The following is a 137,982-nucleotide window of genomic DNA, read 5'->3' as shown; positions in this document are numbered from 1 at the left end:
AACGCTTGCTTTGTGTACGGAGCTATTTCTGACAATGCTTGATAGTGCACATCTATCAAATTGCCTGGAAGAGCCACCTATTAGGATCATTATCTAACACAGTCCCATTGAACAGGGAGTTCAATGTCAGCACATCCCGGGGAAGGTACCACGCTGGTACCCATTCTGCTCGTTATTTCCCTAGATTAATAGTTTCACATTTTCATTATGAATTTGGGCTCAACTTTGGAGTTCTCATGCCCAGAGCTGCAGTGCAAGCAGAGACTCATGGGCAGACTCACACACAAAGCTTGCTGCTGCACCCACTTGGTGCACACAGGAACTCATGGCTGGAGGACTGCCTGAGCTCAGCCAGCCACGGAAAACAAATGTTATTTCCCCTGCAGGACTGCAGTAATTCACTACTTCAGCCTGGTGAAACAGGCACACCCTGCTACTTGCTTGCTCCCCGCAGGGTCTGTGCTGCTGGAAGTACCACAAACTCATCTTTCTTCAGCTTGCTTTGTCACTGAGGGGACTTATTTTTGAAAGAATTCTGGTTCATGCCAATGGCCTCGATCTAAAGAACACCAGCATTCAGCAATCTTTTAGCAAACCATGGCCATTACTCCCCAAACCACTCTTCCTACAAGAAAGTCACAGCTGGAAAATAGCTCAGGAAGCAATTAAGCTTCCTTACTGTTCAGATCAAACCCTACACTGATCCAAAGGAGTACTACCACTCTTATTAGGAAAAGCATTAATGCATGGATTTACTTAGTAACTCTACCGTATCTCGGTGTTAAATAGGAGAATGAAATGGCTGACAAGCAAATAAATTCTTGGCCGTAAGGATTATAATTGGAACTTTTAAATGACAACAGTATTAACAGAAGAATTCTCTTGGCAAGCTAAGCACTTTAGATCCAACCCCAGTAGATGTTTAAAGCAGAATCTAGGGCTGCATATTTGTACCCAAGCGCTTCATGGCTTTATTTACAGTTGTTTGGGTTTTCTGTAAACGACTGTTCGTAGAATTCAGCAGAGCAAACCTAGCAGATCAGTAGTGCACAATATTGCCACCTGCAGTTAAGACCTGGAAGCTGCCACGACCTGAACAGCCCTGGCGCTCTACAGAGAGCTCTGCTTTTCCAGGCTGTTCCAAAGTAAGGCTGCGGTGGTTGCAGGAAAAGCAAATGAAAGACTTCTCTGTCCTGCCTCGCTTCAGAAAAAAGTAGACGAGTGTTCCTGTTTGAGTTTTGATATAAATCCGACTGCCTAGGAAAGGGCTAAAGGTGAGTTTTCCTGAATTTGGAATGAAAAAATATGTCTCAATTTCCAATAAGCATTTAGAAAGTTAAAAATATATATATTAATGACGGAGGAATTTTTATTCTGTTTAAACAGCATTTGCTGGATTTGTTTCTTTGTCAAGGAGCTGTAGGGAATCAATTTTATTTTAATGAGCAGAAAGGGGGAAACAAAGGTTTGTCATGTCCAAGTTTTCTTCCAATTTCAGGAGAACAGCTTCTAAAAATTTTGAAAAGTGTATAAGGAAAGTTCTCTGTCATTCCAGACATCACTGAATAATCTCCAAGTTACAGGAGCCAATTCAGCCAGAGGGCTCCCTGACAGGCTATCAAATCACCTGAGATCTTCAGTTCTTTAAACCCAATAAAATGCATGCGTTCACTTTAAAACCTCAAAAGCATAAAGACTGCAATTCACGGCAGCACCATGAACTCCAAGCAGCTTTCCATTTGAATCCCAGGCACCAATAACTTGTTTTTAGCTATGTCAGGTACTGCACTGAGAGTCATCACTTCTTAAAGTCCCTCAGCAGAGGAATTGGTACAACAGATCTGATCTGTTGCTTTCTTTTCCTAGACAGAAGCAAACTCCAGGCACCTGTGTCCTCTGCTAGTGCCTTCTGCAAGATATCAGAATGGCCTTTCTACCCAGCTTGCTAGTCTGCAAGCCCAATTGGTCTCTGCCTTTGAGCAAATAATGTAGCTGCCTTTTAATTATTATCCAGGGGAAAAAACATATGTACATTCTAATGAAAGGAAGATAAATGGAGACCACGATGGATGGACCAATGGATGAACAACGGTCTGACAGACGCTGAGCACGGCTTCATTCATTTCCAGTGCCCTCAAAGCTCTGCTACGAAAGTGAACGATTTTACTACAATTGCTTGATGCACTTTTAGTCAAACTCTTTTATTTCAGGTTCAGAGAAAGAACATTCTGCCTTCTGATGGCTGATATGTAAAGCCTGCAGCAGGTGCTCCTCTACGTAAGAAATTAACACAGTTTAACAGAACGCAAACAACTTTGAGTGCGACAACAGAGAGCTCTCCCTGAGCACAGAGATGATCGTTTCTAGCTGAAGCGGTAAAGATGCTTTTGCTCCACCTGCTTAAAAGAAAGCAAACGAGCAAAAGCCCAGCAGCTCAGACAAATCGCCTCAACGCTGCCTCGCTGCCTTAAAGCACCGACAGCCGCCCGCCCGCTGTCCAATCAGAACTCAGCGAGACTCAGCGCAGCCAATCCCAACGGAGAGCGGTGCGGCCAATCGGAGCTTGGCGCGTTTATGATGACGCATAACGCAGCGACTGCTTCCGGGTCGGCAGACGGCATGGCGGCGATGGCTGCGATGGTGGCGGCGCTGCGGGAGTGGGCGGCGGCAGCGGAGCGGCGAGACGCGGCGTGGCGGGCAGCTGTGGCCGCCTGTGCGCCGCTGTTGGCGTCGCTGGCCGGGCTGGCGGCGCAGATGCGGGCGGCGCAGCGGTTAGCGTGGGGCGGAACGCCGCTGGACGCCTTCAGCGAGCTGAGGGAGAGGCTGTGGCGGAAACAGCGCGGAGCGGTCGAGGCGCTGCTGGAGGAGCTCAGCGAGCGGCGGTGAGGGGGAGGCGGCGGGGCCGGGTCTGGTGCGGGGTGCGGGGCGCCGCTGAGCTCTGAGCCGTGCAGGGAGGAGCTGCGCGCCGTGAGGGACGCGGTGGGGGCCGGCGCTGCTGCTGTGCTGCGGCTGTACGAGGAGCGGGCGGCGGAGCTGAGCTTAACCGAGGTGCTGCGGCGCGGGCCGCGCTGCCCGTCTTTGGCCGATGCTCTGGAGGAACTGCAGGATGTGGAGCGTTACTACCGGCACCTGTATCCTTTTGTAGCAATGCTGGGCTGCTGGGTGTCCCTTTCTCTGTGTTGTCCTTAAGCTGTCTGGAGGTACCTGGAGATCAGACTGTTCCTCCTGCTCGTCAGCTGTGACAGCCTGGCAGACATGGAAGCCCTCCCACAGGCCTGGGAGAGGATTTTGGAGCGTTATGGGGAAGACACTGTGCAAGGTAGTTCTTCACATGTTGGATCTAAAGGATGTTTCTTTGAGCTCTGTGCTGGTATCTCTTCCCTGAAGGTACAAGGCCAGCATATTGCCTACATCCTGTGTTGCTTGTACTGCTTCTCTCAGTAGCAGTGGCTGAGCGTGCTCTCTGTCCTTGCTCTTTGCAATCAACCAGCTCACAGGTCTTGTACACAATTTGGTGGTAAATGCCAGCATTCCAGGATCTTCTGGGAGCAGTTTTCTTTCTTGCTATTTTATAAGGGACTTGGTAATCTATTTCATTTGGTCTACAAACTTACTTTATATAAGCTTATGAATATATATATATATGTGATTTTAGAAATAATTTTCTGCTGATACAGAATACAGGTAAAATGTATTATTTAATAGCTGTGTTTGTGTTTTTTTTTTTTCTTTCCCAACTCAGATTCTTTTCTTAAGATCTCTCTCTTTTTGGACAACCAGTGACAGCTGCGCTGCTGGTAAGGCTTCAGATGGAGAGCATGCAGGACTGATGTTGACCAGCTTGTGTGATCATGTGGTATATCCTGAGATAACCACTAAGAGGAAGATTATTTGAGGCAGTGTTTAGAAGGTGGATGAGGTGACCTCTGTAGGAAGTGCTTGGAGTGTTCCATTTTCAAGCTGAGGTGGATTGTGTTTGAGGAAGAGCTTGAGCTCAACAGGTCATGACAATAGAAAGAAATTGTCTTCAGCTACGGGAGTTGTCTTCCCTTTCCCCCCCCCCCCCACTGATGTTTTGTATGCTGAGAAAAAGTTTTGTGACTAACTTGTAAACAAGCGGTGAAATGCGCTGCAAATAAAGGTAACGTGAGACACAGCAGCTTGATGGAAAAGTGTTTTAGATAACATCCTCTAAATAAAAGATGTCGTATCAGGAACTATAAGTAGTTTGTACATTGTCCTTCTGAGCAATATATTTGCTTTCATCCCTCCTGGAACAAGGACCAAATTTGGCTTGTGTCTGTGGTTAGGAAGGTAACCATAACCAGCATGAACACTTGAGTTCTGATGTGGGCAGTTTGAAGTGTGTTGTATCTTTCTGAGGAAGACATGTTTATGTAAGTAAAAAATCACTTGCTGAAAAGAAATATCTCTACAAGGGCACGTTTAATACTCAATTTTAAAACTTCCTGCTCTATGCCAGCAGCTGCTGTCTGTTTTAGGTTCACCTTTTGGTGGCAGTGAAAATGATGCTCTGTAACGTTCTGAGAAAGTGATGGGATTCGTGTCTCTAGCATAAGCTACAGCTGTAGTTTGCTGTCTCTGTCTTTCTCTCCCCCTTTTCTGGGGGGAGGATAAGGGCACAAAGTAAGTTTCAAGCCCGAGGAATCCATTCGACCACCTGAGGGCACTGCTCGACCTGCAGAGGGCTCTGCGCGGCGGCCTTTGAAGACTGCCGATTGCGCAGGGCTGCTGCTGCCGGTGCTTCCCCATCAGCTGACAGCTCTTTGGAGAGGAATGGTACTTAATATGCAGTTTTAATTGCAAAGAAAAAATCACGTCACCCACTTGGCTTTGGTATGACTTCAGGGTGTCATGACTGATGAAATCAGTGTTTGTCGAACTAAGGGTGTTAAGCACATGGAAAGCCAGGCAGTTTCTGCTCTGAGCACATACAGGGCAGGTGTTCCAGGCATCTGCTGGCCGTGGGGGCTGGGAGGCAATTCCTCTTTGTGTCTGCAAGCCCAAAATTGCTTCAGGGCCCTGGAATGCTTGCTGGTGCTGATCCTGTCCTCCAGCCTGCCCTGAAAGGGGCTCTTGTGGCTTCTGCTCTGTGCATCCCCTGTAGATCTTGTGCAAGAGTGCAGTTTAACTGCCGAGTCAAATTTCTGCTGCTGGGGAGCTTTTCACTTGGCCCTCTCATTCCCAGGAAAGTGAGAAACGGGCTCCTCCTCCAACTGTTTCAGCTTAAGATAAAGCAGATGATGCAGTGAAGATACTGGTTTGGCAGATTAGCCAAGAATGAAGTTTATTTAGCTAATGGCTGTGTAGCAGTCTCAATGCAGATGCTTCTGCGTGCAAAGTATTTCCCATCCTCAAGCAGCTCTGTTTCACCATGGCCTGTCACTGACTCCTTTTGTCAGAGTGCTTCTGGTGCAGTTGGTTGCATCACAGTATTGGTTCAGAATAAGGCATCTATTTTCCTGTGCACAGCACAGTGCAGAAGTTCATCAGATTTCCAAAACTTTGCTCCCAGCTCACAGACTCCTCTCTCAGCTCCAGATATTCACCTTCTACCTTTGGGTTATTGAAATTCAAACATCCCCAGTATTTAGGATCTGGCCAGTGAAATACCCTAGGTGAACTTTATTAGCCATCACCTGCTCTGAGTGTTCAGCCCATGCACCTTCCCTAGGGGCATAACTGAGTTCTGATTTGAAGGAAAGGATGAGTGTCTGCTGGGGATGACAGGCTGCAGTAGATTTACTTCCTAGCTCTTTTGTGACAGCTGACTGCTGGTGTCTGGAGAGACTGTCACTCTAAATCCATGTGACAAACACGTTTTTATGCTGGGATACAGCAAAGAACAAAGATGATAGCAAGCTCTCTTATCCATCTACCTGTCTCTTTTCTGATAGCTAAGAGCCTGTGGCAGAAGTGAAGATGTATTGCTTGTGTTCGGAGTGTGCTGCCAAGCTGTTTGCTTTGCAAATTTACAGTAAGCATTTTGATGGGAGGGAAGAGACTTCAGTTTTCATGTCTGTTGACATTCCTTTAGTGTGAGCTGCTGCATTTTTCTGCTTGCTTCTGCTTACTGCCTGACTCTGCATGCAGCTGGCTGGTGTGTGCTGTAATTGTCACCACTCTCGATAGTCTGTCTTTGGTTTGCTGTCTGAGGGTGCTCTGAGCTTATGACTGCTTCCCACGAACATCTTGAGTCTCTCAGTGACACAAGAATGGGCCAAAATGATCTGACCTCTCAACAAATGTGTGCCTGAGTTTTTGTTACTGTCACTTCTAAGCACAGTGACGTACTCTGAGCTCAGTCCCTTTGCCACAGCTTGAGCTCAATCCTGAGCTGTTATACTTCAGTGTAGAGAGGATACAAGAAACCTCTCTGCTATAAAATGTCAATATAAAGCCAGAGGGGAGGGCAGACAACCTGATAGGGAACAGCTGTATGATCTTATGCTCATCACATACGGCACAAAGCAAGTAAAGACAGATGACTGTAAGGTGTTTCTTGGGGTACCATCTTCCCTTGGGCCTTGAGGTTTCATCTTATCATTAGAAAATAATCAATCGTGTTGTTTGTGGATGCAAAATTATCTTTACTTGTGCACACAAAAGGCTGTACAGCCTGTTAATACTCCTCTGGCAGCCCATCTTCGAGCTGCATAAGGAACAAATGGATTTAAAGTTTGGAAGGCCCTCAGAACAGTTCAGTGGTGGCCTTTCTGCTTCTCCTGGAAGCCTTGCTCTCTATTATCTGTCTTTTGGGTTCATGACAGTGCTGTGGGAGTGCTGAGAGGGGAAGCCATGATCCAACTCTTACTGAAGTGGGGTGAAGGAAGGGCTTGTTGAAGTTCTGGTGCAATTAATTACCAAGAATGGTTTATGGCTGATAGGCCGTGTCATCAGTTGTATTTGTCTGCAGCCTTCTGGAAGGGCACAAATGAACCTCTGCATCAGAGGGCTCTAATTGGATACAACTGTGGGTTTTGTTCAGTTTCAAGGTCTGTATGTTGCAGCTCAGGAAGGCTGCCAAGATCCCCAGTTGTTAACAAGAATGTCATTCCTTGTAGATGGGAGATTCCCTTCAGCCTGTGTTTGCTGGAGAATCTGCAGGTTCAAAGCATCCCACCATGAAGACAGTCAGGGTGGGCATTTAGCCTCCACAGGCTGAACTTCAGAGCACTCAGGTGAGAAGGCTGTTCCTCCTCTTTTTATCCCTGGCACTCTGCACTGCTGAGCCAGATACCTGCAGCCAAGCAGAACGGATGCTGTTGTTTCAGTGCTGCCCCAGCATGCTGCTCCAGGAAGCAAGGACACCAGGTAGGTGTGAGTGGACAGAGACTCCAGCCCAGTGAGGTCAGGAGGTAACAGCAGCACCAAAGGCATTGCTTGCCCTAAGACTAACTGATATAACACACCTAGCCATAAAAATAACTCTGAGTGCCTTTATTTTTGGAACAGAGCTCTTAAAGAGTTCTTGCATGAAGACCTGTCTCTTAGGAATGCAATAAAACAAAGTTAGCAGCTGGAGCTACCTTGTTAAAGTGAAGTTTTCAGGAAACACAGAGCTCATGCTTTGATTTCTCAGCTTTACCTCCTACTAACTTAATTTGAAAATAGTTATTCTTCACTTATGGGGAAGGCACAAAATAAGATCAGTTACTAAATTTAAATACCCACAAACATTTATAGGGAGCATCTGACTTCTCTCTGGTCGGTTTGTTTTTTTCATTAGGGTGGAAGTTAGCTTCTCTACAAAGTTCTGCTTTGGAAATGAGGCTGTCTATGGGTAATTTTATTTTAGACACATTTATATCACCCCGTTCTCTCACTCTATAGTAGAGTATAGGTGTGCTTTCTGACCTTCCTGCCATTGTATTGAAAACATGCATGTTCTTATGCATTGTGTCCCTCCCAACTCTCCAAACAGTGGTAGCATCTCATGCACGTGGATAAATACCACTGTCCCAACATCTTTGTCCAGTGTCCATCCATGGATTTGGAGTGTCAGATTCAGGACTGCAGCCTTCCACAGGAAACAGCAAAAGCTTTCCTTTAGCGTAAGTTCATGGGTTATCAGGCAGATTTCAGAATCAAATTTCCATAACAAGGCGGGGGAAAAAAAAAAAAAGGTAAAGAATTTGGCACCCGATTTTAAGTCTGATTTTAGTTGGATGCAGAAATATGTGACAAAAAGCCTTGTGAGTCATTTAATAAACCAAGCATGAGTTTCACAAGCCCCTGCGGTTTCCATGCTAATTCTTTGAGACTTTCATCTTGGCCTGGAGCAGCACTCCTTTGTGATTTTGCAGGGCCCCAGAGCCTGCTCGAGTGCTTATCCACTCAGAAATAAAACAAACATTCTCCCATCTACATTAATTGAATGTGCAGCTCTCATTCCTAGCACTCGGCTGTCTACGCTTTAATGTTTCCCGAGTGCTCTTGACTTTATCACAGCATTTGCCCTGTTGAGCTGCTGGTGAGCTCTAAGGGGAACAAAATCTGCTAATCCTATAGACGTGAGTTGAAAGGGAACGCATCTGGCTACAAAGCAAGGAAGTGCTTTCCTGTGGTGAGGAAGTGCTCAGCTCAGGGCCCATTGTCTGGCCTTGCAAAGATGGGCACAAAAATCTCTTTGGTCGGTTCTTTGCCTCTGTGCTCCATCCCCTGATGCTGCACCCTGCCCTCTCTGCTTAGCAGACCCTCTGCAGCAGTCAGACTGCTCTCATCTCTCCCACCTTATCTGCCATTCCTGTGTAGGTTTTATTTCAATCCTCCCTTCCTGCTTTTCCCCTCAACCCTTTCTCTCCTCCTCCCTTTTTCTGTGGAAACAAATGTACAGTAGGTGTCTCCTGAACTTGCCTGAACTCCTTGTCCCAAGCACCTTCCTGACTAATCCTTTCCAGATGTCCAGGAACTTTTATGTTTAGCAGTTCTGCTCGAGTTCCTCATTCATTCTCAGATGGAGCAAACATTATATTTCCTGAAATTATTTGGAAAATAAGGCTGATCTTAGCCTTCTGTGAAACAACCTCAAAATATGGCATTATGAGCACTGCTGCAGCGCCCTGCACCCAAACTGGAGCACGGTGAGCATTCATAAATAGTGCTGAGGGCTTCATTTTCTGCATACAACTCTGCTCCATGGCTTTCTATGAAGTTCTGAAAGCACTCAGTACTGCACTTACACCCAACCGAGGGGCAGGACTGTCAGCTTGCAACCTCCCAGTAGCAGCAGCATTAGGTGGTCTGTTAGATATCGTTGGACAGCAGCAAGACAACAGTGGAAACCGTGTTTCCTGGCTTATCCTCTCATCTTACTTCCCAAATAAGTTTGGTTTTGGGGGGTGGCTATTCCTTTAGGCTGGGATAGGCCTGATGTCTCCCCTTTGCTCGCATCTCCTACTTTCAAGCAGCATGCAGCTTCACAGCCTGTTCAGCGTGAGCCAAGGCCAAACTGTTGTCCCAGGGCACGATGAGGTCTGTGAGGCTGGAAGTAATGAATGGGTCAGTTTACAATCCTGGGGAGCAGCTCTTCAGCACAGCCCCTGGCTTGCCTTGGAGACGCATCCTGCACTTCCCTGTGGTCATTCCTTGGTTCTTCTCCTTTTCCCAATCTGCTTTTCATCTGTTCTTCATGCTTGCTGTTCAGCAAGGGCTGCCTTGTGTTTGGGATATTAGAAACCTTTGGGCTCTTTGGTGGCCTTGGGAAAGTGCCTTTTCCTTCCACTTGTCTGTATTTTGGGGTTCACCTCAGCATGTTATGAATTGACTGCAGAATACTGGTGTTAGGAGAGAGGATTTCCATTAACTGGGAGACTTGCTATGATGGTGTTGGTGCCACTGGTGGTCCAGCAATGGGTAAGAGCTGATAGGATGAACCTGTTTTGTTCTGTGCTCCCTGTCAGCCCCACATTCACCATCACCACACAACCAGAGCTTACAGAACAGTACACAGATCTTTAATCTCACAGCACTGTGGGGTTTCGTGCTCCTCCTCCTGCTGCACCACTGCTCCTTCCTCACCAGGAGCTGACACAGGATGGCTCCCAGTCCTTTTTCCTGCAGTCCAGACAGTCTCTGGGCCACCTGGGGAAGGAGAATGAAGAATATCAAGCCGGTAAGTCTCCTAACCATTCTGCTATGTGAGGAATGAATCCAAGAGCCTTTGCAGACGATTAATCTTTTCAATCCTAAGAAAGCAAATGATCTCCTCCCGCTCCCATAAATTCAACCTCTCTCTCCCGCTCCCCCTCTCCAGTGTTTGAACTGCTCGCCAAGAGCTTTATTAAAAACTACAAGATGCAGTTTTGTTTCTAACCGAATCCCAAACAACTGCGTTAGGTGGAGAAGAAACATTTGGTGCAGTCAGCTTTAGAGCATTTTTGTGTATAGTCCATAGCCACTTGTCAGCCAGAGACCAAAGTCAGCTTTGCACCAAGCTTAATAGGACCTTTTCTCTTCTCTCCTGAGGTTAGGAGATGAATTCAAGCTGGTCAGACCTTATGGTCTCGTTTCAAATAGTACCTGGCAGCGATTGCTGGGAGTAACCCACGTGGCACAGTGGAAAGGATGCAGTCTGCATCGTGCTCCGATAACGCCCCATTCTTTCCTGACTCTTTGCTCCAAAAGCAAGGCTGCTCCACAAAGCACAGCCAGCTCCAGGAACAAACTGTGCTGTGCAGCAGCGAGGTCCCAGCCGTCTTCCTGTTGATTCCTCTTTCTTGACTTCCAAGGGGGAGATTGCTGAAGATACCCCAAACCCCGCTGAAGCCTTCCTGGTGTCTGCAGGAGCTGTGAAGCAGAAGGTGCCCGTCCTGCTGGCTCTGTACCCCAGGAGCTGCACCCAGAGGTGGCTCAGGGCAGTTTGGGGTCCCAGGGTGAGGTGCACTTCGAGCCGCCAGCTGCCGTGCGTCACCGCCATTCCTTGGCACCATGCACAGCGTGTCACAGCCTTCTCCATTTCATTTCTTAATGTTCTCTGGGTCTGAAATCCATCAACCAGTGCTGAGAAAAAACATATGAAGAGGAAGCCAAAGCAGAAGTAAGCAAAGCTGTTCTGTTGGCTGAATTCCCCCAGCTCGTTGTGTCCCACTATTCGGATTGAGTCACAACAGGCACTTCTGCTTTGTGCACCTGAATGTGGGGAGAAGGCAGAGATGAGAACAGTGCTCTTCCTTGCTGTCACTGGCAGAGAGCACTGCATTCCTGTTTTGGGATCCGTCGCAGTGCAGGAGGGATTGGAATCCCGGAATAAATCCGATGATTTTTCTTCTTTTCGATGCCTGAGAGATAACATGCCATTGTTGGTTTCCTTCCCTTATGTCCAACCGTCTTCCTCACCTCATGGAGACATTGAAATGACAAAGAAATTTAAGCAGAGATGAAAACAAAACAGAAATTTGGGGACTGGCCCATCAGGACTTGTTCAGGCCTCATTGGTTTGCATGGTCTGAAGATAAAGATGGCCATTAGATCAACTGGTTCGATTGTCCCTCTGCTGTACCAAAACAGGCCCCATTTGCCACATCTGGCTCTTCTGTGATGCTTCGTGACTGAGGAACATTGAGATTTTTGGTAATTTGGGGGGTATTTAAAATCTGCTTCTGCATAGCCGTGATTCTCGGAGGTCCTGGGAGTGGGGACAGAAGGGTTTCATTGAGAAAAAGGAGTGCAGGTGTGAGGGGTGAAGGATGCATATGGCTGTGTGTCTGCAGGTATGGCGCACAGTGATCAAGGGAAAGTCCAGGAATCTGCTCAGAAAGAGGAAAGTGGTTGAAAGAGGATTCCTGGGTTGTCCAGGCCAGGACACAGAACTCTCCTTCCTCAAGAGATCACCGTGTTGTTATGCAAAGGAAAGGGAATATCTCCTGCTGTGGCTTTGCTGGGAGAATTCTGCTTCATGGAACGATTTTGATACCTCTCCACCAAAACACTGGGAAAAAGGGTCAAAGCAGGTTGTGCAAGTGGAAAAGAGGCGGATGAGGCTGTGGAGCGGGGAACACGCTCTTGAGGCTTGTACAAGGAGTGCTTTTAAACTTAATAAATCTATCCATGAGTCAAATGTCAGAAGCAGGGAAGGAGAGAAGGAAAGGATGGAAAAACTGTGCATCAAGGATGAGGAATCTGGAGCAGCTCTAAAACCACGGAACCTCCAGGCTGCCCTGCCTGGAGCTAGAGGCTGGGAAACCATTGAAGATGGAGATGGAGCAGTTGTGCTGAGGGGGATTCCCAACCTGCAGCTGTGCACCCATTGTTTTTCATCAAGCTCAGCCTTGCAGAGCCCCCCAGCTCTGCTCCAGATGTGCACAGGGGGTCCTGGCTCCCCCACTGCAGGTGTGGGGATCCAACAGCAAGCACAAAGCCCTGAGGTGCCTGAGGAATAATCCAGACCAGCTTTTGCTGGACACTGCTCCCCCAACTCTAAAAGGCTTTTTGGTCGAGTTTAATAAGATTAGGCTGTAAGCTCTGGAGATGTCAGCTCGCTGGCAGGTTTGCGTTCAGTAGTTTCTCGAGTGCCAGAGAATGTTATTGCTCATTTCATTGGCTTGCCTTGATTTCACTGGATCAGCCTGTTGCTTTGCTTCCCAATTAGCCGCATCTGCACAACAGTATTGGGCTGGAGAGCAGAAAGCCTGGTGAGGGGTGCAAAATATTTCTGCCACTTGGAAGGGAATTCCCTGCATCAACCCCTCCGGGAAGGTTTAGGCTCTGCACCCAACCTGACAGCTGTCACTGTCTGAAGCCCCATGGGGGTCCAGGCCCCTCCGTATCGCTGCAGCACGCAGCTGTGACATTGCACAGCTTAGTCTGTTTCTGGGGAGTGTGTGTTCTCCAAAGCTCCAGTTTAGGTCTGTGCTGACATTATTGAAGCTACTGGTAATAAAACATGTCAATACAGGGGTCAGGGCCACATCTGATCCTGTAAAAGGAAAACAAAACAAAAGGAACCAACCAAAAATGGGAAGCAAACACGTATTGACAAGCAGGCTGGCTCTCCAGGGACACGGGGTGGCAGCTCCCCAACCTGCTGCAGTCACTGCATGGACAGGTGGAGCAGAGGAGCAGCCGCGTCCTGATGCCACATCATCATGCAAGTGCAGAATGCTCCCAGCACAGCAAACTACAAATAAATGCTGTTGATGCCTTTGCCATCCCGTCAGGGATTAGTACATGCTGGAGCAATTTGCATGGGGATGAAACTTGGAAGAGAGGGCAATGCTGAGGGAATACGGTATTATTTATTATTGCCAGTTGCAAGGAAACAGCAGCAGCTCTAAGCTTGTATAACTTGGAACATGACTATTATTAGAACGGAAAGTTAGCAAGCAATTAGCTAATTGCAATTCACATTGTCTGTTGACAATTATAAGGAGAACAGTTATAAACCCCAACAGATGGAACTCAAATGGGTCAGTCTTTTTTTTTTTTTTTTTTTTTTTTTACCATCCCCAAAGGGCATTTGCTACGAACTTGTAAACTATAGGTTCCAATCATGCCTTTGTGAACAAGCCAGTCCTATGAGTCAACACGTCGGAGCGGTCACTTCAAACAGCCTTCCTTGCTGAGGAAATGCAGTGCAGCACCTTCACCTGCTGGCAGCAGCTGTGCCCGGTGCTCAGGGCTGCTGTGGGGATGGGAGCCCAGCGCTGGAGGCTCAGCACAGCGGGGTCAGCCCCACAGCCACCAATCTGTTACTGAATCTGTGGTCTGGTTAGAGCTGGCCTGAGCCCAAGCTGGACATCAACCGGGCTGGAAAATTCAGCTAATGGCTCTGTGGTTTCATTCATTTGCTCTGCCGTGGTGACACTTGTTTGTGTATCCCTAGAAAAAAGGAAACAAATCAATCCAGCTAAAACACACGTCTCTTCTCATCCGTTTATTTACGGCTCTGTACAACTTCAGGTAATACCTTCTCTTCTTTCTCCAGCAGATCTGCCGCGTATCCTGAACCTCATTTCTCAACCTTTGAGGGCTGTTTGAGGGATCTTCAGTCCCCAGTGAGACTGTGTCAGAAAAGCCATCTCTGCACAGACAGGCAGGGATTAAGTCAGGTCCTGCTTCCCCTTTTAAGCCGCAGGAGATACCAGCAGGCAGCTCCCATGGGACAGAGATTATCTCATTGCTTTTGCTGGAAATATCTGAGGGATGCGGCGCAGGGAGATGATGAATGGCTGTGAAACATGAAGCGTGGATCCGAGGCATAGCTCTGCACACACTTTACATTTGTTTAAGCCATTGAAGGACGTGGATATGCTGACTACCTGATAAAGGTCTTTAATCCTACAGTTGGACTTTTTGTGGGGTTGCAGGGAGCTTTGCTCCTTATCTCGGAATGTTACTGATGCTGTGGACTCCAGCAAAGGTGAATATCCCAATTTCAGGTCAAGTTGATGCTGATAGGGGTGCAGCTGTGGGATCTGAAACGGATTAAGGCCAGCTATATGAATTTCATAAATAGTAATACTAAACCAGTGCACACCTTAGGCTGATATTAAACAGGGGATGAGTTGGTATTCATCCTTAATAGCGAATGCATTATAATGAAATGGAAACATCAGGTTTTACTTACAAAGCCCAGGTTTCCCATAGGAGGAGGTTTATGGAGTGACCATTTATTAAAGACAAATGCTATCATTCAAAACATATCTCATGTAGAGAGGAGGACGGGCTGATTCAGAGGAGCGGTAATGAGAGCTGGAGCTTTGCATTTACAAGGCATTGATGGAAGCAGGCTGAGCACCAAGGCAAAGTGCACTGTCCCCCTGCACCCCAGCAGCACTGCAAGGTGCTGAGCCCTGAGAAGCTGAATGGCAGCACATATTGAGCAGCAGGCAGCAAAGCCAGTTCTCTTGAGTCATATGTGCTTAAAATAAGTCCATCTTGGAGAGGGGCCATCACCCCAGGGGGGCTCTGGGGGCTGAGCAGGGCAGGGGTGCTAAGCTCTGCTCTCTGCACTGGAAATCCCCAGAAATACGAGCTGGCTGCTGCTGAGCGGCTCCAGGTCTGAGTGATGCTGTCTGAAGGAGAAGGTAAGAGAGTGCCAGGGGTTGTGCTCCGTCCTGTCATTGCCACGTGGATGAGTAACTGCATCCTCGGGTTTTGCTTATTTGATCTTTGTGGTTTTGTCATTTATTGGGAATTTCCAGCTCACGCTTGCCCTACGAACACATAGTTCACAGTTCTGGTGCAACGTGAAGCAATTTGATTTATTCAAGTGGAAGGAGAACGTGCAGAGCATCCTCAGGCCAGGGTCTAGGAGGGCAGTGCTGATGGTAGCAGAAGGCACAGTGCCTCTTCTGCACACCCAGAGGTTTCTCTGACCCGAGGAGCATACACAAAAAGGAAGGGAGATCCCCCATGTGTTAACCTGCTCCTGCTGAGGAGTGCCAATGTCATGAATGGAACCATTGGAAGGCCACAGCCCTTCCAAACCTGCATGGCTTCCCTTTCATTTCATGAGTAAGTGATTTGGAATTGCAGGGCAAATGTTAAACATTAACAACTGCTGGTAAAGTCACATCTGCAGATCGTTTTGCTGTTCACCTGGAAAGAAACAGTGCTCATCCAATTAATCGAAGAAGTATACGGCGGTTTTCTGGATGGATCCTGGCACTGTGACAGCACGGTGCTGTTTGTTCTTTGGTTTTGAATCAGAAATCCAGGATGAGGACATCATTTGGAGGAAGTGGCAGGTAAAATTACTTGCTTTCTAGAAGCATAGATTTGGTTTGTTGCGTGTAGGAAGACTTTCTGGCTCAATGTAGTATGACATTTGCAACCATTTAATTTGAATAAATTCCATTTTTATGTTCCATCCGGCTTTTAATATGTCAGCCAAACCATTCGTAAGGGACAGAATGTAAATCCTGCCTGCTCTCCCTTCTGTGCTATCATCAGGGATCGATCATGGTAACACTGCTTGTTCCTTGTGCTTCCCAGAGCTCCCAGAGGTCAGCAGCTCCATTTGGAAGGCCTGTGAGAAGCTTCAGGTTCCTTAAGGATGAAGAGGTTGGGAGCTCTGCCTCCATTCATCATGCTGTGCATGGGATGGGTAACCATGGACCAGGGGTGTAAAGTGCAGGATGAGCATGGCCTGTGGCTGCAAAGGGAGAAACTTGGCCTGAAGTGGCTGCTATAGGGACAATGGGCAAGAGCAAAGAAGTCCTGAGCAGGGCCTGACTTCTGAAGAAGGAAACAACCAACAAAATGTGTACCCCCTGCCAGCCCTGGGGAGGTGGCTGTGCCAGCAGCAGGGTGCTGCCGTGCATCTGTCTCGTTGGCAGATCTGTACCATCAGCAGGTGAGGTGCAGGCCAGCAACAGTGAGAGGCTGGCTTTGCTGCCATGCCACAAACCAACTGCAATCAGCTCCAGTGTGAGGAGTCCCATTGCAGAGCTGCTTGGCTAAAATTAGAAATCCAATTGAGATCAGGCTAGAAAATGGATTGCTTTTTTCATAAAGCAAAACAGGTGTCAAGCACCTGTGAAGAAATGCATGGCCATGGAGCGCTTCGCCATCTGCCTCCATCATCCAGTGCTGGAGAGACAGGAGAGCAGATCCTGGGGGCAAAAGTGAGGGGGGTTTCTGGTATGCTCAACAGTCATTGCCTGGCATCCCTTGGTGAGAGCATGGAATTCTCTGCACCTTACAGGTGACATATCCATAGGAATGCAGCTGGAGGAGGACTCCCATCCACTGTGAGCCTGCTGCCCCAGCATGGTGGGGAATAGGCAGCAGCTCCCCGACGGGCAAACTGTAACTATTGAGAGAACTTCTTGATGAGTTATCCTCACATCTGGCAGGGAGAACAGTGGGGCAAGGGAAATGCATTGCCTGTTTGCCTCTGCAGCTCAGACAGGCTGGTGACAGCTCTGCAATGTAAATGATGCGCTTTAAGCCCTAAATAAAGTGTGAGGAACGTGTTTGGGATCAGTAAATCCATCCTGACAAACGAAGCAAAGGAATGAAATCCCTTTTGCCAAACAGACTGGTAAGTCCAGGGACTAAATGGAATCTAGTCCCACTGAAAAATGGCTTCTGGAGATGGATGGTTACCATCTCTCTGCTCTCACCAGTGGCATTTACCAGGCTAAGGGAGCAGGAAGACTTTGGGAAGGGTGAGGCTGGGGAATGGGGTCACATTCCCCTCCTCAAAATGCTGAGTTCGTTGCATTTATAATCGTGTTCCCCCATAGGCATTAATCACCTGCGAGGGGTGGCTGCAGCCAAACATCCCTGCTGGCCTTCAGCAGATTGGGGCCTTCCTTCTGCTTGTAAGTGGTAGACTTAAGATAAGCCCAGGGCCTCTTAAACACGCCTGCCTCTGAATAAACAAAGCAGTATGATGTGTTACAGGCTGTATTGCTGCAAACTGTCCAGCTGAGGAGCAGGAGGGGAACTCTGTACATTTGGTTGGTGCTGGAAAGTCACCTGTCTGCAAAGAAGAGCAGGCTGCAGCCCCGCCAGCCAGCTTGCTCAGACAGCAGGGCGATAACTGAAGGCAAACAGCACTGGATCAGTGCAGGGAGCAGCCCAGAGCATGTGTGAGCTGAGCCCAGGCATGGCACTGCGCAGCTCAGTGTCTGCTCCTGTGGAGGATAACCCTGGGTTCGATGGAAAACTGATGATATCCCATTTCCCAGCAGGTTTCTGTGCCCACTCCCTCTGCTGTGTCACCTTTTCCAGGAGATTCCTATCTTGCAGGAAAGCTCTTCAAACAAGACAAGCATCTGGACAAAGCCTGTGGGCAGCTGCTGCCTGGCAGCTTAGGGGAGAATCAGCAGCTGTCCTCCCACACATTGAAGAAAGCATTGGTGATGAGGCTGAGCATCACATCTGAATCAGCTCATCCACCCTTCCTATGAAAGATGCTCCAAGCTTCTCTGGTGCCAAAGAGCAAGCCTGGAGAGCATTTGGGTGAAAAATCGGTCATACTGATAAGGCAGAAATGCCTGCAGACAGGGCACAAGCCAGGCAGACATAGGCAGGGGACTGGGAGAGCAGGAGGCAATGGTTCTTCCTGGACCTGAAGAAAGCCTGCGAGTTTTTAACCAGTCTGTTGCATATTCTTTGTTGCTTTTGCATTTGAACAAGGGTAAAAATGGGGCTGCAGGCATTGCCTTGATTCATTGCACTGTGCTGCTGCTCCCAGTATCCATAGGCTGCAGCCCGGCCCTCCCCAGCCCTCACAGACCCCAATGCCCCCTCCAAGCTCTGCGGTTTCGGTGCTGTGGGTCAGCAGTTACCATCCCATGACATGGGGCCACGCTGCCAGCACAAGATGCAGGCCGGGTGCAGGAGGCTGCCAAGACACCTCACCAGATGCATATTGTCTCTTTGTTCCTCTGAAAACCACAAAAAAAAAAAAAAAAAAGTTTCTCCCTTCACAGTTCAGTGATGCCCAGACAAAGATGACGTGAAATCTGTGGGAAGACTTATTTTATTACAATATAGGAATTCACAGAACCAGATGTTTAAACATCGCCGTTGCTCCTCCATATGAGCACCACTGCCCATGCTCAATGGAGCCATTCGCAATATAATGTACTGTGGTTTATATGTGCCCACTGCTGCTCAGGTGGCCAAAATTTGCTCAGAGTTGGGGCTGCCATGTGTCCCCTGTGCCATAGGAGCTAGTGGGGACAAGGTGGTGGTACTGAGGATATGGGGGTGGGGAGAAACCATCTATTGAGAGTGGGACAGGAGGAGGCACAGCCATAGGAGCAGCATGGGTCTGGCCAGGACACTACACAGCCTTGCAGGATGTGTTTTATAAACGATGTTCCCTGGGAAATTTGCACTGCCCAGAACATCCCTCAGGGTCTCTCCCCTCTTGCAGGATCACAAGGGATGCCATAGTCCTCTGGGAGTCAAATTCTGGATTTCTGGTGTCCTCTTTTTCTCACTCTGGCTCCTGAAACAGGGTTCAGAGCCCTGCTCCCTGTTGGAGCTGCGCCCCTCCTGGGAGCCATGCAGCCAGCAGCTGTTTTGCAGCAATAGAGGACAGCCTTTTCAAAACAAGCCAGCAGCTGTGAGTCAACGAGCATGCAGTGTTTTAGGGTCCTTAGGCTGGAACAGAGATGCGAGGCTCACACGCACGTCCAGGCTGGCAGCGTTGTTTATTTCCCCAGCATCCAGAATTTCATCTTTTCCACCTTCCTGCTGCCAGCACAATTCCTTATCCCTCTGCCCTGACACCTCCGGGGTTTATATCCAGCTGAGCCACACTGCCTCCATATGTCCTCCCACCATTGGCTGCTGGTTATTAGAAGTCAATGCTGGTTGCTGGTTCTTCATTGTGTCCATTCAGAGTTGGCAGTCCTTAAATCCCATTAAGCATCGGCATGATTGGTCCCAGTCACATCCTCCACCCCACAGAACCGGTGAAATCCTTTTCTCCCATTCACCTTAGCTGCTAGGCAAATCACGGTTTCTCATTAAAGCAACGCAGAAAATCATGCACCTTCTCCACAGCAGAACAGAAGTGACCACTGAAAGGGGAAAGCCAGTATAGAAACAGCAGTGCTCACATCCTGAGCTGGGAGCCTGCCTCAATGTTTGGCCTCAGGCAGTGCCATCCAGGGGAAGGACTCAGCCTTTCACCGACCAGAGGAAGTGTGAGGAAAGGGAAACAGCTGGGGGGAATCCCTCTGCTGTGATCCCCGTGTAGCTGCACAGGGCAGCAGGCAGAAGTGGTATTTCCCCAGCAGATCTTGTAAAAGCAACTTGTAAAAGTACGATTCGGATCATCACCCGCTGCCTCCCCACCCGGCGTTCCTGTCTGCTGGGTGAGGAGTTCCCAAGAGTTTGCAGAGAATTACAGCTTGTGTTCATCAACACAAAATAACGACAAACTCTGCAGAAAGGTGCAGTGCTCATGCTGGATTCACCTTTCCTCTGTGCACACGGGCATCGTTCAACTAAAATCACCCCAAACCCAAAGCTCTGAGTTACCTCCAAGTTGGAGCAACTCCAATACACACTGACTTTAATAACCAGGGAAAGGGGATTGGGACACTTGTGACCCCTCAGCAAGGAACATTCACCAATCCCTTTGCTCCAGGAGGTTCTCCCAGGTCTGCAACTCATAGCAAATGCTACCAAAATATTTTTTATGCAAGATCAGCTCTGGAGCGAAACACAGAAATGCACAAAGCGATCTCAATTGACCATCTGGCTCTAACGTTCCCAAAGCTCGCAGCCATTTATCTCCGTCCAAAAGTGTGCTTTAAAGATGCAACAGGAATCTTCCTTTGTAGAAAGTATTTGTGAGTGTGTGTTTGGCCTCCAAACACGTTAAACTAAACACCAGCGCTGATGGGGAGCACATAAACGCTAGAGAACATGCTTGCTTCATACCTGAAACAAGGCTTCATTTTGGATGCAGAACTGTGTTTATTTTCTTGGAAAGAATCAGGCCTTTCAGCTGCTACGGATGGTCTCAAGGGAATAATTTTTCTAGAAACCTTGTTCCTTCTGTAGTCCTTCATAACAACTCACCGACTCGAGCTGCCCTAGCTTTAAAAATACATTTTCAAAGCCCATTAGCAAATTCACAGGTTTTTTTTATACACTGAGAATTAAAGTGGAAACATAAGACCGAGCAAATTATTTTCACTTTATATACAGTCTCCCTAGTAAACAAGTGTTGCAAAAGTCTGTGCGCTGTCGGCAGAGCACTGAGGGATGGAGAACAGAATGTGGTCACATGTGGTTTTATTCAGGGAGTTATTTATATAATCTGAAGTATAGTAACAATCTTTTTGGATCCCCAGGCTCCCAGCTCTGCAGCCCGTGCAGACGGAGCTCCTTGGCTTTTCCACTGTGTCTACACAGCCCCGCTGGGCTCTGAGTGCATTGCGGCTGTGCATCACAGCCTGGGCACTCAGAGGGTTTTGGAGACAGATCCTGACCTTGTATCCCTACAGAGTCATTGTGGTAGGCAGGAGCTGCATTATCTTCATCCATCCACCCTCCATCTACACGGGGTCCCACATCCCCCTGCCCATTGGTTTCCAAAGGCGCCGTGGCTTCATCTCCGCATCCCGCAGCAAGGAGCATCGCTGCTGTTCCTCTCCAGCATCCCCCTCCCCAGCACTGGGAGATGCCCACCCTGCGCACAGCCATCCCTGGGGGTGCACAATCCGCAGCTGCCGGATCGATAATGCAACATTGCAGACTAGTGGTGCGAGAGAAGAGAGGCTGGCGGGCTGCAGGAGGCCAGCTGAGGTCGGAGAAACCCACGGTCCTCACAAACCACCAGGTCTGCTCACCCGAAAGAAATGTTTTCAATCTCGCTGGCATTAATGATTCTAGTTAGCCGTTCTGCAGGCAGGTGAATGGAATTCTTTATTGTGGCTCTTGGGCTCTATCTCAAATAGCAATAAGGATTATCCTCCAGATTTCTGCATCTCGCTCGGAGCCCCTAGCATGTGTTTGTAATTTTCCTCTCCCTTTCAGGCAATGCCAGCAATCTCCTGAAGTTCTTAAACTGAACCTGTGAAATTTAATGGTTGGCCAGTGTATCTGACATACCCTTCTAAAATACTGCTTCAAGTGTGCTTCTCATACTGATTGATGATTTTTCCTCCAACAAAGTATCCACTGTATTTTATTACTGGTATTTCTTATGCCTTTTTTTTTTTTTTTTTTTTGGTCAGAAATGAAGGTCAGACCAAAGATGCTTCTATGAATTTCCAAGGAGGAGCAGTAGGTGGCTGGCTTGGATTTCTTTAGCCTGATTTGTCTGGTTTGAACAGGCAAAGGCTCCATCATGGCACCAATTCCTCAAGCTCTAGGACCAGCCAAGTGCTGAGATGGTGGTGTTGCGTGCTCATGGTCATCATGAACAGAAATTGGGTGTCTCCTGTGTGGCTGATGGAGGGCAGAGCTCTGGGGGTCCCATCCACGTGGCCAAAGGCAAGCAGAACATCAAGGAAGCTGAGCTGGGGCGAGCTTTGCTTAGGGCAATGAAGAAGGAAGTCCATATTGCTTCCTTGGTCACGGAGATTGCAGCAGCCCTTGCTGCCATGCAGGAGGTGACCGTGCAGACCCCAGTTTGGGACATTCAGGAGCAGAGGGACTCTATGATGGGCACTGGATGGCATCAGCCCCAGCTCCCCACTGCTACCAGCAGCAGCTGTGTCGCCTCGCAGTGCTCTCCACTCTCAATTGCTTTGTTTTTATGAGCCAGTAGTTCGAAACTTTGAAATAAACAATGATAGTTGCCTAATTTGAGGGGAGGACGCTGTTTCTCTTTCTGTGCCAAAAGAATGAAAATTTGTCAGGACATAAAAATACCATAGGCTTTCCCTACACGCAAACTGCTTCTGTGGTGGCTCACTGGGGAAGGCGCATGTTCAGGCTCTGCGATGATTGTGGCTTCCAGCCCCGGATCTGGGTTGGTTCCTGGTGTCCCAATGCCTGGTGTGGCTCAGGAAGGCGGGCAGTGCTGCCCTTGCCACGTGTTTGCAGGCAGTGCCCAGCGGCTGGTGGGATGCGGAGTTTCATCAGTCTGCAATTGCAAATGTAGGGCTGTGGCAACGAGGGAATTCAGTGATCCCACAGATTTCGGATCTCCGCTGACCCGCTCTGGCCCGTAAATGCTCTAAATACTGATTCCTCTTGTTTGCGGCCAAAAGAGAACAGTCAGTTCTTGTGTTTCGGAGTGAGGCGGCATCACCAGGCAGTGGCTTTGAGGCTTTATGGAGTCATCCTTTCTGTTTCTCAAAACCTTTTTTTCCAAAGTCGTTCTGCTCACTGAACCTTTCATTGCTGCCTCCATCTCATCGCTGCTCATCTCACACCCTCAGCCATTGCCTCTGTTCCGTGCGTGCTGTGATGGCTGATCTTCACCCACGAAAGTGAATACAGTGAGGAATTTAACATGAAGAGGAGCACCCTTCCACCCACGGGCATCCTACTGATCCACCTTGGCTCTCCTCTCCCTGCACGCAGGCAGGAGATGTGGGAGCAGAGCAGAAACAAGGAGCTGCACTGGGGAGTTGCCCAATCATGGGAGTTTGCAGGAGGAATCCAACTGCACGCCGCACCAAACAGAGAGCAGGGAGGCAGCTGGTGGAGGTGTTTCTTTTCTATCCCAGTTGTCATCTCACCCCTGTTGATGCAGCAGCCAAGAGCTGCTGCTCTGACACGAAGCAGCACGAGTGACACGACGCTGTGCACCGTGCCCCGGGGCTACTGGTGGGCACCAACATCAGCTCCAGCACCATGGGGGCTGAGCCATGGCCATCCCTTGGCTGTGAGCACTATCCCCAGTCCACCCTGCGATGGGGAATGGCTGTATCCCCCCACAGCAGCTCACTGTGGCCACAGCCCCATTCAGAGTTCTGCAGCCCCGTCCCACTGCCCAGGACAGAGTGGCCCATATCCAACCTAGCAGAAATCCACGGCTTTGGCTCTCTGCTTCCTCCCATCTGCCCAAGTTTATTTTCCTTGCTTTCTGTTTATGAGCTGGGTGAGTATTGAATTTCCCAAAGTCATTGCCATCCATTGCCACAGGTCTTGCACACAAAGACTCCCTCGGTGCCAGGATCCAAGTTTTGCAATTGGACCGATTCCCTTTCCCTCCAACCATTGTGGAAACAGCCTTTGTTTTGCTTCTGGATCTTGTTCATCGGACCCAAATCAAGGGCCACTGTCCAAATCCTGGTGTTTTTTTTTTGGTTTTTTTTTTGTTTTTTTTTTTTGAAATCCGATTTCACCGCTTTAATGAAAACAGCATATTTTAAGGGACGGGGCTGAGGTCCTCAAACAGTAGGATTTCTTTCTGCAGGACATGTATATCTTTGTGAAAGCTGAGCTGTCCAGTCCTGCCAGTTTCCTCTGAATAGCAGGAACTGGAGAGACGGGGCATGAGCGCTCCTAAGGGACTTGTTAAAAGAGAAAGCTAAAGTTCTGGTGGGGAAGCTCCATCCCAGCTGCAAGCTGACAGCCGGGCTGAGCACCCCGTGCTCTCTGAGGGGTTTTGGGAGCATGGCAGCCATAAAGCACTGCTCCCACGTGCTGCCTGGGGCCCCGGCTGTGAGGAACATGGCTCCTTTCCCCGCACCCGCTCATCTCCTGCGGTGAGAAACGCCTCTGCGCGGTGTCCTGGCAGTAGGAAGCAGCGGTCCTCCATCCCTCATAAGGCACTCGTACCGACCTCAAACTTCCCTGATGAAAACTCCATTTATTCCGGGTATGTAGGAGAGGAATCCCCTTAACTGCATGCTAAGGCATGTGCCGCTGCTTCCCTTGTGTATGTCAGAATGAGAGAACGGCTCTGTAATCACCCATTTTTATTTAATTGTAACGCCCCTGTCCCACTAACTGTTCCAGATGCTCTAATGGTTCCTAGCTCTGGGCTCTAAAACATGCTGTTCTTTTCACCCTGGTCCCCGCCCTTCAAGTACAAACAATGGTTTTGCTGGTTTTTGAGCCTTTTGTGTGCCAACGGGATGTGGGGAGAGAATCCCCTCCATGCCAAATTCAGTTGATAATAAGAAACAGGGAAGGAGCTGGATGCCAGCTTAGAAAGAGCCGAGCAGCACTGGGCTGCTTGCTGCGGCATGCGGATATCGCCATTGCCCAGCAGCGGGGTGGGATGCAGGGGAGAGAGGGGAGAGGGCTGGGGCTGGCCAGGGGGCTTCAGCCCCAGATCGGTCGAGCATTGTGAGGCTGCAGCAATGCTCCCCACGGCTGCAGCACCTTCTGTGCATGAGCTGCTCCTCAGAGAGCGCCAGCGATGCGGTGAGGAGCACAGCAGACTGGTGTGGGCAGGGTGCAGTGCTGGGCACGGGGAGATGCACACCAGCAGTGCTGCTCCCTGAATGCCCATTACCTGCACTGTCAGCAGCCTAAGGATGCTGCATCCACCCTGCTGGCTCTGCTCCCCTTGGGGATGGCCACCATATGTGCACTTGCCCTTAGGGTCACACCTCCTCCTGCCCCTCTCCTGTCCTTGAATAGCTGTGCGATGCTCCCTGGTGCAGTTTGGGGTTTTTTTTTGTGGATAGCCTGACTGCACCTTTCTGCCCACTGCACGGCTGTCCTGAGGCTCTAACAACCCAGTGTCACCGTCGTTGTCTCCTGGGTACCAGCCAACCTCAGCTCTCTGCTCCCTGCTGATGGAGATAAGGGAGGACCAGGATGCATGGTGAGCTGCAGGAGGAAGAAGACCTCGGCTCCCAGGGCAGATAATTGCAGAAATCTCCGCAGGTTCCTACATCTTTTCTTTTATCCCCTCTTTATATATATTTCAGAATGATATAAATTCTCGGCTACGAGCCCCGCTGTTTGAGCACAAAAGAGAAGTTGCAGGCAGGCCCAAGAGAAAGGGAGGATAAAAAAAACCACAGGAGAAAATTAATAAAGCATTTGGGAAAGGGAGGGGGTGCCTCGCTGGGAAAGTGTGTAGCACACAGGGCTCCCCAAAGCACATCAAAGCCTGACTCTGAAATTAGCCCAACTGTTGGGAATGTAAAGCAGGGGATTCTCCCACTGGGCTGTGGATTGAGAGTCCCCCCATGGGCTGCGAGGCACTGACATTTGTATTTATCCAGCCCTGAAGCTCCGTCGTGGAGCTTTTCAAAGGGCACTGCTGGGACCCAGCAGGCCACCTTCCCAGCATGGCAAACACTGCACTTTTAATTACTGCTCCGAGACGGCACATGTGCCCGACCCCCACACTAATTCTTGTTGCAATTACAGCGATCTAATTGAGTTTATTCACTCTCCACAGCTTTTGTGCCTTTCTTTCTTGCACTCCCTGCCGGTGAGAGCCGGGGCCTCCATTGATCCCGTAGGTAGTAATATGGGCAATGTCAGCGAGCCTCCCCTCGGGCTCCCGCCAGCTGCATTGTGTGCATTGAGCTGCCCACGCTGCTGGGAAGTGCAGCCCTGTTCCAGAGCAGAGCTTTGCCTGCAGCTCCCGACCCCTCACAGCATTTCACCACGTCAGCGTGCAGCACGTGCCCAACGTTTTGTTTGCAGAAGCAATTTTATATTTTTATAGGAAAATGACTGCCAATTAACGGAGAGTTCATGCCTTGCAAGTGGCACAGATGGCTCTCGGTGCCAGGGATGATGTGTTATCTGAGTGGGACAGCAAAGGTCTCCATCTGCTCTTGTGCAGAGCTGCAACCCGCAGGCAGTGCCACTGTCCCCAGCCCTGACCCCTCTGCTCTGCAGATTGTCCCCAAAGCAACAGATTCCCAACAGAGATCCCCACGTGCCCCTTGGGGACGAAAGCACAGAGGTCCCCTGGGCTGCCTCCCTGCCTCCTCTTCCTCACAGCATTGCCTTCTCACACTGAGCTGGCTGGAGGCTGCAAAGCTTCCAGCAGCACAGGAACCCGGCACCCTGCCCCCAGGGGGTGCCACTACAGTTTGGGATAATTCCCTTATTTCAACCCTGGGTGGGAGCTGCTGCTCCTCCAGAGCTGGGCGATGTCAGGCAGTCCCAAGTGTGGGGTGGGTTTAATTTTTATTCAGCTGCAGCGTTTCCCTTTGTACATGCAGGCACGTGGGGTGTGTGGGGGGAGCTGGGACCCCCAGGTGGGGGCACTGCTTGGGGAGAAGCCCTTCTCAGTGGGAACACCTGCCCTGGCTTCTGCGGATGCTCTTCTAAAGGGAGCTGAGCAGACACATGGCAACTGGCAAAGGGCCCGACGAGGGAGGAGGGGGAGGAATTAACTCTCATTTAAGACCACTTTTGTTGTAAATAAACTATAATCACTTCAAACCTTTTTCTTAATCAGAAAAGGATGTTAAACATTAAGCAAACAGTCGGCAGGCTTGTCTTACTGCTGGATTAGAGATATTAAATGCCAGCGATACTTGCTTTTTTTAATCTGTCCTGCAGCTGCATTATGAAAACAAACACATTTGTGGACCTGCAAAAAAAAAAAAAAAAAAAAAAAAAAAAGAAAGAAACGAAAACAAAAGATGAGATTGAAGCTTTCCCAAGGGCGATATCTGAAATCTGGGCAATTTTAACATCGACGTTTAGTCTTCATCTTTTGAACCAAACAACAGAGGGAAATGACACATCATCAAATTAACCACCGGAATTAGCAGCGCATTCTTTAATGGAGCCAGGTTAAAATGCTTGGGTCAAATCCTTGTAACCTCTTTTTTTTTTTTGTGGGTACAGCATCTCCAGTGCCCCTGCACTGCATCCCTGAGCGTGGCCTGGGCCTCTCCCTGCATTATCACTCTTGGGTTGGGAAGGAGAGCAGACAGCCTTTGTCCTTATAGAGACGCAGTTTGGGGGCATGGTGGGGATGGGCTGGTGGTTGGGTTTAATCCTAGAGGTCTTTTCCAACCTTTGTGATTCTATGAAATTTTGGCAAATTTTTTTTTCCTTAAAGCTCCAACTTTTGGGCTCAATAGAAAGCATCAGAGAGAGGGAGGCTCTCACCTTTATCTGAGAAAAGAGAAGGCATCCAGATTCATTGGAAAAGGAAGAAAAATGCTTGAAAATGTGCCACTCTTAAAGACTGAGAATGCAGCTGGAACTGAGGAGAAGCCCATCTCCATCACTGTGTCAAACCTGGAGTTCTGAGCATTGCCTGGGGAGCACTGTGATGAAGAAACCAAGCAGCATTGCAGCACGGTCAGGAAGAAATAGTTGGGATCAGCTGTGTCTGGAGGCCCTGTGCACCCACGCTGCACTCACACTGCACCACTCACCACAGTTCCATGCAGGCCGCCCAGAGCAGTGATGCTCTGCCCCCAGACAGGGCTGCAAGCTGTCCCCTCCTGTCCCAGCCAGCATTACACAGCTCCTGCCACCCTGCCCGGAGCGCTGGTATCCTTTTGTTCCTCCCTTCTGCCCCAGGGACAATAAAACAAGATTTTAAAGGGACCAAAAGAAAATGTCATCTCTGTGGGGCCAGGTAGGCTGGGACATGCAGCAGTCTCAGGACAGCAGAGTTAAGTGAGTGTCCATTGCTGTCAGGGATGCCAGCCAGCAATTTATTTTCCACATTAATTTTGACTATGAGTCCCTACATGGTTACAGAGTTCAATTTTCACAGGGGAAATCTGCCCCTCCACACACAGGACAACAAATCAGCTTGACCTAAAGTTGTTCTTTCCTAAATTTCTTGTGGAATCTTGGCTGGACACAAGTTGTCTCAAAAGCAATTACACTGTCATAAATAATTTTCCACCTCTTTTTCTGTCTCAACCATCCAGCTCCCCTGGGGTCAATGGAAATTTCCCCCTTTTATTAGGTTAGATGAGTTGGCACGGAGAAGAACTCTGTGTTCATGGCATCATTGTCTGCCGTGAGCCAAATCCTCAGAGATCTCCCTCCTGCTAACACAAAGGATGTGGTTGGGGTCAGACTGCCCCCAGCATCCCCCCAGTACCCCTGCCCTGGGAGACACCCGCAGTACTGCTGCAGAAGCCCAGCTGGGAGTTTGCAGACCTGGAGCATCATCTCTGCTGGGATGGGAAGGGACGGCAGAGAGCTTCCAGGCAAGTATGTGCTAGAAATGCTTTGCTGCGTTTACACGTTAGCAGAGGGTTTTTATGCACGTATTTCTCAGTTCCTGCTCCATTTCCAAGCCGTCCCCTGTCCCCTCCTGTTCTCAGAGCCAGGCAGTGCGCGACGGAGCCCTCCCAGACAATGGCTCAGCAATGTGACTAACAGCTGCCACATGTGGACACGTCCTCCTGCTATTTAGTACCAGACTGTGCTCTTCTTTTTTTTACTGCGCCTTTCATTCAAGCTGCATCCCCAAACCACTTCACAGAGCAGACTAATTAAAATCATGGGTACAAAGCCATGCAGGGAGAAAAAACCCTCTTGAAGGCATCCAAAGAGTGAAGGGATCACGTTCAGCCCACAGGCTCCTCTGCAGGGTGACCGGTGGGTTCCTCCCTGCTCTCAGTCACACCCATGTGAAATCCGGGCAGATTTCATTAATTCAGCCCCTTTGAGGGCTGGTAAACAATTTTCAAGGGTCATTAGAAGCGTTGTTGGACCTAAAACCTCTGTGCTGCTGTAGGAGCAGCAAGCTGCTGCCAGTGGGAGCCAGGGCACGTGGCAGGGCGGGACGCTGGGAGGAATACAGGGAGGCTGCAGCTTCCCTTGTGTCTTTTTGCACCTCCTGGAGCATTTCGGGAGGATGGGAGGATGCTGGCCCATAGGTATAAGGAGCAGGTATCCCCAGGCTTCCCAAGCTGCAGCCCATAGGGCAGGAGCCAGGTGGCTCAGGCCATGTGAAATTGTGGCAAAGCCTCTGAATTTTGCAGCAAGGAGGAGTTTGTTTCTTGGCACTCGCAGAGGTGGGACTGTTTTACTCTCTGTCCTTACGTGGGCTCAGGTTTGTGTCCAAACGAAGCGTTCATCCTCTTCCCATTCCTGTGACCGCATGTTTTGAATTAAATCATATCTAAGGCACTCAGGAAAGTGTGAAGCAATGTTTATTTAGAGGATGAAAGTGTTGGGAGAGCAGAAAGAGGACAATTCAATGAGACGGCGTTGGCCAATATTAGTAACTAATGAACAGGAAAACACAGAGGAGCCCAAACCCATGAGCCAGGCCAGGGTGCTGCCAGGATTCTGAGTTGCATTACTCAATCAGTGGAAAGTCCAGGTAAAGCACATCCCCTGGCTGCACATGTGGTAGTAATTTGAGCAGATATGCTGTCAGAGCGACGCTGACATCATAGCAAGAGGTATTTACAGCCAACACAGAGGGCTTGGGGTGGACATCAGCCCCCTCTCCTTTTTCTTTCTTTCTTTCTTTCTTTTTTTTTTTTTTTTTTTTATTCTGAGCTGTTATTATAAAGTATTATTTATGAAGTGGTGAGAGCATGAGCAGCACAGGCCTGCCAAACTTAAAGCACTTTTCATTTAACAGAATGAAAATTATTTTAACATGAGTATCTAAAGCAAAGATCCGCAGATTCTGGACAGCTTTATGGAGGCAGGCTATAAATTCTGAACTCACAAATGTATTTTCTGTGCTGTGAGTTCATGTCACCAACAGGCTCCTCTTCACCTCTGAGAGTTTATTTTCAATAAACACAAGCGAAAACCCCCGCAGTCTCCAGAGGAGGATGTTAGCAGCTATTACTGTATCTAATCAACAGCGATCCATGAAGTGTTCCAGAAGATGCTCAGAAACAGAGCTCAGTGCTGTCCCAGTGCTGTGTGCCTGCACAAGGCTCACCTCGAGAGTGGGAGGCATCGCAGTGGGGCCCATTCGTTGCAAACCTGACCCACTGAGGGAACTGGGACTCATCGTGGTCCAGGAGCTCTGCTGAGCTCCCAGGAGGGTCCCAGGATGACCCCCCACCTGCTGCCATGCTCCCAGCACAGAGCATCCCCAACGGGGTGCAGCAGCAATGTCCCTGCCCGTGCTCACGCAGATGCAAAACACCATCACAGCGTGCTCCTGCTCAACTCTTTAACCAGCAGGATGTTCTTCCCTTTCCCACTCTCCTTTCCTTTCAGCCCCCGTGATGCGGAGCAGCCCGGCCTCATGCGCTGCACAGGGTGATGCACCAGGCTTGGGGGCACAGGAACGCAGCCAGAGGGGGCCACGTGCAAAACCTCTGATTTTTCCAGATGAAAACCTCACCAAAGCCCCCTCTGCTTCCTTCCTGCCACCCACTGCAACCTGCCTCCTGCCAGTACCCGCAGGCAGGAGGAACACGCCATGCTTTTCCAACACGCAATTGGGCGTTTTCCGCTCACAAGAGCCAGAGCTCAGTCGTGGAGCCCCCAGCCCACACTTGGCTGCACTTTGCACACGGATGGAGATGGAGGATCTGCAGTGATCTCATTTGTGACAGCTCGGAAGCGACCTGCTGACACTGGGACGCTGTGCTTTGCTTCCTCGCCTGGGCCGCTCAGCCAGTGGGGTATTTGTGTTTCTTTCTCACATAGTTCAGAATGCCAATTGCTGTCATATTATTTTCATTGGGAATTTTGTGTCAGTTCAGTTTGCTACTGAAATGTATCCTCCCCACAGATGAAGGCTGTTGGGAAACCACAAGCTTCGTGAAATTCAAAATTGGTAAGCAGCAAAATTACGAAACCACAGGAAATGGAATGAGCAATTCCTGCAATTCTTGCTTTTCCCCTCGACTCCTCAGTTGCTATTAGGAAAAAAAAAAAAAAAAAAAAAGAAAAAAGAAAGCATTAAATGGGGTGTTAGCAAAAGCTTCCTGTCCTCCAGTAAGATTTCTGGTTTTCCTAGCATGCAGTGGGTGCTGAGAGGGATGGAGGGGTCCTGGGGGGCAGTGCTGACTCACACTACTGCCAATGCATGGCTCGGGGTGAAAGAGATACATCAGGGTCAGTGTGGAAAGGATGACAGGAGACCCCACGACAACAATAGGCAGTGACAACGCACGGCCCGGAGAGCAGCCACGCTCTTTGCTTCTTGTTTAATGGGTGGGTAATTCATCTTGCTGTTTGCATCGTGATACGTGCTGCTGTTTCCAACAGCCTACGGGCCCTGGGGACCAGTACCGTGCCTGTGTCAGGCAGCTTGGCCTCGCAGTTGGGATGTTGGTCCTTTCCTTTGGGAGAAAACCACCAATTTTTGGCGATATTAATCACTGCAACGGGACCCAAGCCCACAGAGAGCTGCAGCACAGTCCTGGAACTCCTCATGGTTGTGTCTCACCCCAGCACACGAGGCCCAGAACCCTCTCTCAACCATCTTCTCGTTGCCATCTCAATTACAGGCTAATGGGACTCTGACTATGGTTGCGCTTCTTCGCTGCAATTTGGTTTGCGTTTCGCTGTTGACATGTTTATGGGGTGATGATGGTGGGGCAACGGCCCGTGATGGTAAATGAGAGACATCAGCATTTCTTCGCCCCCCCCGTGGGGGGAACGCACAAGTTGCAAGAATAGCCAGAAGCTGAAAGTTGTGGTATGACTGAATGCAGGAGCCTGCAATGCTCTGAGGCGTGATTCTCACAGCCTCACACAAAGGTCTGAGGCCATGGCAGCCCCAGACCTCTTCCTCTGATCACTGAGGTGCAGCTCCAGCCTGGCTTTGGAAACGTACACAACTACCAATCCTTTAAAAGAGATCAAAGCACCAGGGTGCCTGTGGTAGTCATACTCTGTCTTGTTTTTGGAAAGGGAGGGGTGAGTTCTGGGTCTGTGATGAGGATTGAGCTGGATTGCAGGCATCCACCTGTCTTCCCTGGACCTACAGCTTACAAAGGGGCCAGGAGGCTGCACGTTTACATTCCAGCATGCAGCTGAGTGGTTTCTCCTTCCAGGGCAGACTTGCTACCTGAGAATCGTTTCAGCCATGATGTAGATGTCCAGGTGCCTGCTTGCACATGGAGGATGAGCTGTGGTGCCTGCTGGGTATGTGCTGCAGCACATCTCTTGCATGCTGGCAGCCTGTGTGCAAGACATGGGCACCATCCCCAAACCCAGCAGCCACTGCCATTTCACCCCCAGGGCTGGGACTCGTTCCTGCCTCACACTGTTGCTGAATTTCACATTTCACCATTCTCCAGCTTCCCAGCATCCTGATCTTGACTGCACTTCTGAGCGTACCAGCTCCCAGTGGCCACAGAGGTCCCTCTGGGGTGGGACAGGCTCTCCTACAGCCAGGAGGGACCCTTCAACCCTGGTATGAACCTGCCCTGTGCCAGGCTCACTCACCCCGAGCACCTTCTTCAGGTAAGGCGGGCAATCAGCAAGAAATGGGTCAGCAGCAGCTCAGTGGGATGAAATGAAACCATCACAACCCCTGGCTGGCAGATTTCTCTCAGTCCTTTGTCAGCTGGCTGCTCGAGGGCCATCTCCTTTTAGAAACAGGCTTTGCCATTCAGTATGTTTTCATGGCAACCAATAACCCAGAAGCACCGCTGGCTCTTCGTGGCTGTGCAACCTGAGGCAGGAGCTAAGGAGGCAGCCCTGACCGTGCTGCTTGCACAGCTGGTGCTGCACCTAAAAAGGAACAGATAAAACTTGGTCCCATGCAGGTCAGCATGGTGCAGCTCCCAAATAATTGGCTGCACATCGTGGGGAGCACTGCTGCGGTGCTGTTGGCTCCAGTGGGACATCCCAGCATCTCAGATGGGTTATGAGCATCCTTGCAATATTTCCCCACGAAATGTCAAGGGATGGTGTGGAAAATGATGCTTTTCAATAACAAGCAAATATTCCTGAGTGAAACCAGATCTGTTTATTTTGACTTCACTGTTGCAAATCATTGCAAGAAGAACCCAGTCCTGCAGAGTGGATCTGATGTGGATGCGAACCACATGAAGTGCAGGTCTGATCCTGCACAGAAACATTCTGAATTTGCTTTTTTTAAAAAAAATTTTGTTTTAAATCTAATTTCTTATTGAAACAATGTGGTTTGTATGAAGGTTTTGATGTTTTGTTTTAAAACCACACATCTAATTTTAAATGTTTAAGGCTTATAAATAATACAGTAATTCCGATGCAGCCAAAGAAGATCTCATGCGAGAAACAGATAAATCAGTAAATCAGTACCTCATTTACATGTTTAACATGTGCCACATTTTATTCCCTATCTTCCTTGGATGGGACTCAAAGGGACTGCAGGAAGAATTTGCTCCCACATCCCTGCTTCATCCTGAGATAAGTTTGGGAAGAAAAAAAAAAACAACCAAACAGTGGAGCTTTTATCACAGATGTCAGCAATTAAACCATCCATTAAATAAAACATTTGCTCACCTTATTTCTCCCTTTCCTCATTTGCTGAGGAGTATCTCTCTGCATAGCTGCATCCAAGCCAGGGAGCTTCCCAGTGCAGCCCTGGGCAGGGGTTCAGGGTCCATCCCAAAGGGTGCATTGCTGCCCTGCAGGAGCTGAGGGTGCAGATCCCCTTGCCTGCACGACACAGGGCATGCAAAAGCTTTAGAGAATTAAAGCATGAAATTAAATTGTTTTTACGCATCTGCCTGCAGCTCTGCACCCACCTCCCCGGTGGGGATGAACACAGTGCTGCTGCAAAGCTGTTCCATTTTCACCTGCTTTTGCACCTGCCATCGGTCATCCAATCATTGCTGAGGTGTTTGATCATTTCCTCCTTGCTGCCATCCAGGAGAGCTGCTGTCTCATGCAGAAGGCTTAATCTCAGGCAATTAATTCAGCCTCTCCAGCCGTGAAAATGAAATGTGCCCCAATTACTGTCTCTCCTCCTAGAATCTAAGATTGAAATCTCATTAGCACTTCAGCACAACCAGGAATGTTCTAATGGGGGTGTTAGATGTGTTAATGGGAAACATCTTCCTTTATCCTTTGGTGAATGAAGCTGCTTCCCCCAAGTAAGAGTGGGATTTCATCTGGAAGGTTGTGCATGGCCGGGGTTTGGCAGCATTAAATCCTAAAAAGAACAGAGCATGAAGAAATGCAATAACCCCAGGCTCGATCAGGATCATTCAGCATCACCTTTATCTGTCCCTCTTCTTCTCTCATGATTGGCATTATCCAACAGCTGCCAGGTGCCATGACCGAAATTCGGAGCCAGGTTTTGGGTTGATGTGAGGTACACTTTGCCATGTACCTTCCCCCATGCAGACGTCCTACGAAGCCAGGCGCTGCACCACACTGCCCAGGGCACAGCCTCACAGCACAGCCAATGCAAGCAGATAAGGATGAATCCCATCTGAAGCCACAGTGCAATTGCTTGCTGGCAGCGCTGTCTGCTTGGGAGCTGGGTGGCACGGTGAGGGCTGGCACCAGCAGGGAGCCTTGCTTTCTGGGTATCTGCTTCCAGACTGCTGGTAGATCTTTGTATTTCATTAAAATTACAAAACTACATTGTGTTGAGTCTCACGGTCTCTACTGGGTACAACTCTTCTGAATTCCAAGAAGCACCAGAAGTGCTGCTTTTATGGGGCCTTGCTTCATTGCTACATGCTGACAGGAGCAGCGCAGGGACCTCATGGGGACAGTGCCCCTGAGCACCGGGTGCATGGGACATCCCCACTTGGGGGATCTTCTCCTTCAGGGACATTCCCACTGCAATAGCTGACCTGGGAGACGTGCTTGTAAAACCTCAGCAGCAGCATTCTTGTTCAAGAGCCGACGTTTCAGGGGGAGTTTGCAATGAGAGTTTTACTTTGAGTGAAAAATCCAGTTTGATCTTAATTACAGAGCCGTCCCTGCTGCGTCATTAAATGGATAAAATAAATAATAATAGAAAGCAGATTTGCTGAATGTCACTGTGGAGTTAGTAAGCCAAGTTTGGTTCGACTATGTGCTACATCAGCGTCTATGCTGATCCTTAAAGCACAGTAAACACCAGTGGTATCAAATGCAGCAGATGTGATGCTGTTAAAGCAGGTAACATTGCAGCTGGGATGGTTTGGCCTAACCCCATTTGAGCTTTTGGGCCATTTTCTCCTTGGCCAGGGCGCTCTGCCTTCTTGACTGGCTCGGTGGCACTTGCCCACATAAAAAAAAATATCCTCTTTCTGCTTTATCCCATGGCAGCAGTGAGGTTAGCCCTGCCTCTGTAGCTCTTCTGATACGGCTCAGTGCTCATAAACTGCTGGAAGAGGTTGGTGAAATCAGGAAAATGCCAGATTACGAGCACCGCGCTGGGTCACCGATTAACAGCTCTTGGCAAATGGAGCAGTCATCGCAGCATGTATTTCATTTATGAGAGCAGAGCCCCAGGACTGCTGCTCGTAATTCAGCTGGGGGCTGAATGAAGTGAGATCTTTCTCTGCTTCAATCAAATTCATAAAAGCAGAGCACGGAGCAGAGCCCATTGCTGTGGCCACAATTGCAGCTTGGGAATCAGGCTCAGCTGCCCATTGCCTTGCTCAAACCCACAGGTTCCACCCTGCACTGCTCGGGGGCATGAGATGGACCCTGCTGGGGGGGCTGGCAGGGTCTGGAAACCACCCTGAGGGCTCAGCAGAACTGGCCTTGTTCAGTCTGGGTCTGCACAGGCATAATGGGAGCCCTCAAATACACGATTGCAGAGAGGATGGAAATCATTCTGCTGGGCATTCCCAGTTAATCGCAGTGGGATCGTGGTCCAGAGGATAGGAACCCCAACCCTCGGGGCACTTCCTCCTTCCACCTGCCACCTCACAGCCCCTCCTGCCTCCCTGGTGCTGCTCACTTCTTCCTCACAGCCCCACACCGGTTGTGCCACCAGAAGAAGACGGGCACAGGAACCTCATCCCTACAGCAACATCTAACCACAGAGAGAGAGCAGCTCCAAAGAAATCACCGCAAGGACTGCTGCTGCTCATCTTTGAGATATTCTAATTAAAACAATGGGGCTGATTAACGCAGACCAGATTTGGAATTGGACAAACAGAAATAGACAGGGATGGGATTAAACTGTGAGCCCTGCTGGAGCTTCCTTAGGGGGGGTGGGAGTCCCATGGCAAGTGAGCATCTTCTGCCCCAGATGCAGGGTTGGAGGTGAGGGAGAATCTCTTCGATCACACAGCTCCATTCTGGCCAGGCTGAGCACATGGGTTTGGTTTCACTACAGCCAGACTTTGCTCTATGTGTGTGTATGGGAACTACTGAGTCACGGCCTGAACCTCTGATTGATCACCTGAGGCGAGCCATGAGCCAGCCAGAGGAGCACAGGTGAAGGCAATTCACCTGTGCTGCAGGAAGGGGTGAAGCCAGGCTGCACCCCTCCTAGACCTATTTAAGAGCTGGCTGTCAGTGGGGAAGGATATCTTCTGGAGGTTGCCTCTATTGGTATTTCGTGGTGAGCCTAGCTGAAGGGTAAGCCTTCCATTTTATTTGCTTTTGTTATCATTGTCCGCTTTGCCTAACTTTGTTGATTATACTGTGATTGTAACACCTTGATATCCATTGATTATACAGTGTGCAAGCTTGCAGTGAGGGGATTGCAGGGCATGGGCAACACACAGCAAAAAGCCTAGCGGAAGTGGATGAAATAGAGGAAAATTTGTGACTTCTTTCATTTAGTCATTGGAGGATTGATCCAAGGTCTCGCCTATCTTAGCATGTGAAGTAACTTGTAAATGCAACATGATTTTTAAGTTGATGACATCCTTTTAAGCAAACAACATTGGTATCTCCCTCCCAGTCAGCTCCTGGTCAATTATCTGCATTTTCACAAGTGTGCTGTTACTGCATGTGTGTGTACAGTTTCCTCTGTATATTGCAGCATCCCGAATCAAAGAAATCTTTCACACGAACATTGCAGGCTGAAAACAATAGAACCAAACACCACTTCTTTGACTTAAATTGCTAACAGACCACAAAGTTAAATAGATTTTTTTCCATCTGAGAGCTCTCCGTAGCAGAGTTGATCACGGAGGACCTGATAATATCTCTAAATAACTGCACAGGAAGTGGATCCCACTCATTGCTGCCGCTTTTGCTCCAACATCACAAAGCTGCAGCAAAGGGAGAGAGCCCACTCACATCCCCATGGCTGCGCCCTCATGGCTGCACGTGGAGCTCAGGGCCTTGGGTGTGCAGTGTTGGATGCGTGTCATCCCACATCCCAAAACCAGGAAACGAAATTGAAGCCAAAGTGGAGATATCCCCTTGGAGTTCCTCCCTTGGCGGAAGGACAAGCTGTGTGACAGCTGCTACTCCAGACACTGAAAATGTTCGTTCATCATGGAAAAGTCCTTGTTGCTTTTCGGCTGAGAACCCATGTAATCACCATGTAACTAAATTAGAAATGGGTGGCTTTGCTCAGTTTCAGTTTCACATGATCCAAATAAGACCTTTTTGGTTGACTCATCTTGGAACTGTGCTTTATAATAGCTTCAGAAGTTCAAAAACGTTCAGAAAAAAAATACATCTCGTATGATACCTAGCTAGTGCCTACTTACTGGAACTGATAGTTGACTGTGATACATTCTCTGTTTTGAACTTCTGACATTAAAATGAAGCCCTTAGAACTTAGCCTTTGCTATTTATCTCATTGCTGGGATTGTTTTTTGGCTTCTTAAATGGAGATGCAATGCCCATGGTGTGGAGGTGCAATGCTAAGGCCTGAGAGTGTGATACTCAGGATGTGGAGGTGCAATGCCCATCACTTACGGATGCAAGGCCTAACAACCAGGGATGCAGTGCCCACCATCAAAGAAAGGGGGCAATGCCCATCACCTGAGGATGCAATATCCATAAACCAGGGATGCAATGCCCATTACCTAAGGATGTAATGCCCATCATCAGAAAGCGCAGTGCCCATCAAACAGGGAGGCAGTGCCCATCACCAGAGGACACAATGCCCACCATGCAGGGGTGCAAAACCCAGCACCCAAGGGTGCAATGCCTGCAGGCTTGCAGTGGCCACGCCACCCCATGCAGCAGCCAGGCAGGCTGTGGCTCTGCATGCCTGTCATCGCCCTGCGGGGAGCTTTGCGCAAGGCGATCCGCTGTGAGGATTTGCACATAAGTCACAGGGTTTAACTGAAATCCAATTTGCCAGGGAGGAGTGTTGGTTTAGATTATGGAAGAACAATTCACTCATGGCCTTCTCTGGAGAGGAGAGAGGGGAAAGAGCTGGCAGGGCAGGGCAGCCTTCCCCTGCCTGGGTCAGGGTTTGCAGGGCGCTCACGAAGACTGAATAAAAACAAATGTAAAACGGATAGGTACATTTGTAACCTATTACCACACGGGCTTTATGAAACTCTAAACTTGCTGGCAAGGGGAGGGAGGCAGTGGCTTCCAGAGTATTTTTTTTCTTAAATGAGAAAGCTGCCTCAGATGGAGCAAGTTCTCATGCAGGCCCTGGGTTGCGGCTGAACGGGAACAGACGATGGGAAACAGAGGCTGTGCCAGGGAACACAGCAGTGCTGGCTTTGTTACGTGGGACAGGAATCTGTCCCTGTGTAGGGTGTGAAGTAGTGAGTGTGGGATGCACAGTGCAGGGTGCATGGCATGGGCTGCATGGTGCACAGGGCAGGATGTGTGTGAGAGGGTATTTCAACGGCTTGTACTTTGACCAAACATATGCATTGTGTTTTTATTTTCTGAAAGGACAACAAAAAGTGCATCTCTAGGTCTGCTGCCTGCCGAATTTCAGTCCTCTGGTTCAGGGCATGAAAATGTGGGAGCTTCTCAAGACAGGTGAAACCTTCCAGAAAACAAAGCAAAATGCAGTGAAAGGAAGAACGCATCCCAAGGCAAGGATGCAGCAGAACAAACATCAGCCCATTTGACTTGAGTTGGAAGCAGCTGCTCATAGTGCTCATAATGCAAGGTGCCTGACAGCTGTGCAATGGCCTCTGTGCAGCTGGCTGTTTGCTGTAAGGGCCAGGGAAGGATTTTGAGTTTTCTAGTTGTAGAAATAGAATAGAAAAAGTGGACTAGAGAATAAGAAGAGAAACTAAAATGAAGTAAACCTAGTTCTCAGCCAGCACCACCTCAGCTGTGCATTGTCACTGCTGCATCCCCAGAGCCTGGCTCCTGGCATGGCTGTTGGAGGGCAGTGCTGCTCATTAGGACAAACATTGGGCTGCCCAGCAGGTAATTAGCAGAGATGGCTTATTAGTGCTCAGGCTCTTGAGACAGCCCTGGTGCTGTGCTATTCTGCACAGAGTGGCTGCAGAACCAGGATTGCCATCATTGCAGTAGAATCATAGAATCACAGATTCCTTAGAGTTGGGAAGGACCTTTAAAGGTCATCCAGTCCAACCCTATTGCAATGACCAGGGGCACCCACAGCTCCATCAGGTGCTCAGAGCTCCTCCAGCCTGCTCTTGGGTGTGTTTTCAGGGATGGGGCAACCACCACATCTCTGGGCATTTGACAGGAACAGTCCTGACAAGCCGGAAGAAATGAGCCTTCCTTTTCAGAAGAGGTGCCATCATCTAAGGCACAGAAGTGATGTGTGAGCAGCAGCATCTCATTGCAGAGGCTGTGCCATAGCCCCAGAGCTCCCAGCCCTCACTGAGCCCCCAGCTGAAAATGGAGTGGGATGTTTTAACCATTCTGATAACGCATTGGTGTAATAAAGTGCATGGCTGTTAGCTAACAGAGTGAGTTTGTTACTGATGTGTGCCCAGCACTGGTGTGTGCCTGCAGAGCCCTGAGCTGCTGTGGAATGTGAACAGGAGTGAATTCCCCTCCTAAGCCGAACTGCTGCGAGGCAGTGAGTCGCTCTTCTCGTTGAGCACAAGCACATGTTCCAGTATCAGGTTCCTAAGTGTAAATGGTGCTACCTGCTGGCGCGTGAGTTTTTCATGGATGTGCTCACACTTGAAAATTGGGCCCTCAAATCCCATGCAAAGCACATGAATTTTTGAAGGGGAGAAATATTGGGTTTTATTTCTTAAGGGAAAATAAATGTGATCTCAGAATAAATCAATAGAACATGACTTTGTTCGGTGGAATAAGCCAAGTGGAGACATGGAAAAATAAACTCTTCCTGACAACTCCTGCTGAAAGATTCTCATCTCTCCAGGTCATGGGATCAACAGCGGGAATGACAGCCACTTGAACTTTGGCAGGATGCCCTCCACGGCTCTGACAGATGTTTCTGGTGCTAACCCACGAGGATGCTTTGCTGATTGCTTCTGGTCCCGACAGCGCTCGCTCCCAGACAGACTGTGAGCCCCAGCGTGGGGGGACTGGAGCTACAGGAGACAGCCGTAGCCCTGGAGCACTCCATCATTTTGCCATGCAGTGCTGCAAAAAGCGTCGGGTGGATCTGAGGGTTCCATCTGTGTAGAGGTGGTGGGCAGCTCAGAGCCGTGCCTGGGGACCCAGGAGCAGCCCTGTTGTGTCCATAGAGCAAACAGTGAAGGCCACCAGGACAAAGCTGAGAAGGTGACACCTGGAGTCCCAGGCAAGTCAACGAGAAGGGGAGAAATGCTCATTTAATTTGGTTCATTTGTTATAATGATTCTTCACCATGGGCCGTATTAAACACTTCAGTGATTTTTGCCTCTAAAACCCTCTTGCAGGGATTGTGATGAAAGGTATATTTATTGTACTTCAGCTTGGAAAGTTGTTTCAGATGTTTCCAATTCATCAACCAGTTCAGACATCTGTTCCTGGTTGGGGCAGAAAAGCTGAACTCGCACACACGCACCAAAAAATGTTCATTTTGGAGATTTCTCTGATGAGTTTTCTAATCCTAACACGTTGTCAGATAGTGCTAATTGTTAGGTCACCCCCAGCCAGGTTGGGGCCACCCACGGCCGCTCACTCCCCCAGCCACCCAACATGGAGTCCCAGGGGATGGGAGGCACAAACCCTGCAGTGCCGGAGAGGAGCCGAGCATCTGCAATGGTGGGATCATCCTGAGACTGCAAAGTTTGGCTTCAAGGTGGAGCAAAACTCAAATATTTAGAAATTCTCCACTACAGAAAATAAAACCTGAAAGGAAATGTTGAAGGAGAGGGGATAAAATGCTTCGCTGAGGCATAGATCGCTTGTTTTGTTTTGGTTATGACGTTTTACAATCTATTCCATTCTAACCCTAAAAAAAAATAAAAGAAAATATAAAAGAAGGCGGTGAGGTCATTTCAAATAAAAAAAAAAAAAATCCGAAATGATTCATTCAGAAAATGTCAAAACAGGATGCTTTGATAGCATCAACAGTCTACTTCCAGATTTCTTTCGAAAGACCTTTTGGTTCTATCGACCAGGTTGCACAAGGTGCTGTGATTTTGGGAGCTGAGCCTCGTCCTTTGGCAGGATATGGGCAGACACATTTCCCACTGCTGTCTCTGTTCTGATGCCTTCTTCCAACATTCATTAACACTCATGCTGAGCGAGCCCAGGTCGCAGCACTGCACATCCCAACGGCTGAGTGGCGAAGCTTCTTGAGAATACATCCCCACCAACCAAATCCAAGCCAAATCTCAAACCCAGAGCTTAGGCTTTTGTTTTGCCCTTAACCTTGTTCCTCTTCCCAGCACCCTGGTCACTGTAACCATCCCACCTGCTGCTGCAGAGGTTTAAGGAGAAGAGCCCTGTGCAGGATGTGCCTGGGGAGTGGTGCTGCCAAAACGCCTCTGAGCATCAGCAATGCAGTGCTGGTAGATGGCATCACTGGTGGGCATGGGAGGCTGTGCTCCAAACCTGTTGGGGGAGGACATGATGAGCTTAAAGGCTGGTTTCCAACACACGGTAAAAGCTGTGTCCTATTGATACAAGGCCAAATAGAGAAGGAACGATTGAAAATGATGGACTGCAGGAGTCTTGTCCCGGTGGTGCAGAGAAAGTGTTTTGTGCTGTGGCCCAAGAGCAGACATCTATGAGCATCTGATGGATAAGCTGCAGGTTTGGGGGAGCAGAGGAGCCCCCATAGCAGAGCCTGTCCTCCTCACTCCCTCCCAAAGATGCCAGAGACAGTGATTTTCAAAGAATAAGAACCAAGTATCATGACAACATATGAGAAGACACACTGCTATCTTTCTCTAACATTTTGTCAGTGATTTATTCCGCTGTTTTCTGATGGCTGAGATCTGGAGCAAGCAGGCTGTGCAGGACCCGCAGCAGTGCCAGCAGCTTGGTGATGGATGGGATTTTCCAGCACCGTGATGGGGATGGAGGCAGTCAGCAGTGGGAGAGGAGCAGGAGGCGGCTGGGAACCGACAGCTCCCAGCACCCGGCGGCTTTCCTGGGAGAGCAGAGTTCCGGGAATGTCAGCTCTGTAATTAATCCTGAGCCCCATCACCTGCCGGGGGTGCGAGCCACCAGACGTACCCTGCGTCTGGCCCAAAGAGAGGGTGAGAAAAGTTAATTGAACTATGTCCTTCAAAGTCCCATAGAAACTCTCCCGCTTTTCTATGCCAAACAGCCTGAGAGTTTCCCGGAGCCTAATCCCCAGCAAGAGACAGACTGTCTAGCAGCTCGGTGAATGCAGCAAATCCTGGCTGGGGTGAATCTGCCCTCTGGTGCAGCGCGGAGATTCTTTAATTAAAGCAAATGTTGCCATGGTGGGGCATAGAAAGCCCTTGACAGATGCAAGCTGGGGAACGACAGACAATGCACAATCTCATTAGCACCTGCAGCTCCATCTGGTTATTGGATTGGGATGCTTTGAATTTTTATTGTGCAGACCTCTCAGATTCCCCCAGTCTCGCAGGGCGGAGCACAGGTTTGGGGCAGGTTGGGGCACCCTGTGCCTCTCAGCATGGTGGGGCTGTTCCTGTGGGTGTTACTGTAACAGGAGCTTTTGCTCTGCTCTGGGGAAGCAAGGCAGACGTGAGCAGCGCCTCGCAGGCAGCCTGGCTGTGCTCTGCTCCCTGCTGCAGGCAGGCTGGTGGGCAGCAGGAGGCAGAAAGCATGATGGTGCTGGAGCTGTGGGACTACCAGTGGGGCAGACACCTGGTGGCTGGCTTGGAGGGGCCTCACTGACACCTCTCTGCCACCCTCTTTTGTGGCCTTCAGCTCACACAGCAGCATCCCTGGTGGCAGTGGCATCTCACGGCGGTGTTTGGAAGTGATGGGAGCTGCCCTGCTGCTGGAAGAATACAGAGGTGATGCTTGTCACAAGCTTGTGTGGTTTACTGACAGCTGAATGACTCTGCTACTGTAGTTTTCTTGCACAGATGGGATTTTAGGGCTTTAATCCATGTTTGGAAACTGCCCCCAAAATTCTCCAATGTGTTGCTTCAAAGGAGCAGCCGGTGGTGAAGTTATGAAAGCAGCAGCTGCCAGCCTGCCTCACTGCAGCCTGCTGAATGGCTCTCCGAGTGGTATTTATTAATATTATGAATATTGAATCACTGCAATGAATAATCTGGCAGCTCTAAGACTTGCCCTGACTAATGGAGCTGTGGTACAGCAAATGTTTTCCAGCAGAAAGGAACGCAGCAGGCTGGCTCCTCAACTGGTTGTAGGATGAGGTGTCCCATCCCATCCTGTCACATCCCAACCCTGTCCCATCCCAGACGTGGCATTGCAGCAGATGTCCCTGTCTGGCAGCACACTGCTCGTCCACCGAGCACTGCCCCCAGCTCTGTCCATCCCAGCAGCAGTCGCACCCAGAACGGGCTGCTTTCCGCAGGCATCATCCTCTTTGCCTTGGCACAGCCAGCTTTATTTGTAAACCGAACAGAAATCAGAAGGATCCAACTTCAAAGCACAGCCGAGGAGCTGGGAGCTGGGCAGCACCTGGTGCTGTTATCTCAGCTGACGGTGGCCCAGGGCGAGGAGGGCTGAGATGCTGGCTGAAGTTCGGCCTCGCTATTTAGCATTCTCCATCCTACCCTGGCATGTTTTCTCCTTTGCTGTTTCTCCCTGCGGCCAGTGTAATTCACAGATAGGGTGTGACAAAGCCTTTGTGGCTGCTCTCGGCCTCCAAAGCGCTGCGCAGCACTTGCTGGTGCTGCTGCTGTGCTTCCAATTAGCTCACATCTGTTACAGCTATACTTCCCTCCAGCCCCCACCTCGAGTGCCTGCAAGTGATTTTATGCAGTAATAACAGAAATCACGAAACCTGAAATGAATCTAAACAAAAGGAATCATTCAAATTACCCTTAACCCTTTGAAGACTGGGCTCTGCCCATAACAAAAGAAGCTCAGGTTAGACACAGTCCATGACACAGATCCAGCATGAGTCTTGACCTGCCGGAGAACCCAGCTGCACGGCTGACTCAGGCTCCTGAGCACAATGGATTATTTATGCTGGCAGTATCTGACCCAGATGTGTGGTGCAGCACCCCATGGTTCAAATGGCATGCACCCTCCCAGCTCTGTGCACTGCAGCCTGGCCTCTGCCTGCAGTGCAAGCTGGGGGTCCCCATCCAACACCTAACTGTGGTTTCTGCAGAGTTTTCCTCCTAAAGGGAGAAGAAACTTGGGAATGCTGCTGGGTTGTCCTGTTCTTCCTTTCCATCACGCAATGCAACATTTTGTAAAGTAAGATTTAATTTCTCCTTGGCTTAGGTGGGCTGCTTCTGCTCTCCCATTCCACAGATGGGTGCATGGAGGGACAAGCACCCAGCTGTGTGTTTCCCATAGTGTGGCTCCCACACAGTGCACGGGTGCCTCAGATGGAGCACTGCTGGGCGAAGAATTGCCTTCTAGAGTTCAGCCTGGAGCTGCTGACCCACCAAGGACTATTGCTTGGCTCTCATCTTGTCCTGTCTGGGGCTTTGCTGTAATATCACATCCCCAAAGTAAGAGCTCTGCTATACCTGTGTGCATGCAGGAGATCTCACAGCCTCACTGCAATGGAAGGAACTTAAGTCTGTAATGCTGGAAGGCATGAGATGGAGGTGCATTTCTAATGCATAGTGTGCCCAAACTTTTGATCCCTTCAATGCTTTAATTGCAATTAGAACCATCTGCAGCAATGGTAGGTCAGCTGTTGTGATAGAGACGTATGGTGACGATGTCTGTAGCTTGGGGTCAGGCTCGCCTTAGATGTCCTGATGGCTCAGACACCAGACCATGGTCATCGTTGGGTAGGTGAGCACCCATGAGTATCTGCAACAGAGCAGACAGAGCCTGGAAAACATGATCTCAGGCCACAAATCGGACTGTCCTACTACGGCCACCCTTGCATTCCTGGTCTGGGGGGTTCCAGATGTCCCCAGTCTTTTTACTGCAGTACTCCCAAATTCCAGGAGGCCCAATAAGTAAATAATAAAGGGGTTCTATTTTATTTATTTATTTATTAGGAACCCACCAGCTCCTTTCAACATGGCCCAACTCTGAGGCATTTCTGCGGGTTGTTGTGAATGACCCCCAAGCAGGAGGTTCACGCTGGTGGTTGTGGTTAGCAGTCACCCACAAGCTGGAGGCTTCTGACACTGCTAATAAGGCACATGTGTGCAAACGGAGCGTGCAGCATGTGGCAGCACCAGGATTTCCTGCGTGTGGGGCTGTCTGAAGCTTGCTGGCATGGTGAGCTGCTGAGGCTCAAGTTCTTCTGGCCATCAGGCACCCACTGGCATTGGGGCAATACTGCCATCACAGTGCTCTGCTGCACAGGGAACACCCACACCCTGGTGTGCAGGGGGCTCCCAATGGCACCAGGTGGGTGGGAAACAGCCTCCGTTTCCCTGCTGATCTCCAAGAACTGAAGGGCAGAGAGCTTGGGTTCTGATCCATCCACATCTCCATTTGGCTGTTGTTCAGTTCTTGTTCATCATAATTTCTCTTCCAACAACAGCCCTGCACACAGCTTCCCAAACTCTTCCCATTTCCCAGTTCCCCTTATTTCCAGTCTCCCAGATTCCCCAACAAACTCAGGCCCAATTTGAGCAGCTGATGGAGCCTGATTGCCCAGCAGAGAGCAAAGCACCACAGCTAACCATACTTTTTGGCTAACCATGCCTTTTGCATCTCCAGACAAATACTGATCCCATGAAAACACCAGGGAAGAGAAGAATCATTAAAGATGACGTAGCCAATGAACTCATGTTGGTCTCTTGGAAGAGACGTCAGAGAGGTGGGAAAGGTGCCAAGGGATGAAGAGGTGCAGGAAGATGGCAAGTTCCCCATGACACAAGGGAAGGTGGCATTTGCTGGCCACTAATCTCTCTACTTGCAAGTCTCGTTCTCATCTCTGTCAATCAGATTAATTATCTCAAGCCCAAAATTCTCAGGGATTTGTCTAAAAAGCTGTACAGCATTTTGAAAAGCTGCACTGCTAAAGAAATGCAATGTTCACAGCAGCAGCACCACATTTTGTTCTCATGCTGTAACATTTATTTTTGCGGAGGGGAAATCTACACTTCTCGGACTTTGCAGTCACAGTAAATGTGTTTTTCACTTTCTTACCATGCTTAAAAATAGCATGAAGTTTTTGCTGATCACATGATTGAGAAGGAAAAAAAAAAAAAAAAAAGAAGCTAATTGAATGATGCAGGGAGTAAAAACATGTGGCACAGTAAAAACAAATTAGGTTCACATATGTTTTGTGTAACCCTCAAGACTTGTCTGTATTAGATATCAGTAATGAAAAGAATATTAAACTCTAACAGCACACAATGCCATATGCTTGGGAATTCAAAGAGGAACAATACATTTGTGTTGGATGCTCCTGAATGGAAAATGCCCACAAATAATCATATTTTTTCCTTTGCTGTGGAAAAAATAAATATCATTCCTGGTCTTTTCAGTATGGTTTTAGAGAGTCTGTAGACACTGCTGTCCCGAATCTGAAAGCTGTCCCCATCTCCATTCCTGTCTCCATCTCCATCCGCATCCCCAACTCTTTACCCGTTCCCATCCCCATTCCTATCCCAACACCATTCCCGTCCCCTTCCATCCCATCCAAACCCCATTCCCATCCCCATTCCCATCTCCATCCCATCCTTATCTCATCCCCTTCCCCATCTCATTACCTGTTCCCATCCCCATCCCATTGCCAACCCATCCCCTTGCCAGGCACCAGGGCACACTGAGCCCCCGGAGCAGTCCCCTGGGAGGGCTGGGGGTGGCAGTTCACAGCCCCATGCCCAAGGCAGCAGTGTGTTTCTCCTGTTTACGAGCTGCAATGGGGATCCTCGTGTGACTCAGTGCCTGCAGCCACCAGGCAGTCGCGGTTGTAACTTTCCAGTGAGTGTTGGAAAAAGGGGGCGGTGAGAAAAGAGAGGAAAAGCTGGAAAACGTTAGGAAAAGGCAGCAAAAGCTCTGAAGGGAGACCAGAGAGAGCTGAGAAAAACAACTAACAGTCTTAGAAGGATATTAACATTTTAACGAGAATTCCTTTAATTTAATCACAATAAGATTCACCAAGAGGAGGAAGAAATGGAAAGCTTCATCTCAGCCCTTCACAAAAGAAACCTCATGCTACAGACCAGTGCTCCTGCAATTCATTCCCCTTCATGGAGCATTTCCATGTGCACGTCTGGAGTCAGAACCTTCACACCTTGGCACCCATGGAGCAGCTGGAGATAGGGAGGGCATTTCCTCGCTGCAACCTTCTGCATCTCCTTCTAATGTCTCTGGCAACACCACAGCCATTCTCTGAGACTCCCCCAGTACAATCATATGGGATGTTGCATGAAGGGGACACACAGGGTCATCTGTGCAGCCCAGGGCCGTGAGGTACAACGGGAGCAGCTCGGTGAATGCTCCCCTCACCCTGCCCTGCAAATAAAATAAACTCATTTGGGTTTTACGTGGAAGAGGGATTTTACTGCCGCTGAGATCAGCCGTGGTGCAAGGGAGCAGAAGGCAGACAATACAAATGACACGTCCTAAACGGCATTTTTAAAAGCTCAAGTCAAGCTTGTAAAGATTTTATTTGTATATGAGACTGTAATGAATAAAGGAATTGGTGTTGCCGCCTCCGCCACCCTCTAAGAGCCCCGTCTGCTTCCCCAAGTAAACACATCAGGGAGCAGCAGATGTGACGCCAGGGCTTCAGTACCCAGTGGCTGCAGTGCAGGGAATGGCACAGGGTGATGGGCACGGCATGGGGCATGGCAGATGGTGGGATGCATGGCATGGGACATGGCACGGGGCAGGATGCATGGCACAGTGCTTGGCCCAGGTCAAAGCACAGGGCACAGCCCTGAAAGACACCGTGCAACCTCCCCAGCTCCAGGAGGAGCTTCTTCTCATCGTTCTGGCTCTGCTGGTGAACACAGTGCTGCTAAAGAGCAGCGCCACTGCCGGTGCTGCTGGTAGGGACATAGACGTGCCCCAGGTTCACTGCTTGGGGAAGCGTTTTAAGGAAAAAATGCTTCGCATTTGCAAAAACAAATAGATAAATAGGTGACATTTAAAGGTGAGCTTTATTCCTTGGGGGAAAACGAAGATAGGGACGTGCTGAGGGCTGTCCTGAGACGCAGAGCTGTGCGGTGTCCAGCACTGCAGGACATCCCCCCCCTGCCCGCCTGCCCCGCGGCGCTGAATTAAACCCCGCCGCTTCCCAGAAGCCCTTCCCTGGGCTCCGTGGGGTGACTTCACTGAGCTAATCCAGGGCAACTGCTGAACCATTGTCTGCCCAGCGCTGAGCTAGGATATTATGGCTGGAAAAACTTCCTTCCGAATTGCAAGCTGTGTGAACAGACCTTGTTTAAAATAGCTGCTTTAACAAACAAACAGGGCCAGCTCCATTTTCATCAGCATCTCCTCTCCTAAAACGTCAACATTTACATTTCGGTAACAGGAGACCGCTTTTAGAGCAACCACAGCAGTTGCCACGCTTCTCGTCAGGGCTCCTGCCTCTGTTACTGGTAAATGCTGGGAGAGGGGCAGCCACCAAACAGTCGATCTGTGCGGCAGCAGAGCCCCAAGCAGCACAGCATCCTCAGCACTGAGCAGGGTGGGCACTGCAGGCACCTCCGGGAAGGGGAGAGGGGGTCTGGGTGCTTTCTCCAGACTCAGAAGGAGTCCTCCTTTCAGAAAATCCCCGAACCACAAAGAATCTCGAGGACAGGCTTTGAAGCTCACATTGTTTTCATTTGGATGTTGTTATTTAAAAAGTCACTTGCATGTTTTCTGGTAAAATGGTTTGTTGAAATGTTTCCTCTTCTCTGGCTCAGAGTGAAGCCCCACGTGCTGCTCTCCCCCTCAGCTGCCCGGTGCCCTCTGCCCAGTGCCCAACACAGAACACCCAGATGAAAGCACAGCTGGATTTCTGCAGCACTTTCTCAGCAGCAGCTCCTACAGTACGAGCTCCTCTTCTTTTTGCTGCTCATGGCAACTGCTCTACGTTAGACCTGCATGGAGGCCGGGCTTGCTGCCACGCTCACACATTTTGGTGTTGGGACGAAAGCAGGCAGTGATGTGATGGCAGCAACCCGGGGCTGCTGCTGCTCTTCCTTAATCAGATTGTGAGCAGAAGGGGAGGCCTGTACTTTGGAAGCCACTTTCACCAACTGGTAAACCAGAAGATCCCTGCTTCTCAGCTGAAAGCTACCCCTCCAATAGAGCAAATTAATCCCCGAGCAGTGAGGGAAGCAGCGAGGAGGCCAACTGGAAGCCACGCCAAGCCCTTCACACCCAAGGCCAAGCTGCACTTCACATGACATCAGTGGGTGCTTTGAGTGCGATGCCAAAAGCATCAGGGTCTGTCCCTGGTGCAGACAGCATCCTTCATGGAGAGGACAAAATGCAGGCATCTGGTGGTGCTCCCAGCACGAGCGGTTCCCTCTCCGCTTTGTGTTTCCAATAGGATTTGGAGTGCATCACCCTGGAGCTGTATGAGAGCCTGGCTCTGCCTGCAGTGGATAGGTGTGAGCATGGCAGGTGAGATGCTTCCAGCCCTGTGCCTGGGCTCTGCAGGTGGGAGATGCAACAGGGTGGAGAACAGCCCTGTGCCAGCCCTACAAAAGCTACCCCATCCTTTGTGCTTCAGCTCCCCGCGCCCTTCCAGCCCTGTGTGCCTCAGGCTAAGGTCAGCAGGAGAGAAGGTGACAGTCACAGGGGTGGCATGGCAGGGACTGTCCCTGTGCTGCTCCTGAGTGCCACAAAGCCTTGGGGAGAACGTGTGCTGCATCCGTGCAGGTTACACTTGACATAGCGAAGTGGCAGTGTAATGGCTTTAATTTATTTACTTTTTAAAATGTAATGATGGAAAACAAAACATGTTGCAAAAGTTGTTTGTTTCGTACCAGCTCCGCGCGGACCCACTGAGGAAGGAGTGGCTCCTGGCAGCTCCAGCTCTTCAGGGACCGGCCACTGCTGGGCGGTCACGCTGTGCCAAGGACCAAACGGCTGCGGTGGATACCCACCCTGCCCAGGGGCTGCGAGGGCATGACCATGCTGGGGTGTGGAGCAGGAACCAGAGGGGACCCCAGGGCAGATGGATGCAGGCCAGGTGCTGTGCAGGCATCGAGCATTGCACCCCTGCCCCCCCTTGGGAGGAGCACCCATGAATGCAGTGCGTTTCCCCTGGCGCAGGACTCAATGGCAGCACTGCATTTTGGGCACCCTTTGGGGTCACACGGGAGGAAGGTGACTGGCACTTCTCACAAACCCAGCCCTGAGATGCGCCCAGAGCCACCAACCCCTGCTTCAAAGCTTCCCCATGGCACCGTCAGCCACAAAATTTATGACAGACCACCAAGTGTGGGTATTGTCTAATTGCTCTTAATTAAAAACACAGTAAAGGCAGCGCAGCCCCACAGCAGCCATGAGGCTGGGGGCTTGGTGGTAGCAGTGCCAGTGGGGAGCTGGGGATCCATGCACCCATTCCCATCCCCATCCTGCTCCCACAGAAGGGCTGCCTCCTGCACAGGAGGGTGCTCTTTCCCAGAGCTTTGGAGGGGAGATACTCATGAGTTAATTAATCCTTGAGTTTTTAAGCAGAGACATATTTATGAGCCTTGTAAGAGGCTGGGGCCCTGAAAGACATTTCTTTATTCTTCCTCCAGCTCAGCTGAAGGAAACCATAAGGGGAAAGAACGACCGAGCCACGAAAGCATGGATGATGGATTTCGGGTTGGTGATGGGGAAACAAAAAGCAAGTTGCCTGGGTGGGAACAGTGGCCAAGTGACAGCTCCCTTCCCTTTCCTTTGTCTTCTCATTCTTTGTCTATGGGGTACTTGCTAGCAGCCTGCCTGCTGGATGCAAGGCTACCTCCAGAGTTTGAAGGGCTGATGTGAAGCACACGTGTGGCATCTATGCCTTCCCTGAGCCTCCCTGCTCCAGGGCTACAGGGGGCAGCTCTCCTGGCCCTATTACCTCAGCAGAGTGCTGGGGTGAGCACTGGGCTGTGCATTTGTCCTCATGAGTTCTGCAGCACCCAGCAGCTGGATGCACCCAGGGAACAGCTGGTGAGGATGGCGATGGATGAGGATGAGGATGAGGACATTTTCTTCAGCACATCCTTCATTCCACACCCAGCTTCACTCCCTAGATGCTCCAGCCTGCTGAGGGACAGGCTCACCTCTGCTCTCTTTACCCCCACTGCTGCATTCGTGGACTTTGGGTTGAGAAAGGTATTAAAACAGCTTCTAGTTCCTGGCAGCACCAGTGAGCCTGCCTTATCCCTGGGCAGCCTGGCTGCCCAATGAACCTGATGAGCTTTTCTTTTATGAGATCTGGGACACCACTGCAAGCGGGTGGAAATTGCCATTGATCTCTTGCCACCAGGGGAGCAGAGTTAACACAGCAGTGCTGATTACATCACTCAAGAAGCTGATGGAAAATCATGAGTAGAATAAACATCCATCATGCTTTTGCCGGGCTCTCTGCTTCATCACAAGCAACACAGAAAGTGTGCAGAGGGTTCCTGGACATATCACACCTCTTCCAAACCAAGAGCTTGGAGTGAGTGCCCTTCTGCTCTATCTTTCTCCTTGGAGGGATCTGCCCATGGCATTCCCTGCCTCTCCACAATCACCAGTTCATCAGTCCACCTCAAATGATGCTTCCTCAGCTTTGCAGAGCGTCTTGGCCAATAGCGGCCGAGAAATGTGGCCACCACATGTTGGCAGCAATTGAATCCTGGGCACATTTTTTCTCTGCACAGCCTTTAAGCTGTGGGAACCATTTCAAAGGAAACTGTTCCCTCTATAACATGCTTGTGATCTGAAGATGTCTATTTAGATGGCAGCCCGGCATTAATTTAGCAATTCACTACAGAGTTTGGCGTGATGTTTAAAGCACTAAAATAAATTGTGGTGAAGTCGTTTCCCTCAAACCAGATTGTGTGGTTTACATTATTTGTCAACCTTAAGTACAACTGGCATGTTTGTATCACTCATGCAAAGCCCCATTGTGCCTCTCTCGAAGGGGGAAGAATCCACACAGAAACTCAGTCCAAGTTCCTGCCCCGGCAGTCTCATGTCCCTGGGAGATCTGCCCCAGAGGCACGCAGCCCATCGGGCTGGAGGAGTGCCTGGGCTTTCCTCAGGATGATGGGTGTTAAGTGCAGTCTCATATAGGTTATATTACAAAGGCCTCTTTTAATCAAATGCAGATTTGTACTCTCTGCCTGCGGTGCCTGAAATCCACGGAGCTGCAACGCTTCAGACACGCACATAGGAGAGAGCACACATGCACGCGGCCAGATGAGCCACACAGCATCACTTACACCCACTGCCCTGTGTCTGCTCGCTGCTCTGTCCCCTGCTCCGGCCACTCACATGTCCCTGCTGCCACCGGTCCAGTGTTTGGGATGCTGTTGGCTATCAGTGTACAGCAGGGTCATGCCCAGGGTCAGGTGGGGACAGCACAGGGTCCTTGCAGCACAGGGCAGGTTGCGGGGCATGCTGCCCTCAGTGTGACCCCTCCCAGCCTTTCCCTTGGATGACAAATGCGCCTGCTATGCCGTCCTTGCTAAAGCTGCGTATGGCCGGAGAGCCGGAGCTCATCAACTGCATTTCTTCTAGGGAAGCTCTGAATTGTAAGAGACACCCAATTTTCTGGAAGCTGAACGCAGACAATAAGAAACTCCACTGCTCTCCAGAGCCATCCGCGGGGTGCGCTGGCCATGTGCATGTTTGTGCTTTCATTGGATGATGGCAGAAATTCCCTTCCTCGGACAGAAATTCAAAGGGACAGAGCAGAATCAGGGCCAGGCTGCGCAGACATCTGGCAGCACGGCTCAGGTCGCAGATGCTGTCCTTACTCCCACCCTACGCCTGCATCCAGGCAATGCTCAGGTGGCCCCATGCAGCGCAGGTCCTCATCAGTGCCTAAACCACTGCCCAGGATGAGCCCACCATCCCAAGGGCAGCACAAAAGCTCCCAGCCACGGCATTCAATAATTGTCACCTTTTCCTCCTGTACGGATTAACGTTCCTGCTAGCCTTGCAAAGCATCATTGAGCCGCTGTCCCCCCCCGAAGCACGGCACAATCACCCGGGGATTAGGGTGTCTGCGGAGCAGCCTGTCCCCGCTATTGTGCAGCCCTGGCGGGGCGAGGAAATCCTGCGGCATCAGCCGATGAGTCCCCACGGCGGGGACACCAAAGGCAGAGGGGCCAGGCACAAGGCAGCCCTGCGGGGCCAGGAGCTGTGATGGCACGTGAGAGCCATTCCCATGGCCAGCTTGGTGGTACCGGTGGCTGGGGAGCACATTCCTAAATCCGAGTGATGGGGAAATCCTATAAAATTTCGAATGGGAAATGCAAAGCACAAAGGGAAGGGCTTATCAGTTCTTGCAGGCTCTTGGCCATGTCCTCAGCACTTTGCTCAGGCACCTGGCAGCAGCAAGATGGTTGGCTGGGATGGGTTTGCTGAGCAGTTTGTTGTGTTCGAGGAGGAGCCGTTCCCATACTGTGGGAGGAGAGGAGTACGGCAGCAGCACCGACGCAGTGCTCCTGGGACTGGGTGTTTGGAGATATCCATCCCACAGTTAGACAGCACAGGCAGAGAGTGAGATGCAAAATGCAAGAGAGCAAAAGGATGCTAAAGCAAATATAAGATTTACGCACGTAGCTCCCAGGAGAGACATGGAGTGCTTATAAATGACAATGTGTATTGTCATCCCAGCCCCCACATTCAGTAGCAAAGGAAAAGCGTCTCCAGCTCTGCAGCCATTGCACAATAAGAGAATGGAAAACAACTTCATCTGCTTGTCTTCAGCATCTGGGCCCTGCATCCCTATTCTCAGGATGTTTTCCCAAGAGGATTGTCTCCTCCAAAGAGAAAATGGGGGAACTAAGCCTGAAAGGAGCATGTGGTGCATGAGAAGCAGAGCCCAGCATCCTCCTGGTGCACCCGCTCAGCCAGCAAACACACAGTGCCTGTGCCAGCCCACTGCTCATTACAGATAAGGACTCTTCTAGCAAGGACCAAGTGGAGTCTCCAAGTCTTTGGGCATTCATTTTTGTCAAAGGGCTTAAGCAGACGGGGAGAGGTGGCTGAGCTGTGACCAGTCTCATGCAGACCTGCTCAAAGAGGAGCTGTGACAGCAGCAGCAGCATCTGGACCCTGCAGCCTAGCAGGATTGGTGCTTGCCTGCTCCTTGGCAGGGCGCTCAGTGTTGGAAGCCAGCACTTGCTCATTGTTACTGCTGTGCAATGGGATTTCATGGTAGCTTTTCATCAGCTTTACACGTGCTTGATTGTATAAATAGGGACTGAGCTTCCTCACCAGTGACAGCAGCCTGGCTGCCTGGGCTCCACTGGGACTTTGGAGGAAAGATGTCCGACCCTGTGCAGACACTCATTGTATTCTTAATGCACATGGGCAGAATTTGGCTTCTCTTTTCTGGTGTTGTGTTAGTGAAAAGGCTTCTCTGCCCTGGGGACATGCAGGTAGCTGCATGTGGGAAAAGAGCACACCCCAAAAAGCCCAGAAGTTCAGGGCTCTAAACACTTGCCAGCAAAAACATGGAGAGAATCATCAGGTCACCCAAAGCCCAAGTGCTTTCAGCCACATCCACATGCCGTGTCCCACCAGACTGATCTATGGGGCCTTCCTCTCTGCCCTGGGTTTCCATTTCATGGAGCCGTGCTGGTTGCTGGGAGCAAGCATCCTGGGGAACGGCTGCTGCAACATCCCAGCATCTGAGAGAATGCCTGGGTGAGCAAGAACTCCTGAGGTTGCACGAGTGCCACTGTCCTGTGCGTGGATGCCATTGCCCTTGGCACCACCTCCTGCAGGCAGCAGGAGTCCAGCTGCAGCTGGCCATGGCTGTGAACCCTCCTGCTATGTCCCATAGCAGCAGCTTTCTCTGGAAGCTGTGCTGTAGAAATTAGGCAGGCTTTTAGTTGAGTAATATTGTGTCATTTGGAGCAGCTTTCAGAAATTATTCCTGCCCTCCAGTTGACTTTCAGAGCAATCTCATGGAGAGGCAAAAAGCCACGGGCAGAGCAGGGATGGCCGGGAGCTGCCGGAGCCTCCAAGCTGTGGCTGCAGCCCCATGCTGCTGCGGGGCTGGTTTTGTTAAATTCTTCCATCAGTAGCCCCTGTTTAATTGCTTGTTAGCAACCTTTTGCCCTCAGCATGCACGACCTCTCCCCAACACACGCACCCATGTAGGAGGGCTCTGGGACCCCTCTGCCAAACCCTACAGCACCACTGCGGCTGTGCAGCACCCAAAGCAGAAGCTGGTTGAGGTTGCCAGGATCCATCCCAAGGAGAAGGGTGGCTAATTTCAGAGCCGGCAGCGGATGGGCGTAGCTCCTGTTGAACACCAGCCATCTCTAAACCCCCGTGAAGCTTCTAGCAGGTTCTGAAAGCGTGAGCAGTTGCCGAAACGCCCATCCTCCCGAGGCAGAAGGTGGCGATGGCTCTGCTGGCGTTCGCCTGAGGGATGCACGGACGCTGCGGTGACTCGGGAAAGTTGTCCTGGATTCATCTGTCACCAGAGAAGGTGGGGAGGTCCGGGATGGGCGTCCCATGCTGGGAGGGAGGAGAAGTGGTTGTGCCAGTGCAGCCACCAGCGCGGCGGGCGGGATCCCCGCTCCGCTCTGCTCAGCGTGACCGATGGCTATTGGCTATTCCGGAGATGGTTTCCATGATTTTTTAATTTTTTTTTTTAAAAAAAAAAAAAAAAAAAAAAAAAAAAAAAAAAAAAGTTGAACAATTCTGGATTCATCCCCATGTGGAACGGGAAAAATTTTGAAATCTTGAACATTTTTGAGGGCTCAAAAACAATTTCCCACCCAGTTATAGCCACCAGTCTCATCAGGATGTGTTTGAAACCACTCCAGCAGGAGCTGAGCAGAGCTGGTCTCAGCTGGATACCACTCTCGACGAGAAATGCAATGGTCAGGGGTCATGTTTCTTCAGAAAAAAAAAAGTATCTTCAATAGCTCAGGAAGTTATTAGTGTCTGCTAACAATAAGAGCTTTGGATTGATTCAATAGATACTCATTTTAATTGTAAAATGCCAGTAATGAGAAATGTGCCATCCAATGACTCATTTTTCCCTTGTAAAAATTATTGGACGTTTTTATTAGTTTTACAAATGACAGGACCTCGTATTTCTGAGAACACTTTATACAAGCCTTGCACAAGCCCACTCTCATAAAAGCGTGTCTGTGGTGACATCCAGAGCCACAAGAAGGGGAGCGGTAGAAAGGCCCAAAGTGGTGAGGACAGCCCACAAGTGGAACTGGCAGGACTGAACCCCAAGAGGGTGGGAAGGGGTGGATACAGCGCTGGAGACATGAGGTTCGGCGCTGCTTCCCAGCAGAGCCTTTCTGGAGAGGCACGGGACAGGGGATGGGTGCCAGCGGGCGCCCGGCGGTCAGCCTGCTGCAGAGCCCCAGTGCGGGACAGCGGTGCCGGCACTGAGCAGCCATCCGGGTGGGAGATGTGCGGGGACAGCAGGAGCCAAGTCCAGGTAAGATCCCAGCCGGCCCCTCCGCATGGGCACGGGGTGCCCCATTCGCTCTGCAGTGCTGCTCTCCGCGGTGAACCTCCGCGCTGGGCTGATCCATCTTGGCTTTATCTCCGCCGTCCGACAGCGCGGAGCGGGGCTCGCTTTGGCTTTCCATAAACAAGATAAGAGGTGGAGGGAGGAGGGGGCAGGAAGGGCACCGGGGGTGGCTCGCAGGCAGCCCCGCTCCACGCTGTGCTGCTGGGAGCGCTCTGAGGCGGTCCTCCTCCTCCTTCAGACCAGATCGTGCTCTTTGAGAAAATCCCAGCGCTTCCCCACGGAGAATTAATTTGCACAAGGCAGAAGAGAAACAACAACAACAAAAAATTGTTTTTAGAGAATTTCTCATTTCGGCATTTCGTTTCTCCTCTCTTCATTGGCGTCCTTTGTGTTTTTGTTTATATCGGTACGCCATCCGTGATCCCGCGCAGCGTACCATGAGCTGGCACAGTGTGACATAACACAAGTGCTGAGATAGCCCATCCGTTCTATTTTAGTTCGGAGGATATTTTAAACTTTATGTTATCCAGGAAATTTCTGAAATATTTGTCTTCATTCCAAGCCAGAGAGAAAACAATTCCTGAAATGTTGGAAGTTGCTGTGAAATAAGTAGTGAGCGCTTCCAGCTCAGCGCAGGGGCAGCCCTGGCCCTGTGGGCAGCACTCCTCACCTCATGCCCTCTGCAGCTCTGTACATGTTCATCTCCCAGCAGCGGCTGTGCACTCAGTGTAGGGTTGGTAGGGGGGGACAGCTGATGGAAGGGCATGGGGAGGGCATCCAACACGTCCCTGTGTCAATGGGCAGCTACGGGTGTGGGGAGCGGGATGGGTTGGCGTTTGGTACTGCAGCTCTGCTGTGTGCTGCAGCCTCCAGCACGGGACTGGCAGAGGGATACGGTGGCAGCGGGATGTGGCAATGGATGTGGTGGCAGTGGGATGTGGTGGCAGCAGGATGTAGTGGTAGTGGGATGCGGTAGCAGTGGGATGTGGTGGCAGCAGTCAGCTCAGGGTGCGGGGATGGGCAGCACCAGCATGAGCCCATGCTGTGGGGTCAGTCCTGGATTTTCCCCCCTGTCTGGAGAAGGGTGCAATGCTGCACTGGGAGGGCTGAAGGGTTGTGTTGTGTCCTTGGTCAGTGTGCACTGGGGCCTCTATGGGTCTCTATGGGTACTCTGCAGCCCATCCCAAGCCTGAGAGTTGGCTGATGCCTTGAAGAGAGGCTGCGCTGAGCAGAGCAGCCATCCCTATCAGCCTCCCCTCTCCTGGATAGGTTTTCTTGCTCCAGGTCATGCCAGCAGGTATCTGGAGCAGCCCTGCTCTGCAAACCCTCTCCGCTTTGGGATAGACAAGTGTGGGGACAGTGGGGCTCAGCTGGCAGCATCAGCAGGAGGGCTGTGCTCAGGGTCCCATCTGTGCGCGCCCTGCTGGAAAACACAGTTGTTTTCCCAAAATAATTGTCTCTGCCTCTGTGCTGAGGCGCTCAGAGCTCTGCCTTGTGTACTCTGGGAACCAATGATTTGTAAAGACACGCTACTGGGCTAATCCTCCATTAGCTCCCACAGCACAGTCCAGCTGGGAGCTGGCAGCTCTTTCCTTTCTCCCACTTCAGCCTGTTAAAATAGCGAGCATCTCTGTCACAAGCGGTGTGCAGGTTTTGACTTATACACAAGGCAGAGCAGCAGCTCTGTGCGGTCGGAGGCCAGGGCTGCACGGGCACGTCGTCCTCCCATGCCAGCTGCTGCCAGCATGGTGCTGTGCCATGCACACAGTCCCGGGGCGATGCCAGCTTTGGTGGTGAAAATATCTTGGCTCTGCCCCAGCTCCAGAGCCGTTGTTATGCCCTGGAGACACTCTTAGGGAAAAGAGCACTTTTCACGGCACGATTTGCCATGGCTCTGGTCCATGAGCTAATACATTAGGGAAGCAATAAAATTAGGCACTAAAAACAGATACCTTCCTCTCTGTGTGCAGGAAATCTCATGCTCTGCGTGGAGCTTTTAATAGTGAGCACAGTAGCACTGTGAGTCTTGAACTGAAGATCACTCGTGCTGTTCCCTACCGTGGGGTGTGGGTTTGCTGAGCTGCGGCTGGGTGAGTGCTGGGGACAGTCAGGAATGGGGACACACACATGGTGACTCTCGAGGGAGGTCTGGGAGAGCAGAGAGGATCTGGAGCTCAGGCTGCTGAGGTTTTCTTGGCATATAGGTGTGTGCTGGCAGACATCAGCCTCAGGATCCTTCCTACCTTCTAACATGTAGTGATCATGGAGCTGGAGCTGGTGTGCACTGACGCCAGCTCTGCCAAGGAGGATGGCTGTCAGGGTGACACCTGCAGCCAGCTGTCTGTGCAGGACAAATGCAGCCCTGAGAGCTGTGCTGCACCTGGGCTGTGCATGTAGCGTGCAGGAGGCAGAGCAGCAGGATCCCACAGGCTGCCCAAACAGTCACTGGCACCCACAGCCCCCACCCCTCTCCTGCTCCCTTATTCCAGATAGTGCCACTGCAGCTCAGTGTGGGGTTAACCAGCACAGGAGGGCTGCAGGAGCAGTGCTATTAGAGAGGCTGCAGGACACGGTGCCTGCACTGTGAAGGGGACTTGTGTCACCCCAAGGGACAGCTCAAAAGCTGCCCCTCTGTCACCTTCTGGGTGAGCCTGGGGGTGCCCGGGAGCAGGGGGGAGGACATCTTCTGCAGCACACAGTGACCTTGGGGGCGAGCACTGTGCTGTGCAGGTGGAGTGGGCTCATCCCTCAAAAACACAGCCACCCTGCAGCCCCCAGGAAGCCCCCTCACGTTGCTGCCCCATGTGTGGAAGGAAGGCTGAGAGTTTCAAGAAAACTCATTTTGAAGCAGACTGGAGTCTGTCAGAGCAAATTCGTTGCAGTTTCTGAGAGCCACTTGTTTCTGGTTTAGCCCTGGGAAAAGCAACTGGGCTACAAATGTTTACCTTATGAGGTAAACCATCAATATCCTTGAAACTTTGATTAAAAAAAATACCGCACTGGAGCATCTTGTGGGTTTCTTTCCTTCTCCCCCCGATGCGTTTCACAATATGCCAGAAGCATGGCTTGAGTTAGGGCTTTGGCAGGGGCTTTTATCATGATGGATATAGTGGAGGCTAGAAAAGAAATTTGGTTATCAGAGAATGCCAGAACTCAGCTTCCTTGCACATACATTTAATAATGCAAAAGTTCTCCTTTAAAGGTCTCCTTAGAACAAATCCCAGTCATCACAAAATCCATGCAGATAAATTAAATTACATTTTAATAGTGGAGAAGTCATTCCTGGGCTGGGCACAACAGTGAAAGTATGTTCTCTCTTAGGCAAAAGTAGCATCAAAGTTCTGAATGTTACCATATGAAAAACTTAATTGGAAATGAAACCCCGAAGCTTCCAGGGCAAAGGCTGCACGAGGGGCTGTCAGGTCCGTGGTAGCTCTGCTGCTGACACTGCAAGTACTGCAGTGTTTCTCCCCCCTCCTGGTAAATGGAAGGGCAGCTCCAGGAAGCAGCTTCTCTCCTGTTTGCTGGGGACAGATGGTGGCCATGGGACCTCCTGCCTGCAGCAATGAGTTGCTCATGCACTGATCCCCCTGCACGCACCTGGAAGTGCTGGAGGAGACTGGAAAGGGCACAGCAGGGAAATAGATACTCATTTCTGATTTACTTTAACTGCTGGTGGGGCTCCGACCTTCTACTCTGCCTGCTCTTCCACACATGGGATGGAAGCAGGACGTGTCCAGGGCTCTGTGATGGCCCTGTGCCTTTGTCCCTTTGGGAGTGACTGCTTTCTGTGCTGTGTGCCTGCTGCATCTCTCCCCATCATCAAAACCTTCCCATGCAGGGAAGTGGGCAAACGGCCACTGCAAACCTTTGTCCAGGAGGAGGGGAGCTGCCCATTGCCCAAAGCCTCCACGCACCCATACTTGGCACAGCTTTACTGCAGAGCCCTTGGTCATTTCAGTGATTTTTTTTTTTGTTACAACCCACCTTTTCTGAACCTCATGGCTCAGTGCCCTCAGAGCATTGCAGGGTGCGGGGCTGCCCTGAATGGGTGTCCCTGCAGGGAGGGTGGTGGCTGAGCTCTGGGACATATTTCATGCAGATGAGAAGAGGCGCTCAGCCGTTCCCTGGAGGCATCACTGCATTTTCCCAGAGAATGGCTCATCTGAACTTGCACTGACTGTCTCCAGCCGCTGAGCCCTGCAGCAGACGTCGCTACATCTGCTCCGCCGCCCTGCGCGGCTCTGGCTGAGGGCTCCTGAAGCATTCTTTCCTTTGCCTCAGACCATTGTTTTCTGCTCTGCCATCCTTCTTCGAGCCCTGAACAGTCCATTCTCTTCTCCGCACTGTCATCTTGAAGATATTTAAACTATGGACAGACTCTTTCCGTGCAGACACGGAGCTCGAAGTGGAGTGCATGTGCAGCATGAAGTAATGGGTCTGGACCAGGGCTGCAGGGCAGTGCTGGCTGCACCCTGCACCCAGCCCTCCACTTTCACATCCCCCCCCCCATCATTCTCCCCATCTCAGCCTTTCCCTCTCCCCAGCTTTCTGCAGCACCCGCTCCCAACACTGCGATCCCCTCCCTGCCCAGCGCTGGGCGTTGCTCCTTCTCCATGTTTATAGAATTACCCAAATCTCTAGGCAGAATTCGCTCCTTACAGAGCATGGCACTCAATTAATTATATAGTTTAAAACACAATGCACATCCCCTCTGCACCAGCAAAGCTGACGGCTCCGCTGGAAATCTCTCCAAAGCCGCAGTGCAGCAGAATTAAGGCCGTATGCACAGCCCGAGCCGTGCTCCTTCCGCGTGCTCACAGGATACCATCTTTAATTACGACTAAAATCATTACAGATGTACTGCAAACGGCTCAGAGAGCAAGCGCATACTGACAGCTTTTGTGATACGGTTACAAATTACTTATTCGCCCTGATTTCCATGGAGTGATATTCCTCACTGCCTCGTGCCTTCCTCCCTCCTTTCCTCGTGCCTTCCTCCCCCGGCTCCTGCTGCACATGGGGACATGAGGACAGGGCCACCTCTGCAGCCATCACCGGTGCTGGGGACTCCAAGGTCACCCGCCCGTGTCCCCATGCTGAGATGGGAATCTGCAGCAATTACAGGCCTCCTGCGTGTCCTTCCTCTGGGTTTTGTCACACATGGTGTCTCACATCTGGGATACGACCGCTCGGAGGGGGTGGCAGTGCTGTTTTCAAGCCAAGCTGTAGCCGTTCTCCCCCTGGCCGTGTCAGGCTTTACAGCTATTGCGGTTATTTTGGGGAGTGGTAGGGTTTTTTTGTTTGTTTGTTTGTTTTTTATGTTGCAAGAATTAATATTGGGAAAAGTGCCTTTTTTTCCTCTTCCCTCACTGCCCTGGGAAATGTCAGCCAGCAGGAATGTTCCCCAGAGCCGCTGGTGGCTGAGGGAAGGATGGGCTCTGGTGGCTCTTCGGGTGCCCCAGGAGCCCAGGGAGGGAGAAGCTGCTCGCAGAGCAGCCCTCAATTCAAAGCACTGCGTTTTGTGTCCTCCTGCCTGATCTTCTCCCCATTCCAGCTCTGGGGAAAGCTATGGGATGTGCTGGAAGTTCCAGCCCTGTGGCCTGTCATCATTTTAGCTTGACTTTAATAGTGTCTCAAAGCAATTCACTTTTCCCAAATATCAAACCCCCTCAAGTGATGCTGGGAGAGGCAGGGCTGCCCCGCACAGCCCATCCCATAGCAGGGCTGGGAGATCCAGGGGCGGTGCTCCCCATGGAACAGCCTGTGCTTCAGCCCAGGTGATGCACTTTGGAAATACACTAATGTATTAAGATTAGGGTTCCTGTGGGTTTGTTAAATAATTCGACTTTAATCCTGGAGCATCATAGATTGGCGAGATCAACACAAAGAAGAGCTGCAACTTTGTGCAAAGGGAAAGAAGGGGAGTGAAGGCACGCACTGAAGCACAAGTGAGGTTTAGATGGCTGTCCTGCTACAAAGATGCCTTTTCCTGAAGCAAACCACTTTGGGTGGAAGCGAGCAGTCTGCCCAGAGCCTGCAGCACTGAGCACCTGCATACTGCAGGGAGGAAAGGGCAGTGGGGAGAAGGATCTCCTAGCTATGTCCCATTTGCAGAAGGAGCTGAGCTGGAGAAGAGTGATAAACTAAGAGCCAGCAGAGGGCAATGCATGGGGTAACGCATGGGGCAGCACATGGGGCAGCACAGTGGATGATCCATAGGATAGTTCTTGGGCTTGTGCGCGTGCCATGGGGAAAAATATCAAGGAAAAGAAATAGCGAGTTGATGCTCGGCTGCATCACCTTTGCTTATGGCCCCCACCCTCCCAAGGGATGCTACGGGACGCAGGAGGAGCAGCTCTGTGCAATGCAGGAGGAGCAGCTCCCTGCATGACCACTGTCTGCCCAAAGCTGCCCCTGTGAACCCCCCTGCTGCTGCCTGCTCCCCGGCCTCCTGTGTTTTGTAGAGGAAATTTTACAGAAAAAAAAAAACTGCAGAAGTTCCTGCCTCCACAAACAGAGCGCTGCTGTCCCTGCCAGAGAGCTGCTTTGCCTCAAGGAATCTGCGAGATCTGTCCTGCTGTGATCTGTAACAATATTGGGATTAAATTAGCTTCCCTGAGCTGCAGAGGGGTCAGCGTGTGAGGCCCCCCGGTTAATCCAGCAGGCCAAAGAGAACAGAAGCCTCCCTGCATCGGGAAAGGAAAACAACGGGGTCTGTTTGCAATCCGTGGAGCTAATTCAAACAGCATTCCTCAAACAACAGGGGAAAAGGCCCTTCGAAGCGAGCGAGAAAAGGAGCGTTTCCCAGCATGCGTGTGATGCCAGGCAGAGACGAGATGCTGCAGAGCAGGACTGCTTGCTGGGTGCATGCACGTGTGCTGCTGGCCATGCAATCACCGCCTGCCCACTCATGCCTGGTGAGTGAGGAGCCTGTGGTGTTGTAGCACGGAGAAAAGCAGCACGTTGCAGCGATTCCAGAGCAGAGCAGCTCCCCACGGCCGTGTGGGAGGAATGATCCTGCGTGCCCCTGTGCGTGACCCCCAAGTGCGGCTGCGTTGGGAACTTGATAGTTGTCTTTGCAACCAGAGCAGTTGTTTATGCAATAAGTTAGGCACTTGGGATAACTGTATTACCGGGAACTGAGGACTGCAGGTGTTCAGATATTATTAAAAACAATTGCCCAGGCTATCAATCATCCTGCACTAGATAAGCCTTCTGCAAAGCAAACCTTTTTGTCAAAGAAGGGTGCGGAGAAGCAGAGCAGGGAAGGTCTGGAGCTGCAGCACTTCAGAGTTGATTTCAGCAAGTTCTCTCTTTCCTCCTGGTGTCTCTGTGAGCGTCTTCTCTGCTTTCTGCTTATGCTGAGATATTATCAAAAGGCTGATGAGGCACGGGGCATGAGTAATGCATCCTGTGTGCCAGCTGAGGACTTGTAGGCACTGGTATCTGCAGATAGGGTTAATGTCAGGCGGAGCAGAGCACGGTCTGCCCCAAGCTGTGGTGCTCAGCACTGGAGCTTCAGGGTGGGGATGTGCCATTCACAGCGAGAAGGTGCAGAGATGGTGCCAACCTGGGTGTCCCTGGGAGGGGTGGGGACTCTGCTCAGGGGTGTTGTCACCCAGCAGCTGGGGGCACAGGGAGATGTGGGGCAGGAGATGTAGCTGGGGGAGCTCGGTCAGGATAAGAGCAGAGTTTGGATGGGAAGGGAAGCCGGGTGCCCCAGCTGTGAGCTTGGGGCTGTGGGAGCTCTGTTTTCTCTGCACAAACTGGAGGAGTCTCCTCTTCGGAGTGGGCGCAGCGCTGCTTTGTGAGGAGTGAGACAAGAAGCTCTGCAAGGGGACGGCTGGAGCCCAGCCAGGCAGCATCACCCAGGCTGGGGGGTTCTGGTGGCTGAGCATTAGACCTGCAGCTCACTTTGCTACTTAACACAACAAAACTTGCTGAATTCAGGTGCCGAAAGGTATCAGTGCTTCCTGGGGAGGATCCCAGGGAAGCCCCAAACAAAGGAGCACCTGGCACTCAGTGAGGTTTCCCATGCCTTTCCCATTTATGGGTTTGGATGGGAGCACCAGGTCTTCAGGGTTCAGAGCAGAGGCTTTTTGTGTCACCTTAATAATGAAAGCAAATATTAGTAGGATGGCAAACTGGCCAGCAATCTGTCCAATGCTCCTAGAGGTAGCAGCATGGTGCTCTGCTGAGGCTGATGCTTTTGCTGTTGGAGGAGTAAATCCAGTGATCCTCTCCATGATTGCACTGGGCCGCTTGTAAGCAAGAAGAGATGGTGCTGGGAATGAAGCCCTGGGGTGGCTGAGCAGGAGGAGTGGGACCTCCTGAAGCCCCTGTGCTGCTGCTGCACCAGCACCTGCTGAGATGGGAACCTCTGAGACAGCAGCTCTGCTTCCAATCGGGAGCAGCTTGGCTTTTTTACCCCGTGAAAATGTGGAATTTCATGTTCTTTTGTATAAGAGAGAAACAGCCTGTTCAGGATTAATTTAGGATCAGCCTCAACAGCCATTAGTGAAAGAAAAACAAAGCGGTAAATTAGCTGCCTGTCAGAAGGGGGAGAAATGTGGGATTCGGTGCTGGATTTATTGTGCAGGGTGTTAAGGCAGGATTTAGTATGATTTACCATCCTCTGCAATGATACCTCCTAACACCAGGTAGCTGGCAAGCCCCTCTCCTGCCTTCAGTCAGACCCAGCACTGCTCGCTAATTACCGGTGTGCCCAGTAGCCCCGTTCCCACCGCTGGATTTGTCCATAAAGCTCTGTCTTCAGGGGTTTATTGCTCAGTTATAAACATTTGCTCCGCACTGAAACTCGATCTACGGCCGTCAGCTGGGCTGAGAGAGGCTGGGAAGGAAAAGGTTTGGTTATCCCACATGAGCATAATATGCAGAGCTTCTGCCCATGAGGCTGCTCACTCTTAGATTCCATTATGGGATTTTGTCTCAGCAACGCTGGGTATCACTTCAAGACATCTAGGATAGAGAGCAGAAATCTCCATTCAGAAGTAGAACAGCTCTTTGATATGGAGGCCGATGGCACTGCCCACTTTGCATCTGTGCAGTGCTCAAACCACATTCTGTAATGCTCCTGTGAGACAGCAGTGAGCTCAGAAGGCGCTGGTTATGAGTAGGAAAGCAGGGATACCGAACAAAGCGCCAAAGAAAATTCAGGACAAATCAAACTTCCATACGCATATGCTGAATTTTCCCCATTGTGTGTTTTGGGCTGTTCCCTTATCTTTGTCTTCCCACCTGAAGAACGCAGATCCCAGTGATGAAGTGAAGACAGCGCAGCTCCTCGTTTCTTTGAGACTCTCTGCACGGCACAGCCTGCTCTCCTGTAACGTCCCTGTGATAATTTGGAGGCAAAGACAGAATTTTACTCATTACAGAAGGACGATGGCATACGCTCCAGCGGATCTCACACCTACAATGAAGGCTGCCATGTGCTCAGATGGGAGGGATGCTGAGCCATTTCCCGGGGGATCGGGGCCGTCTGGAGACACATGGCCACAGCTGCCATTGGGGCAGTGGTGGCTGCAGGAGCAGGAATGCCTGCTATAGGATCCTCCTGCCCGCCTCATCCCAACCCAGGAGAGACTTTGCTTCTCGACTTCATTAAGAGCGCTGCAACCAGAGCAAGCGTCACATCCATCTCTCATCCAGCCACTGAGAGTGGTTTCTGGGGATAATCTGCTGTCTCCTGGCTCAGATCAATACTGTAGCACAGAATTGATGGCTGGAGGACGAATGGTGGCCGGAAGGGGGAAAGCAAAGATGGAGCATTTGGTGCATTGCCTTCTTCAGCTCCACGGGCTGCTGCTCACTGCAGTCACACGTTTGGGCCGCGAGGGAACTGCTTTGCTGGGTGATTCCAACTAACCTGCACATAGAAAGTTTGGATGGTGTCACTGCTGACATCACCCCTCAAAGACCACAACATTGCCTCTGGATGGAGACAGGCAGAGGCATTATGACGAGGAAAGCCTTAGGCAGGGCCATGGAGTCAGGCAGGAAGAAGACGTGCTGCATCCTCATGTGCTGAGGATGGTGGAGATGAATGGAAAGGGAGACATTGGTATGGCCATTGCTGTCCCATGTATAACATTTGAGTGTCCTCCTGAAGCCAGCCATGGGTGGGAGTGGGCTAGAGACCCCGACTTCTGGCTCCAGAGCTGGGGGATGAACCCAGGGTGGTTGGCACCATGTCTGCCCCACAGAAACAAGGGTGAGGACTGTTGACATTGGGGACCACTGCTGCCCACGCTCTCCTGGTCCTCCTTTGCAGCAGGCACAGCTGGGTGCAGGCAGGGAAGGTGCTGGGTGCTGCCCAGCTGCATCCTGACCAGCCCACTGGTTATGGTGGCTCCTGGGGACACTGGGGAGGTGCCACCCTTCCCCTGCACACATGCCCCATGCAGAGCAGTTGGTCCCATGTCACTCCTGTATTAAGGAGATGAAAGGGAGCAGGGACACAGCGAGGAGGAGAGGGGAATGGGCTCGGGGCAGGGAGCAGCACGGCCCCATGGCGAGGATGGTGCTTTCCCACGTGTGAGCGTTTCCTCCTGTTGCACAGCTACAGGGATGGAAAAATAACCAGGCTGTAAAGCTCATCAGCTCGATGTCGCCCCCCCCCCCCCCCCCCCAGAGGATAATAAGCTGCTTTTAATATCTGACATGTTTATTAACAGATGCAGTTGTGACAGCTGATGACTTCATATGCCAGTTACCACTGAAATGTTAGTAATAACTCGGAATTAACTGTCATAAATAAAAAAGACTACAAAGAAAACGAGATGTTGTGTCACTCTGCAGTAATTTACTGAGACCCCGTTGGCTCTGGATGCAATGCTGGAAGGTCCTTTGTAGAGCTCCAGTCCGGGTTTTGCAACAGTCACAATATTTTGGCTGGATATTGTCTTAGGAGGTGGTACTAGTGGGGTGGAATTCCCTCATGCAGGAGTTTGCACTAGATGCCTTTACAAAGCTGGATACTCTGGTAATAATAATAATAAAAAACCCCTACCTGCTGGATGGGGATGGAGTCTACGGCATTGAGACCTGGATTTATTAATGTGCAAATTGCTCTGATATGATCACATACTTTCTGCTTTGCATACACAGGGAGCAGCGTGGGCTGATGGAGTATGAACTAGCCTGGGCGATCTTTACGAGCTGAAATCCTGCACATCACAGAAGGGTTTGTTTCTCTGCGCAAAGCCTGGGATGCTGTTAGGAACCTGCTTACAGACACGTGAACAGAGCCCCCAGACCCAAGAGCACCAGCCTGCTCCATGAACTCGCCATGAAAGTATTTTGTATTTTTTTTGACAGAAACGCGCACGTAACTTTCGCTGGAGGAACTGAGGATTTTTGTAGTTGGTCTGGTAGTGGTTTAAAAACCAGTAGAGCCTTTGCAGCAGTGATGAGGGAGTGACAAGTCAGAGGTAAGGGTTTCAGAATGCATGTTTGTTTAGATGAAGCTTTTGCAATGTGGGCTGCTAATGAGGAACGCGAGCCTTGTCAGCATCCGACTTGCGGGTTTGCCTTGTGCAACGCGGATAATGAGTTCAGACAATGAAAGCTGTGAGAAATCACAGCCCGATCTGTCGGGATCCCCCACCCCCAAGGTGAGAGGGGCTGCGCAAAGGAGCAGGGCTGCTGCTCTGCCCCGTGCCGCTGCAAAGCTCCCCAACGGAGGGGCGAGCCGTGCAGCTCGGTGTGCTGCCTGGTGTGCAGCTCGGTGTGCTGCTGGTGCCGGGTTCAGGGCTGGCTTTGTGGTCCCACAGCTGCTCAGTGTGCTGCTGCTGTCCCAGTGGCTGGCGGAGAGGAGCGTGCCTGTGCCCTGCAATGAGGGAACTGACCCATTAAGTAATTACTGCCTCGATACTGTCCTGCTGCATGCAAAACTGCCTGCTCCAGAGGACGGGACCCATGGGGACGCAGCAGGCAGCCGAGCAGTGCGGGGTAAGTGTGTGCTCCTTGGGTTTTGGGGTGTGGGATTGGTAAGAAAATGGTTAGCAGTGATCGTGAGAATAATTAGACATCAGCGTTAACACCCAGCGCCGCTGTGCAGGGGAAGTGCTGCTGTGTCTGGGTGCTGGTGGGCAAGCCACGGGTTAGGCTCTGTCCCATGGGCAGGAAGGGACACGGCTCCATTCTTGGGTGTCCCCAGCACCAACCCAGGTCACGGCCAGGTCTGACCCGTCCTTGTGGTCCTGCACACCTGTGGAGCCAGGGCACAGCGTGTTGCTGACACCGGGAAGTTTTTATCTTTGGGCTTCTATGGTTTCTATAGGCTCAGACGTGCGTTCGCCTTGAGATGGGCAAGGAGTTGTTCAGGTTTGGGCTTAAAGGAATGCTTTACAGAAAAAGGCACTACAGCAGGGCAGTGCCGGCGGAAGCAGTGTTGCACAGTGTGGCAGGATGGAGCCTTTGATCTCCTTTGCACAGGTTGCTGGGCATTGGTGCAGATAACCACGCAAGCTGAAGGTCTGGGATCTTGAGGCAGTGTTTAACAGTGCTGTTTGGTGGCCAGGCTTTTGCTGAGACCCACGAGGATCCAATATTTGCAGCAAAACCTCTGCCTGCAGCACTATCCAGCTTGAGTTATTTTGCCTGAAGTCCACCTGTGACCCCGTGCTCCTCTCTGCCAGCTCACTCCACCTGCCCACCCAGGGCCAGTACATGATGGCTGTGTGGGATGCAGGCACTGAGCCATGCCTGGAAGCCCCCCTGGGGATGAGGCTCCCTGCAGTTGGATGTGCACCCAGCCTCACTGTGAGAGCAGCAGCACCACCCTGAGGGACGCGGCAGGGAGCGAGCAGCACTCTGCAGAGACGGGGCTGCCACCCCACCAACACACCCCAAATAACGCGGCATGCACAGGTGGCTGCAGGGCACAGAGCAGAACTCCGTGTTCCCATCACCTGAGCTGGAGCTGAGCTGAACCAGCACCTTTCTTGCCTGAGCTACGGGGCTGCTGATAAAGCAAAAGGTAGAGGGGATATAATGTACAGCATGCCAAGGGACAGCAGAGGGGTGGGAGAGCAGGGTCACCTGTCAGCTTCCCATAGCATAGAGGTGCCCATGTTGCCTGCAGCCTCTTCTAGAGGCAACTCTGCAGCCATGCCCGCAATGTCCATGGGGATGATCCCCTGTGGCTGCAGAAAGTCTTCACTGCAAACCACCCCGTGTTATGTCAGGCTCTGCGGAGTTCAGTGCTGGTCCCACTGCCTCAGGGCATGAGATGCTGTGATCCCCTCAGACACAGAGCTCAAATGCATTTGCAGCAACAGCTGAAACCTGGGGCTGCCTTGCTCACTGCCTCCTGCCAGCACAGCAGCAGCAATGCCCCACGCTGAGGCTGCTGGCTGTTTTCTCCCTGCTGTGTTTTTCGTTCTGCTCCTGAAACGTGTGAGGCTCAGGTTTCCCAGGTGGTGCCATGTCAGTAGGAGAGGCAGCACGGGGGGGTCCTTGCAGGGAGCCTAGTGATGCTTCCACTGCCTATGGCTGAGCAGAAAGCCCTCGGTGCTGCTCCATGCCTTTGCCTTGGGTTTGCTCTCTGCCTTCTCCTGGAGAAGCTGCTTACACAGTAGCTTGTGACTCATTGGGCTCCTGTAAGCCCTGGAAGTTTGCTTTTAAAAACCATATATTTAGAGTCAATTGTATGACATCGCTGTCAGCCCTCGCTTGGCCACGCTGACAGTGAAACTCAGCACCCCGCTGTGCAGCAATGCAGCTCCCGGGGCTGTTTGTTGAGGAGCTCTTTTGGTGGAAGGCTCTGGTTTTCAGAGCCCACCTGGCTAGTTATGGTCTGAAACGGTCTGCTTTGGAACTCCTGCTCTGAATTTTGCTTTGGTTTGCTCCTGTTGTAGTGCACCATGTCCCTGCTTGTCACCTGGGGGAGGCTGGATTTCTGTTGTGAAGCTAAATCAACCACACTGGGTTTTTTGGCGACCCCATCTAAGCCCTCAGGCAGGCTCCAGCTCTGCAATGACGTTGGGATGGCCTCAGTGCATTGCCAGCTGCTCTGGAGGTTGAGCAGTCGCATGGCACAGCCCACAGCCAGCCGCGTCTGCCTGCACTAGTGAGAAGGGCAGTGGAAATCCCCCAGCAAAACATTTCCTGGCGTTTTACAATGCTGAGCACAAGCACTCCCGGAGCGAAGGCTGTGGCACCAGTAATTGCTGTCGTACTCAGAGCTGCTACTGTGCTGGGCACTGTGCAAGGTGCCCAAGCAGAGCAGAGCGGGCGCTGGGGATACGTGGTACCACCTGGAAGAGGGGCACCCGCAGGCAGGAAACTGTTCCCTGTGTTCCCCACTTACGGGGTCAAAGCACGGCTCTGAGATACGGGGGAATGCAGTGCAGAAGCTGGTGGAAGGAGTCAGACCTCAACAATGCTGTGGAGAACGCCGCTGCCAGATTGTTTTTTATTATTTTATTTTTTCAGTGAAGTTTATGGGTTAGGGATTTTGCAAAACTTGGCACTCGGATATAATATCAAATGAAGACCTTCTGGTTCGGAAATTTGACTTAATGCAGCCTTCTTTTATTGCTTCAGGGATCAGGCAGAACAAAGTGGCTCTACATGCGCTGCGCAGGGCCACTCGCGGGCTGAGCACAATGCCCAAGTCATGCATGCATGGGGTGCTCCAAAATCACTTCTTGTGCAGCACGTTGCTGTTCTCTGCCTTGCTGCAGAGAAAACTGCCCTCGGAAAGGGAGTAAGAGGGTTCCCATCAATGAGCATGATGTGCTCTTGGTGAAAATGGTCTTTGCAGTGCCAGTTCTGCACTTCAGGCCCTCACTGGTGATGGGAGCGAGCTGTTCAGAGGCTCGGAGATGGGTGGAGCGTTTGATGTTGCTGCTGCTATTGCACCTTGCAGCCCTCACCCATTGCCCCTGCCTTCTGCATGGTGTAGTTCTGCATTTGCAGAGTCCTGGTGCTGAGCTGCTCTCTGGTGCTCAGCCCTCTGTCCTCCTCTTGCCTGTGCTCAGCTCTGATGCAATGAGCTCTGCAGGTGCCGGATGGGACCCTGGTCCCTGCGCCTGTGTAGTGTGCTGAATTCTGATCCCCCAAAGGCTGCAGCCAGGCCCCAGCCCCAGCACAGCCCATGAGATTCAGATATCTCATTGCCAAGGGAAGGTAAGGCATGTGGTGAGATAAACGCATGTGTGGGCTTCTGCTTGTTTAAAAGATGCCTGCTTTCCAGCTGGTGATGTCCCACCTGGTGGGACCTAGCCCTGCTGCAGCAGAAATTGGGAACATCATCATTGGGGAAGCAGAATAAATGGATGCAATCTGGTCTCCTGGTATCTTTACGCCCCTCAAAGAGGCTGCCAAGGTGAAATCCAAATTATCTGCCCATCTCAAGGATGTGGAAACTCAAATTCCTTTGTCCAGCATCCCACGGGCAGCTCCCGGCTGCTGTCCTGACTCCAGCCCTCACCCAACATCTGGTCCTTCTCTTCCCACTTCAGTAAACCTTTGGAGAGTCCGTTTACATTACTGATAGCCTGATACATCCAGCGAGAGGCAATATATCAGCAATTTAGTTATTGCGGATTAGGTCTCGAATATCCTGGGGATATAATGTTGGTCTTTCTCACCTTGTGTGTAGGAGGACTAATGGCAAATTATCTGGATGGTTTACATTTTCTGGTTTGTATCGGATCTCCCAAGGACCAATTTATCCTGATTGAATTGCAAACAAGGCTTACTGTCATCGCAGATGCAGGGGCCAGGTCTCTCCATAAATGAATTCAGAGTAATTCGGGTTACCCTAAATTCTTCCTGTCGATGGGATAATGGCATAAATCCTGCTAATGTTTAGACTGGGAATTGTTTGCAGCAACCTGAGCTTGACTGATGGCTGGAATAGTGTAAAAAGAATCATAATTTGTGTCCTGAGGGTGGGAAGTGCTGGGATCTCAGCTCCTCTCCCACTGGGCACACCATGGGCACACGGAGGCAGATGAACGTGGAAAGTGCACAACAGCCAGGAGATGAGGAGGAGAAAATGCTCACGTTCAGAGCTCTGGGTTTCCCATGTCACTCCCTGCCCCTGCGCTTGTGCAGCTGAGGCACAGCTTCACGCTGGCTCTTGGCACAAGGGGCAGTGTTTGCTCCCTGAGAGCATCCCCGCTGCTGTCCCCCCACCGGGAGAGGTTTGTCCGTACCGTGACTGTTGTGTAAACAGCAAAGGACACAGAGCTGGTTCAGCGTGTACTTCCTGGGACACGCGTCACCCTCACGCTGCAGTGATTAGCAGCAGTGCAGTCGGAGCAGCGGTGGCAGTGCTCTGCTGGTGCAGCTTTCAGCACTAATTTGGGAAGAGTTTGTTCTGTGCTGCTGCGCTGGCACAGCACTGCTCTTGCTGGTGAGCATCCCTGAGCTCCTCCTGGCGTGCTGTGCTGTGCTGCACCGTGCCATGCCATGTTGTTCTACAACATGCCATGCTGTACCATTCTGTGCCTTGCCACGCCAAGCCATTCTGTGCTATTCTGTTCCATACTGTGCCATGCCGTGTGCTGTGCCACGCTGTGCCATGTGTGTCGTGTTGTGCCGTGCCATGTTGGGCTGTGTGTATGGGAACTACTGAGTCACGGCCTGAACCTCTGATTGATCACCTGAGGCGAGCCATGAGCCAGCCAGAGGAGCACAGGTGAAGGCAATTCACCTGTGCTGCAGGAAGGGGTGAAGCCAGGCTGCACCCCTCCTAGACCTATTTAAGAGCTGGCTACCAGTGGGGAAGGATCTTGTCTGGAGGTCCCTCCTTCTGGTGTTTTGTGGTGAGCCCAGCATAAGGGTAAGCCTTCCATTTATTCTCTTTTGTTATCGTAATCTACTTCGCCTAAGTCTCTTGTTTATTTTGTGATTGCAACATCTTAGTATCCATTGATTATACAGCTGTGCTATGCCACGCTGTGCCACGTCATTTTGTGCCATGCTGTGCGATGCTGTACCCTGCCATACTATGCAATGCTGTGCTGTGCCATGCAATGCTGTGCTGTGCCATGCAATGCTGTGCTGTGCCATGCAATGCTGTGCTGTGCCATGCAATGCTGTGCTGTGCCATGCAATGCTGTGCTGTGCCATGCTGAGGATCCACACTGCCTCACCTCTCTGTGCATGCTAATGAATGCTGCACATGGAGAGGCTGCAGCAGCTCAACGGTGTGATCTCTGCACAGATCTCCTCTCCAGTAAACACTCCCAAACTGCCCAGCTTAAGCACTTGACAGTGTTTATAAAGCAGCTTGCAGCAAACAGGCCGGGAAGTGCAGAACGAGTTGGTGTTTACACAAGCGCCTAATTATTTATTTGAAAATCCCCTGGATGATGCCGTGGGCTGTAACAACAAGCACATGGGCAGCGCCGTGCTCTTGCCCCAGCAGCTCTCAGGGGATCTGCAGGACGAATACAGTGAGAAGTTCAAAGCTGTTAGGCAGGCAGATGCCAGCAGTGCCCTTCGGTGCCCTCCCAGCAGCGTTAGTGTGCTTGGAATCAGCACTGCCCCAAAGCTCCCACTCATCTCAGCATCTAGCTGCACTGCTGCAAGGGCCGCTTCCTCCAGCAGCTTCCCCTCTACTGCTGCTGTGAGAGGCATTGAAGAGCTTTTCTATCATTTGTGTGATTGCTCGTGGGCTTTCAGTGTCGATGCTGGGGTGCAGGAAGCATCTTTCTGGGCACAGGGCTTGCTTCCAGCTGGATGGCTCCCATGGTTTCTCCAGCCATGGGATCCAGGTGTGCTGTGGGATGGAGGGTGACCCCTCAGCATGGCTGAACATGGGGTCCTGCACCCCTTCCCAATGCTACAAGCTGCAGCCGGGCATTATTCCAGCCCCATCACCGCTGCCCGTTCGGGGCACTGGTTATTATAAGGGACAGTTATTATAAGGGGATTAAAACCATTTTCTATTTCTACTGACCTCACAGAGTGAATGTTGTCACCTTTATTCCCACACAATGGCAACAGTTGGTTGGGCTGTGTTTTGCCAGCTGCGTAGAGAGGAGCACAGCCCCGTTGTGCTGGGTCAGAGCTTTCTGTTCAGCCTGGAAGTCACGCTTCCTCCACTCCCGGTGCACACGAAGCCATGGTCGTGGCCTTTCCCCAGAGCAGAGCACAGTGCTGCTCCCCTAGTAGAACTGCAAGCATCCCTGCACACCATGGGTTGGGTCTGGTGTCACTGCAACAGCTCAGCATCCCACAGACCTCTGCATTGGGCTTTTCTTTCTTCTCCCGTACTTTAAGCAGAGAAACACGTCACCTGTCCTGATTGCACATCTCATTGCTCTGAGCATGTCTGTTGGCTGATGCAGAGCATACAGCTGTGTCAGTGCTGCTCCAAGGGGAGCTCAGGAGTTTGCAATCATTCTAAGAGCAGAACTGCAACATTTCAGCAGGTCCAGGACAATCCTGGCCCATCCCCAAATTTGGAGACAAGTCCCCAAGCTCTTCAGGATCTCTCTGTGCCCAACTCTACTCCCAGTCCCCAGAGGTGCCCACCTGATGGGAAACATCCTGTGCTCCTGGCAGCCTTCAGCGACCATCTGCTGAGGAGCACTGGCACTACAACAAACATGTTAGAGCTACAACCATGTGCAGCATCAGCAGATGGCATGACCACATCAGGCATTTCCCTAGGAAAGCCATGTGCTGTTATTATGCCAAGCAATGACTTGCAGGTGGGCTTGGAGAGGGATTCCCCCCATGCACTGCTCCCCCAGTTCTGCTCCGTGACTCCCTGCAATGCCAACCCAATCCACTTTGTACGATGGAGCCAGGTGTTTGTCATCCAGTAGAGTTAATCCCTTCTCCTCTTTCTTTCCAGTTCCTGCACCTGCACGTGGAAACTCCGAGCAGCTAACGCTGACTGCCCGACCCCCCGATGGGACTGGACCCGAGCTCCTGCGCTCCATATGGGGATGAAGGTAGAACCATGTTACCTGCTACCTAAGGTCTCTGCTGCTGCAGTGGTAGCTGGTGGATATGGTCCTGCACCAGGCGTCGCACACAGACTCTCAGCTCTGAGCCAGCCCGGGAGGTTTTAGTGGCCACGGACTCTGATCACCCTGCGCTACAGGGCTGCGGCGCTGGAGAGTTACTATGCAGCTTGGACTGTTTGTGGTGGTGGTTTTTCTAAGCTTGATGGATCTAACAGGCGGCAGCAAAGTGGTGAAGGGCAAGAGGCAAAGGCGAAGTATGTATGAAACATTTCCCTTCTCTCCTTCTCCTGATGCTATGCAGACTGGGAATGCCTGTCCATGCAAATAGTGAATGTTTGCCTGTGCAGAATGGGAGTGTTTGCCCAATTAGACCAGGAATATGTGCCCATACATGGACAGCCTCTTGGAGCCCGGTGAGGTCCGGGTGCTCCCCTTGTCCCAGGCTGCTGCCCATTGCAATCCCTCTTCTGGTTGTCCCCATCCAGCTGCAACCCGAGGTGCATGGGAAGTGCGGGTTTTAATTACCAGGGCAGGCTTTGGGCAGCCCCACCCAGGGACTCGACTGGCTCCAAAGGCACAAGAGCGGCCCCATGGGTTTCTCCTCCTTTATGCAAGCTCGTTTTAGAACTGGTTTACATTAGAACTGATTTAAATTGAATTATATAAAAATGATTTTATGTTAAAACTGACTGCTGGAGCTCCGTGAGAACAGGGAAAGCTGGATGTCATGGCTAATGTTATTAGAGTGGCTCCCAGCGAGTCTCGGCTCATGCATTTGCCACAGAGGCAGACCTCAGCTCTATGGGGAGGGACTGGGCCAGACCCCCAAGGGCCTGCAGCCCCAAACACAGCATGGAGGTCGCAGCCCAGACATGGAGCAGCCTCCTGGGATCGGGGCACTGCAGGATCCCAGGCGAGGGGTGCCTCTACTTTCTGCTTCCTCTTCCGAGGCTGCAGCTGCCTCTGCACCCTGCAGGAGAGCTGGGACCAGTTATAGGGTGAGGACAGGCAGCAGGGAGCGTGCAGAACCTCTGGTCTGCAGGAGGGCAAGGAGAGCTCTCCAACACTTAGCCTGGCCTGGGAATGCTCTGGTGCTCCGCTCCTGCTTTTGAAGTGTAGTAAACACGGCATTTAAAAGAATACATTTTAACATACACAGTCTTTCTATAAACAAGGACACTGCTTGCATAATAAACTAATAAAAAGAACCTGCATTCTAGCCTGCAAAGAATGCTATGGGTTTCAAAACAAGCAGCATTTTATATGATAATTAAAAGCAGAAAACTCTCAAGACAGGGGATTGAGAATTTTTCTTGGACTAAACTTAGGAGCTGGGAACACATCTCTATTTTGGGGGCAGAGAAATCTCCTGCACTGCCAGATAGAGCGAGCGTCAGAGGGTCATGGTGAGACAGAGCTGGGACTCAGCCTGACAAGAAGTACGAGGCAGGCTTCTCTGAAGATGGTTTCCCTCTGGCTCTGTGTGGCTCTGTCCCCTGCTTGTCCCAGAGGTGCCTGGGGTGGTACTGATGTCTGGCCTCTGGTATGGTGATGTCCTGCTTGAATGCTGCTTGCAGCTTGTGGCTGCTTTTGAGCCCTGATTCTGGTGGTGCTGGAGCTGTCGGCAGAGCAGGGTGACCAAGGCATCCCCCAGGCAAAGCCACGCACAGGGACAGGGTTGATGAATTATTGAGCTGGGTTTGATTTGTTCTCTCTGGGCAGCAATTGTGTCAGGACGTGAACTCGTACTTTGCATCAAATATTTATGGCAGCTTTCCTCAGAAGGGGATTTGTCTCCAGGAAGCTGCTGGCTGCCCTCCAAAGAGGCTCTTGCACAGCAGCGATGCCCGTCTCACCACTGCCTCTCTCCTGCTCTTGCAGTTAGCACTGAGCTGAGCCAGGGCTGTGCCAGGGGCTGCGACCTGTGCTCTGAGTTCAACGGGTGCCTGAGATGTTCCCCCAAGCTCTTCATCCTTCTGGAGAGGAACGATATCCGGCAAATTGGGATCTGCCTCCCATCCTGTCCACTGGGATACTTCGGCCTTCGCAATACAGACATGAACAAGTGCATCAGTGAGTATCAGCACTGAGATCCTCCACAGGTCCCTGTCCATGCTGTGGGGAGGGGTAGCAGGGAATGGATCGTCCATGAAAGCAAAGTGTGTCACCAGCAGTGTGCAGGGCTGCACTGCTCTATCACAGTGATATCACCTCTATCACCTCCATTCCACATGGGTGCAATGATGTGGGATCCTGGAGGAAGGGATGCTGACACCCCTCGCGTCTTTGGAAGGGAGCAGGAGGAGCAGTGCTGGCACAAGTACCTGCTCTTCTCTCTGTCCATTTGAATAACAAACGATCTCTCTGAACGGGATCCTCAGCCCAGCTCTGCCTCGTTGGGCCAGAGCACCAGAAAGAAGCTTGGTGTGGAAAAACACAATCACTTCCCTGGCAGTTCTATGCAAACCACCTCACAGCCAGGTTTCCATCCAGCTCGCTTTCTTTGCTGCACATGCTGGAGCTGCAGCTGGAGCAGCTGACACTGGGCTTTATTCTCTGCACTTTCCCACTTTGGCAGACTGATGCTCGAGCTGAACACAAGCCCAAACCTTTTCCACCCTGCCTGACGTCCACCTGGCAGCTACTGCAGCATAGTGGCTCTGTCCTGCAGCAGGGAGCAGCTCAGAGGAAACCAGCATCCGAGCAATCTGCATGAGCAGGGCTGGCAGGACACACAGAGACTCTCAGTGGAGCCAGGAGCAAACTGTGGGGAACTGTCTGGAGCTCGCTGAGCCTTTGGTGCTCAATGATGCCTCTGCCCACACCTGCTCCTTGCCCACTCAACCCCTTGTATGGCTGCAGCCTCAGCCCAGGCGCACACACAGTGTGAATCACAACTCCTGTGTGCTGCTCTGCTCACCAGGGCTGCCAGCAGTTGTTTGCGTCAGGCTTCGTGACGACTTTGTGGTTTTGTTTTTTTTCCCTCCAGAATGCAAAATCGAGAACTGTGAGTCCTGCTTCAGCCGAAACTTTTGCACAAAATGTAAGGAAGGTTTGTATTTGCACAAAGGGAGATGTTACGTCACATGCCCTGAAGGCTACTCTGCTGCCAACGGCACCATGGAGTGCAGCAGTCCTGGTAAGCAACGCTGAGCTTTCAATGCATCTATTGCTACAAGTTGGTTTAAGTGATCAAACCAACCCCTCGGGGATGCTGTGTTGGTGCCTAACGGGAAATGCTTCAGGCAGCTTTGTACACAGCCCTTGGCTGGGCACAGCACGGATGGGCACTGCAATATTCATGCAAATTGCTTTTGGAGCACTCAGAGCTCATGGTGTGATAGGAAAGGGGGTGCCAAGAAACCTGGGAACTGCTGGGGAAATGCACACACTGCTCTGGCTCCACTGGGAGAGGGGCGGGAGGGCTCCCAGAGGTGCAGCAGAGAGAAATGAGAGATACCTCTGGCCTCTCTTGTTATCTGGCAGCACAATGTGAAATGAGTGAGTGGGGGCCCTGGGGGCCCTGCTCCAAGAAGAGGAAGCTGTGTGGCTTCAAGAAGGGGAACGAGGACCGAACGCGGCGGATCCTGCAGGCTCCCTCTGGGGACGTGTCCCTGTGCCCCGCCACCACGGAGGTGCGCAGATGCACTGTGCAGAAGAGCCAATGCCCCGAAGGTGAGTGTGGAGCATTGCCTCCTTTCCCCCAGCACCTCTTTAGGTGGCAGTGTTCAGCCTAACGGTCCAGCGCTGTAAATGTAAATCCCACCACCTCTGTATGGCGTGGGTGATTTGTGTTAGGGTGCAGAACTCCCTAATGGGGAGGGACCCCAGAGGGACCCCAATGGGATGGAGCATCTGGGCAGCCCCTTGGCCCTATGGCGTGCTGCCTGCCCTGCAGGATGTGGGTACTTTAGCAAACGAGGCAGCTGAGCAATCTCTGTGTGCTGCAGCAATGGGAGTTGTCGCCTCCTTCATGGGAGTGCTGAGGTCTGTGCTTTCCCCTGGAAATGCAGTGTCAATAGGATGAATGGTGGCTTGGTCATCCTCTTATGGGGTGCACAGGATTGTGGCTGGGTTGGCTGCTTGGAGGGGAACCGGTTCTGAGCAGTGAGTAAGAGCAGGGAGGGTTGAGCCCCACCTGGCTGCCAGCAACGCAGGCAGCAGTGTGACAGCAAAAGGCCTCGGGCAGCAGCGGGGAAATGCATGCATCAGGAGTCCTGCTGGAAACTGCAAAGACAGATCCAGGCCTGATCCTCCTTTGCTGCTTTTTGCCTTGTTGCAGGGAAAAGGAAGAAAAAGGATGAGCAAGGAAAGCAAGATAATACAAATGGGAACAGAAATCGGAAAGACACCAAAGATGCAAAGTCTGGCACCAAGAAGAGGAAGAGCAAACAGAGAGGGGCTGTGGCCCCCACCACATCCGCCAGCCCTGCCCAATAGCTGCCCCTTTACGTCACCTGATGGCAAGACTTCATTGCTGCTATGTATATGAAAGCTTTATTGAACCAGAGCACTGCTACACAACATTACACACGTCAGAAAGACAGAGCTATACTCCTAGACTAGACTCGACAGAAGCCACATCCACAACACTTAAGGAGGCGGTAACCCCAGCACCACGGATGGCATCCACTGGGGCAGTGGGACACTGCGGGACCAGAGGTGAGGATGAACCAAGGATGGGGGCATGGGGCCACGGGACACTTGCCTCGTGCCCAGCCAGCCACGGGGACTGGATTTCTGCTCTTCCAGACTGGGGAACTGGATTCACACAAAGGCAGTGTCCTCTTTCTCTACCCCCCCAACCCTTTATTTTGTGTTTTAAGCTGTATGACTTTATCATTGAGAATAATACATGTTAAACATTTGTGGTAAGAGGTCAGTGGTATCTGCCCTGAATCTGCTTCAAAGAGTTATTTCGAATGAAAAGCAAAGCAAAACCAAACCAAAAAAAAAAAAAAAAAAAAAGCAAAAAACAAACAAACAAAAAAAAAACAAAACAAAACAACCAAGACGACAACCGGCTTCCTGAGTGTGTGGTTCATGCCTTGGCCCCTATGGAGGCTGGTGTCCCACAGGACAGAGACTCATTTGTGGAAGGGAAACTGACAAAAGCTTTAAGAAAATCCCAGTAAATGCTGCCGGCTGTGCTGCAGCCAGAGCTCAGTCTGCTGCCCTCACAGGACTGCGCTGCTCCCTGAGGAAGTCGCCATTCAAGGACCTGGCTTGAGACAATGAGAGCTAATGGCAAGCTGCAGGCTGCAAAATGCTGTGATTGTGTTTGTAGGCACAGCTCCCAGGCTCTGCTCCTGGCCAGGGACAGGCTTGTCCATCTGTCCCACCACTACCCAAATGCACAGCAGGAGGGAATGAAGGTGGGAGGGGGAAGGCAAAGCTCAGGCTCTGCAAAGTGTTTAAGTTTGGTAGGAGCCACCAGTCTCCATGTCACCAATGGGAAGCTCCTGGACTCAGCACAAACACTTCTGCTCTGCAAGAATTGGCACCAGGCAGAGGAACCAGGAGCATGGTGCTCGGTGGGGACCTGGCGAGGCTGCAGCGGGCGCACGCTTCTCACTGGGCTTCTCTGCATGGGGAGCCTTGCCCTTGGCCGTGCCACAACATGGCACATTGCTCCATTTCCCTGCTATTTAAAAACGTGCTTCCTCAGTATAAATATTGACCCTTCGTTCCTCTAGAGTTCAGCAAAGCTCCTTTTGTTGCAAGGGATGGAGCCAGGCAGGTGCCACGGTCCCCAGCAATGTGCCAGAGCTCCTGGCTCCCCAGGAAGGGAAAGGGGAAGGGAAAAGCTCACTCCAGAGCTAAACCTGACAAAGCCGAGTCCTGCTGCCCTTGTTTTGCACCACCTCTGCCTCGTGTGGAGATGGGTGCCTCCCCACCAGGTCCCGGTGTTTTGGCTTAGCTCAGAACGTGGGAGCTGCATAGTTGTTCCAGCTCCAGGGCTGTACCAAGCTCTCCATGGCTGCTCCACTGGCAGCAAAACCTTTCAGCCCATCATCCACTTTGTGTTTAAGTAAACAAGAAGCCGTTATATCTTTTAAAGGGGATTCCATTTCAGCACAATGATAAACGAGCAGCATACCAAGCAGAGAGAGAGAGGTTCTTAAAGTCATCCTTCCAGTTGTTTATGGATCTTGTTCAGACGATTCCTGAAGGCCTCCCAGCTGAAAGATCAGATCTCATTTTGCTCTCCAGCCTCAGCTAGCCTGTGAAATAGGTATTTTGTTTGCAACCTGGCACTGCATGTAAGCAAACTCATTTTTCCCTTCCGCTTTTCAGCAGCAATAGTCAGTAACCCTTTCACAAACCTCAGCTTGCTAATTCAGGAACTCCTCTTCCTTCCCTCCTGCTTTAGTATCTCAATCCAGTTCTCAACAAGGATTAAAGAGAAGAGAGAGTGCATTAGTAAGGTTTTAGACACTAAGGCTCTGTTAACTAACTGCATTCCCTACAGTAACTCATGGCAATACTAGCACAAATATTTCAACACTCAACTGCATATAATAAATCAACACAGCATATCTTGTAGACATTTCTAGAGTTTTTAGAAAAACTGAAGAACTTCTTTCTGTTGCAGCCTTTTCCCTTTTTTCTTCCTTTTTTTTTTTTTTTTTTCTTTTTTTTCATAGCAAAATGGGAGGAAAGAGGGAGAAAGGCAAAGGAAAGTTTAAAACGTGTATTAGGAAAATCAGGATTTTTCACTATGGATGGTTGAAGATGAAATTTAGAAAACTTAGAAGGAAAATATGAAAAAGAAAAAGTCAAATTTCTTTTTTTTTTAATCAGCTTAAAAATAGTGCTTTTTCCCACTCTCAGAGAGCTGGTTCATTGAAGAGCTTAGAAGCATTTTGCCTTTGACCAACGTGGTTTGCACGCTGAGTTCAACAGTCCAAAGCAGAGATTGCCTTAGGTTGATGTCATCTCAACTCACAGCCACACGACTGCTCTCTTTCAGTCCACCAAATAATACCTGTTGTGGTGTTCTCTCCGTGGCATCACTGTAAAATATGCTTCTTTAAACACATTAATAAATAAATGGGTTTGCTGAACAAGCTCTGTTTGCTTTATTCACCCCAATGGGGGTCAAATCCCTAGTGATTGAAATTAGCTAGAAAGCAGGAGTGAAAAGGTCTCTCCTCAAGTAACATTCCCACCCACCTCCATCCATGACCATAGGGGTGAGGGCACAGAAGTGTTGCTCTGGATTCCACGTGCATCCATGTTCCACACTTTGACACTTGTGGTGCTGGAGAAATAGTTGCTAGGTGTGCAGCAGACAGTCTGCTCCTTTTTCAGAAGTTTCTTTGCATAGAAAAGATCTTCGTTGATACTCTTGAACCACTGGACAGACCTACAGAAAAACTGCAGGAGAGTTGCTAGGCAGTAGACTGAGCTCTGGGGCAATTCTCCCTGAACAGCAGGGAATGAAGGTTAGGGGCGGTGCATTAACAGCGTGCAGCCACGCTTTTGGAATTGTTTCATTTCCATCTAATTTGCCAAGGTTTAGGAGCTGTGGCAGACAAACTGCACCAAACACAGGCTGGCTGTATTATGGTCTTATCCTCTCTGTATAAAGCAGGATTTTTCATCAGCTGCAGTCAAGTCACATGCATGCACACCTACTCCTCAAACAACCATTTACTACTTTTCCACTCCTGTGGAGGTGGAGGCAATGTATACACTTCTTAGTTCATGTTTATGTTAAAACCATTTCTCACTCAGAAGAAATCTTAGCTTTGATGAAAGGAAATGTAGTGGGATGCTGAAACGCTGTCTGAAAGCATTAGAAGAAATATTTTACACATATTTACTCGCACGTGTTATGATGTCAATAGTTTCCATAGGATGAGATGTTAGGGATAACATTAAAAAAAAAAAAACTCTAGGCAAATTACAGAAATACCATCACTGCATAATCAGTCACCACCAATAAATCACTTCAATGGCATTTATAAAGATAATAATATATCATACCCAACTGAATGCCAAACCGTGGCACAGATGGAGCTGCTTGCCAGAATCTCTGGAATTCTAGAAGAGCAGTAGCATCTTTCTAAGTGAAAACAGAGACAATCAGGTAGATGACATGGCTATTTACAGCACAAGCAAAATCAGCTGGTTAGAGCCTCATTTGCCATCCCTTTGACGTAGCCTGATGAAGGCCATGTGAAATCTAGGGACGCACAAGGCTAAGATGCATCATACAGTGCGTGCAGCTCTCCAGAAAGGAAGTCATTTTTTTCCAGACTATCAAAATCAAATCACAAAAGTAAGATCTTTACATGCAAATGCTTTCAATTTCTGATGGTTAGTAAACGATTCCTGTGAGAGAGATCTGCAGCTCCAGCCTGAGTGCAGAGAGCAGCGCAGAAGGCTCTGCAAGTCTATGAGAACTGCATGGGATTGAGCACAACTTTTGTTATGAGGGATGAGTTCTGGGGACACGGAGCAGCTTGGCTTCTCAAAGTCCCTTTTCACCTTTTTGCTTCTTTTCACTTTTCTCCTATCTCCTCCTTCTAGCTTTCCCCTATTGCTTGTATTTGCTATTTTAGGAACTCAAAATCCAAGGCAACGATATCTGGGATCGCTCTTGGGTTGGGTTTTTTTTTCAGTTAGGGAGTTATCAGAGCTGGAGCCCTTTGCCAAGGAGCACTGCCTCCCACTCTAAGTTACATCCTTGAGAATGAACTTGTGAGACGCCGAGTCGAGAAAATGATTGTGTGATAAATAACCTGAGGTACCTTCTAGCAGCTCTTTGGATCATTTAAAGGCTGGCTATGAAGCTCACTTCTGTCCTTGTTCTCTGCAGGGAGTCGCTGCAACAAGGAGAGTAAGATGGCTGATGTTGCTTTTAACTGACTAAATGAAGCAAAGTAGCTCAATAGCACACTGAAAAGGTGCTCTGAGTACAAGTCCAGTCTTGTACTGAAGTCTTGGAAATCTCATTTTCTTTCATTTAATTGACAAAATCTGTAGATCATACAAGGAAGACAGTCCCTGCCAAAAATCAAACATCACTAGTTTTTAATAACACAATGGGAATAACCCCTTAGAACATATGCAATTATGGCAGTGAGTCATTCTGATGGCATCACATAACCACATACACTGGGATTTTGACAAGGAAGAGGCCACAGAAAATTCCAAATGCTTTCAATTCAGCAGTGGTCAGGCTGGTCTTGTCAATGGAAGTGAGGGTGTTTGGCAGATCCGCTGGGCCTGGTGCACATTGCTGAGCCCCCTGTCCCACCCAGTACGTGGTATGGACAACATCTCACTGCCAGTAACTCAAAAAGAAGAGAAAAAAGTTAAAACATTGAGAGTATGCATCAATGGTAAATGAAAAGCTGGTGAATCACACAGCAACGTGAAATTAGTTGTAAAATAAACTAATCTGACCCATATGTTAGCTGATAAGCAAGTCCAACAACCACAGCTCCAGAGATGCTACAAGTTAAATGCTAGCAGTTAGCCTCAGTAAGTTTAGTCTGGAAAAACTTGAGAGGTGGGTACAGCTGAAAAAATGAATTTCTTCCAATCCGAATACAATTCCCATATGTTATCAGCATCGTGTTTCCTTACGACAGAAAACATGGGGCCCACTCTGGCATGGATGACAGGGCTCACCATAAGCGAGGCTGGAGAAAAAGCTGCTTGTGCCAAAGCTTTCAAAGTGGAAATTTTCTGATTAACTCAGATGCATTACCAATAAAAGCCCTCCATGACATAACCTCGTGTCTAACGCTATTACTATTCTTTTAAAGAAAGAGGCAGCAATTTTCTGGATGCCTTCCAAGATATTTTGCAAACAATAAAAGGAGTGTTTTCTTAAGGAGAAGGAAGAAAGAGCGGGGAAGGACAGGGCAAGTATTACTCAACTATTTAGTCTAAAAATTGGAAAATCAAAAGGATTTTCTGACAGATTAATATCAACTTTAATAGAAAACACACTTGTCCTGAGAAAACTCTTCTACATAAGCCTCGAGTCTGATAGTTTAAACAATTATCTACAATTTGGAATTGATTTTTTTATGCCCACATCACTGTGTTTGTTACAGGCCCGAGGCACAGATAATTCCATTAAGAGAAAAAAAAGGCTTATACAAAACACACTGAAAATTCGAGACTGCCATCTCACAAAGCAGCTCAGAAGTCTGACTAATTGGGACTACTTTGTGCAGAAGGAACCGTGCGCTACCTAAAAGCAAAATGCTGAAAATCATTAAAAGAACACAATCTCAGAAGCTCTGTTATTGTTCTGGATTTAGCAGAGCATTAGCAGAACTGCGAGGAAATTGAACTAGCCGTGAATTCTCTGCCACTAATAACTATTCAGGGATGCTGGGACAGACCTTCACTTTGGCAAACGACTCCCCAGCGTGCAGAGCTGCCTGCTCCCAGCCCAACCTCTGCGCTGAATTAACACCATTTCAGCAGGCTTTGGGTCATTCCTCCTAGGTGTGGATCTTTCCAATTTCTAGTGAAATCTGGCTGAACGTAGCGTAGTCTTCAGGACTGTAATTTGCCTAAAATTCCGTTTAGACTGTTGCAAGGTCCGTGCAATTCTTTACATGCATGTAAATGAGTGTGTTGTCATTTGTGATTTTGACCAGTCGGTGCCAGGAGCCCGGGACAAACAACTTTGTGCCTGTAAACACCCCAGTGCACGCTGCTGCCTGCAGCTCGCTCCCCAGCGCTCCCCCCAGCATCCCCGCATCAGCAGACCGCTTTGCTGACCGCATGCATTCATCTGCAAATGGAAATAAGTCCTAATGCCAAGCTCCCAAATGATTCTTATTATGTTTCTGTGAACAAACAACATTTCAAAAACAATGAGGGCTCCCGTGCCAGCACTCTCGTTGTTACAGCCCTTTGAAACGCCTGCAGTCTGCTCACTGTCCAGGGCGGACAGCCGGGGACTGGGAAGAAGTCAGAGGAAAGGTTATGGAGAACCGGAGGCCGCGCCCCCGGGCACACAGCGGGAGCCGGCGGGCACCAGGCGGGCAAGGCCGGGCGGTGGGTGCGGGCACAGCCCCTATGGGGACCGGCATCCCCTGGCCTCTCCCGCGGGATGTGTAACGGTGGGGAGAGGTGGGTAACGATGGGCAGCGGCGGGTAACGGGGGTAGAGCCAGGCCCTGGACCGGCGAGGCCCACGCGATGCCGTAGCAACCGGACGTGTGAGGCGGTGCCTAGCGGTTGCCATAGCAACCTGGGGGGCGCCTGCGCAGTCGGGAAATGGAGCCGCCGGAAGTACGTCATCGCGCTGCCCCCACGCCGGAAGTACACGTGCCGCTGCTTCCTGCTCGAAGCCGCGCGTGTAGTGCAGCGGTGTCTCCGCTTGGTCCGGTCCCGGCGGCACCATGGTGAAGCCACGCTATAAAGGCCGCAGCACCATCAACCCGTCCCGCGCCAGCACCAATCCCGGTACGTGCGGCGTTGCGATCTTAAGCGTGTCGTATCACGTGTGGGCCGGGCCGAGTTGTGCCGGCCGGGTCTAACAGTGCTTTCTCTCCTCAGATCGCGTGGCTGGCGCGGGCGGGAACAACATGCGGGACCGAGCCACCATCCGCCGTCTCAACATGTACCGGCAGAAGGAGCGGAGGTGAGCGCGGCCGTGCCCGGTGCTGTGTAGCGGAGTGCCCCTGTCCGTCGTGTGCTCTGGTCGGGAGCCACGCACTGGGCGGCTGCTGGGGCTTCGTGTGGTGGCAGCGTCTGGTTACTGGGCTGATTTGGGGAATGGTGTGAGCTGGGGAACTTGATCCTGAACTCTAATTTATGTGTGTCAAGGAATGTAGCTGGAAAGCTGTGACATGGAACAGCTGATGTGTTCCCATTCACAGAATCGCAGAATGGCCGGGGTTGGAAGGGACCTCAAGGATCACAAATCTCCAACCCCCTGCCACATGCTGGGCCACCAACATTCAATACCAGACCAGGCTGCCTAGAGCCCCATCCAACCTGGCCTTGAACACCTCTAGGGACGGGGCAGCCACAGCTTCTCTGGGCAGCTGTTCCAGCACCTCACCACTCTCTCTGTCAAGAACTTCCCCCTGACATCCAACCTAACTCTTCTCTCCCTCAACTTCAAGCCATTTCCCCTCGTCCTGCTGTTATCTCCCCTTTCAAAGAGTTGATGATCCCCATTGGGATGTCACAAATCCCAAAATACTCAGAATTCTTTCATGTCCAACCAAAGTGCACCTCAGGATGCCTGAAGAGCCTGACATCTGTATGGCTCTTACTGAGAGACCCACGTGAGAACCTACAGCTGTGGCACAGTTCCTACCTTATAAATATGCACCTCTGCTACGATGTTGGTGCTGTGAGGGTTCTGAGGTTGCTGGTTAGGAGTAGCAGTTCTGTTTTGCCAGCTGTTAATTTGTTTTGAGGTATGACTGGGGGAGGTATGACATTGTGAAAAATGACTAAGTTTAATCCAAGTCTCGAGGTGGAAGCGTCTCTTCTGGCTGGTGTTCAGTAGAGGCTGATGGGTAGAACTGATTGCAAAGGTTCCATGTCAGCATGTGAAAGAAAAGAGAGTAATATCTTTGGAAGTCATGCTTAAGTAGGCCTTGCACCTCAATAAGATATTCGTATGCAGTTTTGAAGAGTTCAGTCAAGCTGGAGTGAGAATTGAGAGCTTTGGGGTGTGCTGCAGGAAAGCTACTGTAGTGTGTGTGTATGTGTGTTTGTATGTTGCATGCTAACTTTTATCAGTTATCTTGAAGTACTTAGCTTGACCCCAAGCCACCTCTGATAAATAGAGTTCAAAACACAAAGGTGCTTGGTGAGGTGTTTTTCAGAGACATTTCTCTGTGATTTGACACAGCAAACAGAAAAAATATCAGCCTAGGATCATTGCAGGGCAGTGTGTGCCAGCAGGTGTGATAGCTCGTCCAACTAGCAGTGCTGTGCTGCTGTTTATGAGGGTGGACAGTGATAGGACAAGGGGGGGTGGTTTTACACTGAGACAGGGGAGGTTTAGGTTGGATATTAGGAGGAAGTTCTTCACCCAGAGGGTGGTGAGGCACTGGAACAGGTTGCCCAAGGAGGCTGTGGATGCCCCATCCCTGCAGGCATTCAAGGCCAGGCTGGATGTGGCTCTGGGCAGCCTGGGCTGCTGGTTGGTGACCTGCACACAGCAGGGGGTTGGAACTGGATGAGCACTGTGCTCCTTTTCAACCCAGGCCATTCTAGGATTCTGTGGTCTTTGTGCAAGCATAGACTTGGATTGGCACTGAGGGGTTGAAAGGTGGCTTTAGTGAATGAAAGTGCTATGGGGGTGCATGGCTTCATTGTGTGTTTACATGCATTCTCATTTTTCACTTAGAAACAAGCGTGGCAAAGTGATTAAACCTCTGCAGTATCAGTCGACAGTGGCACCAGGCACAGTTGCAAGAGTGGAACCAAATATTAAATGGTTTGGTGAGTTTTCTCAGCTTTCAGGCTCTCAATTCAGGAGGCTTGGAGTTGGTTGAACTTTGTGGGTTGTTGTAGTTTGTGCTTATTTCAGAATTGTGCTTTCAGCGTTGTGTGGGACAGACCTGGAAATGAAGGTGAAATACCCCTCACAACAGGCAAGCTCATTGGCTTCCACTTTGCACGTGCAACACATTGGCTATTTGCTTTCCATGTGCTGCTGTTAAGTACATGTTGTAACCTACATATCCTCAGTGTTCTGTGTTACTTTGACTGATGGAATGGAGGTGCTTTGTATATGCCAATCTCAAATATTTTTTTTTCAAGTTCTATTTCTTACTGCTGGTATTTTTTATTCCAGTTGAAGTATTTATATTTTCATAGCATACTCGGATTCTCTGAAGCAGTTAAAGATGGGGAGTGGTGTAGATGCAGTATTGATTTTTCACATGCAGGGAATACTCGTGTGATCAAGCAGTCATCCCTACAAAAATTTCAAGAAGAAATGGAAACTGTCATGAAAGATCCATACAGAGTGGTCATGAAGCAAAGCAAATTACCAATGTCCCTTTTCCACGATCGGATTAAACCTCACGTGAGTATCATTCATCTGCACTGCTTTGAGGCTGTTGTGTGCACAGAGGTATCATGAATGTTATTTATCAGTGGGAAATTTGCTGTGTTTGTAGAAGCATTGGAGGAGGAACTGGGGCAAATGTCTTGGGGTGGGATATTTTTGAGGCCACAACGCTGCAGATGCTGTAGGCAAAGAAGCAGTGTGTTATTTCCCTGTGCTTTGTGAGGTCTGTGTTATGGAATTCACATTTTCTCACAGGAAATCTACTTCAAAGCACTCTAGGTTAGAATATGGCATTGAAAACGACCATCTCAGCTTGCTACCTCATGTTCTAATGCTTCCAATGGTTGATGTGACAATCAGACCACAAGCATCGTTCTGTTAGCGTGTGCCCCCTCATGCAGTGAATGTCTGAACTCAAATGTGTGCTTTTTATCTTGAATCAGAAGTTCTGCACGCTGCCTTCGTTTCAAGGAGAATTGAGTTTCAAGCACGTAAACCTTGAGTTGTTACCAGACTGCTTTCATAATGTCTGAAATATTGCTTTGGGGTATTGTTAGGTACTTGTTCACATGGGAAGTTGCCAGGTTTGTGTCATAAAAATGTTACCTAAATGAAGGGCATAGTTACTGTAAACTAAAATAAGTGTTACAAAAACAAATTATTTCTTTCAGCTATGAATTGTGTGACGTTCCAAGAAAAGTTGGCATTCATTACAAGCTTCAAATTCTACAGTTTGGACTGTAATTATCCCTGACAAAAACCTGTGAATTTGGCGAGATTTGTGCACTTGTTAGAAAAACAAGAAATGATCAAAGATAGCAGCTGAATTTTCATCATTGTAGCCTTAATTACTTTTGACATCATTTATGCAGAAAGAACTGAAGCATAATTCTTTGGCAAGTGCAGCTGTTTTGCTGCTTGTTAAATATCCACGTTTGTGCTTCTCAAGATTAAGCTGCAGAACTCAAACACTGTTACCTATAACTCCTATTTGAGGTTACAGAGTTGCATTGCACTGAGGTCTTGTTGGCTGCGTGTTACCAGAGATGGAAAACCAGACATTGTGGTGTGTTTTCTTTTGTTCTTTTTTGTTTTTTAACACTCCATCTTTCCACAGACCTCCAGAGTTCACATTCTTGACACAGAAACATTTGAAACAACGTTTGGCCCCAAAGCACAGAGGAAAAGGCCAAACCTTGCTGCAAGTGATGTGCAGTCTCTGCTGGAGAACGCAGAAGCCTCATCAGAGTGTTATGATCAGGGCAAAGACAGAGACCTGGTCACAGAAGACACTGGTGTAAGGTAGATAGGAAGGAGAAATTATTCTCTATTTACATTTCTTAAACGTCAGCTTCATTCACTTAAAGAAAAAAAAGTGCATCTAGTACCTCTATCAATGCTGCCAGTCTCTGATTGATGAGAATGCAATGAGAAATAAGCTGAATTTGGCTGGATTTTAAGCTTTTTTGTCCCACTATATTTAACTGACCTGCTGCTTCCATGGGACCCTTCTGTCTTCACTGCTAATTCATTGCTTGTTGCACATCTGACAATTTGTGAACTCAGATATTGGGTTAAATAAGGGACTGGGTCTAATCTCCTCTTCTCTCTGTAAATGGCTAACTGGCTTTAGAGAAGACAGCACTACAGCCCTGTTGTTGTGGTTGTTTGATGTCTCTGGTGATCCACTTCCAGGGATGAAGCACAAGAGGAAATATTTAAGAAAGGACAGTCAAAAAGAATTTGGGGTGAGCTGTACAAGGTAAGCAACACTTACAGTTTGCAGCAGGCATTTGTCTGTCTTTTAGCCTTTATGAAGTCCAGTTCTGCAGCACAGCTTGGAAATCTTGTGTGGCAGTGCTCTGAAAAGCTCTGAAAACAGCACACTTATTGATCTTGCCACCTTAGGAAAGTTTTTGATCTGCTGAATTTGCTGTATAGTTTCTTAGAACAAAAGTGTCTGTTTGTCTATTTGAGTGTATAATTCTCTTGCTTGTTTTCCTGTCAGCCTAACTGAACTGACTGATATAAAGCCATACACTCTCTTCTAACACTGGTGTTGAACCAGACCATCAACTAGAACAGGAAAAAAAGCAGCTGTAGAGTAGAGGGGAGATTCATTTTCAAGTCTCTGCCTGACTGAGCTTGATTCTTGAGCTCTTGTTCCAGTGGAACAAACACCCTCAAAATATAGGATCGAAAGCTGAGCTGGCAGAATGAACAATTCCTAGGGCTTTACCACAAATAAACCAGCTAAATGCCCTTAAGTTTCTTCAAGGACGTGTCATAAGATCTTTGGAGTGCTTTCACCTTCAGTTCTCCATGAGTTACCACCTCTGCTAGAGGAGTGGAGTCTGAGGATGAATTAGCTTGGTAGGTGCAGTTTGTGCGCTCTCAGTGACTGTTAGTTGTTAAACTGCTTGACTTCTTGTTCTGAATTTCTGAATGCAGCTTAGAACTTTCTCATCTGGGCCTAAAAATGCTGGGAATGATAGAGCAAAACAGATTTCAATAGGATTCTGCCAAAAATGCAGGAAATAGCTGTGAAACAAATTCACTTGGCTTGAAGCAAGTCATGAAATGACAGCTCCCTGCTGTAGATGCTTAGTGGACTAACAGCAGGTTCCTACTTGGTTGTGTGTTTCATACTGATCCAGCAAACATCCTTTATGGAATGGATGGAGAACATTGTTTTTGTCTGCTTAAGCAAATAACTTCACTGTTTGGTTGTAGTGTTTCCCTTCCCAAGTGCTCCTAGAAGCTGTAGTGCATAAAGGCTGCTCACAGCTGTCCAGCCTAAATTTGGAGGGGAGCAGGGAGGAGAGAGTAGAGTCTGGGATCGTTACAGGAAAGTAACAGTTGTTCCTAAGGGCTATAAGGTTTTATGCTATAAGGAGAAGAATGTAGGAAGTTACTAATTTAGATTTGGAAATGGTGACTTTCCTTCTGTGTGATATATATGTATTTTTTTTTCCTCCAGGTGATAGACTCATCTGATGTTGTTGTTCAAGTTCTTGATGCCAGAGATCCTATGGGTACTCGCTCCCCTCATGTGGAATCTTATCTGAAAAAAGAGAAACACTGGAAACATCTCATTTTTGTCCTGAACAAATGTGATCTTGTTCCTACCTGGGCTACTGTAAGCACAGCCTCGTCCCTTCAATGTTTTTTTGTTCCTTTCATGGCCTCTAATTCTGTTGCCAGTCCTTGTTCTAGTTTCTTTAGGGCATAATGTAACTGGGTCAGTGGGAACTCTCTGCTTGCTCACTGTAAAAGTAACAATGACCATTTAAATCAGTCCAAGTTTGGCTCAGTTGAGCAACAGTCATCAGCCACAAATTCCCTATTTCCTCTGTCTGGATTTAACTGTTCAGCTGATGTCTCCAGAGTATGCTAAATGTTAGTACATTTAAGATCCATGTCCTCCACAGCTGGTCTGTTTTATATTGTTAAACTAATTAGCTAGCAATGAAGGCGTTTGGGGGAAATTGCCTTTATGAAAACAATAGCCAGTGCTTTTAGCTGGTGGGCTGATAAAAATGCTTCAAAGGTTCTTACATGGCAATTTTTTTATAGACAGTTGTGTGTGTGAGTGCAGTGAAAGTGCTGCGTTCTCATCATCACATTGTTTCCCCACCTTTGCAGCACAGCATTGATAACTGAGCAGTGTTTTCCTCTTTTAGAAGCGCTGGGTTGCTGTCCTTTCCCAGGAATACCCAACACTTGCTTTTCACGCCAGCCTCACAAACCCTTTTGGCAAAGGTGCTTTCATACAGCTTCTAAGGCAGTTTGGAAAGGTACAGAACAACCGTGGGCCTTTGTGCTGTTTGGGGTTGGAAGGGGGGTGGGGTTCATATGGGATTTCTTCTGTTTTAATGTGTGGGGTACAGCACACTTTCTTTTGGCCGTTCTGTCAGCAAACAAGCTTCATTCTGTGGAAATGGGAAACACTACCCCTCAGTTGGCACTCTTAGGTCTGATGTGAATGAACAGAGGAAGGGAATGTATTTTAGGCCTGTTAATGTCCTGCATGTATGCATGCTGTATTAGGATGCTCCTTTTAAGTATCTTCACTTTCCCAAGAAAGTAACTGACCTCAAGACAAGAGAAAATGGCTGCCTCCAGACCACAGCTGTCTGCTGTCCCCTGCTGCTGTTTGTATTTGCTTTGTTTTTCAGTCTAAAAGGTTTCTAATTTTAAGGCATTTACAAGTAAGTTCAAAGCAGCAAGAAACACATTGGGTTCACATCTTCCTTCTCTTTCAGTGGCTGGAGTTCTTAGACAGATTCTGCCCTTGTACATTTCTCCAGATAGAAAAGAGCTGATCTCAGTTGTCTTTAATCTGGTAGATTTGGAGCTGCCTTTGCTTTGTCATACAAGACCAGAAGCTGCTAAAACTGCAGTAGTAACTCGGTCATTTTCTATGAGGTATTAAAGTGATGTGTCCTTTCTTAACAGTTACACTCTGACAAGAAACAGATCAGTGTGGGATTTATTGGGTACCCAAACGTTGGCAAAAGCTCAGTGATCAACACATTGCGGTCTAAGAAGGTCTGCAATGTGGCTCCCATTGCTGGTGAAACCAAGGTAGGAAGACGCTGCTGTTTTGAAGATTATAAAAATAATATTTAAAATATTAAATGCCAGAGGCAGAATAGATGTAAAATTGGCTCGTTAACATTTTCAAGTCACCGAAATTATACAGGCTGTATGACCCTGAGTCTGAGGGGTGGCTGATGAGCCAGGCATTGTTCTGGAGTGCTGCTGCACAGAAGCATTTCTGAGTTTCTGTGCCTGCCACCCTGCCTGTTCTGCAGCGCTGTGCGATCTGAACGCTCAGCTGCCCTGACTCAGTGCTGTGCTAATGCCAGGTTTCTGAGATGACATCTGTGTGTTAAACCTGTGCATTGAAAAGCTGAACTAACAGTTGTGCGTGAGAGGAGATAACGTGGGGACCACTGGTGTCTTTCAGGTGTGGCAGTACATTACTTTGATGAGGCGGATTTTTCTCATTGACTGCCCAGGGGTTGTGTATCCATCTGGAGACTCAGAAACAGACATTGTTCTGAAGGGAGTGGTACGTATTTATGCTGTGTGCAGGGAGAATTCTTGCTGTTTTCGGTGTGGTGAGTTCACTTTCCAAAGGGTTGATAAACTTGAGCATTCGTTTTTAGGTTCAAGTTGAAAAGATTAAGAGCCCTGAAGACCACATTAGTGCGGTGCTGGAAAGAGCCAAACCAGAGTACATCAGGAAGACATACAAAATTGATTTCTGGGAAGATACAGAAGATTTCCTGGAGAAGCTTGCTTCTAGGACTGGCAAACTACTAAAGGTTTGAGAGCATCCTCCATTTACGGGTTGGAAGAGCACGGGGGTCTGTTTCTGCACTGAACATGGGAAACATGTTTCAGTTGCAAAGAGATAACATGAAGATGATATGCCCTGCAAACAAGGACAGAAACTGTTACTGAATTCTTTCAGGGTGGTGAGCCTGATGTGCAAACTGTCAGCAAGATGGTTCTCAACGACTGGCAGAGGGGCAGAATTCCATTCTTTGTGAAGCCACCAAATGCAGAAGCAGGTTCTGAGGTGAGGATGTGAAGCTCGTGCCTCTTCTTGCATATTATTCCCTTTTTTAATGATACCCACTGGAGCTTTTGCCTGAGCACCGTGTAACTTGGGCTTTTCCTGACGTGATTCAGGTGATAGTCATTTAAATTTGATAGTTACATGGAGAGGAGCAGGTAGCAAAGAATTCTTCCACAGAGACATCTGAGCTGTTTTGCAATCGTCTGACTAGTAGAAATGTCAGTAATGACCATGTTAGTTATTTTAGGCTTTGTCCAAAGGGATGTTTGGACAGGCTGTGGATGATATATCCATTATTCCCTTTCTCCTAGCCACCTGCACTGGAAGGAGCAATGACATCAAGCCAATCTATCAACGAGAAGGAAATTTCTGAGTCTGTAGCATCAAGTATGGAGGCAACAGAAGAGAAGAACAACACAGACACAGAAATGAAGCAACTCATGGCAAACGTTCGGCAAAACTTTGGGAGGATTAATGTAGCACCTCAGTTCTCAGAAGAAGACCTAATTCCTGTAGATGTGCCAGGCTTTGATGAAACAGACAGCGATTGTCCTGAAGAGGAGGAACAGGAAGAAGAGGAAGAGGAAAATGAGCAACATCAAGATTCAGTAGAGGCAGAATCACAGCCAACTGTACCGAGTGCCAAGGAAAGCTCGAAGGCAGTTCTTCAGGCTTTGGAGGAGAAGATTGCAAAATGCAAAAAATTCCTGGATAAGGCCAAAGCCAAGAGATTCTCAGCAATAAGGTATCTGAATCTGTTTAGTGACTCGAGCGTTTTCCTGGGGGAGGGTGGGAAGGAGACGATAAGTTTCTGTTGTAGTTTCACTCCATTTATGCTGCATTGCCATGGCTTCGCTAGCTGAGCCATAAATGCTTGAGCTTTGGCTAAGCAGCAGTTTGTTTTTGAGAGAATGTTCTAAGAATTCCTGCTGGCCATAATAACAAAGTTTTCTCACTTTTGGAAAGCTGCCTTTTCAGCTATGGTTTAGAAACCTGTGGGGAGCAGTATTTCTCCCTTGCATTTTTCCCTGCTATTGACCTTTCTTGAGTAATACAGAGGGCAGCGTCCTCTCTGTATCTGAGTCTGTGCATTTACAAGACTATCCCAGCTTGTGTAGCAGGCCCAATTTTAGCAGAGTAAATCCCCCAGGTTCGTGAGGACTGAGATGTCAAGGTGAAGTGTTAAATGTTGCCCTTTGTGCAATGCACAAGTCCAGTAACTCTAGAGACGAGCTTACTGGAATATTTCTTCCATGCAGAGTCTGCGGCTTTGCTGGTGACAGGCTGCTGGGACCTACTGGAGATTGATCACTTGTTAGATATGGCTGCATTTTGTGTTATGACATTCTTTTATTGCCTGTTTTATCTTTGGTAGAATCCCCAAGCAGCTGAGTGAAAAAGTGTTTGCAAAATCCACGCAGAAGGCTGAAGAGACCAAAGAAAATGAAGAGAAAGGTAAAACAAAATTAGGAGTTCCTGATCTGTGCTTGGAAATCCAATGAGAGAGAAAATAGGGATTAAAGGTTTTCATTGGCTCCTGACTGCAAGTTCTTCTTTCTGCAGAGCTGTTTCTTAAACCTCTGCTTGTGAACCCAAGGGTTCATGCTTCATGACCTTGCTGTAGCCTTTCTGTAGGGTCTGGATAGTAAAACATGCCCTCAACTACTGAGTGAAGATAAAGACAAATGTTGTGCTCTCAGCAGAATGGTGCTGTGGGTGGTTTGCAGTCTCAGCAACATCCGTTCCACATGGTATAGTATTACACAGCAGGGGGTGGAAGCATTTTGTGACATTATAAAAGCACAGAGCTACTTCAGGCTATAGATTTTACTGTGGTCACTTTTTGCAAGTCTGTCTTCAGTTTCCAAAGCAAGTTTGATTAAAGGCAAAATAATGTGGAAGAATCCTATACTGACAAGATGGATATTTTTCTAGACTTACGTAAGGCTTTAAGCAATCTGCTTACCAGAAGTGGTTTTCTGGTAAGGGATGGACACGTTGTTTTGGTAAAAGCTCTTAAAATACCACCAAAGGATTGCTTTGCTGAAATGGATGGGACAGTGACCCCAGTCTTAATTCTGTGGGCACGTGGGTGTTGTGGAAGATGCTGCAGAACATGATCTTTGGTGTTTGCAGGTGGCACAGTAAAGAAAAGAAAAAGGAATAGAGAAGAGGAGGATGATGAAGACCACTTGGGTAAACAGCCTTGCAAGAAGCTGACATCCAAAGAAGTAAGTGTGATCTCCTGTTGTGTAATAGATAAGTGGAGTAATTGGGCTGGCTTCTTCCTGCATGGATTGCCCATTGTTATTGGAGAGGTTTGAGACCTGACATCAGCTGTCTGTTGTGACAGCAGTACGTTCCAGCTGGCCATACAGCCATTAGAGGAGCCAGCAGGTAACAATGACAGTGTTGAAAGGGAAATGAAAGGGAAATCCTTTGTAGAGAGCTGTTCTGCTTACCTTGCGATGCTGCTAAGAGAGCAGGGATCTAAATCTGACAGATGAGAAAACTTGGGTCTAGATGGGCAAAAGTCAGTGGCTGTTCCATTCTGTCTACAGCAAGAGCTGCTGCTCCTATTTCTTATTTGTGTTTGTTGAGTCTAGACAGGCTGTTTCACTTGGTATTTGCAGCATGTTAAAGTGATGTGTAAACAAATCCTGCACAAGGATTTGTTTATTTTGGTGGGGTTTTTTTGGGGGAAGAGGGGGGGGTATTAATATATATGGACTGTCAGGACTGTCAGAGGAAGACTGACAGTGGAAGACTGAATTCTATTCATGCGTGTTTGGTCACAGTTCCTGCACATCAGTTTTCTTGTAATTCTCCTCCACTTTTGTAGGGATTAAACTGCATCCTCTCACGTGACGTTTTAAGAGCTTGAGTGGGTGGATTCTTTATAGATGTTTGTTTGTTCACATCAGTAATGGTTTATAGGAAACGATTTGTTTCACGTAAGGTTTGTGGAATGCAAAGTGAACACTGAAAGAATGCAGACAAATTCAGGCAGTGGGTGCTGTGGACGTGCTAACACATTTTGTGTGCATTACAGAGGAGACGAGCTGAGAGGCAGCAGCGCTCCAAGAAAGTTGGAGTCCGGTATTATGAAACTCACAACGTGAAAAATAAGAATAAGAACAAGAAAAAAAGTGGCTCGGAGGCACAGAGATCAAAGCACAAAAAATATAAACATAAGCAATAACTGTTGATCCTATTAAATTTTACATAAAACAGCTCCAGTATGCGGTGGCTTTTCTTTTTTTTAATATAAAACTTGTAGTTCCCAGTCAAAGCTGAGTTTGACTTGTCTGTCTTGTTCCCAGGAGTCACATCTCGTTCTTTTTCTGCATCATCTGAAAGTTCTTTATGCAACTGGATCGTGGTATTTCCACATCACCATCTAAGGCCAGTAAACACTGCGTTTGCAAAAAAAACACTTCCTGAAATGTTCTTCAGATTTGGTCTGCTGGAAATGAGCTTTATGGAGCTGTTTCAGAGAGCACAGTGAGCTTCTCTTCCTATGCCTGTTTGCTGATTGTAACTAGCTGGTTATGCAGCTATCTCAGCTGAAACTGTCATTTGCATTCACTGAGAAGTGCTGCTTGGATACATCTTTGTTTCATTAGAAATAAGCACAGGGTTTGGTATTGCTCATCTTAGGTGACTGCTGCTGGTTGCTGAGAAGGATTTTGGTACATAAATAACACTGACTTGCACGTGCTCAGGAAGTACTCTAACTGCCTTGTGTCCAAGAGCTACCTAAAACCTAACAGTGAATGTGACACACGTGAGTGTAGACACTTCATAAACTGCCTCTGAATGAATTTTGTACACTTCCAGAGTAAAAACTTTAGAGATGCTTGCCTGGAAAAGCATTTATTAGTTTATTGCTTTGAAGATCATCCAGCATATTGCCAACTAGCGAGACCCAGCCATGTTCACATATCGAGGAGCTGAATGCTGTGATGGCACAGGAAGAAGGCACAGTTGTTACTGAGGTTTTAAATTTCAATTCTTAACGAGAAAAAGGGAGAAATAATGCAATTAGACTGCTTTCAGTTACCGGTAAGTGAAAGTTCAGTACTGTTTTATGAAGACAAATCTTAGTCATTAATTGCAAACTTTGTTCTCTGACAGCTCTTCTGGCCTGGAGGCCAACAAAAAATTTACTTATTTGGTGCAATGATGCTTTCAAGTTGAGCCTGAAAAGCAAATGGGAGAATCAGTCAAATTAGATTTAATCTAGAAAATAAAAACTGTGTGGCTGAGCAGTGATAAATTGTCTGTTAGATATTCAAAGAGAAGAGCTGAGTGATACTGTGGTACTTAAGAGGAACAGAGCAGGGGTTTTTCCCTAGCTACTCCATTCCTCACTACATGTTTTATAAATTAGCTTTTCATTCTTGGCATGCACACTTGTTGCTTTCTGAGAAGAAAAGAGCTGGCCTTGGCTCCATACAATGAAAGACTCATTTTATAATGTAAAGCACTGAGGAGGAAATTAAATAAAAGCTGTTGAAACAGTGGTCTGAATTCTCTGATTTCAGGCTGGACTATGTTAGCTAAATTAAATATTTGGCTCTCTGGGGTTTGGAACACAAACTGACTCGAGGACAGAAGTAGCTGGGAACAGCAAGTTTTTCAGTTCCTGAGACAACTTGACGCCCAGTGAAGAGATTGATCAGAGAGCTTAAGAAGCATGTAGTGTGTGAGGCTTCCAGGGCTTTCAGATTGCTCTCTTCCTAAAGCTGCCATAAAAATAAACTACCACAGTGATACACGCACAGCTGTTAAAATACTTCAAGGAGGAAACACGGCTTCAGCCCTGCACATATTTGCTCCAACAGTTACTGTATTTTGTGCCCTAAAACACTTCAAGATGGCCTGAGGCTGTTAATGGTTTAGAAAGGAAAAACTGTAACAATACTGAAGATCAGGAGGGCAGCTTGGTGTAAAGGAAGTATTTCAGCTCTAGCCAGAAACATTTATGGTTATGATTACACTTTTTTTTTTCCCCTTCTGAAAGCAAAGTAATTGACAGAAGCTCTGCTTTCATTAAAGTAGCATACACAGAATCACTCCTTTCAGATACAAAACAATTTCAGTAATCCAGTCGAGATCACCATGGGACATAAAGTGTTTTCCACGAGCAACAAGTGAATAGGAAGAATGCTTCTACCTCCATCACAGTAATTACACCTCAAATGTGATGTAACAGATTTCTGGAGGCTAGAGATGTCAGTGACGTGTGCTCACCCTTCCTAGGTTTTGTGTTGTCCATAGTTCTATTATCTCACATAGCAATGGGAAGTTGCAGGAACGTGTGAGGGCATTCTCACTGTACTACAAGTCTGCTGCTAAATAATTGTAGTCAGAAAGCATAAAACTTGTGCTCTTTTCCCCATTTCATTGAGAACTTAAAGCATTAATACAAATGCATCATAAATGGAACTCCTATTGAACTGAAAGGATAAAATTAGTTCCTTTTACATCTTTAATTGCAAAATGCTTGGCTTTACCATCACTAATTAGAACTGCATTTCTTTACTAACCTTCAGCTGTTGATTGGTTCTCTTCAGGAACTGGACCTCTTCAGTGTGTTTCTTTTCCTCTATCTGTCGCCTTTCAGTCTCACGTTTCTCAATAGCTTCACATTTTGCTTTCTCTTCGCTCACCAGTCTTTCCAGCTCCCTCTTCTCCTCTTCTAGCTCTTCAATCTCGGAAAATAATACAGATCTCTCATGTTTTGTTTGCTATTAATCAATTTTCTACTATGCTGAGACAATGCTATGTTGTACAGTCTTTAAAATGCTACAGGAATATTAGCAGATCGTTTATGAAACGCAGCCTTTAAGGCAAGTATTGGATACACTTTACTGCCATCCAGTGGAAGCAGAAATAATTGATTTTGATACAGAAGCCCATAGCTTAGCTTTCTTCATGCCATACAGCATAAGGGTAACAAACCAGCTTACTCTTTTTTCCATGTCAGATTTGCCTTGCTCTGCTTGCAGTGCCTTCCGCATGCCAAAGGCAATGCTGCTCTCGTACAACGTCTGGTAAGCAGCAATTGTCATTTGGATCTCATCCCTGACTCGAAGCAGCAGCAGTCCTCGCTCTGCACAGTTAATTGTGGTTTCACGGATCAGCTCATCTTTAAAGAAAAGGTACAGCAACAGAGTTGCACTGAGTTGGGAATGCTGGGTGTGCACAATGTGCAGGGCTAGTTGTCTTTGCCCTGTTCTCTGCACCACAAAAGCAGCATCGATTTAACTGGAGACAGTCATAATTTTGTTTGTTGTATTGCAGCTGTAGCATCAAGTGCTACCTAACAAAACCACAGGCATGAAGTAGAGGGGTGGTACAAGAAAGGTAAGAACACATAACAGCAAAACCCTTCAAACTTGTAATGGTTTTATGCAGCTTTCAGCACTCCAGCAGAGCTCGGTTTAACCAAACAGCCATCTCTTGCTGGCAACACTAGGAGTGGCAAAGGGTTTTAACTTAACTGCTGTGTATAACTAACGCAATGCTAAGCCCCTGTATCTTTTATATATGTGTACAATGCCTGTTCCAGGCTGTGCTTTTAAGGCAGCTGTGTGGATGCCAGGAGCACTGACCGAAGCACTGTGAGTACAGCTCCCTTCGCACGGGGCAGATGCCTGTTTCTCTCGCCTGCCGCTGTTGCAGCTTCAGGTCCAGCTGCTCCTGCAGCTGCACGACGTCCAGCCGGGTGCTGGGAGTGCTGGAAACCTCCTGCACCCACAGCCGGTTGTCCTCTTCCCACGTCCTGCACAGAAAAGCAGCAGCTCAGCGGGGCGGCCCTGAGGAACGGCTCGGCGGATCCCCAACCGACTCACCGCGGCGGTAGGATGGCGTTCAGGATCTCCTGCGGTTCCTTCGCTGACGCAGCGGCGGCGGCCGTGCGAGGTCGGGGCGGCGGGACGGGACCCGGCGGCGGGGAGGGCTGCGGGGTGGCCTTCAGCGGGAGGGCCTGAGGGGAGAGAGCGGTGGGTGCGGGCCGGGCTCGGCACAGGCCGCTCCTCCCCGCCCCACTCACCTCCGGGGAGCGCTTCTCGGTGCGGCGACTGACGAGCATCGGCGGGTTGTAGCGCAGCAGCGAGTCCGGCGGCGGGATCATGGCGGCGGCCGTCGCTATGGCAACCGCGCCGCTCGTTTTTTTTCCATAAGGCGCATGCGCGGAGCGGAAGGCAGCGTGCCTACGCAGGCGCGTTACGCAGCGGCTCTGGGAGAAGTACTTCCGGGTGACTGCGCGCGGGCCGGAAGCGGCGCGTACTTCCGTTTGTAGCGGCTCGCGGCACCATGGAGGCCGCAGCCGAACGGCGACGGGAGCGGCGGCGGCGGGAGGTGGCAGTGAAGGCCGAGAAGCGGAGCCCGCGGCGGTCCGGTTCCCGTTCGGCGCGTGGCAGCCAATCGCCGCCGGCCGAGGAGCGGCGGGGCAGCCGCGGCAGGAGCAGCAGGTAGGAGGCCTCCTGGCGGCCCCGCGCCGCGGCCCGCAGCCCGCAGGCCCCGCTCACTTTTCATGTCCTTGTCTTAAAGATCGCCTAAAAGGAAGAGCAAATCCGGCCGGAGGAGCAAATCTCCGCGCAGCAGGCGGAGCCGGAGTCCGCATCACGGGGCTGTGAGGGTAAAGCAGGTAAATGGCGTTGGGAGCGGCGAGGCCCGGCTCTGTGAGCTGCCCGCCGCTCGGCTCTGCACACAAGAGTGGCGGCGGGGCCCGGGGTGCGTCCTGCTGCGGCCGTGAGATGCGTGCGGAGGTACGGAACCGGCTTCTGGTCTGGAAGCCCTCTGATCCTTGTAGAGCATCTCTTTAGGAGTGTAATATCTCGTTGCTCCCTGCTTCGTGTTGTGCCATAAGGAACTGATTATTTGTACCTTTTAGTGAGCCCAGCCTCTGTCACTTCTGCAGGCTGACCCGGAAAGCTTCCTTTTTCCTGATGTTGATGATGCATTGCTCTCCCTCAGTCTTGCGTTATTCAGCCCAAGTTCAGTTTGCAAGGAAATAACTTTATCTAGATATACGTGTCACGTATTCCAGTCTGTTTTTCATGTATTGATCTGTGATCTCTTTTGAAAGTGAACCTGCTGTTCTTTCATTCTTATTCTAGTTCCATTGCTATAAGTCTTTTATTTTCTTTTCCTCAGGAACGAGATGACCATCCTCGTAGAGGAAACGAGGAGCGAAAGCAGAGACACGCATCAGAACAGGAACACAGGAGAGACAGAAGCGGTGAGAGAGACAGGCACAGAGATCACTCAGACAGGAGGAAAAATCCAAGTGAAAGGCCTGGGGGTCGAGGCCACGAGCGAGAGAGAGATGTTCAGAACATCCGTGAGCAGCAAGCGGAGAGGGAGTTTTATAATGAGAAAAGACGAGAGCATCGACAGAATAACGAGGGCAGCGGTCTCGACCAGAATCCAGAACACAGGCAATCTGATAATAAACCAAAAGATAAAGCTGTAAACAAAGAAAAACCGAGCTTTGAACTGTCTGGTGCCCTTCTGGAGGATACCAACACTTTCCGAGGCGTCGTGATCAAGTACAGCGAGCCCCCAGAAGCTCGGATTCCAAAGAAACGATGGCGCCTCTATCCTTTCAAAAATGATGAGTTCCTGCCAGTCATGTACATTCACAGGCAGAGTGCTTATCTGCTGGGCAGGCACCGCAGGATAGCAGATATCCCCATCGACCATCCCTCCTGCTCCAAGCAGCACGCTGTGTTCCAGTACCGGTCAGTATTGCTCTGTATCCATCTGGTAGATCGGGGTTATTTGGTCACTCGTGTGCAAAAAAAAATCAAACAAAGTGGATGTGCACAGATTAGAAAGTGCATTTTGCTCAGAGGTTTTTAGGTAAATGGAATTGAGGTATGACTGGAGCATATTAGCAATAATCAGAAATATCTATAATTCCTTTCGTTTAACCATAAGCAGCCTTTTAGTGAGAAAAATAGTCTTTAGTAAGACACAGCAGGATTAAATACAGAACTGCATCTGTATGTGGAGTAATTAGCAGGTGGAATTGGCAGTAGAAAACCTTTCAAGGAGAGCTTTTCATTTGGTCTTTCACAACAAAGACTGCTGATCTCCTTTGGAAACAGCAGGGGTTGCGTGCTTCTGGAGGCAGAGTTGCTCTCTTAAGGAGCAGCCATCTGTTCTGTTTCATGAATTACTGTGTTGTAACGTATGAAGTTTTAGGGGTGAAGCAGTTCTGTCAGAATCGGAGCTTTTCCCTGTCCCATCTCTCGTTACTCTCCTTGTTCTTGCTCAGATCTTTGAAGTACGGTTAAGTATGCACTGCAGTGAGGCTGATGGGTTGGAAAATCCCTTTGTTGTGATCAGAATGATGTGGGTTTTCTTGTTTTGCCAGGCTTGTGGAGCACACTCGTGCCGACGGCACAGTTGGCCGCAGAGTGAAGCCGTATATCATCGATCTTGGCTCTGGCAATGGTACTTTTCTAAACAACCAGAGGATTGAGCCGCAGCGTTACTACGAACTGAAGGAGAAGGACGTACTGAAATTTGGATTCAGCAGCAGGGAGTATGTTCTCCTCCACGAATCTTCAGATAAATCTGAGGCCAACGCAAAGGACGATGACGAAGAGGAGGAGAAGGAGGAAGAGTCTGACAGTTAACAGAAGAGAAGGAAATTGGGGACGGGGGAGCAGGGGAGGGAAATCCTTTTTCAATAAAACATGCATTGGGATGTAAACGTTGGAGCATCAAAGCGCTGGTGCTTCTCACTGCCTTAAAGTCCTTCTTCTGTTGCTGAATGGTTCTCATGGTTTATTTTGGGGGACTCCACTGAGTATTTGTCTCTGGTAGGTCTGCGTGTCAGGAAATCCAGGTCATTCTTCCTATCCTAACAAGCAAAAAAGCACCTGGATGTGAATGTTCTGATGCTGGAAACGTTCAGCAAATGTTCAAAGACTTTCTTCTTCTGGAAAAAAATGATGTAGAACGCAGCAAGCGTATTTAAAAATATTTTTATTAACTGTTTTGTCATAACCCCTTGAGAATGCTACTGAACTGAGATCTTAGTTAAAGTGTAACCCGATGCATTTTTTTGTAACATGTCTTGTTTGGTAGAGTTTGCCAAATTTCCTTGGCCATTTAGGAGTTCTGGACAGGAGAATTTACCTAAAAAGAAATATTGCAAAGCCCCCCAGGTGTTTGTGTGTCCTGGGTTGTTGGTTTGCACTGTGAGCACTCGGAGCAATGGGCATTTCACCAGGATGTGCTGTTCCAAGGTAAGTCCAAATAAAAGGAACTGCTTCCTGGGGCTTTAGGCTGCAATAATATGGTTTGGGAGGGCTGAGGTCTACATCAGTGCACGTCCAGTATGCAATGCAGCAAAGAATGCTGCAACTGTGATGGATGTTGAGTTTCCTCTCCTAAAGCTCGGGCCTTTGTTTCTGTCAGCTCCATGAGTAACTTAATGTTTTTGTTTGTAATTGTACTTGTTATGTGGTGGCATGTTTTTACTGGTTTGCACTATTTAAGTTTTCTTTATATATATTAAAAAAAAAAAAAAAGTAAAATGGAACTATCATTGGTTTATAACATTCTGCCCTACTGGAAAAGAAAACAACACTTTAGGAAGAGGTAAAAAAAGCCAGTTCCACTCACTGAAAGAAAATGCATCTTGCCTATTTGTGGATGTTTTCTTCCTATGGTTGATAAAAGAAACAAGACTTTCTACACTGTTGACTGCTCAGCCTGGGTGTTTGTTCTGTGGCCACACACACTGTTCTGACATGCTGTGTACATACACTGTGTATACAAACGTGCTGTGCTGTATGCACACTGGATTTATGGTGTAAATATGGGCTGCTGATGTAGGTTTTCAAATAGTAAGCAGGACGGATCTTGACTAGAAGGCTCTCCTTTATATATACACACTCTAGAGGTTTTTAAATAAAGAATTTGTAAATTTAGCCCTATTTACCTTTAGCTGTGATGTTTTTCTAATGTCCCGTTTTCCCCCTTTGTGTTCTCTGCAATAGATGCACTCATTTGAAAGGGAAAGGTGGGAGAGATGCTGACCCTGAGGGAATGTGTTGCAGCTGTTACAGGTTTAACAGCTGTAGAACTCGCAGATCGTTGTAACTCATGCAGATGTTTGTTACTGGACTATTGATGATCCTTTAGCAGCAGGACTGGATGGATTCAGTGACCCCTGGGGTGCTGGTAGGGCTGCAGCTGCCTCGCTGCTCTGCAGGGCTGTGAGTGCATCTCGTCCAGCTTGGGCTGCGTGTGTCCCTGTGAAGGAAACACCAAAGTGACCCCGGCAATCCTCAGCTATGGGGGAAGGCTGGAGTTACCGTGTGGTGCAGCAGCACTGCTCTTGTTTTGCTGTACCACTGCTGATGGTTTGCCTGGCAGGGGAGCACAGACTGCTGACGGTGGGACTGCGCTGCGCCGAGTGGTGACAGAACCAACATAAGCCTCTGCCTGGGAGCGGCGCAGCATCTGATCTCAGGTCTCATCATTGATGGCCTTCATTTCAGTGCGAGTTTTTTCCTTATTCAGGTTCTGAAGCTGGGTGGGTTCCGCGGAGCAGCGGGGAGCCCTGAGAGCCCTGCCTTTGGGCTGCTGAGTGGGCAGAGGGGTTCAGCCTTGGGTTTGGAGTTGGCCTTGTTTGCTGTGCCTGCTGGTTCGTGCTGCAGCCTCCATCCGAGCGCTGCTTCAAGCACAGCCCCAAATCCAGTGCACCTCAGCAAGTTTGCTGATGACACCAAGCTGAGTGGTGCGGTTGACACGGTGGAAGGAAGGGGTGCCATTCAGAGGGACGTCAGTAGGTTGGGCCTGGGTGAACCTGATGAGGTTCCACACAGCAAAGTGCAAGGTTTTGCACTTGGGCCGGAGGAATCCCAGGCATCCATAGAGACTGGAAGAAGCAGTTCTTGTGAGCAGCCCTGCAGAGAAGGACCTGGGGGTCCTGATGGGTGAAAAGCTGAACATGAGCCAGCAGTGCGCTACTGCAGCTCAGAAATGGGATCCTGGGCTCCATCAGAAGCGGTGTGGCCAGCAGGGACACGGAGGTGATTGTCCCTCTCTACTCTGCTCTTGTGAGGCCCCATCTGCAGCACTGCGTCCAGATCTGGAGCCCCCAGTGTAAGACAGACAGGGAGCTGTTGGAGAGGGTCCGGAGGAGCCACAAAGATGATCAGGGGGCTGCAGAAGACAGGCTGAGGGAGCTGGGCTTGTTCAGCCTGGAGAAAAGAAGGCTGCGGGGTGACCTCATGGCAGCCTTCAGTACCTAAAGGGAGCCTACAAACAGGAGGGGAATCAACTCTTGGAAAGGGGAGATAACAGCAGGATGAGGGGAAATGGTTTGAATTAAGGGAGGGCAGATTGAGGTTGGATGTGAGGGGGAAGTTCTTTGCTATGAGAGTGGTGAGGCGCTGGAACAGCTGCCCAGAGAGGCTGTGATGCCCCGTCCATCCCTGGAGGTGTTCAAGGCCAGGTTGGATGGGGCCCTGGGCTGCTGTGAAATGTGGAGGTTGGTGGCCCTGCGTGTGGCGGGGGGTTGGAGCTTCGTGATCCCTGAGCTCCCTTCCAACCCCGGCCATCCCGTGAACCCCGCCGGCCCTCAGCTCCGCTCGCAGTTCCCGTTTCCCCATCGGGGCGGCGCGGAGCTCAGCGCTGCCCCCCGCCGGCTCCTCCCCTCAGCCCCGCCCGCTCAGCGCAGGGCCGCAGCCGCCATGGCCGCGCTGCACGCCAAGGCCGGCGGACCTCCGCAGATCCCCGATACCCGGCGGGAGCTGGCCGAGCTGGTGAAGCGCAAACAGGAGCTGGCGGTGAGCTGGGCGCGGAGCGGGGCGGGGAGGCGGCGGGGCGGACGGGCGGTGAACGGCGATGAACGGCGGTCGCGGCCGTCGCCGTGCGGCGGGGCCCGGCCCGCTCAGCGCTTTGCCCGGCAGGAGACGCTGGCCAACCTGGAGCGGCAGATCTACGCGTTCGAAGGCAGCTACCTGGAGGACACGCAGATGTACGGCAACATCATCCGCGGATGGGACCGTTACCTCACCAACCAGAAGTACGGACCAACCTCCCCTCCCTTCCCCAACCGCCTTCCAACCCCCCCCCCCGGGGCGGGCCGCCCCCCCCCCCCCCAGTCCTCCTCCATCCTCCTCTCTCCTTTGCAGGAACTCCAACAGCAAAAACGACCGCAGGAACCGCAAGTTTAAGGAGGCTGAGCGGCTCTTCAGCAAATCCTCGGTCACTTCTGCAGCGGTGAGTGCTGCAGGGACACCCCCCCCTCCCCCCCCCATAACCCTGCACATCTCATCAACTTCCAACCCCCTGCTCACATTGCTCCTTTTCGACCATTCTGTGATTCCGTGACACCCCCACGGGGCTGAGTTCCCACAGACATCTGTTAAGCAACATCCCTGCTGTCATTAACTGCCCATGTCGTCTTTCCAGGCTGTCAGTGCGTTAGCTGGAGTTCAGGATCAGCTCATTGAGAAGCGTAAGTCACCTTTTCCTTTCTTCCTCCGTTGGCAGAATTGGGAAGAATTAAACTTCTCCTCACAGCTCGGCCCCATCTTCGCTTCACTGGGCTCTGCTGTCTGCTCTGAATGGAGAAACAAGGACTGAAGCGATGCATTTCAGTGCCTGTGTCTCTCCATCAGTTGCACGTGGCTGTGGGAGACGATGAGAGCTCCAATTCTGGAGGCTGCAGACCTTTCCTTCTGCTGTCGCCATAACTTCTGAAAGAGTGATCAGGCACTGCAATGGGCTGCCCAGGGAGGTGATGGAGTCACCAACCCTGGAGGTGTTCAAGGAACATTTGGATGTTGTGTTGAGCAACGTGGTTTAGTGAGAACTGTAGATGGTAGATGGCTGGGCTGGGTGGTGCTGTGGTTCTTTTCCAGCCTTGGTGATTCTATGATTGTATAACTCTGGGTTCACCGTGTGCTGATCAGGTGCTGCGTTTCCAGTTCTTGGCACCAGAAACTTCAGTTTCTGTAGTGTTTGTAGTTCTTCTCCCCGACTCTTTGCAGGAGCAGCCTGAGATGTGAAGTGTGGGGACGTAACCACTGGGCTGCTCTGCTTCTCATCCCATTGCAGGTGAACCGGGCAGCGGGACGGAAAGCGACACCTCTCCAGACTTCCACAATCAGGAGAATGAACCCAGCCAGGAGGATGCTGAGGAGCTGGATGGATCTGTGCAGGGGGTGAAACCCCAAAAAGCCGCTTCCTCCACTTCTGGGAGCCACCACAGCAGCCACAAAAAACGGAAGAACAAAAATCGGCACAGGTCAGTGGCACCAGCAGCCTTCTAGTAGCGCACTGGGAATGGTTAGCTCTTGTTGAACGGGCTTAATTATGTGAAGGGAGCTGATAAGTTGAGAGCATAACAAAGTGTTCAGGTCGTTTGGTGACATCACTTGCTTGGAAGCTGTGTGCAGCCTGTGCTCCTGCTGTGTCAGGGAGGGGAAGGCATGAGAGGCAGCTCAACAGTCAGCACAGGGTACTCACAGCTCAGAGACGGTGGTGTTTTTGACCAGGCCTTGTCGGTTCTTTTCTCTTTCAAGCAGAATAAAGCTGTCTTCCCTGCAGTAGAGGAAGATTACAGTCCTGGTCTCCTGTGATTGTTCCTTGGTTTCTACAGAGCCAAGGAAGATAGGAATGTCACTGCTTTCTCTGGAGAAGGAGGATGGGAAAACAACTTAGAGTGTTTTGGGGGCTGCTGACTCTCAGTGTCTTTACTACATTTTCTACTCCAAACCTTTTCTGTTGTCATGTCCCAGAGTCGTTTGATTACAGCGTGTACAAGTTGCTTTATCACACAGACCACTAGTTTTTGTTATTAAACTGCCCTGAAATTCACGTGAAACAGCTCTCCTGAACTCTTTATGATTGAATTTAGGCGACCACTTCTACCCCTTAAGGCGTGCCTTCAAGGCACAGTGGGCTGAAGGCCCAGAAATTGGGAATCATTGAATTCCAGAGCTGCTTTCCCTGGCTCAGTGTAACCTGCACATTAGGTATCATTACTGAGCTGGTTGGCTTTGGATCCGGGTGGAGGTTCCTCTTTGAGGAGCCTTCCCATTCAATTGCAAATGTTTTAAATAGCAGCGATAGATGTCACAGAGACTGCTGGGAAAAGGTCTGAGAGACACCGAGGTAGGTACAGTGCCTGCAAACTAATTAACTACTGCTTCTTCTTAGTTAGGTTTTCTGTCATTAGCATTTTTAATTGCTAGGTCAGGATTTTCTTCCCGCAGCAGCCTTCATCAGGCACACATCCCAAAGTGTTGGATGTCCTTTTTGGTTCCTCCTGAGCTAGGAACCAGAAGCAGTTCAGAAGTGTTTTTTAGCCTGCAGACAGTTGGGAGGAAGGCCAGAAGTAGCAGAGTACATCTCTAAACCACTTCAGAGAAGCAGTCTGTACAACTGAGGTACAGCATGAGAGCAGATTACAGAGCACTGCTGAGCACTTAGATGGAGCACGAAGCAATCTGCTGCAGGACAGTGGGGGCCGGTGCAAATGCCATAAATAATATAAACTCTTTTGCTCCATTACATAACCCAAACTGTAGTGATGAGAGTTAGGAAGAAACTGCCCTACTGCAAGCTTGTGTGGCTTTGGGCTTTCTTCTGCATGCCTTCCTGTGAAGCAGCTGATACGGGCTACTGTTGGAGACAGAATATTGGACATGAGGAGCCCTGGTCTGCACTGGTATGGCAATTCTTATCATCCTAAGAGATGCATCCAAGTACAGAAAGGATTTTGCAGATATTGTGTAATGCTTAACAAGGCCAGGTAGTGGAAAGTAATTACGTTGGTCTGCAATGCAAACTGTTAGAAGTTGTGATTGCTGCTAACGACTGTCCCCTAAATTTCAGCAGAAGAGCCCAAATGATCTTCAAGGTTTGAACCAAACAAAAGCCAGTCTCAATCTTTTTAATGGCACAGCTCATTCAGAAGCTCTTTCATTTCCAGCATGCGTTTGAGTTCTGCTCACCTGTTCCTGAAGGACTGGGAGGTGCTGGGAATGGATGCTCTGAAGGTGCACTGACTCCACGTAGCTCCAGTTTTTCTCACTCTTGTGCCACCAGTGGCAGCGAGGAGAGTTGGATTCAGATTGAGCAGAGCTTGTGTGAATAGCTGGTTTAATTCCTGACAATTAAAGCAGGAGATCACGTGGCAGTGTTTTATTGAAGCCACCCTCTGTTCCCTCAGACCACAGAAGGCCCAGATGATGATTCTCATGGCTAAAAAGTGTTTCAGGGGAAAACAGCCCTCCTTCCTTTTAGAGACCCAGTGCTGAGAAGCGCCAAGCAGAGCAGTGAGCTTTGGGGCAGAGCGCAGTGCCATCAGTGCTGGGTGCTGACAGGTGGGGTGGGAATGCAGCAAGCCATGGTTGGACTTGAGAGCTCCCAAAGGGATGTTTGGGTGCAAGGGGAGTGGGGCGTGCATTGAGGGAGCATCGAGCGCCTGCGTGGCCACGCAGCTTCATGGTTGTCTCCACCTCTGCCTGAACAAGCTTTGCTTTGCTCAGTAATCCAGCCAAAGCCACTGCTTCCTGACCACCCGTTGGGTTCTGTGAGCAAATCCATGCTTTGATCTGTGAGCTCTGCAGCCCTCAGCACGCAGCACTCCCTGCGTAACACCGCTCCTAACACCTCCATCCCCACCATCCACCTGGGGCTGGGGCTCTGTCAGATCTGCAGTGCTTCTTATGTTGTTGTTGTTGTGCCCCGTTCTGGTTCAAGAACCTTCAAGTTACCTTTTGGAACTTTGTGGCATTTTGAACACTGGCTTTCATTTGTTTATTTACTTATTTATTTGTAGTATTCTCGCTAGGGTGGCTAATCGACTAATTTATTTAATTCGTTAGTGTATTAATTTCTATTGCTTTCTTCCTTTCAAATGCTGCCCCTCAGCCCGTCTGGCATGTTTGATTATGACTTTGAGTAAGTTTGACTTGAATTAGTACTTGTGCTGTGTTGTTAGTGTGTAGACACCAATGTGCCTTTTGAGACCTTTCTAACCCATAGTTTATCTGTTTAATTGTAGGTATGTATATTAGGTTAGGCTGGGAAGTTTTTTTAAAAAACAGAAAAGCGTGATGGAGGTAACATTTTATTTAATAACTTCAGCAAAATTAAATTAACTTCACTCTCCTTGACCTCTCTGTTCCGTTTTTTAAGTAGATCAACTCTTTAACTTAAACGTGTCGTTTAAAAACTGATTCTTCTGGCTTTGCTTCTGAAGGAGATCAGTGTAGATTTGGTTGTTTCCTTCTGGACATCCATAACCAACTCCGTACCTCTGTCTCCTGTAATCCCTGCCATCTTAAACTCCTCTCTCTGTCCCTAGTAAATAACCCTTGCCACTATGTCTGGATAATTACCTGTGGCATAGTTACACATCTAACAATGAACGTAGAGCATGCGTGTGTAACAGTATTTCCTTGTGCTGCACAACTTCCCTGTGATTTTTATTAACTCTTTTCCTGAATGGAACGCAATATGCATTGTGGCAAAGAACAAAGAATCCACTCTCCTTCTCTTTGCTGTTCTCTTGTAATGTTGGGACAGTGATTTGGCTCAGCCCAATCGAGAATGTGGATTGAATTAACCGAATAGCCTTTGTCGTAGCCTGTGCCATATTCAGTAGCTGGTTCTTTGCAACCTACTGTTTGTGTCGTGTATTGAAATGGACGTTTCTCTTATCTTTCCAACCACAGGATTGATCTCAAGTTAAACAAAAAGCCGAGAGCTGTAAGTATCAGTGCTCTGTCATTGTTTTTGTTGCTCATCCTGGAAAGCCTCCTCTGCCGTGATAGGAGATGTTGTTTGTTGTGCTTGGGGAATGTGTAGGGATGAAGTGTAAGCGTTGTCTTCCAGATTTGATAGTGAATAAGCCCAGGTGGGCTCATTACGGAGCAAGGTTGCACTTCAGGCGTGTGCACGTGCATCTTTCTGTTCTGTCATGAAGTGCACCAATAAAAGCACCTGGTTTGGGCTGAAAACAAATCTCTTTTCTCTTTTGCCTTCAGCTCATGGCGTGTAGAATGAGAGAAGGCAAGGAATCCCAGCTCTGCCAGCAGAGGTGGAAGTAGAAAGGTCTTAACGTGTCCATCTTCTGTCTCTGCAGGACTACTAGACACATCAGTGCTGAAGATTCTGGGATCCGGTCCTACATGAATCCCCACCAAGAATAACTCCAGTCATCTGAACGAGCACAGTGGCAGCTCTCTGGCCACGTGTGTGCAGAAGGGAGCCATCCACTCTAACCAACTCAAGGGGGAGAAAGCCTTGGACATGTCTTTGCATCATTTTTAGACACCCTGACTGACAGGAGATGAAGGTGTAGTAGTAGTAGTCCTCAATTCCTGGCTATTCTGTGCTTCCAGCTCAGTCAGGAGCTTCCTTCAATTGGCTGATCTTACTGCTGCCTCTGTAAAACCGTGGGGAGGCATTTCCTTTCCTGCTGGAATAGGGCTGTGATTCACTGTGTCCCATCCACGCTGTAAGACTTAGGTTCCTTTTGTTACTGAGACGTAGCTTTGTGGTTTTGTTTGTTTCTTTGTTGTTTTGTTTTGTTTTTTTTTAAACCAAAGTGCATCGTTAATAAATGGGCTTCTGGTTTGTTTTAATGCCTGTAGAGAGGAAGGCTCTTCGTTCTGTGGAACAGCTCAGTTTGGTTTGTAGGTAAGCAGAGAACAAAGCGGCCATCCAGTTTCTCTGACTTTTCTTTTGAATGCCATCCCCTGAAGTTGGCACAGTGCTTTTAGACGCAGAGGAGGCTGGAGCTCAGAGCCACCTTGCTCTCTGCTATCTTTTGACATTGGGTAGATTCTCTTTTTAATACAAACTTCCCTCATTTGTACATAAACAATAAAAGTCACATTCGTCTCTCTTCCCGTGTTCTGTTCAGTCAAAATTTTGTCTCCCGGTGCTTTTTATTCTCCATCAGCTTTGTGGGGAGTTTGCTGCAGCTCCTCCACTTTCACATAGCAGCTGCTTTCGTCCCATGACCCTTTGGAGGAATCATTTGTGCTCGCTCTCCTGCGGTAGACATAACATGGAGTGCTTGAAAGGATTGCCAGGCATTAATCTCCAGCCATGTTCAACTAATCCTGCATCAAGGTAGGGCTTGGATGGCAGGCAGTCCTCAGTGCTGCTGGCGGCGTGCCTGCAGATAAGGGATGAGCAATTTGGATTGCAGCTGGGAAAGCACGCAGAGGGGTGAATGTTTGGTGCTTTTCACAGTGGCCGAGTCAAGATAGCAGTGTGGAAAGCAGCTGTGCCTTTCCCAAGGTGGGGTATTGCCAGTTTCCTGTGCTGGGATGCTTTTGCTTGCTTAAACAGTTCGGAGGGAGAGAGAGTGCTGTGTAAAAAGTTGTAGCACTTGCCTTACAGCCTTCCATGTACTTCTATGTGCACTTGTTACAGCGGAGCCTGAATTCTGCTCTGCTGCACTTCTCCTTTCCTGGGGTCCTGCATTGCAGCTCCTTGTGGCAGCAGCAGCGACCATCTCCCCTGTGCAACCCTGCCATGCAGGACCTACAGGTGAAGGTGAACACAGGAGAACAGTTCCCCCTTGTTTTCTCGTTAGGGAATGGAGGCAGCTCTGTGTTTGCTCCTGGTGGTTCCTGCCTTAGCCCACAGCAGTGTGTGCTGGTGCTGCTGCTCGGCCACAGGGAGCTGCTGGGACAGAGTGGCTTTAATGGGAGAGCAGTAAAGCTGCCCTACTTTTTTGTGTTTAAATTTATTCCTCTTAAGAGGTAAAAGAGAGAGGAATAGAAGATGTAGGAAATAGCATAAAGTCCTAACAGGGCCTGCTTTGCTATAGCTGTGGAAAAAAAGACATCTTAGCTGATGGTTTCTGACTACTTGACCTTGGTACAGAAGCTGCTTTTCTCTGGTGCTCTTTTTCCCTGGTGCTGCTGTTCCAAAGCAAGGTTTGTAAAGGCCTGACTTCGAGGGGTCCGTGCTGCACCTCTGACCTCAGGGACAGCGTTGGACCTTTTGGGCTGGAAAGTCTCCCCTGCAGAGAAACAGCAAAAGGGTTTCATGTCACACAGGGAGCCTCACGTGCCAGAGATTTTATGGCAAAGCGTCCGTTGGCTCTGCGTCCCTGCAATATGGACTGGGGGTGCTGCAACCTTCCCCAGCAGTGCTTGTCCCTGAGGGAAAGGGACAAACAGACTCAGTCGGTTCTGATTGAGGAGATGGCTGCCCATCACGGTGTTCAAGGAGCCCCGTCCCGTCCTGCTGCAGCTTTCAGGCTGAGAAACCACGGTGTCCACTGGGGTCTGCTCCAGCAGAGGGAGCAGAACTGCGCGTCCCAGAGCAAAAGCTGTCGGCAGTGACAGCGCTGCAGCATCAGCTCCCTCGAGGTGCTGTTGTAATGGGAGTTTGAGTCTGCTCAGTTTGAGCACAGCAGCACTGCCACCTGCACCAGGGGGTGTGTGGCAGAGCCTGGGCCAGGCTGGCATCGCCTGAACCTTCCCCTCTATTTCTTGAGACCTTTATTTCTCTTCCTGCACAGCTGGAGGGTGTAAAGCTCCCCAAGCCAGGACAGCTGACCTTGAACCTGGCTGCCCAGGCTTTACCTCAATGCCAATGAAAGCCAAATACAGTTACAATAAAGTCCTTTTATTGCTTGCAGAAGATGAATCCTGAGCAAAGAGCGGTGGTGGCCCAGCAGCCACTGTCCTTATGGTGACTGAAGGTAGAGCAGAAGTACCCCTAATCCCTGGCACAGCCTCCTCAGCAAGAGGATTAGGCAGGCATTTAGCAATCCTGAGCAACGGGCTGAAGGCATAGCAGCAGGCAGGAGGAGCAGCAGCCTCCACAGCCTTGTCCAGCAGCTCTCCCTGCACCTCCTGCCCGAGTTGAGCTGGGCTGCACTGCCAGGTAAGTGGGCACAGCAATGGGGGAGGAGGGCTGCTCGCCCTCCTGTTGGCAGGGCTGGGAGCATCCTGCAGCCACTGCCTGTCCTGGGATCTGCAGCACGTCTCCATTCCAATCCCTGTCTGCAGGATCCCCATGAGGAAGCAGCACAGCCCAGGGAGGCCGTGGTGGAGGCAGCTCCTGCGTTCTGGGTGCTGGCAGCTCCTGTCCCTTTCCAGGACAGCTCTGCAGGGGCTGCAGTGGCTCTGGAGGCTGTTGTGGGTTGGTGCTATGGGGCTCCCTCACTATGGGACTGCATGCATGTGTGGGCTTCGCATTGTTGTAGTATTGCAACCGGGTTCATTGGGCAGGAGGTTGTGAAGAGCCCTGGGGATGTGGGGTCTTTGCTCCCCCTTCAGACCCTGTCATCCTCAGTGGGTCCCACTGCACTGTGCTCTCCCTCAGTACCTTCTGATGTGCTACACAAGCTGCTGGGACATCACCTTCCAGTTTGCTGAAGAGGTAAAGCCTCCCCCCACCAAGCACCCCCCAGTGCCCTCAGGGGCTCTCCAGCAGCGGGGACTCATGGTGACGCGGTGCTGGGTGGCAGAAGGGTCCATATGGGCACCACACAATGGGGTTCAGTCCACGGTGCCTTCCAGCTGCTGGGGGTGGACCATGACAGTGAGGGGGGAGAGGAAGAGGAGGACGGATCGGCTGCTGCTGTGCTGGAGCCTGAGCAGACAGGTGGGTGCTGAGGGGCAGGTGAGACCCTGGTGCCAGCTCAGGTGAAGCAGAGCTGTGGTGCCTGGGCAGTGCTGGAGCTGCAGCGGCTGCGTGATGCCAACGAGGCCACAGTGGGGAGGTTGGAGGCACTGGAGGATGATGTCCGCTTCCTCTGCACCGAGCTGGGGGCTGAGAAACTGCTGTGGAGCAGTCGGTTCTTGGAGCTGCTGCGGGAGCAGCAAGAGCTGCGGCAACGGGTGGGTACCCCTGCAGGGTCCTCAGGATCTCAAGGATCCCCTTGCTCCCCCTCCCCCCCAATACAGTCACTCATACCCTGTTCCAGCTGCTGCAGAGGGACAGCAGAGACAGCCTTGAGCTGCTGGGAGAAGCCGAGATGCTGAATGAGAATGAAGGACAGGATCCTGCAGGTAGAGCTGGGGCCGTGAGGTTGCAGCAGGGGAACAAGGAGCTGGTGTTTGGGGAAGGGGCTCCCAGCCCCTGCACATTGCCAAAGGGCTCTGCTGCATGGAGCAACACTGTCAGCTCATCCCATGCCCAGGCAGCTTCTGGAAGCCTGCGGTTCTGTGCCAGGCAGGAGCTGTAAGTGCCACTGAGAGCTGGGTACCAGGGGCTTGCTCAACCCAGAGCTGGGACAGTGCAGTCCTCTCACGTTTCCACGTCCCTGTATGTGCCCATCTCATCAGCCTCATCTGATAGCATTTGGTGCCAGCCGGGCCCTGCCCAGCCCTGCCTTGCCCAGCCCATTTAGCAGAACTGCAGCCATTTCCCAAAAACACAAAACTGCCAGGAGGCAGCTTGCAGTGAGCCAGCTCCCCATGCACTTGGAGATGGGGTCCTGGCTGTGGCTCTTACTGCAGCCAGTGCTGTGCTGGAACACGGTGCTACAAGTTGTCCTCATGCTCAGTGCAGAAACCTGGGAGCCAAGCACCACTCAAGGCCACCCACTGCCTCCTGCTCTGCCCCAGGGCAAGTCACTGCTGTGTCCACAGCAATGGCAGTGCTCCCTGGGGACCCAGCCAGCATCCTCCTCAGCTGTTGCAACGCTTCGGGAGTGTCCCGGAACAAGGATTGTGGTCACTGAAAGTTCCCACCATCACCTTTCACGAGCTGGAGGAGCTGTGGCAACGGAGGGATTGCAAAACCCAAGCACTGCCCCATTTACTTCCTTCTTGGATGAATACATCCCCTCCATCAGCATCTTCCCACATGTGTTGCAACTCTGACAGGCCCCTGGTGGAGGGACGCATGGGGAACAGCTCAGGATGGGAGGTGGGATTTGTTCCAGTATGAGCACAGAGCAGTCAACACCAACCCACCTCCCCCAGAGCAGTGGGGGCTGCACGCCCTCAGCCTCTCTTCTGCTGATAAGAAATAAAGGATGGCTGCTTCCTGCAGGTCTCATTTATTCAGCATGATGCCTGCAGCTCCTGGTGCCCAGCCCTGCCCCAGGCCCTCACTGCAGCCCAACACGTGGCAGCAGCCAGCACTGTGCTGAGCACCAGGTGCATTTGTGCTGCAGCCGTGATTCACTAACGGAAATGTTCACTGTGGATGTGCAGATAGGCTCGTGTTGCTCAAAGGAGCGTGTGGCAGCAGCATTTCCTGCCGCCCTGCAGATAATCCTGCCTTCTGAGCAGCCTATGCAAACCAGCTGCTCCTCAGCTGCTCTCTCTGCAGCTCCAGCCCCATGCTCAGCCCTTCCTTGTAGGTACAGCACCAGGGCCACCACCAGCTGCTACTGAGCTTGGCAGTGGTGGAGCCAGGCGTGCCCAGCTCTGAGCAGCTCCCAACAGGTGCCAGCTAAAGGGGAATGCAACTATCTGGGCTGGGCAGGAGAAAACTCCATGTTTCTTCTGCCTTCTCTCCAGCTGCCGCTTGCTGCGATATGGAGTTTGTGCCTGGCATCAGCACAGAACTGTGCCTTGGCACGTGGCTGAAGGTCAGCCCAAGTGTGTATGACCCTGTCCTACAGCCAGAACTGGCGTCCAGCCCCACAGCTTCTGTGGGCATAGTTCCATGCCAGCACCAGACTTGTTTGCTGCTGCTTGTCGATTAACCCTGTGTCACTGCGTAACAGCTGCCACCAACCCAGTCCTGCACTGTGCCCCACTGCAGCCCCTGCTTCCCAGGGCACTGCATGCAGGGACTGCTCCTCCTGACGTGCCCATGCAGTGCCCACACCTCAGGGAACTGATGCAATGCAAATAGCAGTAGCCTGACTCATCCTGCATTGACCTGGCTCCTGCCTCGTGCTTGAAATGGGACAGCCCCACTCTTCTTAGAATTGCCAGAAGCAGGGGCCCTGTAAGCTACTCACTCCCAGGACTGCTGCAGCAAAACTCAGCCACAAACTGGTCAACTTCTGCAAGAAGAAAAGCAGCATCCAAGCTAAGCACCCCAGGCCAGCACACCTGCAGGTGTGGGCGCAGCACAGCCTCTCCACTGCCTGCTCTGTGCCCCTGGCCCAGCTATGGGTGAAGCTCTACAGCACAGCTACCCTCTGCTTCTTCCCCCCAGGCTGAGCCAGAGCTGCTCCCAGGCTGCAGAAACCTTTCCCCTGGGCCACTACACCATGCAAATCCTCCTGACCTATTGCTTCAGCAGACACTGCATTTACTCCAAAACATTTGTGCAATGCAGGCCTTCAGGGGAGGCAGCCAGAGGAAGCACAGGGCAGCCTCTTGCTCCTGCTCTGCAGCTTCCCTGTGGGATGACGCTGGCTGCTGCTCCCCTCTGTGCTGCCACAGGGCAGAGCTCCATGCTGCTCTCAGGGAACTTTGCTTGAGGAGCTGCTGGGGTGGAGAAAGCATTTCTGCCACTCTGATGCAGCTCCCTAAAGGAAAAAATGTCACTTGCAAACCCTGGCCTTGAGGAGCACAAGGCCCAGAGGAGCACTGTAAAGCAGCATGGCTGGAGGGTGAGCACTGGCAGGAGCCTGCAGGCAGCACCCACAGCTTCACTTCTCTCCCATCTCACAGCAGCAGCCTCTCTCCAGCTGAGGCATCTCTGCTTGCTTCCTGCCTTGCTTTCTCCCTCTACCCTTCATGCTGGAATTGCTTCCTTGTAGCACAGCCTGCCCCACACAGCTAGGAGCACCTGCCCCTTTCCCATGGCCCCGGCTGGAGGCTGAGGTCAGATTCCTGCCTCAAAAGATGTACAGAAATCTCAGAGCTGAGCCAGCCACAGCCTGGAAATCCTCCTGCAGAAGAGAGCCGGGCAGCTCAGAGGGCAATTCAGCGAGGAGAGCTGGGGGCACAGCAGGCAGAGCCTCCAGGACCAGGCTGCACTTCACACAGAGGTAAGGTGGCAATGCAGCAGGCTCTGCCCCAACCTCTGCCACAGCACCGTGCTCCTCTTCAGTACTCCGAAGAAAGGGCAAGTTAAGATATCCTGCTGCACTGACTTCCAAAGGAGGGCTCTTCCCCTTCCTTTCATTGCACAGAGGAAGCAAAGCCTTGATGATGTTTAGCTACCTCTACACCTATTTCTAGCACTGCTGGGAAGAGAAAGAGACAGCTCTCCTCTAAGCACCACAGCACAGCCCCTCGGCCTACTCTATTTCACATCAAAGGAGATTTTCCTGCCCTGGCCTCTCCCTGGCACGGTCACCCCATTAAAGTACAGACAGCTTCCCCACAGGGTGCTGCAGCTGATCTCCTCGGCTGCATTTAATTTACGAGCAAGCTGACAAGAAGATTTAACCTATTTAGATGGACAAGAAATAATGCAGCCACTGCAGTCGTGACAGGTCCTCCCCTGCAGAGCACCAGGAAGCAGTGAGCCACAGGATGTGCTGGCAATCCCTCAGCAACAGCAGAGCCCAGAGCTGGGCACACCGTGTGCCCTAAGTCACACTCAGCCAAGTATCTCCGACTACAGCAGCAGATGCAGGTCCCACTACAACAAACAGAAGTCCTCACCAGGTTCAGAGCTGACACATCACTTGGTTCACCCATCACCAAGGTCCTGGACACATGCAGTGCACCATGAGCTTCCTTAGGCTTCACACAACAGCCTCCAAAGGAGTCCTCTGCAACAGATAAGTCACCTTTCACGTAGTGATTCACTTCAAAAACCAGGAGCAACTGCTTTCCTTGCCTTTTTATGAACTCAAAATAACATTGGATTAAATTAAGAGCATGGCCTTTATTAAAGGCAATAAAAAAAACCATGCCAAGTCACATAATACGCTGCACTACAGTACAGCAGGTAGCAGATGCACCTGAAACAGGCACTTCATACCCTTATGCACTTCCTTTGAGCTCTAACAAAGCTACAGAGCAAAGTTTGATGTGGCAGCTGCACCTGGCTCAGCTGTGCTGTATAACTGTACAACGTGTGCATTTGTTTCCATACTCTGCCACAGAACTGCTGCACGACCCACACGTTCCCCCAGAAGGATCAGGAATGCGTGACCCCCATCACCTGAGACACCCAACCACAGCACAGCTGTCACACCAACAAGTGAGATGCCCTCACACCACCACACTGCAGCCTCGTGGCACCTTAATGACCACTGCATCCCCTGCACAGTGGGTTCACTTCAGTAACTGGATGTGTTACCTACTAAAGCAGTTTAAGACCTACCATCTTAGATCAATTAACAACATCCAGCCACTGCTGCTGCTGTTAGATTCCATGCAGAGGTCTGAGAGCATCAGAGGAACCCCAGAGAGGCAGGATAACCTCTTCCAAAAAGCCAGCAGAGCCCAAAGTTCAACTCAGCAGTATTTATTTACATAACACGGGTTCTTACTTCGCCACGGCTTCCACACAGCTGCCTCCACTCAGTACATAACCTACACACTGCATAATGATACACAAAGTTCAGTAACACGTCAGCTTCGGAGCAGGAATCGTTAGCCTTCCGACTGCAGGAGTCTATCAGCACTCTGCCAGGAAAACAAAACACACCACGCCAAGTAACACAGTGGCTGAGTCAAGGATAGCACTAATGAACAACAGCATCAAGCATCAAGTTGTTGGACAATAACATTAAAAACCATTTCTTTTTCTTTTTCCTGTAATTTACAAATACGCGAAGTATCAGGTTACTTAAAATTAAGAAGCATTTTGCTTACTAACATGAAACATTACTAATTTGTAATGTATCATCATTAACCAGGTATACAGGTTTCTGTGTCCCTGTGGTTTTTACGGCACATGGTGCCTGTTTGGGTAGGTCACTCCTTGGACAGAGGGAAGGTGGGTAATAGACAAAACCATTCCTCAGCTTTCCACTGTATTCCACTCTCCCCTTGATGATCTGCCACTCGACAGCCTTGCTTTAACCACGAGATGGACGTACTTAAAAAAAACCCAACACACAAAACACAGATACAATGTGCATCAACAAATCAACTGCTTCTGGCCTGCAGTGCAGGAAACATCCCTGCACCGTAACACAGTGAAATTCCAGGACCAGAACCAATTACTACAGCAATCGGTTTTTTTTTTTTTTTGCATATTTAAAATCTATTACAGTATCTACAATTAAAAAAAACAAAACCACACAACTTCTTAGAGGAAGAAGGAATGAAAGGGGAACAGCCTTACCAAGTAAGTCTCATTCTACATTTCTGGATGCTGTTAGAGTCTGACAAAGCTGAAGGGGACAGGAAAATATCAGTGAGAAGGAAGACGAAGCAACAGCTTTGAAAAGTATTAAGGAGTCCTCAGGAACAGTATTGGCAGCAGCTGTTTTACTGAATGCTCAAAACTATTGCTGTCTGAAGACAAAAGGCACTGTATCATAAATCCTCTTTGTCAGTGTTACACAGATAGCCAAAGATAGGATACCAGGCAAGGACAATCTGTAGAGAAGCCTCAACAGCACGGCCATCCACATCCTGACAACTAACTGCCTTCTCCAGCAAACACAGCTCACTGCAGCTTCGGAGCAGCGTCGGGTCTTCCTTCCTTTCTCAGGATGAATTCTATTCCTAGCCCCCAGTGCTTCTAGGAGCTGAGCAGCTTGCTGAGCACTTGTGGTGTATATCATAGAACTGCCTCAGCTCAGGGAGGCGAGCTGAAGTGGGAGGGGTATCACTAAACAAGTGCACCAATAAAGTCAAATCTAAGACAGCTAAACCTAACTTCACGTTGGATTGATAACTTAGCAAAGAGCTAGGAACAGCCTCGACAACACATTTCAGTCCTCAGAAATGAGCCTCACACAACTAGAGATCGTATGTTTCACATACATGTTTTTGTTTCACAAGCCTCACAGAATCCTCCCTCTGCATGCCTGCTAACAACCCAAGCCAAAACAAAGCTTGAGCTAGCGGGAGGAACGAGGCCATACACAGTTTTGAACTGCAGGAATTTAGGGTGTGCCTAACTCACCATGTAAATCCCATAGGAAAGATCTGCTCTGAAACAGCAGCCTTTTCTCCTGTCCTGCACCTAGATTCTCTTCAGCATCCTTTGAGGATGACAGGGACCATAACCTACTCTCACATCTTTAAGAGGGACACAGTCATGACCAGACCAGAAATCGCTGTGAACATGCCACCTCTGGTATCCAGCCTCCAGCTGGGACTTGCAGGGAACAAAGAGGAGCCCTCGAATGGCAGCTACAGAGTGCAAACACTGCCCACAAGCTTAGCATGCTGGCTACCCTTGGCATCTGCTTCATATACCTGGGTTCTGGGATTTGTAGGTTAAGATCTCTGCGGCAAGCTTTTGGGGATCCAAAAGCTGAGGGAAACGGCTCATCACAGCATCAACTAAATGGGGATGGAATATGCCACACAGCTTGACATGAACATTGGCCCTCTCCTCTGCAAACTGATCAGAGACACTCCACTGGCAGGAATCACCATACGTTGGCCCTGGGGCTCTCTGCACTGAGTGAGGATCTCGCACGCTGGTAGATCTCACCTGGGGAGGAGGCATCTGGTAGGGCTCAGACCAGTACTCACGAGAATGAAGCGAAGGAAGAGAAGGGGCACTGTACTCACTGGGGAGACTGTACTGCCCAGCATTAGCTGGATGGACAGGTACCCCATAGCCTGAGAAAGAATGAGGTGGCCCTGAGTGAGGTATCTCAGGGTTATACTGCAAGAAGCTAGCACCAGAGGCAGAAGATTTATGGGAACCATGCTTGTAAGAGACCAGACCGTTTTGCTCTAAGCTGGGAGAGTGTGGGTAGACTGGTCTCTGCCTACCACAGGAGCAGACTGTCACCTGCTCGGCATGGGAGTGATCACAGTGACTGGTAGATCTGTAAGGCCACATGTCAGACATTTGGTTCTCCAGAGACCCAATGCCTGAGTCAAGATGCTCCTGAGAGATGTAAGACAGAGAGTCCATATGAGGATGCTGGTACCTTTCAGAGGACCTGTGGCTCCCACTGTTAGCAGGAGCACTGCCTGACACACAGCCTTTGATCTGAAGTGGAACATCATTGGGCTTTGTTTTATGTGTCAAGCTTTTCCTCTCTGCAGAGATCTTCTGCAAAGAGCTTTTATCACTCTCTGTAGACCCAGAGCACAAGAGCTCTGCCTGGGAGCCCCTTTTGCCCTTTTTCTCCTCCTTGACAGCACTGGTACTTCTGGTAGGAGACAATCTTGCATTGGCACGGAGTTCATCAGCTAATGAGCGCTGGGGTTGATTGATCCTTTCAGGGTGGTAGAATTTACACTTAATTCCATAAGTACATTTCTTCCCTGCAAGGAAAAAAAGCATAGATAGCAAGGAATGACAGCTGAATTTTACCAAACGCACGAGTTACACTTGTATAGGGACTGAAGTTTTGAGGTTCAGAAGGCAAATCTTACCATAAGGGCACTGCTGCTTCTTGTGTTCTGGCACCACAGGTTTCTTTCTCAGAAAGTTATCCAGGCTGGGGCCATGCCGCCCCAATGGATCATCTGGAGGCATAAACCTAAAAACCATTAAAAAAAAAAAATAGATATCTTAATCAGGAACAGCTCGCTTTCTGGGTCAGGGTTTCACTTCTTGTAGAAGTCTCCCATTTCACCAAGCATTAAAAGTTATGAGCCCTAAAAAACTTTCCCATTTCACTGCTTATCACCTGGTACAGACTGGCAAGAAGTGCTTCTCTTCAGGCACAGAAGAGGTTTTGTGCTGTGCTGCTGACTAAAAGCAGCACTTGGGGCTGGGCCTGCCAATGACAGCGCTGGGAGGAAATCAAGCACTAGAGCTTTCCCAAGAACTCCTCCAGAGCAGAGCTCCTACCTGCAAACCACGTGCAGCTATTGAGTCCAGTTCTTCATACCTTATACAGCCAGGGAGGAGTTCCTCCTGTCTCTCTTCCTTCTACAGAAGTATCTATGGGATTGTTTTCTCCCATTCTCTACCACCCTTTTCCCTTTTTCACGCCTCGTTACCCTCGCTGCGGGAACATACTTGTCATTAACAAAGGAATACATCAGCAGACGCTCCTCAATGAATTTCTTCCACTCAGGACGTTCATTCTGCAGGTCCCGATAAGTATCATTAGAAACCACGATGCCATCAGACTCGTGTGCCAGTTTCACAATGAATCGATCATCGTAGCAGACAACACGTTTGCCCCCAACCCGTCTGGAAGGAGTGAAGACCAAAATCTTCTTCTTTTCCAGGTCACGGAGAATGTACTGATCTACAACAAGCACAACTGTCACCACATCACAAATGTGCACAGCCCAAAAGGTCTTCCCACCCATAAGGTAACATTGTAAAGAACAAAATGCACGCCAACTCGTTTCTTTGCAACCCTCCCCTCTTTTTTCATACTATCTTTTGAGTCTATCAGAGGTGGATTCCCACCTGGGAACACTCAGGAACATGAGGCTATTGAAACACAGGGTGTCCCATCCAAATCCTGCATACAAGGTACTGATTTGCATTTAAGACTGGCATATTTTATAGTAACACTGTGTGCACACGTTACTTTTGAGTAGGTTTACTTGGAAATCTCAGCTCCTCATAAGCTGAGAGCAAACTTCCTTCTATTTGAAGAAACCTGACTGTACTCCTATTGAGGTTTTACTTCTAGTGCATCGAAACTCTGTACTTTCTAGTGTCAAACATGTTAGTCAAATATAGCATAAAGGTGTTTCCCTGAAAGGAGAATTCAAATCATGAAGGACAAGTTAAGCAGAGCAGTATTACATTCTTTGTTCTCTGAATTATTCCAACTGATCCAGGCAAGAACTTGCTTAAGGGAGAATTTAATGACTTTAAATCTCACTGGTCAGCACAGCTTATTGGATCTCCTACTGCTCAGATCTTCCATTCATAAGTTAATTACTAACTACCCAGAACTTTGCAAGCTCATTAAGCGACAAAGCAATAAGCCTGAAAAGCTGCTCTTGGCTTTCATATTTCCACACCTGTTATAAGTACATCTGGTCGTGGCTGTTCCTTCCTCCAAGACGGCACAAACACTGTAATATCCTTGTGTCCCCTGTCCCAAAACCACTGCACAGCCAGAAGGATTCCTCTGCAGGAGAACACCTCTTTATTTCCATGGCTGCAGTGAAGAAGAAAATAAAGGATTTCAATATTCAGGTGATGCACAGATCAGTGAGGCAACAGATTAAGCAAACAGATTCAGCAATTAAAACAACCTTCAGCGTTGGAGCAGTAAGAATCAGTATTACATGCTGATCTCAAGGAAGAGCACCAGGTTTTACCATTGCTTTTAGCACCTCAGTACACCAACAAACAGCCAAGTTTTCAGTGGCAAGAACAAAGCAGCTGTAACTGCTCCTTTGAAGCAGGGCCTTTTGCTTCAGCTCTTTATTTTTAGCCCTGAGTACAACGTGATCTTGAACTTCCTTTGTCCTTTTCTGCTAGCGTGTGCCAACGGCCAAGCCAGGGCAAACTGCACTTCCACAAAGGGATCTGCTTACGAAGCTGCTTTGATAACTTAGGGAAAACACACCATTTTGTGCACTCTTACCCCAGTGACATCAGCACTGAGGCAGGATGCCTCTTCAGTTGCTGATGCTTCATGCAAATAGCACATTTGCATGAAATATCAACATTTCCCTTCACCGGTGCTCAATGTCCCAAGAGCACTTGGCAGCTAAGAAACAAAGTTTAGCAACAGCGTCAGAAACCACCTACAATATTAAAAGCTGCTTCATTATTCATTACTCCATATCAGTAAGTTTGCAGAACCTCTATGAGGAAACTACCAGTTGTGTTCTATCAGTGCCACTATTTACAGTGTTATCAGCTTTGCTGTTGATAATGGCTCTGGCAGACTTTCAATGTCTCCCTGTTGCAGCCTGATTTGTCATTCTGGGGATCTAAGCCTGCATTTTGTAGTGACACCAAGACATGTTTTATTATATTGAAGATAAGTGGTGTCAAGCCACAAGATTGAACAGCAAATTAGGGGCATTTGTGAGAAATGTTTGTTAATCTTTACTTTTGTAAGCAAAGTGTCTTGTGTGGACTTGCACAGGACACAGCTGTGTTGCTGTGCCTCTGGATTTGTATTGAGCTCTGTAGCCAAAGGCACCTTAGAAACAGGCCCACAGCTCCAGGGCACAGCTGGATCAGTGCTGAAAGCTGCACACAAGCTTAATCAAACACATCCTGTCTATCACAGAGGGACACCAACTCCAAGACACTTACAGCCCAGTGCATTATACAGAACACAAAGCAAACACCACAGCTAGACGTTGTCTGAATGCACACAGGGCCTCACAGGTGAGGCAGAGAAAGATGAATATAAGCACTGTGAGGTACAAGACAGCCTCCTGTAGCACATGGAGCCCAGCAGGTTGTACACAGGCTCACAGCAGGGTGAATGTTCTGTAATCAGGAAAGATGCCCCCAGATGTGGAGACTTGAGAGCCAGTGGGTGAACACATCCCCAGAGAGCACAACAAGGGAGACAGTGCAAAAAATCAAACCTGGGCAAGCAAAGCTGAAGCACAGGTCACATGAAATGGCTGAAGCATCTTCACACAATGCCAGAGAGAAAAGGAAAGAAGACAGGGAAGGTTGAGCAGATGCCCCAACACCTCACACAACACAGCAGTGTTGCTGAGCTCATGCCCAGTCCTCAAAGTCACAAGCTTAAGTGTTTAACCCTGTACTAATTTGCTGACACATTTAAGCTTCTCCCCCCTTTCTGAAACACCAAACTTCTTAGGCCATCATGAAAAAAAGCAATATTAAAAGGAATGAAAACTAAAAGCTGTATGCATTCGGATAGAAATAAACCTATTATCTTATTAATGGATTAAAAACATTCAAGATTTCCCAGGTCTAGCAATAAGTACTGCTTCATTGTAAAGCAATTATGAATCTAGCATTATTTTCCAACTGTCATCACATTGTGCTGTACTATATCAAAGCAAGTCCACCAGGCTTCTTAAATATAACCCAGATTTGTTTTGCATATGTAAAAAGCCACTTCCTAGCTGAATAAGGTTAGTGTTTTTTCCCCCTCACCCACCTCTACAGCAATCAAATCCAACAGTTTCTGTTTTCTAGAGGACTTGAAAAGTCAAACCCAGCCAAGCCTGCATGCTCTAGTTCCAGCAAGCCACCTTTCTCGGAAGCTATTAAGAGAACTGAAGAGTTGTTCCAGATGAACTATTCCAGAAGAACTATGCATTTAATAAGAGAGCACACACCTAAAGAGACACTTATCTCCATTAAGAATCCCAAGTTACAGAAAGGTTAGCATTAACAATCACAGGAAAGATTAGCTAGAACTCTGCCAGTATCAGACTGCTTTCGCTATAGACAGACACAGGTTAACATCCTCTGCTTATTTCTCATTTATGAGCCCCTGCTACCGCCCTAGAGCCTACAGCCAGGCTGATCTGATTTGGCAGCAGCCAAGAAAAAATTCCCTTAGAAGGAAGTAAAAGCTAATTTCCACTATGATTTGCATATGTTTGTCAAGAGCTGTTCAGGGAGGCCGCTGTACACACTGCAAATGAATCAGCAGGGAACATCACACACCATCAATACAGGAAGTTTCAGAATGGAATTCCCCTTCTAGCAAGTTGCTTAAAAAAAAAGAAAAGCCAGACCGCGTTTCTCATGTCAAACTCTGTCCTGTTGCCACTGTTATTACTGCCTGGTCTGCCTGAGTCACATCTGCTGTAATCTGCTGCACTTTATGGGGTAACTCTCATGGGTAAGAGGTTCCTCATTCAATCAATGCAACCAATGCTGTTGTTTAAGCCTACCTACTTAACTAAGGTAAACTCCACCACAAGAATCACACGGATCAGCTCCACATCTCAGGTAACAGCACAGCTGCTGGGCACAGGACTCTCCTGAAGACTCCAAAGTTAAATATTTTATTCTGCTGACAACAGAGTGGGGCCAGGGAGCATCATGTTTGCATGGGGACTTGGAGGCTCTGTCAGCTGGGCACACAGCAGATCGTACCCCACCTTTTCTCACTTCTATTCTTAGAACTGCCAGCCATGGCTCAGTGAAAACCACACCTGCAAACAAGTCTCCATTCAGCACTTTCACCTTAGGAAGAAGTCTACAATGACATACACAACAGCTATGTGCACTCATTTCTTTTAATAAGCAAGCACGTGTACACAAACATGCATTACAAGACCTATTAAACTAAAACAGTGAAGAAGTGCTTCTTAACCACGGAGCCCAACTTCAAAATCTGGTGCGTTAAGCTAATGGCACCCATTTGTGTGCAGCTGAGGAAAATTCAACATCTAGAGCTGGGGTGGTGGCAAGCAACTCCCATCATAAGGGAAGGAGAATCAGTGTGGACATTGAACTGAAAAGTGCCCAGTGCAAGGATACTTGTGCCCCATGACTATTAGGATTCCTGTAAGCCCAAATTATTGTCAGACAACTCCAGTGGCCTTCCTACATTGTCTGATAGAAACTGCTCGACCAACACCAGAACATCCAACATGCTGAAGATGGGCTGCAGCCCTGCCTTGCTATCACAGCTGTCAGAAGCAGCAGAATTGGCCACTCTTTAGCAGAGTGGCCCATTCCAAACTCAAGCATCTTCCACAATGCACGAAAATACCTGACTCCCAGTCTGGAGACTGGCCTCCAACGCCAGAGACAGAATCATATTAAAGCCTTTTCTAATTAACCCCATAATTAGGTATTGAGCAACTCAGTGCTACAGAAGCTTATATAAAACTATTAGGTAAGAGGACAATGTATCTTCAGTTATCCTCCTCAGCAGCTACAGGAGGGAAGGAAACTTTGTTTCCCCATGAAGCACATCCGCTACTGGCAGAATAGGTACTGACCACAGTAAGAGCTGGTAGAGACCACAAGTAGAAGGAGCCATCTGGGCCGTCACCCTCAAGAAATAGCTACACACACTGGTGATGTACATTGGAAAATATTACCAGCCACCACCAGAACATCCAGTTGTAGTTTTTTGTGAAAAACCCTGAGTTTTTCAGACCCCAGGCTGTTAGATCATGGCACGCCTCACAGCTACAGAAGTAGAGAAAATCAAAACCTCACAGGAGCACTTAAGGGTCACATTAAGCACAAACTACCCCAGAAGGGCCTATTCTCAAGCCCCAGACACACCTCATTGCCACGTTGCTTCCATCAATAACAATGGGCTTCAGGTTATCACTCTCCTTCTCCTCCAGAGGTGGCACAGGTGCAGGAGTCTTGTTGGCAGCTCCTCCTCGAGGGACCAAAGGAGCTTCCTTGGTCTCCTGAGGGGTCTCTGTGGGCTCTCGCTCAGCCGGGCCATGCTTCACCAGCTCCCCGAGGACAGTGTTGGTATCAGCATTCAGACCAAGCTTCTGGAGTACAACGTAGATCTCCTCGGAGGAGTAGCCCAGCTTGCGGAAGAAGTCCACCTTCAGCTGCATCTCAAGGCTGTCGGGGGGCTCCTGTGTGGGGCTCCCCACGGGCTCCATGCCCAGCACAGCAGGCCCAACGCCCTCCTCACGGCTCAGAGTCCGGCCCAGGCTGAGGTAACCACTCTCACATGGATCTCTGGAGCTCATCCTCTCCTCCAGCCGACTGAACTGCTGTCTGAACACTGGGAACGCCTCACGCCAGCCGGGGCAGCCCAGCAGGGAGGACAAGCTGCCCGCACTCATGGCTACCCTCAGCTGTCTCTTGGCCTTCACTCGCACTCCAGACCTGCGGGCCGAAACGACGGCGTTAGGGGCGATACGGCACAGCCCGTAGGGCCTCTCTCTCCTTCCCCAACCCCGGCCTTCAGCCCTCCCTAGAGCCCCCCACCCTCCGCAGGACCCCCGCCCCGAATCCAGCCCAACCCTTACCGGCCTCCCACCGCACAGCCACCGCAGCATCTCCATGGGGCCGGAGCGGGCCGGGCGGCGGCCCCGCTTTATACCGGGGCAGCGCTGCGCCAACGCGGAAGGGCAGAGAGGGGGAGGGCGGAGCGGCGGCCGCTTCCCGATCCGCCCCGTGCCACGCCCGGCCGCGGCCCTGAGGCGGAGCGGGGTGGGGAGGCGGCGCGGCCTGCTGCGGCCTAACGCGCGGCCTAACGCACAACCCGGTCCGCGGCTTCGCGTGGGTCCTGCTGCCGCCTGCTGCGGCCTAACGTGCGGCCTAACGCACAGCCCGGCCCGCGGCCTCGCGTGCGGCCCGCTGCGGCCTGCTGCGCCCCCTGCCCCAACCGCCTCCCCCGGCCCCTTCGGTTCCCTTTGGTCTCTTTCCAGCTCCCCTCCCCCACCCCCCCCGCCGAGTGCCTCCTCGCAGAATAACCACTGGGTGTAGAGACAGGTCCTCTTCTGCAAACACCTGGCTTTTATGCAAATCGTGTTGCAATAAAGGCAGATGTGCCCTGACAAGTGAGTTCATAAGGGAAATTTGTTCCTGCTTCCTGCTCTGCTGCAAGGGCCGTTGTTTACTCTCGATTTTGTGATCTGATGCTGGGCTGTGCGTGGTGCGGGAGGCCCACTGAGCCCCGGAGCCAAGCCCTGGGTGAGCACACGTCGGCACACCCCGCAGAAACGCGTGGAGCTGCTGGTTCTTCAGATGGCTTTCCAGCTTGTTCTTGCCTGCTGCTCTTCTGAGGTTAAAACCACTAAAAGACATGATTCGGAATGACTGCAGCCCTGGCTTTTTTTCTACTTCCTCCCACCAGCTCAGGTGAGGTGCAGCTGCGGCGTTAGAGGCAGATGTCGGGTGCTGTGCTGGGTGCTTGCTGAGGGAGCACCCACCTGACCTGCGGCATTACACCTGCTGAAACTCAGCACCATAAAGACCAGACTTTGACCTATGAGCTGTCATGAAGCACTTCAGCACACTTCAGTCCACAGAAAACCCAAAACTAGAAAAGGAGAGAAACAGGATTGAGGGAGACGGAAACGAAGTGACGAGTTGTAAAGCTGTAGCCAGCTTTAAGCAAAAGGAATGTGTGAATCATGGAATCGCTAGGGTTGGAAAAGACCTCTAAGATCACCAAGTCCAATCCCAACCCATCCTCACCCTAACCACATCCCTCAGTGCCACATCCCCGTGGTTCTGGAACACCTCCAGGCGCAGTGATCCACCACTCCCTGGGCAGCCTGTGCCAATGCATCACCACTCTTATGAGAATAAATATTTTGTAATATCCAGCCTTTTTCCCCAGTCACAACTTGAGCCACCACCTGTCATCCTACCACTGTTAACCGGGAGCAGAGGCTGACCCCCCTTGCCACAACCTCTTTTCAGGTCATTGTAGGGAGTGACAAGATAGCCTTGAGCCTCCTCTTCTCCAGATTGAACCACCCCAGTTCTCTCAGCCACTCCTCATAAGCCCCATGCTCCAGACTCATCACAGTTTTGTTGCCCTTCTCTGGACAAGCTCCAGGGCCTCAATGTCTTTCACGTAATGAAGGGCCCCAAACTGTTCAGCCACAATGTACAGCCACAAGGCCTATCAGCGAAGGTGCTCCATGTATTTTTATGTCCTTTACGAGCTGCACCTCCAGCAGCTGAGGCATGGGCACAGCACTGTTGACACTGCAGTCACCTGACGGACAGGTGCTGCAGGGTTATTCAGGGCTGGCAGCAGCGGTGCTGGCCATAGTGGCCCATCCTGGCCGGAGGTGGCCATCCCGTAGAGTGCCTACATGCCACATTGGGCACACAGGGCTGTCTGGCATGGGTTTGTCATGCCAAGCTGCTGCTTTGACCCTGATGTGATGCAGGTAGCCGTGACTCAGCCGGCAGAGGCTTATCAAACCAGGCTTCTGAAGGAGATAAGAGCACCCAGCAGCAAATAGGACTGATACCGGCTGTTTGTTAGAACCACTAGATGGACCATTTGTAACTACGGGAATTGAGCTAACATTTCACAACGTGCAAAAATTGTTCCACTCTGACTTCTGATTAATCACTCCTAAACAATTAAATGTAGGTAGTTGCAAATTTGCTTCCCTGAGGCCATGTACCAGAGCCCGAGTTAGGAGCAAGGGAACTCTCCCAGTTACAGGAATACATTTGCATTCATCTTCCTTGTGGTTACCCTGAAACAATCATTTTTTCTTGTCTCTGGCCATGCCTGAAACCGCACTGTATACTCAACAGTCACACACACACAGAGGCTAGATTCTGATCAGAGATAATATCCTTAGTCAGTACTTAAGTAGGTGCTTTCCCAACTCTTCTTTCCCTTGGAATCTTCTCCAGTCAGCTTGAATTTAGCATTTGTTTGTGTACTTTTGCTTCCAGGCTCGAGTCTATTGCACTAAAAAGCATGGCCACAGATGTGCTTTTTATAGGAAATACCCCACGCAAGATCCATAGAGCTGGATCTTTTGATTTATGCAAAAACAGCAATCATATGCTGCCTTTTTCATTGAAAAAGAAGCCAGGATGCAGATAGGGGATGTTGGCTTCTCCACCCTAAAAGTCAGAAGGGGTCAGACTCTGCCCACACCCCAGCACTGTCAGTGGTTACTTTTGATATTTTTTACATTTGCAAATTGCTTTGAAGAGAAAGTTTACTGCAATTGTTTGGCATTTCAAAGACTCTTGTGGAGGCTGTGGCTTCTGAGGACATGAAGATATCCAGAACAAAGCCACTGCTTGGATCACTGATGGACAGAGCCCCCCACCCCGTACAATGTGATAGAACCCGTCTCTCATTTAAGTGACGTGGTCTGGAAAGATATGGACCCACTCTGCTCCACAGCACAGAGGAGGAGGAGGTACTGACAGCAGCAGCCCACAAACATCACTTTTTGAGCAGTGACTTGTCCTGGGCTGGGAAATGCCGAAGGAGTTGCACAACAGAGAACTTGTCTAGGAAGGCATGATCAGAGGAGTCCGAATAGCATCGACTCAGTCAGAGACACTCTAATACCATTGCACAGATTCCATGATGGGACCTGAGCACTTCCACAGCATTTTGCTGAAGTGCACTCTGTCTCACACACTGCTTCCTTGTCTCGATGCTGACAAGCGCCGTGCTGTGCTGGGGAAGTGGTCTCTCACCGCAAAGACGCTGAGTTGTGCGCCAGTCTGTCCCACACGGTCGGATCCTCATTGGTCTGACATCAGTTCAGTGTTCTTTCTGCTGGGTTATCGAGGCAGAACGGGGCAATGGGACAGGCATTGCTGGTGCCAGAGGGGCGGGAGTCTGAGCTGGAGGGCTGCAGGCTTTGGTACGGCAGCACAGAGTGGTAATGAGGAGAGGACAGAGGGTTGAGCAGAAGGCAGAGCACTGCATCTTCCCCTTTCTGTCAAAGGGCAGAGAGCAGCCCCTCTGGCACTGCTGGCTGCTATTTCTGGTGCTCACGTCTCAGCCCTGTCGCTGGAGATGTGCGCCTGCAGGAAAGCAGTGCGGAAATCCCCTCTGCGGAGCACACAGGCACGTGGCCTTTCCTGATAAGGAACTGGTGAGCAGAGGGGGAGGCAGAGGGCTGGTGGAGCATGATGCCAGACCACGTCATACACCGAACTTGGCTGTCAGGGTGGACAGCAGCGTGCTTCCTGCTGCAGAAGGGTTATCTTTCAGAATCGGTGCTTTCAGTAAGCCAAAAAGAAACCAAAGCAGCCAACAGCACTGGTGATGGCCAGGCTGCCTGAAGTAGCCCTGTCCCAGGGATGGGCTCCTGCTCCATCTCCTTCCAGTTCCTTCCTGGCTCAATGCAAAGAACTGCTTTTCTCCTGTCTGGTTTCTTGCTCGCAAACAAGTCCCATAAAGTCCTGACATCACACTTTTCTAGGGATTTTTCTAGGGATTACCACTCCCGTATCTCAGATTTTAAAGAGCCCATTCTCTGGCAAAGCCTTTCATCTCCCACTCGTATACTTAATGCAGTCAAAATAGGTGGGATGTGAGGATCTTACAATCTGCTGCTGGGGAGGAAGCTAGCCTGGGGCCAGTTCCTGGTGAAGGGATGCCAGCACTGCAAAGCTACTGCTCCGTGGCCTCAAATGGGAGCCTCGTCAGCAAAGTGGCCGCCGACCTGGCTTGCCTGCCTACAGAAACCAAAGGCAGCTCCCTCAGATCTGTCTTCTTAAAATGGGCTAATTAAACCTCATTTACAAATGCCTATATGGGAACACTTATGTTAATTAAGGACAATTGAGGTGGCCTTATTTAGCAGTCTTTGGGACTAAATTAAACTAAATTAAGGCCACTTTAATTCTGAATGAGAGTTTTATGCAGAGTTTTAATGCTCTTTAATCCACTTTAGATTGTTGCTTCATGTTAACTTTCTTAAAAAGCCTGTGTAGACAAGCCCTGGGCAATTAGGGGAAGGCACATCCCTATCTGCTCAGAGCCTGAGCTCATCCGACAGCAGCTGGGAGGGATGGGGCTGAGCTGGGCTGCCCCGGGAGCTGTGCATTCCCGTCAGCTCCACAGTCCTAAATCCCACTTATCGCAGAGCAGGAAATAGGGCAGACAGCAGTGGCAGCAGCGAATGCTGCGCTGTGTGACCACGCAAACAACTTCTGCCTGAAGCCACGGAGCTGCAGGCAGCCCGAGGTCTGACTGTTCACTTGGAGATGTGCTCAGTGCCCATGGGCTGCATGGAATTCCATGGGCTCCCTGTGCCAGGGTGCTCAGCCCAGAACAGAAAGGTGCCGGCTTGCCATGGCTGGAGCCCAGAAGTCAGACTGCAAATAAACCAGTGACCTGCCTCTGGTCTCACTGCTTATCAACACATGTTCCTGTGTGGTGAGAACAATCACCAGTAGTTCCATGGAGCTCTCCCATCACTGGTGATGTACAGATCCAAGAGGCTGGCAGAGCTGCAGCTGGTTTTTCTCTACAAGTGAGCAGTGTGATTTATTACATAGTTCTCAGCACATCCAGGAGTCAAAGGGGAAAGCAAGCAATGATTTATGCTCTTTATTTGGAAGAGGGTCACTATGGCTCATGAGGAAAGCTGAGCAATAACACTGAGAGGAAAGCTTAGCAACATCTCTTTATGGCAGTTTTCTTTTATAGCCACAAGCACTCACATTTATGGAGATGCTGACGGAGAGACCATCTGCTCCTCTCACTCGCTGCAATAAAGACGTCTCCGATGGCAGCAGCATTGCTGGCTGTCAGCGAGTGTTGATCGGCATCGCTCCCCTTGGAGCTGTGCCTGGGCACTGGTGGAGGTGCAGAGCTCTGCTCCAGCCCTCCTGCTCTGTGCCGTGGCCAGAGAGACTCGAAAGGGGCAAAGGTTGCTCGAGGCTTCTGCAAAAAAAGGGAAAGCAGCACAAGGGAGCACTAAATGGAGAAGCGTAACGAGGATTTGCAGAAGTTACTGCTTGTGTTTTGAGCCTGTATGCCCACAGTACTGATGGTGTTGCTAACTGCCTTCATCCAAGAGTGTGGGATCCCTTTGCAGCTGCAGAAATACATGCTCACTTTTCTCTGAAATATTCTGAACTGATTTCCCGGCTGTTTAGGAGCTCTCTGCATGGTGCTGATTCCCCACGCAGCCTAAGGCTCCTTGCAGAGCTCCTCTGCTCAGGATGAGGGCAAACCCCTCTGAAGGAACCACACTGGAGGAATTTACGTGGCTGGCATCATGACTCCTGTACACTTCAATAGACACAGCCCTGGGTACCACTCTGAGCAGCAGCCTTGATCCCCACCTTTGGTCCTGGTGTTAGCTCCAGGAGAATGGGCTCATTTCCTCAGTGACAGGTTGGGCACACCCTGGCTATTTATTTCTCCTGAGCTATCCTTCAGAGATCTTTCTGGTTTTATAAACCCGTGTCGTTGTTGGAAGTTGAAGGTACGGATCCAACAGGGTCCTCATATCACCCTGGTGCCCTGGAGGCTCCCAGCACTATTGGGTCTGATCTGGGGATGCTGAGACAGGGATCCTGCAAAGGAGCTGCAGAATGAACCCCCTGCCCCACTGGGAACCCTACACTGAGCATGTCCCAAGGTCTGCTCGGTGGAATCAGCTCACAGCCAGGCACTGGCACAGCCCCATGGTGCTGTTTCCCAAACCCACTGCTGGCTGTGCTGGCAGCAAAGAGAGGGTTTGGCTCAGCCTGAGAAAGTGATTCACCCACATATCCAATGCAAATCCTGCCCAGGATGCATCCGTGACTGATTATCCAGATGATTCCTTCCAAGTGCCAGCAATGAGTCCCCAGCAAATGTTTTCCACAGAAAGACCCAGAGCTTTCCCAATCACTCTCCTTTCAGAAGCCCTGCTCTGGACCCCGTTAGGGTAACCTCATGTTTACCACAGCGGAGTCCA

At 49.9% G+C, this 137,982-nt stretch overlaps 7 protein-coding genes across 16 annotated transcripts; 5 read left to right on the top strand and 2 right to left on the bottom strand.

Moving 5' to 3' along the window:
- The first annotated feature begins 2,619 nt into the window (after positions 1-2,619).
- On the top strand, positions 2,620-4,223 carry CUNH1orf109 (chromosome unknown C1orf109 homolog). The gene is made up of 4 exons (XM_042833850.1): positions 2,620-2,882; positions 2,952-3,131; positions 3,201-3,319; positions 3,743-4,223. Exons 1-4 carry the CDS (start codon positions 2,620-2,622, stop codon positions 3,781-3,783), a joined length of 603 nt encoding a protein of 200 aa, XP_042689784.1. The 3' UTR covers positions 3,784-4,223.
- Positions 4,224-57,037: 52,814 nt separating this feature from the next.
- Positions 57,038-83,147, top strand: RSPO1 (R-spondin 1). 4 transcript variants are annotated; one of them, XM_042833983.1, is made up of 8 exons: positions 68,106-68,159; positions 68,285-68,360; positions 68,495-68,607; positions 75,999-76,367; positions 77,995-78,186; positions 79,103-79,252; positions 79,600-79,788; positions 80,396-83,147. In XM_042833983.1, the coding sequence occupies exons 4-8, from the start codon at positions 76,274-76,276 to the stop codon at positions 80,551-80,553; spliced, it is 783 nt and encodes a 260-aa protein (XP_042689917.1). In that variant the 5' UTR covers positions 68,106-68,159; positions 68,285-68,360; positions 68,495-68,607; positions 75,999-76,273; the 3' UTR covers positions 80,554-83,147. The 4 variants fall into 4 exon arrangements, with proteins under 4 accessions (XP_042689918.1, XP_042689917.1, XP_042689916.1 ...); XM_042833982.1 differs by adding an exon at positions 68,950-69,127 and having other exon boundaries at positions 68,285-68,607; XM_042833981.1 differs by having other exon boundaries at positions 68,285-68,607.
- A 4,285-nt stretch (positions 83,148-87,432) lies between these two features.
- On the top strand, positions 87,433-100,248 carry GNL2 (G protein nucleolar 2). 2 transcript variants are annotated; one of them, XM_042834060.1, is made up of 16 exons: positions 87,433-87,557; positions 87,651-87,735; positions 89,464-89,558; positions 90,008-90,147; positions 91,250-91,434; positions 91,828-91,894; positions 93,113-93,271; positions 93,816-93,929; positions 94,591-94,719; positions 95,105-95,209; positions 95,307-95,465; positions 95,615-95,722; positions 96,034-96,467; positions 97,098-97,177; positions 97,859-97,953; positions 99,046-100,248. In XM_042834060.1, the coding sequence occupies exons 1-16, from the start codon at positions 87,494-87,496 to the stop codon at positions 99,124-99,126; spliced, it is 2,100 nt and encodes a 699-aa protein (XP_042689994.1). In that variant the 5' UTR covers positions 87,433-87,493; the 3' UTR covers positions 99,127-100,248. The 2 variants fall into 2 exon arrangements, with proteins under 2 accessions (XP_042689994.1, XP_042689993.1); XM_042834059.1 differs by lacking the exon at positions 99,046-100,248 and adding an exon at positions 98,775-98,961.
- Positions 99,457-102,863, bottom strand: DNALI1 (dynein axonemal light intermediate chain 1). Its single transcript, XM_042833849.1, has 6 exons — positions 102,783-102,863; positions 102,583-102,716; positions 102,343-102,512; positions 101,698-101,876; positions 101,275-101,439; positions 99,457-99,924 (listed from the first exon to the last, which is right to left on the bottom strand). The coding sequence occupies exons 1-6, from the start codon at positions 102,861-102,863 to the stop codon at positions 99,889-99,891; spliced, it is 765 nt and encodes a 254-aa protein (XP_042689783.1). The 3' UTR covers positions 99,457-99,888.
- A 165-nt stretch (positions 102,864-103,028) lies between these two features.
- Positions 103,029-106,680, top strand: SNIP1 (Smad nuclear interacting protein 1). Its single transcript, XM_042833978.1, has 4 exons — positions 103,029-103,203; positions 103,283-103,379; positions 103,889-104,475; positions 105,114-106,680. Exons 1-4 carry the CDS (start codon positions 103,046-103,048, stop codon positions 105,376-105,378), a joined length of 1,107 nt encoding a protein of 368 aa, XP_042689912.1. The 5' UTR covers positions 103,029-103,045; the 3' UTR covers positions 105,379-106,680.
- Positions 106,681-108,432: 1,752 nt separating this feature from the next.
- Positions 108,433-114,626, top strand: MEAF6 (MYST/Esa1 associated factor 6). 5 transcript variants are annotated; one of them, XR_006171296.1, is made up of 8 exons: positions 108,433-108,546; positions 108,670-108,785; positions 108,895-108,982; positions 109,175-109,220; positions 109,823-110,012; positions 112,779-112,836; positions 113,452-113,485; positions 113,862-114,626. XR_006171296.1 is itself a non-coding variant. In XM_042834110.1 (7 exons), the coding sequence occupies exons 1-7, from the start codon at positions 108,451-108,453 to the stop codon at positions 113,868-113,870; spliced, it is 579 nt and encodes a 192-aa protein (XP_042690044.1). In that variant the 5' UTR covers positions 108,433-108,450; the 3' UTR covers positions 113,871-114,626. The 5 variants fall into 5 exon arrangements, 3 of the variants coding, with proteins under 3 accessions (XP_042690044.1, XP_042690045.1, XP_042690043.1); XM_042834110.1 differs by lacking the exon at positions 112,779-112,836; XR_006171295.1 differs by lacking the exon at positions 113,862-114,626 and having other exon boundaries at positions 109,823-112,836; positions 113,452-113,486.
- A 5,984-nt stretch (positions 114,627-120,610) lies between these two features.
- ZC3H12A (zinc finger CCCH-type containing 12A) lies at positions 120,611-131,691 on the bottom strand. 2 transcript variants are annotated; one of them, XM_042834089.1, is made up of 8 exons: positions 131,587-131,691; positions 130,874-131,443; positions 126,694-126,833; positions 125,726-125,960; positions 125,134-125,240; positions 124,683-125,022; positions 122,109-122,244; positions 120,611-121,382 (listed from the first exon to the last, which is right to left on the bottom strand). In XM_042834089.1, the coding sequence occupies exons 2-8, from the start codon at positions 131,398-131,400 to the stop codon at positions 121,356-121,358; spliced, it is 1,512 nt and encodes a 503-aa protein (XP_042690023.1). In that variant the 5' UTR covers positions 131,401-131,443; positions 131,587-131,691; the 3' UTR covers positions 120,611-121,355. The 2 variants fall into 2 exon arrangements, with proteins under 2 accessions (XP_042690023.1, XP_042690022.1); XM_042834088.1 differs by lacking the exon at positions 120,611-121,382 and having other exon boundaries at positions 122,068-125,022.
- Positions 131,692-137,982: the final 6,291 nt, after the last annotated feature.

The sequence above is a fragment of the Centrocercus urophasianus genome, unplaced genomic scaffold (genome assembly GCF_019232065.1).
Source record: "Centrocercus urophasianus isolate 14NV4802_14NV808 unplaced genomic scaffold, USGS_Curo_1.0 seq_43, whole genome shotgun sequence".
Lineage (NCBI taxonomy): Eukaryota > Metazoa > Chordata > Aves > Galliformes > Phasianidae > Centrocercus > Centrocercus urophasianus.
Note: the sequence above shows the minus strand (reverse complement) of the source record. Positions and strands in the feature narration are given on the sequence as shown.

What these genes read in the sequence shown, in the direction of transcription:
- CUNH1orf109 (XM_042833850.1), top strand. Translation starts at nt 2,620, where the DNA reads ATGGCGGCGATGGCTGCGATGGTGGCGGCGCTGCGGGAGTGGGCGGCG. An exon ending in GAGGAGCTCAGCGAGCGGCG is followed by an intron (nt 2,883 to 2,951) that starts GTGAGGGGGAGG and finishes TGAGCCGTGCAG; the next exon opens with GGAGGAGCTGCGCGCCGTGA. An exon ending in GAGCGTTACTACCGGCACCT is followed by an intron (nt 3,132 to 3,200) that starts GTATCCTTTTGT and finishes AGCTGTCTGGAG; the next exon opens with GTACCTGGAGATCAGACTGT.
- RSPO1 (XM_042833984.1), top strand. Translation starts at nt 76,274, where the DNA reads ATGCAGCTTGGACTGTTTGTGGTGGTGGTTTTTCTAAGCTTGATGGAT. An exon ending in GGGCAAGAGGCAAAGGCGAA is followed by an intron (nt 76,368 to 77,994) that starts GTATGTATGAAA and finishes CTGCTCTTGCAG; the next exon opens with TTAGCACTGAGCTGAGCCAG. An exon ending in GAAGAGCCAATGCCCCGAAG is followed by an intron (nt 79,789 to 80,395) that starts GTGAGTGTGGAG and finishes GCCTTGTTGCAG; the next exon opens with GGAAAAGGAAGAAAAAGGAT.
- GNL2 (XM_042834059.1), top strand. Translation starts at nt 87,494, where the DNA reads ATGGTGAAGCCACGCTATAAAGGCCGCAGCACCATCAACCCGTCCCGC. An exon ending in CCATTGCTGGTGAAACCAAG is followed by an intron (nt 94,720 to 95,104) that starts GTAGGAAGACGC and finishes GGTGTCTTTCAG; the next exon opens with GTGTGGCAGTACATTACTTT. An exon ending in ACATTGTTCTGAAGGGAGTG is followed by an intron (nt 95,210 to 95,306) that starts GTACGTATTTAT and finishes ATTCGTTTTTAG; the next exon opens with GTTCAAGTTGAAAAGATTAA.
- DNALI1 (XM_042833849.1), bottom strand. Translation starts at nt 102,863, where the DNA reads ATGATCCCGCCGCCGGACTCGCTGCTGCGCTACAACCCGCCGATGCTC. An exon ending in GCTGTACTCACAGTGCTTCG is followed by an intron (nt 101,877 to 102,342) that starts GTCAGTGCTCCT and finishes TTTTCTTTAAAG; the next exon opens with ATGAGCTGATCCGTGAAACC. An exon ending in GAACCAATCAACAGCTGAAG is followed by an intron (nt 99,925 to 101,274) that starts GTTAGTAAAGAA and finishes TTTGCTTTTCAG; the next exon opens with GCTCAACTTGAAAGCATCAT.
- SNIP1 (XM_042833978.1), top strand. Translation starts at nt 103,046, where the DNA reads ATGGAGGCCGCAGCCGAACGGCGACGGGAGCGGCGGCGGCGGGAGGTG. An exon ending in AGCCGCGGCAGGAGCAGCAG is followed by an intron (nt 103,204 to 103,282) that starts GTAGGAGGCCTC and finishes CTTGTCTTAAAG; the next exon opens with ATCGCCTAAAAGGAAGAGCA. An exon ending in CACGCTGTGTTCCAGTACCG is followed by an intron (nt 104,476 to 105,113) that starts GTCAGTATTGCT and finishes TTGTTTTGCCAG; the next exon opens with GCTTGTGGAGCACACTCGTG.
- MEAF6 (XM_042834109.1), top strand. Translation starts at nt 108,451, where the DNA reads ATGGCCGCGCTGCACGCCAAGGCCGGCGGACCTCCGCAGATCCCCGAT. An exon ending in CCTCGGTCACTTCTGCAGCG is followed by an intron (nt 108,983 to 109,174) that starts GTGAGTGCTGCA and finishes TCGTCTTTCCAG; the next exon opens with GCTGTCAGTGCGTTAGCTGG. An exon ending in GGATCAGCTCATTGAGAAGC is followed by an intron (nt 109,221 to 109,822) that starts GTAAGTCACCTT and finishes ATCCCATTGCAG; the next exon opens with GTGAACCGGGCAGCGGGACG.
- ZC3H12A (XM_042834088.1), bottom strand. Translation starts at nt 131,400, where the DNA reads ATGAGTGCGGGCAGCTTGTCCTCCCTGCTGGGCTGCCCCGGCTGGCGT. An exon ending in GGAAGCAACGTGGCAATGAG is followed by an intron (nt 126,834 to 130,873) that starts GTGTGTCTGGGG and finishes TCTTCACTGCAG; the next exon opens with CCATGGAAATAAAGAGGTGT. An exon ending in GAAGCAGCAGTGCCCTTATG is followed by an intron (nt 125,023 to 125,133) that starts GTAAGATTTGCC and finishes TTTTCCTTGCAG; the next exon opens with GGAAGAAATGTACTTATGGA.